Consider the following 113,482-nt stretch of genomic DNA (forward strand, 5'->3'; position numbering starts at 1 on the left):
AAAAAGATTTTATTTATTTATTCATGAGAGACACACAGAGAGAGGGGCAGAGACATAGGCAGAGGGAGAAGCAGGCTCCATGCAAGGAGCCCGACATGGGACTCCATCCCAGGACTCCAGGATCACGCCCTGGGCCAAAGGCAGGCGCTAATCCGCTGAGCCACCCGGGCTGCCCCTGGGTCTACTTTTTTATGTAAAGAGCTGCTAACAGTTTAGTTGATATTCTTCCACTTGTGTTGAAGGAGCTAGTTCTAGAAGATGTGGATTAGTTGATTTTAAGATAATTAGTTTTTAATTTCCTTAAAAATTTCTAAGCCTAATTATTGCTCACCTGCAAATGATGTATAGCAAGAATTTGTTCCAGACCAAAATGGAGAACTGCAAACAAAATGCAATTTAAGTATTTTGAGGATTCTTAAAATTGTCCTAAAAATGCAGTCAACCTCAAGAACATTCCATTCCAGTAAACTACTCTGCAGAATATACGTTTATCTCAACATTCCTTTCTAGTGAATGAGTGGAGGGGTCCCCCTCCCCCACCATAATTCCCAAGCAAGTTGTAGGAAGTACCCCCCACACCATCCTCCCCAACCATCCTCCTTAAGTGCCTCGATCTTTTTAAACATAACAGTTCAGTGTTTTACCTGAAATGCATGACCAAGGCCTAACATTTTGAACTGAAGGGCTCATTCTGCATGCCTCAGCACTTTCCTTTTCTTGGGAGGGAGTTTACAAATAACAATAGTGGCTGGTTCTATCACTTTTATTTTCTGGTAAGATTTTATTTATTTATTTGAGGGACAGAGAGAGAGAGAGAGAGAAAGGATAAGTGAGGGGAGGGGCAGAAAGAGATGGAGAAGCAGACACCCTTCTGAGCAGGGAGCCAGATCTGACCTGGGGCTCCATCCCGGGACCATGAGATCATGACCTGAGCCGAATGCAGTCACTTAATTGACTGAGCCACCCAGGCACCCTTGACTTCTTTTCTTTTCTTTCTTTTTTTTGTAAGATTTTATCTATTTTATTCATGAGTGACACACAGAGAGAGGCAGAGACACAGGCAGAGGAAGAAGCAGGCTCCCTGCAGGGAGCCCGATGTGGGACTTGATCCCTGGACCTAGGACCCCCGGGGATTATGCCCTGAGCTAAAGGCAAACCCTCAATCACTGAGCCACCCAGGTGCCCTGACTTTTTTTTAAAGATTTTATTTTTAAGTGATCTCTACACCCAACATGGGGCTTGAATGTACAACCCTGAGATCAAAGACCCACATGCTCCACTGCCTGAGCCAGGGAGGCGCCACCCTCCCCCATGACTTTATAAAGGAGAATGTTTGGAGTCCACTCCATTCTCCATTCTTACATCATTATTCAAAGCTACTTTATATACAGATGTATATATTTTCCAGTTTTATTGGGGAATAATTAACAAATGCCTTTTAATGGCAATGCTTTCTTCCCATTACAGCCATGGTAAAGTAGAATCCTACAATATCTTACAAATTTATTTTTTTAGCTGTATCTGTTGAACAAACAAGTCACTTTTATTTTTAATTTTTTAAGAAGATTTTATCTATTTATTTGAGAGGGAGTGAGAGAGCAAGGTAAGGAGCAGAGGGAGAAGCAGACTCCCCACTGAGCAGGGAACCCCATGCAGGGTTTGATCCCAATCCCAGGACTCCAGGTTCATGAGCTTAACGGACTGAGCGATCCAGCCCCACCCCGCACCATGAGTCACTTTTGTTTTCCCTATGAAACGGAAGGTTGTAGGACCGGTGGCATTAATAAGGGCTGAAGTGTGGAGAGTGACAGCTTAAATTAATGCTGAGGCTCAGGTGTTCAGATTGATCATACTATCACCTGAAATTTCCAAAGCTTGTTTAAATTGGTGCCATCAAAAATTAAAAATGAATTGTTAAATTTAGAGCCTTTTGTGATGAAATAGCCAGTGAGCATTCTAGGGTATGGGGGGGACTGGCTGGTCTGTCACAGAGGACGAGGTGGCCACAAGCTAGGGCTAAGAGCCCCTGCACCCCACCCATAAGGAGTAGCTGCACACAGCTCCTGCCCCTCCCCCGTCACCACACGGTGGGAAGTGAGCTGTGGCTCCCCCATCTCAGCCTCACCCCCAGTATCCCTCGGGACTCCCATGACTTTCTGCTCTTGAAGAGCCTCTGGCGAGTCCCATGTCGCTTGGAGCCTGCCTGGAGTGCTGTGGAGGGCAGCGGGGGCATGCCTGGATTTCCCCTTCCACATATATTCACAGAGGTTAATTTGGCACAAGACTCACATTTAAATTGGGAGATTTGAATGTAGTGTAAAAACAAAAAGATGAATTCAGTGGAAACCTCTCAGTATTTAAGAATCTAGGTGAAGGGGCGCCTGGGTGGCTCAGCTAGTTCAGTGGCTGCCTTTGGCTCAGGTCATGATCCCAGGGTCCTGGGATGGAGCCCCGCATTGGGCATTGGGCACTGGGCTCCAACTCCCTGCTCAGCAGGGAGCCTGCTTCTCCCTCCTCCTTTGGTCCTCCCTACCACTAGTGTGTTCTCTAGCTCACATACGTCTGTGCTTTTTCTAAAATAAATAAGTAAAGTCTTAAAAAAAAAAAATCTAGGTGTATATAGCATGATTTTGTGTCATTTTTTGTTAAACACCTCTTGGGGTCTTTTTCTTCCTTGTAAAACAAAGATGGGTAGGATGGCCTCCAGATCCTATTCCTAGCCAAGGCTGGCCTGTCCATAGCACCTTCATTTAGTTTACTCATTTGATTTCCACAATGTGATGATCTAGCGGTCATCACTGTCTTCATTTTACAGACGTGCACCATGCCACTCTAGTGAAGGGGGCCGCCCTAAGCCCTGCCGACAGAAGGAGTGCAGCAAGGAGATGCCTCCTCAGGTAACTTCCCCCACCCTGCATCTATTTGGGTAGACAAAAGTCATACGCAGATACAATAAAATACCCATTTAATTAAATGTTTATTCAATGAAAGTATGTATAAAAACTTACAAATCTGAGAACGCAACTATACATGAAACAGGATGACGGGATATTCAGTTTTTCACATATACGTACAGCACAGCTATGAACTGTTCTTCCCTTTTCCCTTCGGTCCTTGTTTCTGGCTCCTGTTTTGTCCTGTCAGACCATTCTGTGATTGGCCCAAGGAAAGATTAGTGGACACATTTTACTGCTTTCAGGCCAATGGAGGAAATTTCAGGTGTTTTTTTTTTTAAACAAAAAAGTGGAGACTAAACAACAAAATAAAATTTTTTCCCAAACAGCAATTAGGTGTTTTTTTTGTTTTGTTTTGTTTTTATCCTGATTTTTCTCTGCCATTTTTGATGCTTCAATGAATGCTGCCGGTAAACTATTAGCATTAACGTTTAAAGTCATTAAAGTTACTACATGCTTTGCCCACAACTTCCCCCTCTGAGATGCACTTTCCTGCATCCTTCTTCCTGCAGCACATACACTGATTTAAAGCAGCAGGTCTGTGCTAAAACAAACTTAGCACTGGAATAATGCTGCTGGAATGGCGTGTCGTCTTCAGAAAGACAATCTATAGACTAGTACTTTCAGATCTGATTTTTAAAACAGCCAACAGATTTATCAGAAACTAAAATAGAATTTTGTTCTTGTTCAACTTTGAAAGAAGCCAGCAATTTGATAAGGCATGTGCGTTAGTACACCTGTTTATCACAAATATCCATACATTTTCTCTTACAAACATACAAACTCACAGCTTTGTCATGTTTTATCCAAAAATTAAGATTGCCATCACATTATTACTTTTTCTCTTTTGTGTTGTGTTCAAGTAGATTTCTTAACGAATGATTTTTCTTGACTGGACATAATCTCAAAGGATGCATTCTGAAATAAGACCCCTGGAGGATAAATACTAAGAACATTTTCTTGGGTTTAAAGTTTCCCCACACCTTCTAGATTTTGCATAGTACAGAGCCCAGTGGTATCTCTAAGAAGCATGCTGTATTTTCTGACATTTTCTGAGAAGGAAGACTTATTACCCAGGGAAAGTCATAATTTTAGCTTACCAAATTGCATTCTAGTTGTTTTGTTTTGTTATATACCCTTCATTAGTTCCAAGTATGCTTTTTAAATAATCTAAAACGTCTCAAAATCTATTTGAGTTTATAAGTACTACTGACCATTATCTTTCCAATATCCCCTGAATTGAAGTAAATATGTTCCAGGTTTATAATGCACAAAGCCTTTGTGGAGGAAGGGCTGGGGACGGGGAGGGCGTGGGGAGGACAGAGGGACCAGGGACCTGTCTGTATCTGTATCATGCCATGGAGAACTACAGTTCTGTACTGGGGGAAGAGAAGGGAGATCGTCTCTGTAAAAATGACAGTTTTTAAAAAGATAAAGTAACCTTCAGTCTAACAACACCGTTTCCTGTTCCTTTTTGATGGAAGCTAACACCGGGTGGTCAGGTTCCGTGACTTCGGAGTCCCCGCTGCCCAGGAGGATGGACCGCCCCTCGTCTAGGGCAAACACGTCCGAGTTCTGGTTTTGGCATGAGTGTTTAACCACCTCATTGGGGGTCGAGAATGTTTTGTCACACAAGTTGCATTTGTAGGGTTTGTTGGTTTGTACCAGCATGTTGTCCATCTGACTGCCTTCCTCAAACGTGCAGAGTTCCAGAGTCTGTTTGTCCACCATGGTGTAGGTGTCGATGCTCTGATTGAGGCACACGTGCCGGGCCGCCTGGTTGGCCCTGCAAAAGCTCTTGTCGCAAGTGCTGCATTTGAAAGGCTTCCCGGTGTGTATGTACATGTGCTCCCTCCAGTGGCTCTTCTGGATGAACTTGCGGCCGCAGATGGTGCACTCGTACTTGCGCCTCTTTACCTCCCTCTCCTGGTCCGCCTGCTCCAAGTTGTCAATGTCCGCGATGTCCGAGGGCGGCGGCGTCTCCGAGTGCTGCTGCCCGTCGATGATGGGAGAGTCGGAGATGTGCTGCAGCTCGCTGTCGCTGATCATCCCGGCCTCAGGCACTTCCATGGCGTCTTTGCCCAGGTCGGCCGCGTTGCTACAGAGGGACAGGGGCCCTCGGCTTTCACCGGGCTGGCTGGGCGGGAAGGGTACTCCCGTGTGAATCTGGAGGTGCTCCCGCAAACTGCTCCGGAGGGTGAAGCGCCGGCCGCACAGGTGGCAGGCGTAGTACTTTGGAAAGCTGCCGTTCCTCTTCATGATGCTCGGCTTCACGTGGGCTATGGTGAGGGATGCGGGCTGTTCGTCGGAGGAAGAGGCCTCCAGGTTGGTCTCCTCCCCGGGAGGCGGGGGAGGCACGGGGGTGGACACGAGTTCTGGAGACAGCGAGGTCTGCAGCGGGTCCGAGGGAGTCAGGTGCGTCCGATTCACCTGGGCCAGGTTGGAAGTCAGTTGAGAGAGCTGCGAGGCCTCGGGCACCTGCTCCTGGCTCATCCGGGGGGCCTGTGGCCGCGGTTCCCGCCCGAGTTTCTCGGGTGCTGAGGCCAGCTTGCTGGCTTGTCTCAGCTGGTGATCTGCGATCTGAATGCCGTACAGGGAGGAAGCCAGTGGGAAAACTTGGTCGGGATGAGAGAAGGCTCCTTGGCTGGCCAGGCTGGCCTCCTGGATCAGCGGGTAAGCGTGCAGGAACTTGATCCCCTGCTCTAAGCGAACGGGATCAATCAGCTGGGGCGCCATCTTGCCAGTGTACATCAAATGTAAGAGATAGCTGAAGATGTCCGGCTGTATGTCAGTTGGTTTCAAACGGACACACTCGCTGGAAGAAACAAGGGAACAGTCTGTAAGTGTCACCCCGAGTCTCCAACGATAACACGATCTCTTTTATTTCAGACGATTTTATTTGTTTCTTCATGAGAGACCGAGAGAGAGGCAGAGGGAGAAGCAGGTTCCCTATGGGGAGCCTGAGGTGGGGCTTGATCCCAGGAGCTGGGATCCCGTCCTTCCTGAGCCAAAGGCAGATGCTCAACCGCTGAGCCGCCCAGGTGCCCCAGGGGGCCCTTTTAAAGGCAAATAAAACAAGAGTGTTCCCCGTTTCCTATTATTAGCGTTTCATGAAATGGAATCCTCAGGGGAGATTACTGGAACCTATGTAATTTAATCGTATCAAGAACAGGGAGAAATACATTAAACGTATTTTCAAGGGCTGAGAAAGAAAAGGTTCACGGCAAGCTTAACTCTGATCTCAGACTTGTCTTAAGTCAGGACGTCTTAACTCAGACTCTTGAAGCCCTTTTTCTCCTCACGGTGTATGTGAAATTCAGTCATATTATATTTTTAGATAGAACTCCAAGAGTTCTATATATATAAAAAAATTGTGTGTTTTGCGCAGAGGACCTATTGCTTTCTGGAAGTGGCCTGTGACCTAGTGACGGGTAAGAACCACCCACCCAGCAGATCTCTGGCTAAAAGTCTATGATTTTCTATTGATCCGATGCCATCCTGGGCTCAGCAGGAGATCTTTTCAGGCAAATCAAACAATCTACCCGATGAGAACACGATTCTTCATTTGTAAAATGACACAGGGGAGCTGGACTAGCATGAACAAGTGCTAAGAGCGACACGACACAAGTGAGAGAAAAATAAAGCCAAATTCTCTCTGTGCTCTGCAGCTCTCTGATCTGTGTCCAGCATGAAAGTGGAAGCACTGTAAGAGATGGAGAAACATCTAGCTCTAATGGGGTCAGATCACCTTCCCAGTATTTGCTAGATTGCATTAAAAAGTGGTTCCAGGACAACTCCCTTCCTTACCAAATGTAAACCAGCACTGTCAACAGAACTACCACTGGGCTTTACATGCATTATCTCATTAAATTGCCATGAATTCTCATTTTACAGATAAGGGACTGAGGCTCAAAGAGATTTCATGTAGGGCAGCCCTGGTGGCCCAGCAGTTTAGCACCGCCCTCTGCCCAGGGCGTGATCCTGGAGACCCGGGATTGAGTCCCACAGCAGGCTCCATGCATGGAGCCTGCTTCTCTCTCTCTCTCTCTCTGCCTCTAATAAATAAAAAAAAATCTTTAAAAAAAAAAAAAGATTTCATGTCTTGCTCAATATCACGAGTCAGTAAGAGGGATTTAAACCTCGGTCTCATTCCAAGCCCATGCCACCAAAATTGTTTAGAGTATGAAAACAATCCTGTGTAGCAGTTATGGTAGATCTGATTGTTCCCATTTGAGAGATCTGGAAACAGATCCCCAAAAGTTAAGTGATTTATCTGAGACACTTAAAGCATCTGATTTTCTAACTTTTAGATGCTAGTGTTGGCCTCATTCCAGAAACATCACTCTGATCAAGCAGCTATCATCAAAAAGTCCCAAAGAACTCTCCCTAAACCATCACTAATGACAGAAATTCTAACACATCATTAGAAAGTAATGATTATACCTATACAGTATGAGGTATGTGCTATCATCCACTGAGTGGAATATATTCTACAGACAATGCATTTTTAATTTCAAAGACAGCTTCCTTGAGTGCCTTTAGAATGTATAATCATTTTTTTAAGTGGATCAGTTATTTAATAGGGTTCTTAGAATTCATAATCATTTTTGATTATACGACTTCTTGTAACCTTTGGTCTCCTTTAGCTATTTATCTTACTAATAAATACTTTCCAATATGCTAAAAAAGTAACAGTAGACCTTGCTCTTACAAATTTAACACTTACTATTTTTTAAAAGAGTGATTTTAATAGCAATCTGTGACAGAACAGATGTGAATGATTCCTGTCTTGCTATCAATGTGTGTATATTTCAAGATGACTGCATACAAACAATCATGTAAAAAATGACTACAAAGTATGGAAGTCAAAGAATAAGGATGACGCATAAAAACTAGTAGCATTTTGATGGCAGAAAAGAACAGACCTTATGTGACTCTATTTTTTAAAAAGACACACAGATCATTCACTCTTCTTTTAGAGTCTTTTTATAGTCCTTTATTTATATTCCCTTAAATAGGAATGCAATTACAGGTGGCCTTCCCGTCAAGCACAGGGTGAGTGCCAACAATACTATGTGTATACTAGAATACGTTTATGGGGCTCTAGGGAAGTTCAATATTCAAAATAAAGGCTCAGGGATCTTGCATGGTGAAGAATACTTTAATAACATAAACAATCACCTCCAAAATAGAGAACTGGGAAACCATCGGCCTTTAGGGATACAAAGTACTCCCAGGGAACTACAGGGCACCTTTGTTCTGCCAGGAGGGAACCTTCCTCCAGGCAGAAGGGACAGAAAGAGAAGAAGCAGGCGAAATCTCACGAGTTGGGGAAGGGCTACGTATTATAGCATCTGTGAGTGGTAACTACCAAGCAGGGCCCCTTTCCATCAAAATTTTGTTGTAAGTTTTATGATTTTCTTTCATTTATTATTGTATAGGTTGTCCTCTGTCTACTGACTGTGATGGGCAATGACTGAGTAGAGCTCAGGTGTTCCAGAACTGTGCGCCATCTCTGAAGGCAGGGGCTGGGAGACCCCTCCAGGCTGGAGAAGGGCTCTGAAAGGAACCTCTCTCCAGGGGGGAGGGGCGCTGGTGAGAAACCACGGGGAGAGAGATGCAGCCAGTCTCTGGGATTTAATGCCAATGCCTGGGACCCACACAGGTTCCTAGAAACCAATTATCTTGATTTTAGTTTTTTTTTCTTTTTTTTTTAAGCAGAAGAACACATGCACACATATACACACAGAAACACTTAAAAATTATTTTAAAAAGTTCCTTACGTTGCATTCTAGCAATTTCTATCCTTGACTGCTTTCCCTCCCAGGCAGCTAGACCTCTCCGCTCCTATGGGCCAGACTTTGGTCATTTCCAAGTCCTTCTGGAAGGACACAGCTCTCCACCAGATAATTACACCTTCGTGGTTTGATTTGCAGATGTCTGCCTGACAACACTTTTATAGGGAAAACATGGTTTTAGCACAGCGGGGGGCGGGGGGGGCCTTCGTAAAACTTTGCATTTTTCATTTTTCCTTTACTTAGAGTCTCTAAGTAAAAGATGGGCTTAAAGAACTTTGGAAATAACTTTTAAATAATGTTTGACCTTATCAGGAGGTTGTGCTTTAGCAAAACTAGCCTTTCTGCAGCTTTGCTTTTAAGGGAGTTCCATGTCTGCAGTCCCACAGGATTTAAAACTTGACTACTGAGAGTGGTGCACATGAGACAGAGACATCTAGTGGTACTACAGACATTAAACACTCTTAAGCCAACTGAAAACACGGTATCCTCAGGCCACCTTTAAACCTCACAAAAAAGGTGCTGGTTTAAGAAAGGGGCCTTGGGCCTTTGCCTTACATTTGCTTTGTCTAAAAGAGAAAAGGCTTGTACTGCCTCTAGCACAGTAGCGCTCCATTGCTTCCATTTGGGACTCCTACCTACACAGATACCACACTTCCATTAAAAATGGAATGCCTTTTACAAAGGCATTTAACTGCCCTACACTTAAGTTTCTTGTATCTGTTTAAAACTCATTAAACTGTATTCTTCTACTCCTCAAAATGAACATCTTCCCCCTTTCAATTCAGTGTACTATAACTTCTAAGAACCCGTTAGTTATGAAGTCCCTACAATGGGGTAAGAGGGAAGATCTTTAGTTAGTGTAGTAAGACAATGCATCCTCTGCTTGCCACTATTCCTATTATTCACCCACTCTGCTCCTCCAGACATTGAACTAGTGGCTATTCTGTACAAATCCCTGACCTATACCCTGGGGCCTTCAAAATGATTTGTCAAACCCAGTTTCTGCCCTCAGGAAACTGACAAATGAGGAGAGGAGATAAGTATACCAAGAATAACACAGGGAAAATGTGCTGATATTGTCAATGGGCATAAAGTACTAGGAAATGTGAGAGAGGAAGAGATGGGTTTGGGTCACTTCGGGGAGGGGTCGTGGAAGAGGTGATAGGGGAGCTGGGCTGAGGGACTGGGTGGGCCAGAGGGGCTGGCCCGAGGTGGCAAGGTGGCCTAGGAGGCTGGAGGTCAGGCTGCCAGTCTGTGGGGCTTTGAAAGGGGAAGAATCTGTGTGCTGTTTTGATGTGCAATGGACGGATATCCTCTAGGTTTCTGATCAAAAAAGTAACAGCATGGAGTAGAGTTTCTGATCAAAGCACTGTTTAGGAATATTAATCTGATGGGAATGATCAGGAAATGGAAGGGAGTAAGAAGGGGAAGGAAAGGGCTAATGCAAAAGGGACTGTGAGGGAAAGAGGATTTGGGGACCCAGAGAATGGGCTGCCATTGCAATATTGTGCGGGTTACTTGGAGATAAACAGGGAAGTCAGGACCCAGGAAGGCCTAACTCAGCGTCAGACACGCTGGCATTCAATTCTGTCCCTTGAGCAGCCAGCCTCACAGCCTGGGGAAGCAGAGTTCTAGAGGACTCAGAACAAGGTCAAAGCCAGAACTGTAAACTTGTAGTTTCCAGTGGTGGCCAAATCCAGGAGAAATAGAAGCTCCCCTCAGGAGAGTGCACATGGAAAGACACAAGGACAGCCCAAGACCAAAACTCAGCACAACTCCCAGGAAGGTCCTGCCCAGAAGGCAGGAGAAAGGGGAACATTGTGCCTTATCAAAGTGCAGATGATGGCCCTAAAGAGGAAGCAAGCAGTAGCAAATACTGCCGAGGACAAGGATGTCAGAGGCTGAGAAGAGTCATGGTTTTAATGAAGAGGTGACCTCTGAGAAATGATTTTGGTAGAGACAGAGCACAAACCACAGTGCCACCAGCGAGGAGGGGTGCGGGGGGAACACCAGCAAGGTCATGGCTCACCCTCTGAACACTTTCTTGGTGAGATAAAGGAGAAGCTGCCCCATAAGTCAAGTAGACAGCACTGTCAGGGTGGCAGGGGAGTGTTGGGTCCTTGAGAGACTTGGGTGTGGGGGTGGGGGGAGTGCACAGTGACAGGTACAGAACAGAGAGGAAGAGGTAGGATCTGGTAGCCTGAGAGCTGGAGAAGATTATTTTTCCTGAGACATCAAGGGTCCTTTTCTCCAGATGGGAGAGATGAGAAGGAAAGATCAAGCAAAGATACTGAGACTGAAATGTTTCAAGAGAGAAAAGGAGGAAACTGGGGAATCCATGCCCTCAAGCTTCTTATTAGGCTGGCAGACAAGGATAAAAATAGGGAAGGGAGTGGGGGGGGGGGGGGAGCGAGTGTGTGTGAGTGAGTGAGTGTGTGTGTGTGTGTGTGTGTGTGTGGCAGCAGCCAGTAGAGTCAGAGAAAGGGATTCTGGAGGCTGGGGCCACTGATCCTGTCGTGCGTGGGACACCTGGCCAGGGAACTGGGGTGGGGGGGCCACGGGGGACGTGAAGGTCAGTGAAAGTGTGAGTAACCAGGATGGGCAAGGGGGCCAGTGAGGTCACGAGGGGAAACTGGGAGACTGGGAGCCTAGATTCCAGGGAGGGGAGGCGGGCCCCATGGTCTGGATGGGCTAAGAGCAGGTTCCGGGGGTGGGGGGGAAGAGGGCCACGAAGTTCAGCGTCGACAGTCATTAGATTATTATCAAGCACGTTAGTTACCTGGTCTGATGGACAAACAACATCTTAAAGTAATTGGAGAATGAAGCAAGAACTGATTTGTGTGCCTTGAAGTACACATCGCCGATGGCAACCGTGCAGTCACACAGGAAACCAAACTCTCGCTGAGCGTTTAACTGTTGCAGGAGAATAAGTCCATGGTTGGCCAAATCCATTTTTTTAAAAATCTGCAAAGCAAACAATTTTTTTTTTTAAGAAGGTGATTCACAAGTAAGTATGTGTCCTTTATAGTCACCAATAGTAATGAGCACAGCTCACAGGACATGCTACCAATGTGGCATCAATTCACTCACTCAGTCTCCACTGCAGCTGTGTGAAGGAGCTGCTCTATCTTCACTCCCATGTTACAGATGATGGCATTTACAGTGACTTGGGGGATTACATGGCCTGCTCATGTTTACACAAACAGTCAGTGGAGGAGCCAGGGAAGGAACTCGGTTGTCTGCTCTGGATACAGCAAACATCACCAGATCATTCAGTCTTTAGGTTTACCATTCCAAAATGCAAATTCTAACGACCTATCAGAGGTTGTCAAACCTTTTGGAGAAATCAGTAAATTAAGGTAAATTAAGGCTTCCTGGGGTGAAGCCACAGCATGATAGGGTGAATATCACCCAACTGGGGCAATTTCCCAGCTCCTGCTGTGTGGCCAGGGCTGCCCCTGACAAGGATATAATAACTGACCCGTCCATTATTCCCCTGGACATCTGTAAGGTGGGAGGGAAGAAGTAGGATGGAGGGAGGAAGTAAGATGGTATTCTTCTTTTTTTGTGGAGGAGGAATTGGGCTTTGAGAGGTGGAAATAATTTGCCCAGGGCCATCTAGCTAGAAGGTAAGAGGGCCCAAACTGAAATCGGAATGTTCTGACTCCAAATTCTAAGGTCTTCACTCTCACACTTCATCCTAGTAAACCACTTGGCCTGTATCATCCACATAGTAGGGGAACTGCCTCTAAAGGAGATGGTTCATCAAATCTGTAGACTGCTCCTTTCCCACAAAGAGCATTTATAACAGTCCACTACACATAGATCAGCATTGTACTTAACAGGAGACTCAATGTTATGAAGAGCGAATGCTCTCTCGCTAAGACCGTGAACAAGGCAAGGATGCCCACTCTCACTACTGAACATAGTACTGGAAGTTCTAGTTAGTGCAATAAGGCAAGAAAGGAAATAAAAGGCACATAGACAGGAAAGAAAGAACTAAAAAACTGTCCCTATTTCCAGATAACATGGTTGTTACCTATAAAATCCCTAGGAATCTACAAAAACCTCCTACAACTAATAAATAAGTTTGGCAACAACCACAGGGAGGCTATAAGATAAAGATGTAAAAGTCAACTGCAATTCTATATACAACTTTGAACTTGTGGACAATGAAATTAGAAATATAATATCATTTACAATCACTCAAGCTATTGAAATACATATGTTGTCAATCTAACAGCATATATATGACTTGTATGTTGAAGATTCTAAAACGCTGAAGAAAGAAATCAAAGAATATCTAAAGAAATGGAAAGACATACCATATTTATGGTTAGGAAAACTCAACATAGTACAAACAAATTTTTCCCAAGTCAATATATAGTTTTAACAAAATTCTTACCAAGATTCTCGCAAGATATTTTTTATAGAGATAAGAATATTCTAAAATGTATAATGTAAAGCCAAAGAAAGCAGAATAGCTAAAATAACTTTTAAAAAGAATACTAAAGTGGGACGAGTCAGTCTGACTTCAAGATGCATCAAATAACTACAGTATTCAAGACAGTGTGGTATTGTCAAAAAGATAAATATACAGACTAATGAAACAGAATGAGATCCCAGAAATAGATCCACATAAATATGCACAATTGATGGTCGACAAAGGCACAAAAGCAATTCATTGCAGGAAGAGTAATCTTTTCAACAAATGGCGCTAGATCAACTGGACTCCCATAGGCAAAGAGAAAAAAAAAAAAAAAGAAAAGAAAAAGTGAATCCTAGACACAAAGGCAAACACCAAACTATAACTTTTGGAGGGAAAAACTCAGGGATCTAGGGTTAGGTATAGAGCTTTTAAACTGAACATCAAAAGTATAAAATGAGAAACTAGTAGGTTGGATTTCATCAAAATTAAAAATTTTTGTTCTGTGAAAGAGCCTGTTAAGAGGATGAAAAGAGAAAGACCAGGAGAAAATACTTGATAACCTCCGCAAACTGTTGACAAAAGACAGGTATATAGAATACATAAAGAATTCTCAAAACTCAACAGGAAAAAAAAAAAACTATTTAGAAAATAGGTAATAGACTTGAAGACCCATTTCACCAAAGAGGCTATGCAGATGGTGAATAAAGATTTGAAAACACCTTCAACCTCGTTGGTGACTGGGAAAAGCGAATTAAAACCACAATGAGGGCAGCCCAAGTGGCTCAGGGGTTTAGCCCTGCCTTCAGCCCAGGGTGTGAACCTGGAGACCTGGGATCGAGTCCCACATCGGGCTCCCTGCATGGAGCCTGCTACTCTCTCTGCCTCTCTTTCTCTGTGTGTCTCATGAATAAATAAATAGAATCTTAAAAAACAAAACAAAACAAAACAAAACCACACAATGAGATTTCATTATGTACCTGTCAAGATGGCCAAAGTGAAAAATAATGGCAACACCCGATGCCTGCAAGGATGCCAATGAACTGAATATGGGTGGGGAGAAGGTGAAAGGGGGTAGCCACTGTGGAAAAGAGCAATTTCTTAAAAAAACTCAATATGCAACTATTGTACCACCCAGCAACAGTGCTCATGGACATTCATCCCAGAGAATGAGAACTCATGTTCACACTGAAACCTGCCTGTAGATATCCATAGCAGCTTTATTCCTAATAGTCAAGAACTAGAAACAACCCAGATGTCCCTCAGTAGATGAACAGTTAGGCAGTGTGGTATGCCCACACCATAGGAAACCACAGAGCCGGTAAGGAGAAATGCACCACTGATACATGCATACGGCAAGGTGGGTGATTTACGCGGAGTGAAAAAAGCCAGTCCCCAAAGGTCACTGTACAATTCTATGTATATTACATTCTCGAAAATCATAGGAACAGAGAACAGATTAGTAATAGAGGGTGAGGGGAGCAGGAGGGAAATAGGTTTGGCTATAAAGGTCAGCACCTTGGTTGTGATGTGGAGCTACAGTTCAGTGAGAAGTTTCCATCAGAGGAAACTCAGTAAAGGGCTCATGGGATCTCTGTTATTTCTTGTACCTGCATAGTTATCTCAAAATAAAAAGTAAAAAAAGAAAGTCCTACCATACATTAATTAATTAGCCAGATTTCAAAAGAAAAAGATAACTATGATGCTTAACTGCAGACCTGGGAAAGCTACTGTGGAGAATGCATTATCAATAAGCTTTAAACAAAACAAAACAAAGCAGACCCATGGCAATTCTTACTCAGCTGGTACTGAGCTCCCCACTCTCCTTCCTGTTCTAGGCATGCTACAGCAGATGCAGAATTAACAAGTGTGACCTAAAAGAAAAGAATGGAATGGAACAATACTTTGAGAGACCCATCAGATCACAAAGCAAGGATCGAGGTTGTCAAGTCTCATGTTTCCTTTTCCTTCCTTCCTTCCTTCCTTCCTTCCTTCCTTCCTTCCTTCCTTCCTTTCTTTTTCTTCTCTTTTTTTTTTTTATTAAAGATTTAATTTATTTCTTCATGAGAGATACACAGAGAGAGGTAGAGACACAGGCAGAGGGAGAAGCAGGCTCCCTGCAGGGAGGCTGATGTGGGACTCGATCCCAGGACCTTGGGATCATGCCCTGAGCCAAAGGCAGAGGCTCTACCACTGAGCCACCCAGGTGCTTCAAGTCTCATATTTTCTATCAAGAGCTTTCTCCAGGGATGAAAGGCAGGAGAGTCACCTGAGTTAGCAGCAATCTGAGTGCAGAGACCTAGGTGTTTGGCTCATTTACGCATCCACATCCAGGGAGTGTATCAGGACCTTAATTCCCCCGATATTTTCTGCACATGTCAGAGAAGTAAAAGCACTAAGATTAGGAAAGGGACACAGAAACAAGGCCTGGGGTTGACGATGAAAACAAGAGTTGGTGGCAGGTGATGGGGGCCCAGGGGTTACACAGAAACATCACCCTAACCTGACCTCACCAGGATCTAACCTTAGAAGCTGGTCTCCAAGGCTGCTGGCTGAAAAGTGCCAGAATACTTCCTTTTCCATCTTGCTAACCTTCCTTTCTCTAGAAAAAAGTGTAACATCCTCTGAGAGCATGTTACCATCGAGCTGCTCTCTCCTGCGCTCTGTCTCTGAGTGGGGTTCCCGAATATGCTCCCGCCGCTCCAGGCATCACTTCACTGACAGCAGCTTCAAGTATGGTAACACGTTACTATTTATTCCCTGATGATAATGACAAGAGTGGCTCTTGTTTATGGAGGAGTGTTTACCGCTGACCATTCATTTCCATATGCTATTCATTTAATCTCACACCGACGTCTATCTGAGGGACTGCTACGCATATCCTACAAACGCATATCCTACAAACGAGGAACCAGGCCGAGGGGTTCGCTAGTTTGCCCCTGACTACAGAATCAGTAAGGGCACGAAGTGAGACTTAAGCCGGGTTGTTTGATTTGTCGGAACGTGCTCGGCGCCAGTGTGTTTAAAATCAATCGGAAACCTTCTTTTTATTGCTGCTTTTAAGTATTTATAGTTGTTAGAAGAGATTCGACTCTCACGGACGCACAGAGGCGAGCTGCCCATCCACTCCACCCCTGCTGGTTTCTCCGCTCTGACAGCCCTGGGTATTACCTCTTCTTCCAGAATCTTTGCCAAATCCATTCTCCTTTTCTTACCTTCTATGGATTTAGTGATGAGAGGAAGTATATTTTTATGCTTATTGATCATTTACATTTCCTCTTCTATCTTTTCATGAGCTCTGGCCGTTTTTCTATCAGGTTGTTTGTCTTTTTCTTATCGATCTGTGAAACCCTTTGTATAGAATAAAAATGAGCCCTTTATCACATAAGTCGCTAACATTTTTCTCACTTTCTTTTCGTTTTCTTTTATAGAGAATTTTAACGTATAATTTTATGTTGTGATGTCATCAAACTTCCAGTATTTTATAGGATTTTTGAAGCATTTGTTCTTACAGTGAAAATCTCCTTTGATATAACAAAAGGTAGAGCTCCTTGTCATTCCACAAAAAGACTAAGGTTAAGTATTTTTTTCAGACTGTAAGAATGAAGCCATGAAAAACCTCTGAAATGTTTCTTTTTTTAAGAGGGTCTATTCAGTTATTATAGGATCTCGATTTAGAGATTTCCTATTCGATCTAGAATAGGAAACAAACTGAACATGTCTTTCACATACAGAGAGAAGAATACATGTATGGGAGTCTCAGGGATGTGAAAAAGCCCAACGAGAGGAGGAAACATGGAAAGAACGAGTCTTATGTTCAAAATTCACACAGAGAAGACAAAACTCTGCACAGATAAATTTTTAAAAATCTTACTTTGGAGACCCAAAAAAACCTTTCTCAAGAGAAAAATCAGAACCCACCCCCCCCACCCCCGCAGATCTGACACATGTGAATGAGTCTGAGAAAAGGGGTTGGAGGGGCATCTCCAGCCTGGACTCCATCAGAAAGGCATCTCGGGTGGTGTCCCCCGACCCTGCCCAGCTGACAGCATCCCCTTTTCCTAAATCTCCTTTCTTCATCACAGCCCCCTTCAGAGCCATTGCCATGTAGCCTATGCTGCACAGGCTGAGGCTACAGCATCTTCATGGGGGGCTCTGCTCTTCGCTCCCCACCTCCATCCACTGCTCATGGGCCACATCACTCCTGCCCAGTGCACTGAGATGGCTCAGCAAGGTCACCCAGGACCTCTACTCCCCGGCCCCCCACACTGAGCTTACTCCACCATTCTGCGGTATTAAAATACTCTTCCTTCTGCTCCATAAATATTGTCTCGGGCTCCAAGGCTGCTGTGTTCTGGTTTTCTCTCACCTCTGGCTGTTCTATTTTAATCTCTACCAAGAAAGAGGACCTCTTTTGCTGATGTTCCTGTGTCTTTGGTCCACAGCTTACTTCTCATTCTGGGGACTCTCTGTGGGGATCCAGTTCACTCCCATTGGGCCATCTCACATGACTCCTCAATTCAGAATAGGAAAAAAAAAAACTCAAATCCCTCCTCTTCTCACCCTCATTTCCTCCAAAGGAAAGTAAAAGCCATGAACACAAATCCCTTCCTTCTGTATCCCCAGCTTAGTGCATGGCGCCACCACCCATCTCTTGACCAAACCAGGAATCCCAATTCCCCCTTTCAGGCAGGGCTCCACTGCTTCCCTAATTCCTTACTCACTCACTCATTCACTCACTCACAGCCCACTAATTTCAACTCCTTATCCCACCACCATGCTTAGCTCCGCCTCCCTACTCATCTCTCCATTTACAGCTTTAGCTCTTGAATCCAACCACATAGAACAGCAAGAATGATCTTTCCAAAGGGCAAATCTGATGTTACTATCTTGCTTAAAGTTCTCCTGATTCCCTACTGCCTTTAGGATGGAACCCAAAATTTTCAGCATAGCTTACCTGATCCCGCATTGACCCAACCCCTGCCTAACTCTGCACAACACGCTCTCATGCTGATCTAATGGTTTCCAAACTTTTGGGTTTCACAGACCTACTAAAACACAGACTAACCAACCTTGAAACAAGCAGTCCAATAGCATATCAGTCCCTCTTTATTTTGCAAGAAAAGATACAAAATATTCACATACACAGTAGGGATGGGGGACTTCTAAATATAACTGGACACAAAGGACATACGGTCAGAGTGCTTTTCTAAAGGAAGGACTGTTGGCACTATATTCATTACATGGAAGAAAAATTTTCTAATGCAAAAAAAAAATCACAGTGTAAAATTTTACTTTATGATATTAAGTTGTGCCTAATTGTCTTCTTGATGTAAGATTACCCATTCAGTGATCTTTACGAAGTGATCAAGTATCCAACTTGTTGGGATCCCTGGGTGGCGCAGTGGTTTGGCGCCTGCCTTTGGCCCAGGGCGCGATCCTGGAGACCCGGGATCGAATCCCACGTCAGGCTCCCGGTGCATGGAGCCTGCTTCTCCCTCTGCCTGTGTCTCTGCCTCTCTCTCTCTCTCTCTCTCTCTGTGACTATCATAAATAAATAAAAATTAAAAAAAAAAAAAAAAAAAAGTATCCAACTTGTTCTGAAATTAAGGCCATCACCAAAAACCCAGTTTCATCTGAGTATGTTGATGATAATGGAGACAAAATGATGTTATTTCACTCACTTGAGAAACACTGGATGAATTAAAATAAGCTGAAAAAGGGCCTTTTTCTTTATAACTAGCCCGAAAGCCCAGGCCATTCTTGGACTCCTTGCAGTCTGCAACACTCACTGCTCAGAAGCCTTACTCGTAAAGCTGAACCCAGCACCAGATTTCTACTCCCACCATTGAGAGTGGGGGCCTGTTGAATGGGGCCTTAGAACCTCTATGCTGGACCTTCAAACATGCCCCTTCCAGAGGGAGCCACCACTTACTGCATCCTCTTTTCCCCAGTCCCAGCCCTACTTGTCCTCTGCAGAATTTCCCTGACCCTCAAGTCTGGGAGGCTGTCCTTATCTCTGGAACATCTGTGAACATTCCAGTTTACATATAGTCTGTATGATGCTTCCAGAAAGCCAGCACTGAGTCTTATCATTTATTACTTTATTCCATGTACTTAGCATATTGTCTGGTGTTCAATATTTGTTAAAAAAAATATATGTTCAGAGAGGAGAAGAATGTTGAGTCCTTGGTCCCTGAGTAGCTGGGTGATATGGAGTAAGAGTTCAATTTCTATTTATCCTAGATTAACCTAAAAAATTCACATCAGTTTAAAGGATGCAATATTTTGGAAAAAGTTTTTGATATTTAAATGTCACTTTGTGTTTCTTCATGCTAACAATTAAGTTCTAAATAGTGCTTTATATTTTATAGTAACTCTTTACACTCATCATCTAATCCTCAATTAAACCATGGTAAATCATTTTCTTACTCTGCATGCACTATTAATTATAATATTAATAACTATAGCATTAATAATAAATGACCAACTATGTGCCAAGGGCCAGTTACCCTCTCTCCAGAAGAAATGTTAGACTTAGGAAGTTAAGTAACTTGTCCACATGTAGTCCAGCTCTTAAGAAGCAGATCTGGGACGTAGTCATGTACTTGGGGAGAGCTTTCTGAGGTGTTGGGTGTAGTGGATACAAAGGTATGCAGAATGCAGAGTTTGAGGGCAGAATCAAATCAGTATACCAATTTACAATGTGAAGAAAAATACAAGGAACTATGAGGTCATGAAATTAGGGTCTAATTTGGGGGCTAGAAGTCAGGGAAGGCTTTCGTGAGGAAATGCCAGGTAAGCAGCTATTTAATTTTTTTTTTTGAACATTTTTATTTATTTATGACAGTCACAGAGAGAGAGAGAGGCAGGGACATAGGCAGAGGGAGAAGCAGGCTCCATGCACCGAGAGCCCGACGTGGGATTCGATCCCGGGTCTCCAGGATCGCGCCCTGGGCCAAAGGCAGGCGCCAAACCGCTGCGCCACCCAGGGATCCCGGTAAGCAGCTATTTAAAGAATGAGAAGAGTTAACTGGGTGAAGACGGAGTAGTCCAGGCTGAGGGATCAGCATGCAAAGGCCCTAATTAGGACAGGCAGGAACAAGGTGAAGCTGAGGAACTGGGAGGGCCCATGTGACCGAAGGTCAAAGAGCCAGAAGAGAATGAGGCAGGGCAAAGTTGGGAGACTCAGGTCTTCTTAAGGGTTTTGGTCTGTATTTGAAAAGCAGGGGGAGCCACCAGAGGGGATTTTGTAGGACGAGTAGTCAGATGGTTGCACTGCCAAGCCAGGCAAATTTGATGAGGGGAGTGAAGAGGCAGGTGAGGGTGGGAGGGGAGACCTTCCCATGGTTCTAGAAGAGAGATGACTGGGTGGTGGTGATCTGAATGGATGGTGAGGGATGGGATCTGAAAGGTAGTTAGAAGATAAAGACTCAACAGAATTGGTTGGTAAGTTAGATGGAAGAGGGTGGAGGAAATAGAGTTGTCCAAGACAACTCCTACTAGATTTATTGCTTGTGTAGCTAGAGAGATTGTGGGGATTCCTGCCAGGAGAGGGAACACGGGCAAAAAGCCAGCTTTGGGGGGAAAAGGATTATGAGGTTATGTTCAGGCATGCTGGGACCGAGATACTTCTGAGACAACCAAGGAGACACCAATTTACAACGTGAAGAAAAATACAAGGAACTACGAGGTCAAGAAACTGGGGTCTAATTTGGGGGCTAGAGGTCAAGGAGAGGTTTACAGTAGACATTAGTTACACTGGTCTGGGGCTCTGAAGTCCCTGCTGGGATTTATGTTCCGAGTCTTTCGAGAAGCTGGGTGTATCTGACTCCAACCTTCCATCCCTACATGAGAGGTTATGGGTATAAACGGGAGGCAACTGAACTCTGTCTTTGGGGTGTAGATTACACATGTTTTCCTCTGTCCTTCCTGGCTCCACAGATCAGTCCCCAAAATTCTTAGTAGCCCTAGTCACAGAGGGCTGACATGAAATCTTGACAAACTGAAGACCTATATAAAGCCCCCAACCATTTAACGCTATAAATGGAACTTAACCCAAACTAAAAAAAAAAAAAAAAAAATCATGTCTCTCTTAAATCAGAATAGTGAGCAGAAAGGAACTGAAGCAAAACAGAGATGGGAGAGGGGAGGCAATCCTTTTCTTTTTTAAAATATTTTGTTTCTAAGTAATCCCTACACCCAATGTGTAGGGCTAGAATGCATAACCCTGAGATCAAGGGTAGCATGTTCTATTGAATGAGCCAGCCAGGTGCCTGAGGGGAGGGGAAGCAATTCTTACAAGTGGGTTTTCAGAAAATGCCTTCTTTATGCATGTATAGGTGTATGAAGTTTTTTTTTTTTTTTTTAAGCAAATTCTGAGACTGGGAGACACATGTTGAAATATGTAAAAAACACTTTGCAGAGCCAAATATAAATGACTATTCATATTATTTAACGCTTCACCACTGTTTTCCACACCGATAATGCGATGCTGCCTAGATGTCAAGTGCTTTCATGTCCAACATGTAGCACAAGTGGTGCTGATTCCTACATAAGTTACTCATCTTTTGGAGGTGCAGCTGAATGGGACAAACAATCACATTATATTTTGACAACCCAACTTCCGCCTACATTTTCAGTATAAGTAGACCAAAACAACTTTTGGGAATTGATGACTCACTTTTTAAAGATAATAGCTCTCCTAAGATACTAAATACCACTTAGACTACCCATTTCGAGGGCACTAAAAGGGTCCTCTGAAGTCCTTAATTTTATTTAAGTGAAACATAAATGAATACTGTAATGCACAGAACACATCACTAACAGAAAAAGCACTACCCACAAGTAAGATTGATTCTTTCAAGTAGTTCAGACCACTTACCAGGATGAAAAAACTGCTTTTTCAATTAGTATTATTAATAATTAATATTCATAGCTTATAAAGTAAACCTGAATGAGGCTGGTCATTTGAATTTTAATGTTTTAAAATTGTAACTCAAAGCTAGGAAATGTATCTTAATGAGTTGTGGTGACAGGTTGGTGTATTTTTCTTAACATTTCTTTAGTCAATCCTCTTCCACAGTAATTAGAAAAAGGTGGGACATAAGCTAATCAATAGCAAGTATTTTGACTTTGAAAAGCATTGAATTTGTAAGAGATTGTCTTTTCAATTACAGGTTGCTGATGTTAACTTTGGAATTAGTTTTTAATTTCTAAGTGAAGGTCAGAAGGAGGCAGTTCCAGGACAGTTTGTGTCAAAGGGAACCAAGTCAGAGATTTATGGCTAATAAAAGTTGATATTAAAGCGACCATTCTAAATGGTCGCTAAAGGCATTACGCTATACTCAACTTTAAGGAAAAATACGTATGTCTACATAGCAAAATTTAAAACCTGGGATCCCTGGGTGGCGCAGCGGTTTGGCGCCTGCCTTTGGCCCAGGGCGCGATCCTGGAGACCCAGGATCGAATCCCACGTCGGGCTCCCGGTGCATGGAGCCTGCTTCTCCCTCTGCCTGTGTCTCTGCCTCTCTCTCTCTCTCTCTGTGACTATCATAAATAAATAAAAATTAAAAAAAAAAATTTAAAACCTAATCTAATTTGCTATTTTTACAAATCTCTTTAACAGAAGACAACGGGATTCTGCATTTACTCTATTTCTCCATTTACTTTGTTGTGATATCTGTTTTGGTTGAGTATTGAAAAAAAAAACGACCTCACTCACATATGTAGTGAGAAAAAGAAATATATTAATAACTTTTCCAGGTAATTGTGGATATTTTTCTTTGATACTATACCAAAACTTAACAAGTTGTAGTTTCTTAAAGGTTAGCAGTCTGATCTAAAAAAAAGTAACGAATGAAATTTTCCTTCTCTGTTATAGTAAAATACATTGCTCTAGCTTGCATTTTGAACAGATCTTTTACCCATGTGTGGTTTTTTTGAGCATCACCCATTGGTCACTGGAAAATGTCAGCTCAGTGAGTTATGCAGCAGATCTTTCCAACGTTGACACATTTTGTCATTAGTTAAAAGGGACGATAACATCTTAGCATTATTATAAAAATTGTTTAGACCTCATGGAGATTCAGAAGGGTCTGTAGACCACACTTAGACAACCCTTGGTCAGAATCACTTTAGGGCTAAGAATCTAAGCAGGTAGGTGTGGTGTAGAACACAAAGACACTTTGAAACTGTTCTCAGATGCTTCTGATAGTTCATCCTTGCTTGATGCAGAACTTAGGTGCCTGCACAATTTAAAGAACTATACTTCTTGTAAAGTAAAAAACTGTTTTGTAAGTACTTAGATACATCAAAATGCTTTACAACTTCCTATCTTTGCACATGGAGCTTTCTTGAAGTGAGAAAGTCATATGATGTATACCTCATCCACGTGAACTGGGAATTATGTATTTGAGTATAAACACAGCCTCTAACTTGGCCCTTATAACACAGAAAAAGAATGGTCCTAAAATGTCTTGGACTGCCAACTCCTGGTAAGTATTTTGTGGCTACTGACTCCATCTCTTAATGGCATACTGGCATTGTAAAACACTATTATTTACTATTGACTCAAAGTAATACTTTCACTATTTAATTTACGAATAAAATTATAACTTACTTGAGCATAAAAAAGTTTTAGAAAATCTTCTCAGTCTAATGCTTAGAATGTTTACAATTTTTTTTTCTTCTTCAGGAAAATAAGAATTCTCAATTCCCTTGGAGGTTTTTAGAGTCATGCTTTGTGACCGTAAGGAAGTAGGAAAAGTGATAAATTCCCGTTTCTGCCGGTGCATTCTGAAATTTACGGTACTCTTCAGTAGACCAGCAGTAGGCTGGAACCACACCACTTGCTCAATGTTTCAAAGACTTCAGGGAAAAGTCAGTGGGTCTAGACATGAAGTACCCAGACAGTTAAGAAGAGATGGCAAAAGTCTCCCAATTCCAAAGCCATTCCCAAGCCAATACCACACATCAGCCTTAGAGGCCTCCTTCACTTTCTACCTCCGTTATCAGGAATTCTCAAGCTGGGGAAAGCATATCCCCATACATAGGACATGCAGTGTTTATTTACAAGGAGCATCTTCTTAGAGCTTTATGGTGAAAAAAATTTTTATATTTTAGGTAATTTTTATATTACAAAAGTGCAGATCTTTGAGGACAGTGCAAAAGTTGTATTAATCTTTACGATAAAAAAGAAAATGTCATCGTGGCAGCTGTTATTCTGTGATCTAAAACATGCCTAGTGTTTACCCTGCTGCTGGAGTATTTCAGTGGAAGTCTGCAGAGCACCATTTATTTACACCCTCTTTGAGAGCAGCTTTAAAACCGGCAAGTGGTTGGACTAAACATTATAACAAAGCTTCAGGGGTGCTTTATCTGTCGCCCTTTAAAGGATTCCTCCACTACTATTTGCGGCATTACACCACTGGTATGAACTTGTACTTGGGAGATCTTACCATGGTGTCAATAACAGGTCAATTCTTTGGCTAGAAAGCACACTTCTATCAACCGTCAATTTATTCAGTGAGAAATGCCCAGCTTAAAGTAGTGTGGAACTTTTTTTCTTAAAAATTACCTTTTAATGGTTTGAAAACACCCTGGATACACACCAAGGTTATTTAGAATGCAAAATAAGACCTACTTTAACAATTGATGTTGGCTTTTAAGAAATCGCAGGCGTGAGGATTTGAAATGTCTTCATTCTGATTTTGTATTAAAGTCTCAGGCCTCTCCAACTAAAATGCTAGTGATAGGTCCACCCTGCTCCAGTTCTACACGGATGGCCTGTCCTCAACAGGACATGGCAGCCCATTTAAGGAAACCCTGAGCACCCCCAAGTCTGTGTGAGCCCCTAACTCTGACCTTTTTAGCGCTTTATTTTACTCAAACAATAGCCTATGAAAATGAACAGAGTGAAGACTCCCACACTACGTGGGCCCATTGCATTTGAAGAGCAAATGAGCACTGCAGCCGGTGGGGGGTTACTTCCCTAAGGCACCGTCGAGTTCAGCAGCTCAAGTTCTTGCAGTAACTGCCTGCATTTTCGCCCTGCCCGATCTCGTGCCCGCTCCGCTACCCTTGCTTTCACCGCCAGCTCAAAGCATCAAGAACCCCGCGCCCTAAGCACATCTGTATTCTCAGCTCTGCTCGCAGCCTGCTTAGAAGTCAGCGGGGGTTCCGCTCCGCCGGAAAGACGCCTGGGACCCGGGGGCAGCCTCCCCCTCTCGGAGCCCCCCCGGGTCGCGAGGGCCGCGCCGGCGGGGAGCGCGGCACGGACGCCGGGCCCACACCCCAGGCGGAGCAAGCAGCCAGAAACCACAGCGCAGCTCCGGGGTAACCGCGGCCTCCGCGGACGCGCAGATCGGCGGGCAGCGGAAGCCCGAGGCTGCCGGCCCAGCGCGCCCACGCCCGCGGCCGCAGCGGTCCACCCGGGCGGCGCCCCAGGAGGCCGGCAGCCCAACGGCCGCCCAGTCCCGCCTCGCCCCGCCCCGCCCCGTCCCGCGGGGAGGGGGGAGGGGGGCGGGGGGCGGGGGGCGGGCGCCCGGGCGGGGGCGGGGCCGGCCCGACCGGCGGGGACCCGGCGGGCACCCGGCGGGCCCGGGCGCCGAGCACCCCGGCCCCGCCTCCATCCCCGAGGGGCTGGGAGGAGGGGAGGGGAGGGGAGGGGAGGGGAGGGGAGGGGCGACGCACTCCGGCCGCGCCGCACGCTCTCCGCTCCCCTCCGTCCCGCGTGCGCGCGCGCGCTCGCCCCAAGTCCCGCGGAGTTTAACACAATGCCGACGCCTACGCCGTGCGCAACGCCCCGGCTGGCGCAACAGCTCCGGCGCCGGGGGCGGGGGGTGGTCAGGCAGGGCGAGGGGAAGAGCGCGCGCGAGAGCCGAAGACAGCGCGAGACCCGAGGAGGCCGGAAGCGCGCGTGCGCGCCCCCGCCCGCGAGCGGGGAGGCGGAGCCGCAGCAGTAGCGGCAGCAGCTGTAGGAGCCGCTGCAGCTGGGAGAAGCGCCAGAGAGGCCGGGCCTGCTCCGGTCGGACCGGATCCCTCCCCTCCCCCTCCCTCTCCGCTCCCCTCCCCCAAACCCACTTCCGCAGCTCGCGGCCTTGCCGCCGAAGCAGCAGCGGCGGCAGCAGCAGGAGGCGGCGGCGAGGCGTCGGAAGGATTACGCACCTGACGGGCCCGCCTCTCAGGGCTCCAGCGCGGGACGCTCACCGGCCGCCGCCGCTCGGGACGCGCTTCGCGGTGGCGGCGAGAAGGGAGGGACCGGCAACGGGGAACGGAACGCGAATCGCCCCCCTCCCCTTCCTCCCTCCCTCCCTCCCTCCCTCCCTCCGATCCGCCGCCCGCCCTCTCGGCTTCCGTCCCCTCCCCCTCCCGCAAAGCCCCGGATGGAGCCGCCGCCGACTCGCCGCCGCCTGGCTCCGGGGGATGGTTTTGTCAGGCGGCCAGAGCCCCGGCGCCAGGCGCAGCCGCCACCGCCCCCGCGGGGCGCCCCTGCCCTCGCTTCCCAGAACTGGGTCCCCGTGTGGTCCGGGCCCTCCGCCTGCCTTCACCCGGAGCCCCGGGACCGGGGTCGTTCGTCTTCTTTGTTGCCACCGTTGGTGCCGGAACCGTTTGCGAGCTCCGGTGGCCCCCGCCCCCCCTCCGCCTTCCCGGAGCCCGGGCTGGGGGCGGCACGTGGGCACCGGCCCCGGGAGGTGGAGGCGTTGCGCGCTTACCTGTCGCCGGTGCTGCTGCGGCGGGGGGTGTGGAGGAGGCACCGCTGGGCAGCCTCGGCCGTGCTCTCCCCGCCGCCGCCGCCGCCGCCGCCTCTGCCTCTCGCTGCTGCTGCTGCTGCCGCCGCGGTCGGTGTCTCCGGCGCGGCGGCGGCGGCGGCGGCGGGGCTTTTCCTGTCCGGTTACGTTAAGGTCACATGACCGAGAGAGCGGAGCGACTAGTGCAAAGAGGCTGAGAGCGGCTCCCGCCGGGGGGGAGAGGCGGCGAGAGAGCAGTGGCGGCAAGAGCCCCCTCCGCCCCCCCAGCCGCCTCCCCTCCCCCCGCCCGCCTCCGCCTCCTGCTGCTCTGCCGCCGCCGCCGCCGCCTGCAGCACTAACTACACTGCCGCTCCCACCCAGGCTCCGCTCTGCTCCAGCCAAACTTCTGCAAACCATGTGCAGCCGAGGCGAGGAAACTTCTCTCCACCTATTGGGGCTGGAGGCCTGAGTCACAAGCCCCATGTTTACATAAAGTGTTTAGGTAGGACAATCCTGGAGATGCTCGGGGTAGGGATGCAGAACTGCTCGGATCCTTCTGCAAGCTTGTGCTTGACATCTCTTGGCCAATACCATCGTCCCTTTATTTCCCGTGTGTCATAAGTATTCATCTGGAGAGTTGAAATGAGTGGACTTGAGAACTGGGGAGAAACTTGTAAATCACTAGTACCTTTCCGTCACCAGTGGATTTGAAAAGTCACACCGAAGTAGATATGTCTGTCTGTGCTGTGTTTGAAGAGGTGCAAGTGCTTCCTTAACAGACTGGTTGAGTGTGATGTCAGACGTGCCTGTTAGTATTGAGTTTGATGCTTATTTCAGCAATTGTTTTAGTTTATGAAGCGTTGGTCCAAAAAAAAAAAAAAAAAACCAGTTTGCAAAAAGTATGTTTGTTGCTTAAGAACAGTTCACTTTCCTGTAAAGTTTTCGGTCTCTGAGGTGTACTGTTAGAGTGGATTTAGAGTTGGCCATTCTGTTAAATTTGGAGGTCCTGTAACAGGTTACATGGCAGGCGGGGGACTTAGATTTTCTGGTGGTCATTTTTAACATTTTAAAGTTTATTTTTGTGTTGCCATTTTAGTAGAGTTTTATTTTTGTCTTTGGAAGTACAATTTTTGAGGACTGGATATAATGATTTCTGTGTTTTACACAGTTAGGATTTGGGGAGATTTAAAAAGAATATGGCTTGATTGTTAAGGAAATGGTAGCAGTTTCCAGGATTCGCTTTGGTTTTAAAGCATGCAATTCAGCTAGAAGTTCCTTAATTTGATGTTGAACCCATTTTGGTTTACAGAGCCAGACTTTAGCAAAGAGATCTGGCACATATTTCCCAAAATATTTAAGGTAAGCGTAATATCTTAAGACAGTTACTTTGACATACAGAAGTGTCCCCTCCTAAAAATCTGAGTTTGATTTAGTAATACAGTTACACCCAGGGCTACCGATGACTAATTCCTCCTTCTTTGAAGACAAAATAAGCAGCTGTGTAACTTTAGTGGTCCAAAAGTGAATAATAGATTTCATACATACCTGCCTTGAACTTTCTTATTCTTTGATCAGCTTGATAAATGACTTGAGTGGTTAAATGTCTGCCTGCAAAACTAAATTCTGACCCTGATACAAGTATTCCTAGTGCACTATCACTAACACATCAAAGTTGGCCTTCAGACTGGCATGCCAGGTTCCTTGGATTGGCTCTGCAGTTGAAGTCTGTTTCATCTTACTTGGAAACTAAAGTGATTCTGATTGGTACACAGTCATAGTTGGAGATCTTTGGGTTCTTAATTCTTTTAGACCTTGACTGTGAACTTTCAAGTTTATGGTCTGATGGAGTGCCTACATGGAGAGGGAACTGACTTGAGGGAAACTAAAAAGTGGACAAAAAAAAAAAAGTGGACAAAACTGATGCTAAAGTTTTGGGTTAGTTTTAGCCATTGTGTCTAGAGTAACTGGCCTTGAGTCTCAAAGTAACTACTTTCTCTTAAGACCAGTGAATAGTTTCTCAGTACTGTACTCTTACATAGTTTTACAGAAATAAACTAGGGTTATTCCTGAAACCCTGGATCACATTCCTAGAGAAAGTGCTGTCAGGAGCATCCTAGTCTTCTCTTCAGAAGCTGCTGCTCTTGACTTTAGAACGGGGCTGCTCTGCTGCCAGTGTTCTCAAGGCATAGGCATGCCTACTTGAATTTTGCCAAGTATGCTAAGTAATAGCATTATAAGGAATGCCGTACAGATTATATCTGCTTTCTGCAACTTGCTGAAGTGGAATATTTAGGTGGATACATATATAAAGGTTGGAGAGAAAAGAGTCCTTGTAAAGAACTAGTAGTGTATTTCAGCATTGGGACAAGGAAGGCTGTCTGGTTGTGGGAGAGCCACAAATGCCCTGAGTTCAGTTATAAGAAAAATCAGAAATTAAATCATCTCTTTAGTGCTTATGTACTGACTTATTTTGGTATTTTGAAAATAAATTTGGTAAATTAGGAGTTCAAAAATAGTTTCACACATTTTCCTTCAAAGAAAATCACAGTGTAAGCAAATAATCTAAGTGGATTCATCAAATGTTGAGTTATGCATAAATAAGCTACAGTCATGTGCTGCTGAAAGTTTTGATGCATGTTTTGCTGAAATACAATTAGAAAAGTAGGCACTTGCTTGTGTTCTGAAGAGGATAATTCCAGTGAGACTTGGACAGTGGGCAGAAAGCAATTTAATAGTATTGTACTTACTTTTTTTTTTTTTTTCCTTTTTTTGCAAAAATTTGTGCATTTGTGCTCAGGTGGAAGATGGAGTTTCCTTGAACCGATAAAAGTGATCGGGGAAGTAATAGATGTGGGTAGATCCTAAAGCAGCTTTTTCACTACATAATTTTATAAGGATGTCCTCCTGAGTAACCTCTTGAATTAGGAAAATGACATGATTTTACATGCTTAAGTCTACCATGCCCTCTGTGTTTTATATCAAGTTTAAAATATAAGAAAAGATATTATTTTGAGTGTCTTATATATCATTGGTTTGGTTACAAAGTTTGTAAGAAATCATATTTTATAGGTGGTTGTTACTGAGTCCATATTCCCTCAAGGATTCTATATACTTTAGAGGACTTTTTGTTTTAATCCCATTAGTGTTGGCTTTGGGGTTTCAAATCTTTTTGGTTATAATTCTAAGATGTACGTTTTATTAAATGCTACCTGGTACACATGCATAAAATTTAAGCAGTTTTCAGAAAATGGTACTTGTTTTTTTTTTTAAAGATTTATGTATTGATTGATTGATTGATTTATGATAGACATAGGGAGAGAGAGAGGGAGAGAGGCAGAGACACAGGAGGAGGGAGAAGCAGGCTCCATGCCGGGAGCCCGATGTGGGACTCGATCCCGGGACTCCAAAATCGCACCCTGGGCCAAAGGCAGGCGTTAAACCACTGAGCCACCCAGGGATCCCCGAAAATAGTACTTGTTATTCTGAGTTATAGAATGTATTTTTTTCTAACTTAAAAAAAAATTGGTGGTTTAAATGAATCAAGGTCTACCCTTTGAAAAACACTGGTTGGTAGATTCGTTTTCTTGCTATTACAGATTACCCCAAAACTTCATGGCTTAAAATAATAAACATTTGCTTATCTCATACAGTTTCTGTGGGCCAGGAATCTGGACTAGGATAGCGTGGTGGTTCTGGGTTAGGGTCTTTCATGAGGTTACAGTCAGAATGTTGACTGGGCTGGAGGATTTGCTTCCAAGGTGGCTGGAAGCAGGTTAATCTCTGGCAGGTTAATGCTGGCATTGGCAGGTCTTAGTTCTCAGACTGCTTGAGTGTCCTCACAACATGGTAGTTTGTCTCCCTCAGTACAAGCTAGAGCAAGGAGGAAGCCACACCACTGCCACATGCTGTTAGTTGAAAGAAAGTCACTTAAGTCCAGCCTACAGCCAAGGGCAGTGGAATTAAGTTCCATATCTTGAAGGGTGGAGTATCAAAGAATTTATGACATATTTTAATAACTACCACAGTTCTGTGTTTTTCCTGTTTATGGGTGAATTAGGTAGGATTGAACCAGAAGCCTTGTTGAAGTCAATCTGTAAGTAATTATCTTAGTTAATTAAGTCAGTTTTTTTCTCTGAGGGCTTTTAGTCTCACGCCCTCAATCTTAAATTTGAGAAGGGAGGCTCAAAGAAGTTAAGTAATTAGCCAGCGCATGGCCATTCAGTGTAGGAACATTAGACAGATTTTTCTGTTTCTTTTTTTTTTTTGTCATGAATGATGTGTGTGCTGATTAAGATGAGAAAACTTGTTAGTGATTTTTAAATATATAAAGAAGTTATAGTATAGAACTGTTGTTTCCTAGTCTCGTGGTTTGCAAACTTCTACATGATAGTAATACTTTCAATTTATTCGGCCTACAGATAATACCTGATGTCTGTGAATTTGCAGACTCCTCATAGCAGTACCGCCTTCCCGTTGATTTTTAGAGGAAACAAAATATACTTATGAATTTAAAGGATTTAAATGAATGAATTTATTTTTAAAAAATATTTTGCTTATTTATTCATGAGAGACACAGAGAGAGAAAGAGGCAGAGGGAGAAAGAAGCAGGCTCCATGCAGGGAGCCTGATGTGGGACTCGATCCCGGGACTCCAGGATCATGCCCTGGGCTGAAGGCGGCGTTAAACCGCTGAGCCACCTGGGCTGCTCTGAAGGACTTTACTTACTGTTAGCTCCAGATGCTGCATATATACCGACCTGGAGACTGTACTGTGTAACTATTCCAGATAGCACATTTCTAGGACCTAAAAGAAGGTATTATAACAAAGATAATCAGGGTTTGAGTATGAAAGAAATGGATACCACCCTCTGCTGTGAGACAGTCATGGAAACTTTGGATCTAGTAAGATTTGTTCTAAGACCGGTTTTTTCTTTGTGGTATAAAGGAGTAGGATGGGACCCTGATATACATGGATAATGTGAGTAGAGCCAGAATAAATTTTGAAGGCCTTCCTTAACTTTTTTCTTTTAAATCCAGTAGACTTTCCTGAGTAATAGGTTGGGGATACAGTAAATTTTCTTACACCTCTGCTGTTGCAGAATTGACAATAGCTGCTTTGTTCTTAAACTGCTTTCCAGTTTCTCTTACCATCAGGACACCTGACAGTTGCTGTTCAGCCATGAAGCACATGCTTATGTGCATTATACTTACGTGATTGCTCTTGTTTACCTGTGTCTTGTAACTCCCATCCCCACTGTAAATTTTTTACAGGGACTTCTCTTTCCTATATATTGCTGGTACTCAAATGCTTGCAGAATTGAATTTGTAGTTGAAGGACCTAACAAGATAATTTTTCCCACTAGAACTGAATGAAAAAATGTTTATTGTACAAAGCCTTTGGATACAGGTGGGAGGTGCTGGTGATATATATGTTAATATCTGTCCTTAAGATATTCACAGTCCAGTGGCGGAAAACACAGTCATATGCTTTATATACAGTTCTTTATATACACATATTTGAAGTGTAGTGGTAGTATAAATGAAGTTGGTATTTAAACTGAATCTTGAAGGGTGAGTAGATGTTTGAAAAATAGACTTAGTTTTGTGACCTGTTTGGTTGTGCATTTCCTTCTTTCCTTTCTTAAGATTTTATTTATTTGAGAGAGCGAGAGCAAGCGCGGGGAGGAACAGAGGGTTAGGGACAAGCTGACTCCACGATGAGCTCAGAGCCCGAGGATCCTGAGATCATGACCTGAGCTGAAATCGAGTTGGACGCTTAACTAAGCCACCCATGTGCCCCAAGTGGTTGTGCATTTCTCACCTTTACTCCTTTATTATACATCTACCTTTGTTTTATTGTTGAGTTGCCATATTTTGATAAGTTGCTTTTTTCTCTCTCATGCATGTTCTTTTTAAGTTACTTCTCTAGAAGTGTGCTGTCCAGTGCAGTTTAGCTACTAGCCACACATGCCTTTGCAAATTAATGTCACACTAGCCACATGTGGATATAGGCTACCTATTGGACAACACAGATACAGAACATTTCAATTGTTGCAGAAAGTTCTCTTGGACTGTGCTGCTGTAGAATCATGTTTTGCTCATCTGCATATTTTCACTTTATTATAATGTATTGAGTTAGGAATAGAATGAGTAAATTTAATAGCTTTCTGACATCAGTGGAGGAGACAGAGTGGTTGGTATTTATGACTAGAGGGGAGAGAGTATAGGATATTTACATTGATGAAGAATATAGGCTTTGCAGTCAAATCTAGGTTGGAATCCTGCTCTGTAACCTTAAGTAGTTTGGCTTTTGGGCATGTTCACTTCTGAGCCTCAGTGTTTTGTTTTTGTTTTTGTTTTTACTCAAATAGGGATAATATTTACCTCTCAGGTTTGTGTGCCTATAAAATAAGAATGTATGTAAGGGGGCTTAGCACAGTACCTCAGTACATGATAAGGTCATTAAGGTATTTTTGAAGTAATCACTGATTAAAGAAATTTTTAAAATTATACAGTGAAATTTTTTTCTTTTGGTGTATAGTTCTATGAAGTAACATAGATAAATATTTGTGTAACTACCATCAGTTAGAATACATATCACTTCTACCACTTTCAAAAAACTCGCCCATGCTGTCTTTTTGTATACTTAACCTCCTCCCACTTGATATCCCCGACAGCCACTGATTTGTTCTCCATCATCATTTTTGTCTCTTTTAGCATGTTTTATAAATGGAGTTGTGTAATATGTAGCCTTGGCTTCTTTCCTCAGCCAAATTGGGTGAAGGACTCCAAATTGTAACATAAATCTCAGTAGTCACAACTGATTTTTAAGACATTTATTTTAATTTAGAAATCTTTCTTAGAAATCTGCATCTGAATTTTTGTTCATAGAATTGTGTTTGACTTGGGATTTTTATGTTTGAAAGTGAAATCAGTGACGAAATTTACAGGGAAACACTACTTCCCCTGGTAACTGTGTCTGTGTATGATACCCACCTGTTTTTCTTTATGAAAGTGATTGATCACTGGCGGGGAAGATTCCCATTTTTATTATTTATTAAAAGATTTTATTTATTTATGAGAGACACAGCGAGAGAGAGAGGCAGAGAGATATAAGCAGAGGGAGAAGCAGGCTTCATTCAGGGAGTCTGAATGTGGGACTCGATCCTGGGACTCCAGGATCATGCCCAGGGCTGAAGGCAGCGCTAAACCGCTGAGCCACCCAGGGATCCCCTAGATTCCTATTTTTAGTAGTTTATCCATATTAAAGATCTGCGAGTGGCAGGAGAGTCCTCCTGTGAAAAAGTTTTTTGTCTAAACATTAATTTCTAAAATGTGGTCTGAAGCTAGGATAATCAGCTGGCTGCTTTGCTCAGGCCTTCCCTAGCCTACCACTGGAAGTCTGGCTGCTGCAGGAAACCTCTCAGTGCCAGGAAATCCAGGATCTGAAAGAACCATATAAAATTTGAGGATTCCAGTTTATCAGATTTCATTAGTGAACCACAGGACAAGTATTCAAACTAATCATACTTGCCATCAGAGTGCTTAGAGTCAAAATCTCTAAGGTAACCAGAACCTAAACCACATGAGACTTTTTAGATTAAGATCAATACTCTGATTTTAAAGACTAGTGTTTGGTGGCTTAGATTTGACTGGAATTACTTCATTTTTTTGTTGGTTTGTTGCCCTCTGTAAGTCTTTGCGTGATGAGTTCAAGAAGTAGTCAAGTTACATATTTCTATATTAGCAATATTAAATTCTTGTAAGCAGGTTTTTAAGACTTGTGTATTGAAGCTAGATTAGGGGCAGCCCAGGTGGCTCAGTGGTTTAACGCCGCTTTCGGCACAGGGTGTGATCCTGGAGACCCGAGATCGAGTCCCCCATCGGGCTCCCTTCATGGAGCCTGCTTCTCCCTCTGCCTGTGTCTCTGCCTCTCTCTCTCTCTCTCATGAATAAATAAATAAGTCTTAAAAAAATAGATTTGAAAGTCAAATTCATACTTAACCAGGATCTCTCCTGTTTTGGGCTTCTTTTCAGTTCTAGTGCTGTCTAAATTGCACGTAAATTTTAGGTTCTTTAGTTTAACTGTTGTGTTCACCTTTCCTGATTTTTTCAGAGATTTCTTTGTGGAACATCTGCTATCTTTAAGCAGATTAGTTGTTTACTTGTCCTACAACTTTCATTTAAATGTAAGCTTCATGAAAGTAGCAGCCCTTTTCATGATCTCTGCCAACTATATTTTGGAGCGTAGAGTAGCACATCTTAACTTGAGTAAGTTATTTGTTGTATTACATGAAAAAAAGGAGTGTCTCTGTGACTAGGTTTTACAATTGTGTGCTTTCCAGCCTATTCTATCATAACAGGCTAGGACATGTTGAAACATTTTGTTTTTTATTTTTAAAATTTTTAAAAGATTTATTTATTTGGAAAGAGCACACAGGCACGGCACAGGAAAAGGGCAAAGGGAGAGAATATCCAAGTAGACTCCCGCTGAGCATGGAGCCTGACGCCAGGGCTCTATCCCGTTACTCATGAGGTTAGAACCTGAGCAGAAACCAAGAGTTGAACATCTAACCGACTGAGCCACCCTGGTGCTCTGAAACATTTTGTTTTTTAAAGATAACATTTAAATCTATGTTTCAAATTGTGCAGAAGGAGTGAAAAAAATGTGGCCTTTAAAAAATCCTGTTCCCTTAAACCCCTGAGGAAAGGTCCCATGAGGAAAGGGAATTTGGAATAGTGACCTTAAAACTTCTTTTAAAAATGGCAATTCATAATCAGTGGAAAATTGAAAGTTAATAGGCTTGGATTGGAAGTATTTGGAAAAGCTTCCTTTACTCATCTTCATCACCTCACAGCAAGGGCCCCACACATAAAGTTTGTAAAGGCAGGGAGAGGAGAGCATGAGGAGATTGGGGTAGGGAAAGAAAAGGAATTACCTGAGGAGATTCAGTACTTAGTACATTAAATGGAACAAGAAGGTGCTAATGAATTACTGAAAAATCTGTATCTTTGCTTCTCAGTATAGGGAGTATGGGAATCTCTTTGAGAGTTGTAAAAATATTCCTTAGTTGCAGCCTCAGAAATCCTGATTGCAAAACACAGGAATATAAATCAGGGGCACCTAAATGTTTGCTGGGGAATTGGTCTGAGCACCACACTTTGGAATTAAAAATAGGTGAATATGATTAAGTTTTGTAAAAAATGTTTCTGAGAGTAGAAGCAGTATATTAATTTTATATGTAAAAATATTCCTGTTTCTGACTGCTGTGATTATCTGAAGGCGGCAACCCCAGAATGCCTATTGGCAGCTGCCTGGTACATACAAAATATGTAGAGTTTAAAAGCCTTTTGGGGCATGCACTGAATAGTCAACTTGTTTTATTTCAGAATCCAATAGATTTTATACTCAGATGGTTTGTAATAACAGTAAACTGGTAGCTTCACATGTGTTAATTCCATTAATCCTCACAGCAGCTCTCTGAGGTCATGGTACTGTTAAAACCATTTTACAGATGAAGAGACTTAGACCCAGAGAGGTTCAGTGATTTGCCCAAGGTGATAGAGCTAGTAGGTGGTGGTGAGGAATGCACATCTAGGTTGGTCTTCGTCACTCCTCTCATGAGTGATAGAAATTTGATACCACTTTGAGTGCTTCACCAAGATGAAGATACTTTAGGCTTTCCTTAGTCTTCTGGTAGGATTTCTCATTTTGTTGTTAAAGAAGTTGTGATCATGAAAAATTTTCTTCTGTTACACCTAAAATAATTAAAAGAAAAAATAAAACAACTGGGGCACCTGGGTGCCTTTAGCTCACATCATGATCGCAGGTTGCTGGGTTCAAGCCCTGTATTGGGCTCCCTGCTCAGCAGGGGTCTGCTTCTCCCTCTCCTGTCACTCCCCCCTGCTTTTGTTCTCCTTCTTTCCAATAAATAAAATCAAGTTCTAGGAAAGAGGTTTTTTTTTTTTTTTTTAAGTTGAAGCTTTTTCATAAATTTAAGGAGTTGAAAAAGATGCAGTTTCTGATGAATCGTTAAGTATTGGTATTTAAAAATAAAGGTATTTGTCATTAATGTATCTAGTGGAATGTAATACCATAATGTCTGCCATGATTGCTTTAATAAACATAAGTAAACAATTCATACTTAACTGTTCCTTTTTTCTTCTTGAAAAACTGTTAATTCCTCCCACAAAATGTTTACCTAATAAATTTTTGCTTGAAGGTCTTATTGATGATCCTTTTGTTTTTTGTGGCATATTTGTATATAAGTTGAAATGTTAGGTTTTGCAATGACCATAAGACACCAGATGTTCATATTTTGTTGTTAAAATTGTTATAATTAACACACAGTTGACACAGCAAATGTACATATGATACTTAGAGTAAAACTTTATTAGAAATGCCCCTCTTAATAGGTGGGGGCTTATATGGTTCCTATGAAATTAGAAAGCTTTGTTGACCAGTTATTTCAAATTGTCTTCCTGTTGGCTTCCCCAATATTTTTAGATATAGGTTAAATACACTTACAGGTTTTTAAATATAGTGGACCAAACTAACATTGAAGATTGGGTGAGAAGGGAAGATGTGAAAGGGGAGAACAGGCTTCAGGCTTCATACATTGGCTGCAGGTGTGTATACAGGCATAGCAGCTTTATATAAAAGTGCTTCTGTGGAACTTAAAGATCTAGAATGCATTACTTGAACTCTGCATGCCCACATGTTCCTAGGGAAGTCTTACGATATAGGATATAGGTGTTTTAGCAGACTGCTAATCAAACTCTGGCACTGTGCTAAAAATGAAAATGGTACTAAGATGTTTACCTTTGCACTATTAGAGCAAATAAGTATGTAAATCTGGTAAGGGTATAGGTATATGTATATTTTCTTTGTGAAATAGTGTGTAGCAATTAAGTTGCAAAATAAGTATCAAGTTAGAACAGTAATACTGTTTTCATGGATATAAACCTTGAACAACAGGTTTTATTGAGTTTCACAGTTCCATTTATATGCAGGTGGATTTTTTTTCCATAAACACAGTACATACAGTATGTAAATGCATTTCTCAACCTTTCTCCAACTTGCCTTATTGTAAGAATACAGTAAAAATACAAGAAATGTGTTAATTGACTTAGTAAGGCTTCTTACTTAGTCAATTAGTTGACAGGCTGGTAGTTAAGTTTTGGTGGAGTAAAGTTATAGAGATTTTCAACTGTGGGGGGTGAGTATGTCTAGCCCCTGCCCCCCCCCCCATTCAAGGGTCAACTATAATGCATGAAAAAAAATAGAATATTTAATGGTGAGGCAAGTGGAGGTTATGCATAAAAATGAAGATAAGGAATCTGCCTTTTTTTTTTTTTTTTTAAAGGAATCTACTTTTTAAAGACTTATTTTAAAGATGTTAAGAGCGTAGGGGGAAGAGGGAGAGTCTTAAGCCCAAGATGGGGCTGGATCTCATGACCCTGAGATCATATCTGAGCCAAGACCAAGAGTTAGGAGCTTAACCAACTGTGCCACACATGTGCCCCAAAAGGACTTTGCTTTTTAAAAATGTTCAATTCAAGATGGTAAGCACATAAATGTCAAGTTCTTTGTTCTTGGCATTTTTTCATTTCCCGAAAGTATGTGTGAAACAAAAAAAATGTGTGGGAAGAATATTTTGACTAGGTTGGTAGTAAAAGCATGGATAGTCCTGATTAATAAAGGGAGAAGTGTCAGTGAGCAGCCATACTGAAATTATGCCATCCAAAGTACGTATATAAAATTCATTCTAGTCATCACAAACCTGTCCTGTATTTATTTCAACAGTCCAGAGTTTCCTATTTGGCTCTCCTAGGCTGGGATTGATATTTCTTGGAGACAGGTGAGAGGTAGTGTCCAAAATCTAAGCCTTTTGGCTTTAATAAATATCTGCCTGCGTATCCTAGGTGCTAAGCTTTCTATAGTTCTTTAAAATATCTTCTTTAAAATTCTCAGTGTAGGGATCCCTGGGTGGCGCAGCGGTTTAGCGCCTGCCTTTGGCCCAGGGCGCGATCCTGGAGACCCGGGATCGAATCCCACGTCGGGCTCCCGGTGCATGGAGCCTGCTTCTCCCTCTGCCTGTGTCTCTGCCTCTCTCTCTCTCTCTCTGTGACTATCATAAATAAATAAAAATTAAAAAAAAAAATTCTCAGTGTTAAAGATCCAAACACCAGATATTTCATAATTTTTATTCAAGCAGCAATACATTTAGGAGCTGAAAAAGATCATCATAACTTCTTGATTTAAAAAAATTAAATACCTATTAAGAGATTTCCCCAACAGTGAGCATTTATTTTTGATTGTAGAACTTGAATATCTCTTGTACTGTTAACTCTTCTCTGGTTATCACTTGATCAGAAAAATACACGTCCCAGCTCAAACATTACCTTAGGATGGTAAAAAGTGAGATTTATTAAATTTCACAGCAAGCCACTGGTAAAAACTAAAAATGACTTTTCCAAAATTGTGATTAATGAAAAATGCTCCTAAAGTCTTTCCCATACGGCAAGCTGCAGATCTGAGGCAAAGATACTTGCTGCTGGGTCGTACATGAAAAATATGCAGCTAGAACTTTCTCTAAATGCTGTCTTTAAAAATGGAACTTCTCCCAAAATCACACTTCATGCGTTTGCAATATTACCACAGTCACTTGAAACTTAACCTCACTTCCAAATATACTTAGTAATCAGAACAAAGCCAAGCTCTTTTCCACTGTCATTTTCTATGTCAAAAAGCTTTTTTTTTTTTTTTAGATTTTTAATGTTTAAGTCATCTCTACACCCAATTTGAGGCTTGAACTCAGAACCCTGAGATAAGAGTTGCACGCTCCACTGAGCCAGCCAGGTGCTCTTACTTTCATTTTAAAAAGCTATTTACCTCGATGGTGATGAGGATGACAATCATCCACTCCAGGCGGAGCGCCCTCTTCTCAGTCAGGTGATTCCGCATTAGATCTGTCAGCTCCATACAGTGCTGAAGTTTTTCATTCATGACCTGCGTTAGAAAAACCTTAGGAAATATCTTGTATTTACACTTAAGTTTAAGAAATAAGTAACAGCACACTTCAAAATTTGAAAGGTCTAAAGTAGGTACATGGTGAGAATTTATCCTTCAATTCTTGCTCTTCGTTACCGTGGCCACTTGCCAGCAGTACCTGCCTCTTGTCAAAGAGTCCACCTAGAGACATTTTGTAATGTACAGATTGAACTGCAAGAAGTACTTTGCCTACTGACGCTCTTACATTAAGATTTTGATAGAAGATATAAAAAAGTTTTTGAGTCCTTGTTTTTGGTAACCTGCCTCTGGGAGTGTAGTAGTTAAGAAGGGCAAACTTGAAACATGTTGCTGTGGCCAAAACATGCCCTACAGATGACAAAAACAATGATTACCTTCTACAGTTCTTCAAGTTCTGTGCAAACCCCTAGGGTTCTGTACCACTTGACCTGCTGCACATGTGCCACTAGTTGGTACTGCTCTCAGTGCTAGACTGCAGAGCTTCTGAGTTCTGATGCCTCCACCACATGTTGGTGGGGGTGGGGTCACAGAAAACAGAGTCTTTGGGATTTTTTAAAAGATTTTAAGTAACCTCTGCACCCAATGTGGGGCTCGAACTCATGACCCCAAGATCAAGAGTCGCATCTTTACAGAACGAGCCAGCCAGGTGCCCCCAGAAAACAGAATCTTTGAATTTAAGACTTGGATGTGACCACCGGTAGTTCTACCTCCTTGATCCCTGTATCTCATTTTCTTTTGGAACTCGGAAAGTCTGGAAACTTTTTTTTTAAGTTTGACTTCCCCTGATTACTTACGGAGCACGCCGAGGGTGTGGGTTTGGTCTGGAAATCTCAGACAATCCTCACAGATGCATGTTGGGGATTGATGGAAATGCGTTCGTGTGCCGTATGTACTTGTAATGATTGTACAGATCATTAAACCGCCTCAATGAGAACATATGGAACCACAATCATACGCATATATTTGCCATGTTCCCAGCCTTTATGGCCATCCTGTAGTTTCTACTCTGTAAATGCTTAGAACACTGCCTCCTCCTTTCCTCCTTCCCTTGCTTCTCTATTGGCTGCTCCGTCTTGGTCTATAAACACACTCATCCTCAGGCTTGCTTCTGTCTTCAAGGTGCTGTCCCAACCCTCTTCCACTTTCATCTCTGAGTAGACAGACACATTCTTCCTTCTACTTCCTCATCACCCTGTCACCCCGTTTATTCTTTAGCCCTTGGAAGTTGCATATTACAACTCCTCTGAAACTTCCAAAAGTCTGCAGATTTAGTAAGTCTAACAACTTCTGGTTCTAAATCTCAATCAACTCAAGCATTTGACAACATCTTGAAATGCACACTTCCTTTGGCTTTTTCTCCCCTAAGAACTAGGTTCTACCTCTGACCATCCTCTTTTCCTGGGGTTTCTCTATCTCTTGCCTGTAGATGACATTCCCCAAAGTCCTGATCTTGTCTTTCTGGCTCTATGCTCTGCTTGCACAATCTCACCCACTTTGGCTTGTGTAGATGTTCCCTAAACTTCAGTCACTTTGCATCCCACCATCACTATTTCTGTGATGTATATGTGCCACCTGTACTATTATGTAATTTCCAAAAGACTTTGTTTAATATGTTTATTTTAAAAGTAAACTGTCATTACCATCAATGGACAACAGTGTGATGTGAAACTGTTGCCTACAGGAAGCGGAGCCTGATGCCTGGGCAAGTAGTGGAGCAGCATACACCAGAGGGCCCATCAGGACCCTAAAAGCAAACTAAGTGCTTCTCCTGACAGTAAAGAGAAATATGACTTGCTTCAATGTTACTCAGTTCAGGGTCCATGTGTTACCTATATTCATCTTTTTTTTTTTTTTTTTTTTAAGATTTTATTTATTCATGAGAGACACAAAGAGAGACAGAGAGAGGCAAATACGCAGGCAGAGCGAGAAGCAGGCTCCATGCAGAGAGGCTGACATGGGACCCGATTTCGGGTCTCCAGAATCACGCGCCAGGCTGAAGGCAGCGCCAAACCACTGGGCCACTCAGGCTGCCCCTAAATTCATCTCTTGAACAAGTATATGTATCCCACATTTTGGGAAAGACTTAAACTACTATTTCTTTTCTACTTCCAAATAGAACTATTTAATCCTGGTTTCTTCTCTGGATTTCTAACTGCCTATGAAATATCTTATGGGTTTCCTGACCACATCTCAAATTTAATGTTTCTCAAGCTAAAACTGACAACCTGGCCAAGTCTATCCCTTCTCTTGGCTTCCCCTTTTATCTGGTTATGCTGTCTTCCCAGTCACCTGGGGTGGAGACTCTAAATCCCACTCCCTACAATTATGCACCATTGTGGACAGTCCTGGATCTATCCCTTTCTTAGCATTCCTTAATACTATGTAGTAGGTCTTTATGAACTAGTCATTATTTAAGAATGGATCCATTGCCCCTCTCCCTGGGCATCAGCGTTCTCATTCTAAATAGCTGGATCATGTCACTCCTCTGTATCATGGCTTTAAACATTTTACCATATATTGCCTTCTTGAAACATCAAAGAATCCCAAAGATCATCTGGTCCTGTGCATGGCATCCTATGCTTCCCAATGTGCTCTTTCTGTGGTGCTCCTAGAACACTTTCTTTGTTTTAGTGCTTCCTTCATTTTGCCTCAGCTATCTGCCCAGCACCCTGCCCTGCTGACCCCCACCCTCTGGGGGAGTTACTCTTCCACAATTTTCAACCACCAATCATGATCCCAGCACCCCCCAAAAGCTCCGGAGTGGAAGGGGTACATATAAGACCCAGGTTTAGTCGACCATAATGGCCACTTCCCTCATCATATGGTTGGTCAAAGCTTGGACACATGGCCCAATCCTTTGATGTTGCCAGGTAGAGTGAAATATAAACTCGGGACATTCCCTCTTCCCACTCCCATTTCTCCCCATTCTCACAGAGAAGGCCACTGAGAGGCAAGAAGGAGGCCCACTTGGCACAGAAGGTGCTGAGGAAAGAGTCTTGATTGACTTATTTGGGTCTGCTACAGACACTATTCTCCTGCTCTAACCTTGTTCTCAGCCGTACATGGCGATAGGTAAGCTCATTCAAAATTTTCTCTGGTGTGCAAGCAAGAGGGTCTCCATTAGTGTATGCTTCCGACTTCATTTAGCTAGAGTCCTGCATGTTACATGCACACACAAGGGAACACGAGAAAATGGATGGTATCACAAGGGTGGTAAATGTGAAGTAGGCTCTAAATAGGCAGGTGCTAGGAAGAAAGGGTAGAGAGCCACGGGAAGGGGAGAGCATTGCAGGAAAGAGCACAGAGGCAAAGCATGCTAGATAGTTGGACAAAGTGCTTGAAAATGAGGTTAAAAAGGTAAGTTAGTGCCAAATTGTGAGAGGAAATGGAGACTGTACATGGTAGGCACAGTAACGGTTCCCCCAAGGACATTCACACCCTACTTGCTGGGACCTGTGAATATGACATGGCAAAGTAGAGTTATGATTGCATATGGAATTAACACTCCAAATCAGCTGGCCTTAAGATGGGGAGATGAGGGATCCCTGGGTGGCGCAGCGGTTTAGCGCCTGCCTTTGGCCCAGGGCGCGATCCTGGAGACCCGGGATCGAATCCCATATCGGGCTCCTGGTGCATGGGGCCTGCTTCTCCCTCTGCCTATGTCTCTGCCTCTCTCTCTCTCTCTCTCTCTGTGTGTGACTATCAAAAATAAATAAAAATTAAAAAAAAAAAAGTTTAAAAAAAAAAAAAAAAAAGATGGGGAGATGAAACTAGATTATCAGGGGGAGGGGTGTCCAGTGGAATCACAGGGGTCCTTACAAGTGGAACTGGCAAGTGGAACACTTAAAGTGATGCCCCGTGAGGAGTCCTCAACTCACTTCTGTAACATGAAAGAGGCTGCAAGCTGAGGAATGTGGGCAGCATGTAGGAGCTGCAAAAGACAAGGAAAGCCTTTTCCTATGCAGAGCCTCCAGAAAGGAACACAGCCCTGCCAACACTTTGATTTGACTCAGTGACTCTCATGTCAGACTTCTGACGTACAGAGATATAACACAATACATTCGTGTTAAGCCAGTTTCAGGTAATTTGTTACAGCAGCAAGAGAAACCTACTCCACTCCATCATGCTAGAATGCTGGAATTTTATTCTGTAGGTAATGTGAAGTCCTGTGTGGTCTTCAAATATTGGTTGTGTTGACTATACTGGGCTGGGTGAGGAAATGGAATGGTGCTAGCTCAAGGGGCCAGTGGAGAGGTGGGGGTGGGGTGGGTGGGCAGGGAGGGAGTCAAGAATGTCTGAGACTGGGTGGGGCGGCGGCGGAGAGGAGGGTGAGAGGCAGCAGGAATGTCAGGGGGACCTGAAGGCAGGGGTCAGTGCAGTGTGTCCCCCCCCCCCCTTTTACTAGCCTATCCTACAGCCTTTGTTAAGTATCTGGCAATGAACGAATGACACTGAGGAGAAAATGAAAGGAAGGCGTGACAGGATGTGGAGGGTGAAGCAGAAAGAGGAAACCACTGTGCATGTCAGTTTTCTGGTTGACTGACAGGTGGATGAGGCTAGTGGTCCTGCCACAAGCTGAAATGGAGAATAGAGAAGATTCAGGGTTTTCTGGGAGAATACCATGGGTTTCATTTTGAAATCTTAATCACTGATTAATTCTACAAGTATTTGCTGAGCATGTGCTCTATGTGAGGCCTTGCCAAGAACTGGGAATATAACAGGGAAAAAAATAACCCTGGTCTCCGGTCTCAGGGAGCCTACATTCCAGTGTGCAGTGCTACAGAGAATTGATTCTCAAAGGGATGCTATAGGGTAGGTCAGTGTGGAAGCGTGAGAGATTTAGTAGGCAATAGGAAACACCTGGAAGGCCAGCAGAAAACTGAGGTTACAGATACTTGTTTGAAAATCATCAGGACAAAACAGCAGTGGAAGGAAACGAACAGGAGCACTGCTGGAGCAGGCCGCACGAGGAGAGCGCCCAGGACAGAATGTTGGGGAACATCAATAGAGAAGGTGCCGTGAGGGACCCACTGCCACCTGGCTTTTCTGCCCCTACTGCACTTCTGGAACTTCTCTCTGATCTTTTCCAGGGCTTAGTTACTGAATGAAATGTCTTGACCCCCATCCACAGCTTCGTGGACTGCTTTCAGCACATCTCATGCCTCCTAATACTCTTATTTTCTTCAAGATTCTTTCCTCTAGGAAAAAAAAAAAACAAAAAACAACAACCCAAACAAACAAATGGAACAAGGAACAACTTTCTCCTGGCATTACCACTAACTCTCTTTGTTCTGTGCATTTTCTTATTAGACAGTAAAGCTTGCTCTTAATTTTCTTTTGTATCAAGTAAAGCGCCAGCGTTGTATTCAGCATGCTAAGGAAGGCTAATTTCTTTTAACTCCTTCTAAATAATCTTCACATAACCCAGCGAGTCTTAACTGCCTTTGGTGTGCTAAGAAAATACTCTGAGAAATGTAGTTTGGGAACTTTTAAGCATACTTGCTAACTCGTGGAAGATTTCACACCGAAGAGATGGCTCACAGTGGGTCTCGGAAATGAACAATTAGCTGTAATGACTGAATCAAGCCACAAAGGTGACAATGGTAATGATTATAGGGCACCTCTGCAACAGGGGAGACAGTCAGTGGAATGTGAGGGGAGTTCCATAAAAATTGGCAGCTACCAAAGGAATTTTGATGAGCCTTAAGTTTTAGCTGCTATATACTGAGTTTTCAGAAACGGAATCTCCAAATCCATTACATAAAAATGAAATGTAGTTCAAACCCACGTGGCCATCATGCTCAACAGCCATTTACGGGCTAGAGATCCCAATCCACATACCTTGCCCTCTGGGCCCATGAGCCAAATAATCCCTCTGTCTCTGGCATGCTCATTATATATTTAGATATTTCGGGGGAAAGTAGCTTCTATCCCTTTAGCTGCTGTGTTTTAAGGAGAGGGGGAATCCCACGAGTGTAGCTCCAATTTCATATTAAGTCCCTTTCCCCCCTAATACATTGCTACTTCTACTTTTAGCAATCTTGCCCCAGTTCCTAACATAGAATCCAATAAAGATGTGGTAGAAATATGTAATTTATAAAGATAATTAAAATGAATCTTGACTTTTGGCTCCAAAAGAAAAAATAAAGTGGATTTTCAGGGACTGTTGGTATTATGGAATTAATGTTTGTGTCCCCCTTAAATTGATGGTGAAAACCCTAATCCCAACGGTGATGGTTTTTGGAGAGGGGGCCTTCAGGAGGTGAGGGCGGGGTCCCTATGATGGAATTAGTGTCCTTTAGGAAGAGGAGGCGACATCAGACAGCCACGTGAGGACACCGCAAGAAGGTGGCGGTCTATAAACCAGAAGAAGGCCCTCGCCAGGAACTCGGTCTGCACATGTAATCAGAACACTAAGATGCGATGTGTGAAGTGCTGCAGCTGAAGGATGCAGACCAAGTATTCCAGAAACACAGACCAGATGGGACACCTTTCCCAGAACATGACACTTGGGCTCATCAGGCAAAATGCAACCAGGGATGGTCCTGGCCCAAAGGTATCAAATGAATCAAATCGTATCAACTTGGAAGAACATAAGCTACAGATAGGTCTATGATGGTGCCTAATTTAAAAAGACTCTTATTTTTATTCTGATTATCTGCAATGTATGCATTCTCCTTATGTACTCAGTTAAGGACTGAGAAGCAAATAGTACTGTAGTTATATATAGTTCATATGAGATTTAAAAAAAAACTGCTACAGAACTGACTTGTTCCAGGATTTTTCCAATTTTGGGACTGACTGGACCCTACCCTATTTGCTCTCTGGGCTGCACAGTCAACTTTCCAATGGTGTCTCCATTGGAGGTGCCCTCTTTGGTCTAGCATCAGTGATGATGCGGTGGCACTTTCTCCAAGTTTCCCCTTTCTTCTTACCATTTTGATTCTGGTCCCACTAGTTGATTATTTCATTGCACTTCTGGTTTCATTATTAATCCTGCTTTGACATTTCTCACCTTTAAAACTGGCTTTCCTGTTGAATGTAGCATTCATGCTGAGCAAGTTCTTGAAAGACATCCTTATTCTTTATACTTCTCCTCTGAACCATTGCCTCAAATCACCTTTATAACTGGTGACCATGATCTTGTCCACAAGGACATGTGAGGGACACCTTGGGCATCAATATTACAGAAACATGGTTTGAGGGAAGACAGGATGGGCTGGGGGAGCATGCCTGAGCTCAAACTTCCAAGCAGCTGGCTATCTTGGTTATTGCTCAGCCACTTTCATTAATTCAATTAAGCACAGCAGGCTGGTTATCAGAAGAGGTAGAGAGAAGGTTCGTATCTGCTTGGTGTAAATGACTTACCACACTTCATCACAATGATCATGATTCCACAAATCTCCATTCCCATCCAAGAACATTAATACTGAGTGTTCTTGTGGGACGCCTGGGTGGCTCAGCGGTAGGGCTTCCTGCCTTTGGCTCAGGTCGTGATCCTGGGATCCGGGATCAAGTCCCACATTGGGCTCCCTGTGAGGAGCCTGCTTCTCCCTCTGCCTAAGTCTCTGCCTCTCTCTCTCTCTCAGTCTGTGTCTCTCATGAATAAATAAACAAATCTTTAAAAAAAATATAATAAAAATAAAGTTAAAAAAAATTCATCCCCAGTGTATTTATCTCATCAATACTGATGATTTTGTTTAGTATTGTTTTTAAAGAATTCTCACAAAAGGCTTTATTTTAAAATTAATTTTACTGAGGCATAACTTACATACAATAAAATGAAGCCATTCTAAGTACACAAGGTTTCCTTGTGTGCTCCTTTGGAAACTACAGCCCCATTTCACCCACCCCCGCCCCAGCTCCAGGGAATCATTGATGTACCTTCTGTACCTAGATTCAATTTGCCTTTCTAGATCCCATAAATACAATTGCACATATGTTTCTGTGTCTAGATTTTTTCTTTTTTCTTTTTTATTTATGATAGGCACACAGTGAGAGAGAGAGAGGCAGAGACACAGGCAGAGGGAGAAGCAGGCTCCATGCACCGGGAGCCTGACGTGGGATTCGATCCCGGGTCTCCAGGATCGCGCCCTGGGCCAAAGGCAGGCGCTAAACCGCTGCGCCACCCAGGGATCCCTAGATTTTTTCATTTGGCATAATCATTCTGATATTCACCCATGTTGTAGCATGGATCAATAATTAACTTATTGTTGCTGAGTGGTATTCCACTGTATGGATATACCACATTTTGTTTTTCTACTCACTTACTGATGGGCACTTGACTGCTTCCAGTTTTGGGCTATTATGAATACAGCTGCTGTGAACATTTGTATATGAAAGAGTGGGAGGACATGTGTTTTCACTTCTCCTGGGTAAAATACTTAGGAGTGGAATGGCTGAGTCTTATAGTAACACAATGGTTAATTTTACAAGAAACTGCCGACCTGTTGTACCACTTTACATTCCCACAAGTGATGAAAGTTCCAATTGCTCTATAACCTTACTAACACTTGGCATTAGTCTTTTAAATTTTAGCCATTCTAATGGGTGTGTAGTGATATCACATTGTAGTTTTAATTGCACTTCCTTGGTGAACAATGACACTGAACATCTTCTCATGTTCATTTGGCCATCTGCACTACTTTCTTTCGTGAGGTGTCCATTCAAATCTTTTGCCCATTTAAAAAATTGAGCTGCTCTTTAAATACTGAGTAGAAAGAGTTCTTTGTATATGCTGGATAAGTCCTTTGTCAGGTATATAAACTGAGAAAGTTTCCTCCCAGACTGTGGCTTGCCTTTTCACATTCTTAGCAGTCTCTCAAAGAGCAGTAGTTTTTAATTTTGAAAAAGTTCAGCTTATCAAGTTTTTTCCCCCCCAGGTTCATGCCTTTTAAAAATTTTTTTAATTGGCTTTAAGAAATCTTTGCTTGGCTGAAGGTCATAAGGCTTTTTTTCTATATTTTCTTCCTGAAGTTTTATAATTTTAGCTATTACATTAGGTCTCTGATCTGTTTTAAAATGGTGTGAAGTAAAGGATAGAGTTCAGCTATCCAATTGTTCCAGCACCATTTACTGAAAATATTATTCCTTTGTTATTGAACTGATTTATATTTGTCAAAAATCAATTGCTTTTATGTATATTTCTCAACTCTCTTCCATTCCATTAATTTATATATTTGTTCTTATGCTAATATTCAAATATCTTGATTACTGTAGCTTGATTTACTGTGAGTCTTAAAATCAGATAATAAAAGTCCTACAACTTTGTCCTTTCTTCGACATTGCTGTGGCTAGTTTAAGCCTCCTTGCATTTACATTTTAAAATCAGCTTGTTACTTCTAAAATAAAAAAACCTTGCTGAGGATTTTATTGAGATTGAGTTGAATCTATAGGTCAACTTCCAGAAGTTAGATCTTTATAATGTTGAGTCTTCTGTTCTATAAACATGATACATGTCTTCATTCATTTGGTTTCTCAGCTATGTTTTATAGTTTTCAGGGTACAGATCTTATTTTTAAAAATCTTTCCTAAGGAATATGAGGTTTTGATGCTATTGTAAATGATATTTCAAATTTTTCATTTTCCAATTGTTCATTGGTGTTATAAAGAAAAAGAATTATCTTTTATACAGTGACCCTGAATTTTGTAACCGTGATAAATTCACTAATTAGTTCTAGTTGCTTTGTGTAGATTCTTTAGGATATTCTACATATAAAATCCTATCATCTGTGAATAAATTCAGTTTTACTTCTTCTCAAAGATGTTAAATCTTGCGGCTATAAATATAACCACCCACAGGGATTAGTGCCTTGAATAGCTGGAACTGCATGGACTTTCTCTACCCAGAGACAGGTTAGCATCTGATTCTCCCAACTGCTGATGTGTGACAGTGGTTACATGTCAATACCTTCATGGAGGGACACAACCTCAAATTGGCCTGATACTTGAAAACAAGAGTACTCAGCATACAATAAGTAGAGGGGGAGCCTACACAGCTCTTTTGCTGTCACTGATGTTTTTTCTTATGTTTGCACTTGAATTAGTTGACCATTTGGTTGTCACGGTATTCATCACTCAAGGTGTCCTCAGTTGCAGACTTGATGCCAATAATTCCATCTAGTATTGTGAGGATAGACAAATAAAGATGGTCACCTTCCAGGTGGAAGATGAGATAATTTCTTTGGCATCAACCTTCTTGCCCAAGCCAAGTGGCCATGGCAGTTGGCTTACTGATGATTCAGAACATGAGACCAGTGATGCTTGCTGGCAGTACCTCTGGTGGTGTGAAGGAAGGAATCACTAAAGTAACAGCACTATGAGGATGATGTGGGTCACAGTGCCTCCCAAGTAGGCTTCTAAACTTTTCTCCACCTTTTTCAAAACCTGAAGTCTGTGTTAGGCAGACTTCTAGGATGCCACCCAAAGTCCCGGTTTCTGGGCACTCACACCCTTGTGCAATTCCCTCCCCTGGGCTGTGGGCTGAGCCTAGTGACTTGTCTCTAACAAAAAGAATACAAAAATATCAAAAGTGATAGGCTGTAATTGCTGTGATTAGTTTACAAATGATTGTTTTAGAGTCTGTCTTGGCAATGCTCTGACCCCTTCTCACTTGCTCACCCTGATGAAACAAGCAGCCATGTTGGGAGATGCTTGCTCTCTGGAGAAGACTATGTGGCAGGGACCTGAGGGAGGCCTCTGGCCAAGAATTCATAAGGAACTGACACTTCAGCCCAACACCCTGAGAGGAACTGAATCTTGTCAACAACAAACACATGCATGAACTAGGAAGTTAACCTTCTCAGCCGATCCCTGAGATTACTGCAGCCTTAGGAGAGAGCCAGAGGACCTGGCTGAGCTGGACCTGGGTTCCTGACCCAAAGAACTGTAAAATAGTAAGTGCTGTCTTAAGCCACTTGATTTTGAATAATTTGTTCTATAGGAATAGCTAACTAATACAACCACAAGATATCCTTCAACTCTGTAAAGCTTTCAGCATCCCTTTGATAGCCCCTGACTTCAGCCTATCTACATGGTCCACAACCATGCAAGTCCAATGCTTTTCATGTCTGACCAGACATCTGTATGGTCAAATCCTGTCTAGCTAGATGTAGTATCTAAAACCATACTGGAATCCACTGAAGTTTGAATCTCATAGTATCACTGATCAATCTTTTTGGGTCAACTAAAAGCAATATAGTTTGGGATGGGCCTCTTTCCCCAACCACTGGCAATGACCTCCACTCTCCTGTGCTGGAAGATGCTTGTATAGGAAGGGTTGGTAACAAGGTCAGTGACAACTAAGGTAAATTCAATGTTATTCAAGGGCAAGTGTCTGGCCTGGAGAAAAAATATGTAGATACCAGAGCTGCCATAGTATTTAATGAGCCATGATGGGCTGCTGAAATCGTAAGTCATTTTTAAGATTTTATTTGAGAGTGAGTGTGCATGCGCACAAGCTGGGAGAGGGAGAGAATGTGATGCAGGGTTCAATCCCACAACCCTGAGACCATGACTTGAGCTGAAATCAAGAGCCGAATGCTCAGCCAACTGAGCCACCCAGGCACTCTGTAAGTCATTTATTTTTGTGGGGCGTAGGATGAACGTGGGTAAGTGGTAGGAAATAAGACTGAGGAAGAGTAGAGAACATGAAGGTCCTTGTATATGAAGCAAAAACAAACATAACACCTGAGGTACTGAGAGAAAACTAGAGGTACTGACAGAGGGATTGAAAAAAAGGCAATCAGGAGATACTAACATCAAGATAAGTCAGATTCTGAAATGATCTGACAAGCATTTTAAAGTGGTTATCGATAAGCAATTACGAACATGCTTGAAACAAGTTAAAAAAAATACAATTTCAGCAAAGACATAGACAGCATAAGAATCAAAGGAAAATTTTAGATCTGAAAGATACAATAAGTAAAATTTAAAAACCCAGTGATGGGTTTAGCATCCGAATGAGGGTGATGAAGAAAAGAACTGGTGAACTTGAAGACAGAATGATGGAAATGACCCCATTCAAACAACAGAGAGAAAACAAGTGAACAGAACCTCACATACGCATGCGAGTGTAAGAAAGGACCTGATGTTATCCCATTAGAAACCAAGCAGCCCAGCACTAAGTGCCACAGCAATTTTTGGGTGCTGGAAGAGAACTGCCAGCCCAGAATCCTAGAGCTGGTAATAATATTATTTGGGAAGGAAGGGGAAATCAATACAGTCTCAGATGAAGAAAAATTAGAATGTTTCTTTTTTTTTAATTTTAAAGATTTTACTTATTTATTCATGAGAGACAGAGAGAGAGAGGGGCAGAGATACAGGCAGAGGGAGAAGCAGGCTCCATGAAGGGAGCCTGACCTGGGACTTGATCCTGGGTCCCCAGGATCACACCCTGGGCTGAAGGTGGCGCTAAACCGCTGAGCCACCAAGGCTGCTCTAGAATCTATTTCTACAGATTTATCCTAAAGGAGTAACTAAAGAACATTCTTGAAATAGAAAAGAATCAATAAAAGAACTCATGGAACATCACAAAGGAAAAAAGAATGACAGAAAGAATAAAAATACAGGTAAACACAATGGAATCTCCTTTTCCTCTTGAGTTTCTGAAATTGTATTTGATGGCTGAAACAAAAATTGTAACTGACGGAGTTTTCAATGTCTGCAGAAGAATAGTTCAGACAACTGGTAGAGGGTAAAGGGATGTGAAGGGTAGGAGATTTCTGTACTTAACTTAATCTGGTAAAATGTCAAAATTAGTGGACTATGATAAACTACATATATATAATGTAACATGTAAGGCAACCATTAAATACCTAAGAGATATACTAAAAACAGATAAATCAAAATAGGGTTCCAAAAAATGTTTAAGTAATGCACAGGAGGGCAGGGTTTGACACATACAACAAGTTAGATGAATGGCAAGGACATTATGCTCAGTGAAAAAGTCAGTTTCAAAACAAAAGTCATACACTGTATGATTAGTTGATGTAACATTTTCAAAATGACAAAATTATGGAGATGGGGAAGATTACTTGTCAGGGGCTGGGGATGGTGGGGGAGGGGAGGTGGTGTGACAAGAAAGGGGCAGCACAACGAGATCTTTGTAGTGACAGAACAGCTCTGCATCTCAACCGCGTGGTTATGTGGACCGTAATGTAATAAACATAGAACAGAGAACTACGTGCAATGGTCATTCAACATCCATTTTGTTTCCAACCTTCCTTCCCCATCTCCATCATGTGGTTTATCTCCATCACGATCACCTCCATCCACTTCCATCATTCTCTTGATACCTATGTCACTCTTCTCAATTTTACTTCCATGCATCTAAATGCTTGCGTGATGGTTCTCATTGGATGGTTTCTTGCCACTTACTCTCACCATATCTTCGGTTTTGCTCTTACACTCCCCTTGACCCCACCTGTTTGTTTTGTCATCTTCCTATCTGTCACTCACAGGCAAACGTCAGTCATATTTGTCTCAGAGAATTCTTTCTTGAATTCATTTCTATTCTCACTGCCACCAACACAGTTCCAGGACCTCTGAACTCTTGAGACTTGATCAGAGCTTGCTAATGGAAGAGTAGGCCTCTAAACTCACTACCTTTATCTAGTCTGCAGAGCAAGTATCAGAACATGATTTGATACAACAAAGAAACAGGATGGAAACTGTATCTAGTAGATGGGCAAGGGGAAATCCAGAGATATGAATAAAAGTCAAAGTATTTCTCCAAAACTAAACACATTAACTTCATTTAAAATTTCTCTTCACATAGTCACACAAATTAGAAGAGCATTGTCTTTCTCAGTAAAAGTGCAAAATACATACCTTAACTCTACGAGTGATGCTAAGGAACTGACAGGTTTTATCATAAAGCTGTTCCAGGTTTTCTCTGTCCCAGTAGAAATCGGGAGTGATCAAGAAGTCTGAACTCAAGTTTATACGGTGTCTTAAAAAAAACCAAAATGATAACTTTTTAATTCTGAATTATAAATCAGTCCTTATTTTCTTTTTACAAAGTACTTTATGAAAACATCTACTAATGCTGACCTTTCTGAGAAATATGTAAATACAAAAATTTACATAAGCATTTTGAAATTTGCAACCAAATTAACTCAATCCTTAACGTTAATGTTATTTATGTTGTTAGAAAAATAAAACCTCTCATTTTGCTTTCAATATCTGAGCTTTTTTGTTTTCTTTAAAAATTTTTACAATATAGGGATGCCTGGGTGGCTCAGCGGTTGAGCGTCTGCCTTTGGCTCAGGGTATGATCCTGGAGTCCTGGGATCTAGTCCCGCATTGGGTTCCCTGCATGGAGCCTGCTTTTCCCTCGGCCTATGTCTCTGCTTCTATGTGTCTCTCATGAAAAAATAAAATCTTAAAAAAAAAATTTTTTTTACAACATATATACATTTTTTTTATTGGTAAGTAATTATGTGGCTTTAAAGTAAAAAAGACAGAAAAGGTAAACTGACAAATCCCCCTCCTATTCTTCCCATCATTCCCTTTCTCCCACCCATGACAGGTTAACCCTTCCTCTGTTCTTCCAGTGTTTCTGCAAACGCTGGACAATACACGCATACACAAACTCTTATTTTCTTTTTATGTGAGACACCTAGGTTTACTTTTTTTTATTTATTTTTAAAAGACTTTATTTATTTATTCATGAGACAGACAGAGAGAGAGAGAGGCAGAGACACAGGCAGAGGGAGAAGCAGGCTCCATGCAGGGAGCCTGATGCAGGACTCAATCCTGAGACTCCAGGATCTCGCCCTGAGCCAAAGGCAGGCGCTCAACTGCTGAGCCAGGCATCCCCCCAGGTCTATTTTTAAATGAAAATTTAAGGCACGGAAGTAACACGTAAGTGGCTGTTCAGTATAACAAAGAAAGCCCTAGAGAAGAACTCGGAAAACAGTAATTGGTCCTCTTACCCTAAAACACAGCCCAAATCCTCTAGGCTCTGTAAACACTCTACTGTGTCCTTCCAGACCTTTTCTATGCATATATTCATGTATGTGTGCATACACAAACACAGATGTTTGGTATGCATACATATCAAGATAAAGATGAATATTCATTTTTGTTTATACAAGTTGGATCATACCATACATAATGTGTACTTGATTTTTCACCCAATGTTGTAACCTGCCATGTATCCTTTTTTTTTAAAAAAAGATTTTATTTATTCATGATAGACATTGGGGGGGGGGGGGAAGGCAAAGACACAGGCAGAGGGAGAAGCAGGCTCCAGGCTGGGAGCCTGGCCCGGGACTCCAGGGTCACGCCCTGGGCCAAAGGCAGGCACTAAACCACTGAGCCACCCAGGGATCCCCACCTGCCATGTATCTATTCATAGATTTTACCATGTTCCTCTTAGTAACACACAAGCACTTTTATTGTAAAGAGAAGAAAACTTAGGATAAGAACAGGAAGACTCTGTAGAAACTGTTTACAAACCTACGTATATTTAGTCCTGACTTCTGAGTTTTGATAGGATTCTAATCTGCCGTATCAAATTCTACTGGCATCATCAAGAGAAGAGGATAGAGACACTCTCTACCTCGCTTCTTAGAGAACTCAAGGCTCAACGCTTCAGATATGCTACAGAACGCTCCTGATGGATGGGTTTTCATCTTGTTGGCATCCTGAATGAGGACCCCTGGGTTATGAAGAACACAGAGATGAAGAAATCCTGGACCACTTCTCTCCAGGCCAACCTCTATGGGGAATGTGGAAAAACAACTCTAAACTATTTACAACGATCTCTAGCAGCTCACACAGTAGACTTTGAGGGAAAAGACCTTGAATAATGCTGCCTGGTAAGAATAATGCCAAGATTCAGGATGTTTCATTCCATAAATCCTGGGAAAATTACAAAAATAAAATAAACTGGACACCTTTCCAGAAACTTATTTAAAATGACGCACTGATGTACTTCATCAGTTTTAAGACACTTTTCTTTCCAGTCTCTGAAAATGGACGGCAGCTTTAAAGCTGATGATGTCTTACAGGTGGCAGGTGGGACTTAGTTGTCATTGCCTTAACTTCCCTCTTGCCTCCCTTTTACATATGCCCAAGGGGGAATGTGATGGACTCCACACCCAAATACAGCTAAAGGAGTTATTTCAGCATAAGATGTGAATTCTGTGATAAAAAAGCATCGTATCATAGCTTCACTGACAGCATTTGTCTCTGCTGTGGCGTCTTACTGTGTGTCTGAGTCAATATGGTACATAAATTTTCTATAGCACTTGCTTCTACTTAGCGATAGGCAATTTTATATATATATTCTTTTAATTCCAATGTAGTTTACGGTGTTATATTGGTCATACTAGATGTACAATATGGTGATTCATCAATTCTATATGTTGCTCGGTGCATGTCATGATAAGTGTATTTTTTTTTAAGATTTTATTTATTTATTCATGAGAGAGAGGCAGAGACACAGGCAGAGGGAGAAACAGGCTCCTCACAGAGAGCCCGACACGGAACTCGATCCCAGGACTCCAGGACCATGCCCCAGGTTGAAGGCAGGCGCCAAACCGCTGAGTCACCCAGGGATCCCCAGATAAGATGTATTCTTAATCCCCTTCCCCTACTTCCCCCACCCACAGCAACTATCGGTTCTCTATAGTTAAGAGTCTGTTTTTGGTTTGTCTCTCTCCTTTTCCCTTGTTCATCTGTTTTGTTTCTTAAGTTCCACATATGAGTGAAATCATATGGTATTTGTCTTTCTCTGGCTTATTTTGCTTAGCATTATACTCTCTGGATGAAATGAGATATTTTTACCGAGAATTCCCATTCCCAAATTCTAGAATATATCTTTCTACCTACAGAGAGCATCTACTGGGCTCCCTCACATAGCTTTAATGTAGATTAATTATGATCTCTGTGCATATGCAGAATTTCTTGCAGCACAGTCCTAGTACAGCCCATGTGCCTCTAATGGGTAAGAGATTCCCCTGCTTAAAATCCATGAGATATAAATGGCTGCACTTCCCATAAAGACACGTTTGCTTTTTATTATACAAGTACAGGAATGTCTTCTTCAGACTGTTAACTACATACATTAATTTTATTTACAGAGAAAATTCTACCTCAGGGCAAAGAGTTCACCCATTTTCTGCATAACTTCTTCATGAGATAGTTTCACTTTCTTCCCAGCTTTTAAAGCCTATTTGGGAGGGAAAAAAATACACACATACATACATATACGTACAAACATCTCTCCAACAAGTAACAGAACCATGAAGCACATTCTAGAGCAGATGTAAATGACATCTCTTGGATGATGTCTCTGAGTCATTTTTCTTTGAAATTTCAACATCTTATTAGGTAGAAATTTTGTATTCCCTTGTTCTATTTCCCTTCTCACTAGCATTTTCTAGTATCTATCTCTAATCTCTTACTGAAAAAAAAAAAAAAAAAAAAAAGCAGGACCTCTTTTCTCAAGTATAACTCCATTATTCTTACAATAAAAACAAAATAACAGTAAACACAAGTTTTGGTGTATTCTGAAAAAAATTTATATGTATTTTCAAGTCACTATTTGTCTCATAATTCAGCAAAGCACTTTTCAATCAAGATAACTGGTCATAAACTTTTTCCTTAGAGAGTAAACAGCTCACTTTAAAAAAAAATTCAGTTACATTACAAATATTACACCATCAGAAAGAAGTAATGAGAATTTTAAGTTTTCAAAAGTAAAAAAAAAAACCTATAAAATTTTTTATTATATATGTAACAAGTGTTCTGTTTTTGCTTAAATTCAGTGTAGTGTTTATTACTACTTTATTGTATTCCTAAGTATATTGTTAAGGTGGGAAATTTGTGTTTTTCCCAAATACAAATCAATTCTTGAAAACAAGCATAAAACTGGCATAATTACCTCTGGAATTGACTGAATAGACTCAACAAATTTATCCAGTGATGCCTCCCAAATAGCCAGTTTCACTGAGGAAAAAAATAACAACAATGGAACATTTTTTCATCATCATATTCATGTTAATACAGAATACATAAATTAACTGCCCAGTACCTTTGCTGCCATTTCAACAAGAGTTTAAAAAGCAATGCGCTAACAATATACAACTGAAAACTTAAGAATAGTTCATTATCATTATAAAGGGCAGCACTAAAGTGAAAAAGATGGAAGATACAGAGTAGATACCCAAGCCCTGCTGGCAGACCAAAGCGGTATTTAGTAGAATTCTTGATTTTCTAATACTGGATCTCGGAAGCCCAGAGTGTGTGTAAGGTACATCCTGAAGGGAAATGGAGCCAGGCCTCCTCTACCTTCCCCCACCCTCCTTCCTTTCCTTGGGGCTCTGTGTAAAGCTCCCAAGTCCCCGAAGCCTCGAGAGTGGTGTGGATAAGGCCATGTCAGACGCAGCCTTGTGGAGGGGGCACTCAAAAAAAATTCTTAGAGAATTTCTGCAGTTTTATTCAGGGGCATGCGTTTCTGTCCCATTGCTGTGAGAACTGGTGTGCAGTTTTTCACAGAGGCCTGGGGCTTTCTCTGCCTGGATCAGCAACAACCTGAGAGCAACAACCACGCTGGAGAGGACAGGAGAACCAAGACAATAATGATACTACAGAAAATATTTTTGGAGAGGGTAAGCTTTATCAATACAGTTAATAATGAATGAACAGCTTCAGCACAGATACTCTATTCTCTATATGTTTTTTTTCTCTTGAGAAGAAATGTTATGGCTTTGCTGAGTAATCTGAAAATATGCCGAAATCTTTACTGAATGCTTAAACTTCCCCAATGAAATGAACACTATGTAACATTTTTTCTGATAAGTAACAATAACTTACCTGAAAGACAAAGAGCATTAGAGAAAGCAAATTTCTCTAGAATGGCGTCATCTAAATCTAGCTCTGAATTTAATCTGATTTCCCCTCTGTGAAGTCTCGACTGTCCCCTGTGAAGAGGGAAAAAAATGACCTTCTAAATCTTAAAAAGCCTTTAAATTTTTTTTTAACTTTTTCTTTTGAAGAAGTAGTCATCTTATACTCTTTCTAGAGGTCATTTTGGCAATTTGTACCAAGTCTTATAAATGTTCTTAGGGATCCCTGAGTGGCTCAGCGGTTTAGCACCTGCTTTCCACCCAGGGTGTGATCCTGGAGTCCTGGGATCAAGTTCCATGTCGGGCTCCCTGTGAGGAGCCTGCTTCTCCCTCTGCCTGTGTCTCTGCCTCTCTCTCTCTCTCTCTCTGTGTTGCTCATGAATAAATAAAATCTTTAAAAAAATAAAAAATAAAAAAATAAATGTTCTTATACCCTTTGATCCAAGTAATTCCACATCTAGGAATTTATCCTAAGGAAACAATTAGAGATGCAAAGAAAGATCTGTGTGGGAAAAATTTTTTGACAGTCAAATGTTTAACAGTAAAAAATTAAGAAAGAAACTAAATGCTCAACAGGGGAATGGTTCACTTATAGCAAATCCACACGGCAAAAATTAATAAGCATGTTTTGATATTTTGTAGAAAAGGAACATGATCACAATAAATTGCTAACTGATCACATGGTGAATATAAAGCTATCTATACAATGTGACCTAAAGCCACAATGACATGGTGGAAACAGGGAGGGAGGTGGGGAAGCGGTAAAAAAAGTGAAGTGCACATGTGAGGGCTTTGGAAGGACTGGGAATTTGGGAATAGAAATGTCAAAAGCAAATAGGAAAAATATAGGGTAAACCGTATGGAAGATTGAAGCAGGAGAGGGGCAAAGCTGTGGACCAGGAGGCCTAAAGGAGAGCAGTGAGGTACAATGTGCTGACAACCTCAGGTGCAAGGAAGAAGAAAAGAGGAGAAAGAGCAGAGTCAATAGGATGCTTTAATGAAGAAGCCCAGCCAACACCACAGAACTGCTGGAGTCAGCAAACAGCTGGAATCATTGGCAGGACTCACGTAACAGCCACAGTGGTGGCAGCTATGATGGGCTTTTTGACAAAACCAAATATGGGATCTGGGATCCAAAGAAATCTCAGGTGGGGACTTTACCCCTCCACAGACTATGAGGTAATAAGTGAGCATGCCTGTGTGTGTGTCTGTAAGTGCCCAGGAACAGTCTAATCTGGATGTAGAGTACAGAAGGGAAGTTCCGGGGAAACAACCACAAGGCCGAGTGCTTAATAAGAAAATGAATAACATTCTATTAGCTCTTCCTCTGTTGTGTCTCTCAGGTTCACAACCTGACTTTCAAGTATATACACTGTGGGCCCAGGCCCTCACTCACTGGTCAGGTGCCCAAGGGCAGGACGAAACATCTCCAAACCTTGTCCAAAAGCTGGCTAATGCCATTTGCAGGGTTTTTTTTTTGTCAGGATTAAACGAAAGGATGCCTGGTAAGCACCCAGAACAGTGCCTGGTGCAGGGCGAGTGGTTTATCTTTGTTGGCTGTTATTATTTAGCTCTGATCCCATCTTGTCTGTCTACAGCTGGTGTCTCTTCCAGATTCTCCTAAAGCTCTGCTTTCATCACTTCCTTTCTTCCATTCTTAATACAAAGAATTCTTTTTCCGTGTTCCACTAGATAGGTCACTCCCCGAAGAAAAAGGCATTGCAGTTTTGATCACATTGCCTTCTCTCCACCCTGACATGTCTCCTCATCTCTCCCTGCTTGCTGAGACAAGAAAGTCAGCTGGTATGCTGCCTACCCATGCACCTTCCCTGAGAATGCTGTGAGGCCCCCACTTCCTGCAGGCATCCCCATTTCTTAGATCACACCCTAATCTGTACTCAAAATCAACAGGGAAAAAACGGACTTACTTATGAGAAACCTTTACTATAGTTACTTGACAGGTTCATTTTGATGAAGGCAGAGCATTTTACTGATTTAGGTTGCTTAGGACACTCAATCATTTTGGGATTAAACTATCTACTTGTTTTAATTTATGGGTAGCCTAACAAGTGCAAACCATCATGTTTACCTACTAATATTTATTATATAGTTTAGGCTTTTTATTTGTACCAATAACCTTTTTCTTAAAATCAGTCTCCAGACACATAAGTTGTTTATCACCTCCAAGTTATGCCAAGTGCCCTTTCCGTAAACTCGATAAAATGCTTACTCTGTCTTTATGTAGGTAAGCTCTTCATTTTCCCAGTGCACCAGCGCGATTTCATAGGGCTGGATTTCATGCTTTTCTAAGACCTGCATCACATGCTTCATCTAGGAAAGAAGGAAGACAACCCAAAATTATACCTGACTCTCTCAGTACAAAACTATGGTACAGTGTTAAATGCTTATAATATTTTTCATCACATCAGATGACGTTTCTTCTGTTTAGTTTTTAATTAACAATACTTGTGCCTCAGAGAAACCTCATTGGCTACGATCCTGCCACTGAGCGAAGGTCTTCTGTTTAGTTTTTAAGGAAAAGGCAAATTCTTTGTGATACTAAATTCATCAAGATAATATATTGTTTTTATATTTAGAAAACACAGATTAACAAAAGGAAAAAAATTAAAATTATCTTATTCCAGAACCTAAAGAAAACCAACTAATTAACATCATGGTTTGTATCCTTTAAATCTTTAAAAAAATATGTAAGTTACATACCTGTAAAAATTTAAACTACATAAAGGTAAAGAAAAGTGACAGTCTCTCTGCTTTCCTGAATTCTTAACTCCCAAAGGTAACCCTCACTTAATTTGCTGCATATCCTTCCATACCTTATTTTTTAAAAATGGGTATATGTATTTGCTTTTTATAGAACATGAGATCATACTGCGCATGTAAACATTTTCAGTGATATTCTCTTAATTCAGAAACGATTTATTTAAGCTTCTTCAATGTCCACCCACAGATTATTTCTACTCTCTACTGCTACAAGGGCACAAATGTACTATTTTTATGTGTGTATCTTCATGGTCTTATGGGGCTATTTCCTTAGGAACTGCTAGATCAAAAGACATGCACACTTACAATTTTGATAAATGTTGCTAAACTCTTAGCAACATTTTTTTCCAGTTTTAGAATCCAAATATTTAGGAGAGCATTCTTAAAAAATATTGGGTATTATCAGCTTTTTATATCTCTGCCACTTCAAACAGCCAATTTTTCTTAATTTATTAGTCATTTATATTTGTTTTTTCTTCAGGAAAACCCCACCCTACCATTGCCGTGTGTACGTGTGTGTGTGTGTGTGTGTGTGTGTGTGTGTGTGTGTAGGGAAGGTATATTACCTTTTAGTAAAACTGGGATTGTATGAGGCATGTTTTTTCACCAGCTCTGGCATTATAATGGTTATATTTTATAATCTGCTCTTTTAATTTAGGCAATTTCCTAGGAATAGATATTTTTCTACATGATTTTTAAGAACTGTAGTATATCCTATGGAGATATTTAATAAACTGCCTATTACATATTTTGGTTATTTCTAATTTGACCACAGTAAGTAGTACACTGATGAACATATCTGTACATCACTTATCACACATAACTGTGATTATTCCCTTTAGATAATTTTCAAGATGTAAAAACTTTGCTGAGTTAAATATAAAGCTTTGATGTGTATTACCAAACTGTCTCTAAAAAGACTGTAATAGTAGTAACAAACTGTGATTGAGATAACAAAGAAATTATTTCCTGTGCATGAGTAGGTTCTAGAAAACTTTATTTATTTTTAAAAGATTTTACTTATTTATTCATGAGAGAACAGAGAGAGAGAGAGAGAGAGAGAGAGAGAGAAAGGCACAGACACAGGCAGAGGGAGAAGCAGGCTTCATGCAGGGAGGCCGACATGGGACTCGATCCCGGGTCTCCAGGATCAGGCCCTGGGCTGAAGGTGGCGCTAAACTGCTCAGACACCCGGGCTCCCCGAAAACTTGATTTAAAATAAGATTTAGTGCAGCCAGCTTCCACTGAATTGTATTTCACTTTTTAGATTATTATGTACAAAGTATACGTCTTTCTGTCTGCAGTGTAGCTAGGATTGTTCTGATTCTCACAAATTAGGTAAGTCCAGGGGATAAAAAAATGGACGAAACTTGTAAGCCAAAATACAATCACTTTAGAAGACAAAAATGCTAGGATAAATAATGACACATAATGCAGAGCAAGTAAGTTGTGAATTATCTGCTAATTTATCTTCTAGTGGTTTGATTATTGAGTGATAATTAACAATTCTTTTTCTCAGAAAACTAAATTTTTATATTTTTATACTTTATATATACTTACAGTCTTGTCTTTCACATTCCAGAACACAGCAGCTCCTTCTCTGATTTAAAAGAATAAAATAATCAACTAAGTTAATGCTGGAATATATTCTTTAGGGCCATACATAAAGCTATGCTTAGGTAACTTCTACAATATATCCAGAAGGCAATTTTTAAAAATGTGATTTATTACTTATTTGACATTATGGTTCCTAGACGGATTTGCTAAAACAAGAGCTATTATTGAACTCTTGATAAAACCTGAGCTCCCCCAAATTCATGACTTCTCACATGGCTTGCAGAATAAATATTATTGTAATACTATATAACTTCATGTATCTAGACTGTTTCATACCTGGTTCAATTCTGATGTACAGAATAAGGAAAATTTTGGGACCCGTCTTAGCTGTCATTAGGCAGATTCTGCTATAGGAAAAGAATAAAGGATCATGCTTTTAATAGTTGTGGAATAAAGAGACTGAGATAAATTAAAGCCAAAGATGGCTAAAAGCACCCATGGAAAAATGCCACCCATCCTTACAGTGCTTGGAGCAGTACAATGAAGCCATCTAGTTCTGGCTTTGAAAGAATATAGGGTCTAAAAACTATGAATGAACTTGTTTTGATTCCTAAAGTTTGACATGGTGAACTGTTTTTGGTGGTAAATAAAAAAAAAAAAAATGAGAGAGAGAGAAGAAAAGAGAGAGAGAGAAGTTATAGCTCTGAGTTACTACTGCACTGGAGGAAGGAAAGGTGGAAATGAAGGAGAAGGTAAAAATTCTGTGGTCCCCGACCGTTATTTAAATGTTTCTTGGGATCCCTGGGTGGCGCAGCGGTTTAGCGCCTGCCTTTGGCCCAGGGCGCGATCCTGGAGACCCGGGATCGAATCCCACGTCGGGCTTCCGGTGCATGGAGCCTGCTTCTCCCTCTGCCTATGTCTCTGCCTCTCTCTCTCTCTCTCTGTGCGTGTGACTATCATAAATAAATAAATTAAGAAAATTTAAAAAAATAAAAAAATAAAAAAATAAATGTTTCTTAAGCACCGTGCTTAGTATATGTATGGATATGAGTGTTGCATCAAATACAAAGATGAGTATGGCCTAGTTCCTATCCTCAAGGAATTGTCAATTTAGAAAAGACTGACAGATAGACCTCTAATTGTAGTGTGGCGTGGTTGGTGCTCTGGGAGTTATGCAGCTTGTACTCTGGGATGTCCATGGGAGGGACACAGTTCTCACAGGACGAGTAGGACTAGCCAAATGAGACAATGGGAAGTGGCAATACGGCAGAGGGAACACTCTGGCTCTGTGAGGAGGTATGAGGAGCACGACAACATCTCAGAATAGATAGCTAGTTGTCTGCAAGGCTGTGGATGCGGGCAAGCAGGAGGCAATCAGACCAGAGAGACAGTGACAAGGAGTTTAGTCCAGTTCCACAGAATTTTAAGAAGGAAAGTGGAGTGATCCAAAGCACCTACTGAAAAATGATCCTGTTTATATACAGGCAAGCAGACTGGCAGAGGGGTGAGTGGACAGGCAGGGGGACCAGAAAGCAAGCTGGGCAACCAGCCAGTGTAGGATCTATGATGTAGATGTGATTGGTATCTAAAGCCACAGGTGGAGTATTCTTAGTTCAGACTATCACTTCTAGGCAGATGAGAAATCTGGGGATCATACCCTTGTCCCTTCAGGGAGCTGTGCTATGCAGTGTGGTACTCAGAGACCATGTGGGCTGTGGAGCACTTGAAATGTGCCTGGTACACACCAAGTAATGCTGGAAATGTAAAACATGCACTGAGTTTCAAAGACTTACTATGAAAAGAACAGTGTAAAAATCTCATTAATTATATTGACTGATCACATGTTGAAATGAGAGCATTGTAGATATGTTGGTTAAATAGAACACATTATTAAAATTATTTTCAGGCAATATAATGCAATTCATGTTCAAATTCAAATCTTTTTTTCTAACTTTTAAAAATGTGGCTATTAGAAAATGTATCATTACATATGAGGCTTGCCTAGTGTTTCTACTGGATGGTGCTAATATAGAGGACCTCAGAAATCCAAATTCCTCACTGAGTTAAAGGGGATGCTATTCTACTTGGGCTGAATGTTGAACTCTTGATTATCTCCAAAGTTATGTCAAAAGAAGGTAAGGCACTGATGGGAAGCAAGCTGGAGCTGCCAGTTATCATCAACTACACAAAATGATATCACAAACATTTTATCGAAGTTTGGGTTCTTCCAGACATTCTATGTGTTTCTCTTCTGCCACAGAATAGTCCCATGACTGTGGTTAATTCCCTGAATCTCTCTCACATTAAAAAAAAAAAAAAAGAAAAAAGAAAAGAAAAGAAAAAAAAAAACTCTCTCACACTGAGTTTCCCCAGCTCCTTAAGAGCTGTGAGGACAAACAAAATTATTTTAAGTGGTTTCTATTATCATAATCATTCTCAATCAGCTACTCGGGAGTATCTGGTATTAAAACAACCTTTAAATAAAAGGATTAAGTTTATGTGACTCAAGGTTCTAGTCTGAAGTCTCTGGAGGGGTAAGGTGGTCTGAAATTATAGCAAAGGAGCTACAGAAGGAGAAAAAAAGGAAGAAAAGACAGAGGGGTGGGAGCATGAGTCTGATAAGGAGCACTGCAGATGAAAAACAGGATACTTTACCTACTCTCAGTAAACAAAAATCCAGACTTGTAAAGACAAGCCATGGAAAAATCATTTATTTTAAAAATTGTTTTATAAGAGGATTTACCAGAAAATTCCTAAAATTGACAAAATCTCCCAGATCAAATAAGAATCTAAGGAGAAATTTAAATCACAGTAAGTTTTGAACACATTTACTATTAACGGAGAAGGTGCACCTTAAAGTTTAAAGATCATGTTATCTGGACAGCCACATACAGAAGAATGAAACTGGACCACTGTCTTACACCAGACACAAACATAAACTCAAAATGGATGAAAGACCTAAGTGTGAAACAGGAAATCATCAACCTCTGTGACCTCGGCCATAGAACTTCTTACTAGACATGTCACCAGAGGCGAGGGGCAAAAAAGCAAAAATAAACTATTAGGACTTCATCAAGATAAAAAGCTTCTGCACAGTGAAGGAAACAATCAACAAAACTAAAAGGCAGCCTACAGAATGGGAGAACATATTTGCAGATGACATATCTGATAAAGAGCTAGTACTCAAAGTCTATAAAAAACTTTTCAAACTCAACACCCAAATAATCCAGTTAAGGCATGGGTAGAAGACACAAACAGACATTTTTTCCAAAGAAGACACACATATGGCTAACAGGCACATGAAAGGATGCTCAACATCACTCATCATCAGAGAAATACAAATCAAAATCATGAGGAGATACCACTTCACACCTGTCGGGATGGATAAAATTAGCAACACAGAAAACAACAGATGTTCGCAAAGATGTGGAGAAAGGGGAACCCTCTTACACTGTTGGTGGGAATGCAAACTGGTGCAGCCATTCTGGAGAACAGAACAAAGTTTCTTCAAAAAGTTAAAAATGGAACTACCTTACGATCCAGCAATTGCACTACTAGGTATTTACCCAAAGGACACAAAAATACAGATTTGAAGGGACACATGCACCCCAATATTTAGAGTAGCATTATCAACAATAGCCAAACTATGGAAATAGCCCAGATGTCCACTGACAGATGAATGGATAAAGAAGATGTGATATATATACAATGTAGTATATATAGATATATAATGAGTATATATAATATATATATAACTTAATATATATGTGTATATATATATTATTCAGCCATCAAAAGAATGAAATCTTGCTATTTGCATCTATGTGAATAGAGCCAGAGTGTACTATGTTAAGTAGAATAGGTGAGCCAAAGAAAGACAAACCAAATGAGCTCATTCATATGTGGAATTTAAGAAACAAAACAGATGAACATATGGGAAAAGGGGAAAGAAAAAGAGAGAGAGATGGAAACAAACCATAAGAGAGAGACTCTTTACTACAGAGAAGAAACGGAGGGTTGATGGGAGGTGGGTGAGAGATGGGCTAGATGGGTGATGGGCATTAAGGAGGGCACCTGTTATGATGAGCACTGGGTGTTATATTTATAAGTGAGGAATCACCAAATTCTACCCCTAAAACCAGTATTATACTATATGTTAACTGACTAGAATTTAAATGAAAATTTGAAAAAGGAAAAAAATATTACAACGTAGAAAATGTGCAAAATGCAGAAAGACAAAAATAAACAAACCGTCTGTAGTTCTACCACTCGGAGACGAAAAAAAAAAAAAAAAAAAGACCACATTATCTGACAGCAGGCCATTTCCCAGTAAGGGTTGCTCACTTGTCCTACCTGAAGAAGAATATTGTTCCAGGATCGCCTTCTTTTGCCGAATGCTCCACACCCATCACCAAAATATTTGCTGCATCTGTGATTTAAAATAAATGAGTGAAAAGCTACAATCAGAAACTGATACAAGGTTTAGGAGTCACCTATGAACTTTTAATAATGTATTTATGATCATTCCTTCATATACCATTGAGTGTTCAGTAAGATTCTACCCAATTTTAGGTTTCTGAAAGTATTTGACATTTGAAAATGAAAAGACTATATGAAATTACTTTCACAAAACACTGAAACACCTGTGACACTATTATTAGTACTATTTAAAACTACTCACTGACACTCATTTTCATTCAGTAGTCACTAGTCCAGTTAATAATTATTAGAAGTCTTAGTTTTAATACAACTAAGATTCAAGACTTAAATTATCTACAAAATTCTCTTCTTTTAAATACCATTTTATTAAAAATATAATATACAAAACAACTCATTTTGATGAATTTTAAATTATATAGAGAAAATATACAGAAATGAAGATATTGACCATTTCAAAACATATCTGAGTTCAATTAATCATGAGAACTACCACAGTAGCCACCCATAACTATTTTAATATTTTAACCTTTCAAATATTATTAAATATACATATTATATACATATATTCATCAATGAGTAGTTGCTTTCTATATAAGCATAGTTAATATTTGTTATAAGTATGTAAATATTCTACAACAAATTATAAACATACATGAATATATCAATACATATACTAATATTAATACGCAAAAAATTATATGTAATTCCTTAACCAAAAAGTAGGACCAACAAAACTTCAAGTTTCTAATAGAGGTTGGGGTACAGGGTGTTCAGATAAAGACCAAATTCTAAACTACCATTTTTGGGTGAGTTCTAACTTCCTTAGGCACTACATCCTACTGAGGGTAAAGTTCACCCATGTAGCCAAGAGCAACGTAAATGAAATAGAAAAGACCTGCCAGGGCTGCGGGACTGGTGCTAGAAGCTAGCCAGGGTAACAGGGTCACCCTGCTGACACCCCTTGGAATCAGCCAAGGATATACCTGGGAAATTTTTTTATCTTCAGGGTTCTGGATATAACTCTGTTTTTGTCAGTCAATTTATGTTTGTTTCTGCCATCAAACAGCACAAAGAGTCTGTTTCGATCCCTGAGGCTGAAAGAGCACAATGACATTTCAAGAGTTTCTCATGGGGTCAATGACTCTTTGAAGAATTTTCTATGTAGCAGGGAGGTTTTCAACCTGCTAATTTTGCTACCTTGTGGTAAATTCATGAATTTCCATCAGAGTGTTCCAAGTTACTTATCTTTTAATATAAAATAGGCTTTTTTTTTCCAAGAATCCTTCCTGATATTATCCTAAAGGCCTCTTTTTTATTTTAATTCTCTTTTTAAATATTCTTTGTAGTTCTCTTTTAGTTCATTTTGTTAGTTTTAAAGTATCAGATTGTACTGGTAAATTTTTCTTTAAAGGCTCTCCCCCATATTTCTGTCAATTGCATGGTTCTATAATACTGAAACAACTTTTTAATGCAATAGAAATGAAGTGTCACAGACTTTGATCATCCCAAATCACAGTGATCCTACAAATAAAGCTTAATAAATCATACTAATTTTAATCTGTGAACTAAGTTCTCTGTAAATACATTTTGATTTCTTATCTTTGCCATTTGTATAAAGAGACTCAACATTTTTGTGATAATCTTTTATTTTTTTAAAAGATTTAGTTTAGAGAGAGAGACACAAAGAGAGACAGCATGAGAGTGCAGGGGGTGGGGAGGGGCGGAGGGAGAGGGAGACAGTCCCAAGCAGACTCCCTGCTGAACACAGAGCCCGATGACCTGGGCTTGATCTCATGACCCTGATAATGACCTAGGTCAAAAATCAAGAGTTGGATGCTTAACTAAGGGCACCACCCAGGTGCCCCTTGATATAATCTTTTAAAAAGAAAATGGAATGTAAACAAATGCATATTTAAGGTATATCAGAGGAAAATTATTTTCTCATACGTTTTAACATACTTGGCCCCAGGTTCAAGATGTACCTCTAGGCAAGCTTGTTACTTCAACATATCCACGGGAGGTCAGATCTTGAGAGAGAGTCCCGAGATGATATTCATCTGCAGTTGCAAATGCTGTGCAGTGCATCAGGTCCTGTGTTGGCGAGATTAGGATGACATGGGTTACCAAGAGGTTAAAATGTCTGTGATGGCTATCATCTTCCAGGACTCCATTTTGCAAAGCAAGCACTTGAGAGTTTTCAATAGACATCTCAAAAGTTCATACAAGAGGTTCCATAAGGGTGAAGAGAAAGAAGGTATAGGGAGACAGATTTCAGACCAATCTGTGAAAGGACTTTCTCTTGCCAGCCACCAAAAAGATGTAATGCGCTAACCAGAAAAGAGAGCTGCTCCCCCAGTGGTAGTGTTGCAAGCACAGATTGAACAAAAGATATGGAGAGGAATAAGGCATCATATGGCCCTGGGTGGAATGATATTTACAGTCTCTCCAAACCTTTTGCTTCCAGGACTTTTTCACAGCAACATAATTATTAGAGGTCATCTAATTTGTCACTAGCCTTCTACAGCAGAGATTATTTCAAATCTACAAAGGAAGCACAGAACTTTTACTCTGGTTAATATTAAATAAAAAGTTCTGTTTATCTGAGAATGTGTCCCAGTTTCATTAGTGCATGTTATCTTGCCTGTGTACAAACATGTACATCTGTGCTATGTATGTCTATATAGTACAGAACATGGCACAACACAGTGCTTCTGTCACATTGTAAGTCACAGCCCATCAGTGAGTTCCTGCTACCGATTGAGGTGGCTCAAACCAGCTTTTAAAAAAATTAAATACAATAAAATAGAAAATGTTACAGTCCATTATTCAGAGTAAAGCTAAATGTTATTTTATGAAATTTTTTTGGTCACTTATGTGTGTCTAAGTATGTATAACAGAAAATATATTTCTCACTAGGGGATGAAGTCAATTAAGATTAAAAGCTATTGGCAAAGGCTTCATGGGTTCAGCACAGAATCTGAATAGTATTTTTTAAAAAATCAGAATGACAAAATGCCTATTACAGAGTTGTGAAGTTGAAACAAGCTGATGTCAGCTGCTCAAAATCATGGCTAGCACAAACGATCAATTATTTGTTAGATTATAGTCATTTCTGTTGCATGTACAGGTATGTTTAAACCATCAACATTTATGGGAGGTGAAAAAGTTTATCTAGTAATTTACATCTGAATTTTCATATGGTCATCATTTTATATTTCTGATCAGGACATGAGTGATTCTATACTCATTTGATATATATGCTGCTTTTGCCCATCACTGGTTAAAAGAGGTTTATGAGTCACTGATTCAAAATTTCCTCCTAAAAAAAAAAAAAAAAAAAAAAAATTTCCTCCTAAGAGTTCTTCATCTCAGCATTGAACTCTTTCCCTTTGTGTTACGTGCCTAGTACAAAATTTCAGAAAAGTAGTATATTTATTCCTTCCGGTATCCCACATTTGTTACCTAACTCCTGGTCCTATCTCAAAGAAATGGCCTAACACTGCTTTGCCTTTTCCTTAGTCTGTTACACTGTTTTAATGTGTGGTTTAAAAAGTAGCAGAGTAATAAACAGAGGACCTGAGAATACACACAAACTGAAAAGCCTAAAATCAATCAAATATCCACTCATCAGCAAAATGATTTTAACTTAATTGTGGGGGGATAAAGAAAAGGAAAGTCAGATGCAGAAATTGTTGTTGAAATGTGAGGATAAATGGATGTAGCACCCCTTCTTTTTTCAGGTAGGCTGATAAGCTGATTCCCAGAGTCACCATGAAGGGTAAGAACATACTGATACACAAATCATATGGATCCGTAGAGCCAGAGTATACATGGTATAGATTACAAAGGCATCAATTACATGCTCCAGGTTTAGAACTGCTAGCAGTTATCTGTTCAAGGCTCCATGGTGTTAGAAAGAGCTGATAGGACATGTGATTAAGCCGGATCAAAGAGAGGAATCCTGGTAACAGGCATCAGGGAAGGCCACAGTGGGTGGGCTCGGTTCTGCAGGAGACCCAACAAATTTATCGAAGCTTGCCAAGAAAAATCAGTCTATTAGGTTGGATGTCAGAATTACTCCTGCGACTACTACACCTGACACGCTTTAGTCTGGGCTGGAAGGAGAAGGGCAGGGGGCACAAAAAGGCAAGAGATGAGGAGAGGGGTGCCCGGGTGGCTCAGTCGGTTGAGTGTCCAACTCTTGATCTCAGCTTAGGTCTTCTTTTTCCTTTAAAGATTTTATGTCTTTATTCATGAGACACACACACAGAGAGAGAGAGAGAGAGAGGGAGAGGCAGAGACACAGGCAGAGAGAGAAGCAGGCTCCTTGCAGGGAACCCAATGTGGGACTCGATCCAGGACCCTGGGATCATGCCCTGAGCCGAAGGCAGACACTCAACGGCTGAGCCACCCAGGCATATCTGTTTTGTTTTTTTTTTTTTTAAGATTTTATTTATTTATTCATGAGAGACACACAGAGAGGCAGAGATACAGACAGAGGGAGAAGCAGACTCCTCACAGAGAACCTGATGTGGGACTCGATCCCTGGACCCAGGATGATGCCCTGAGCTGAAGGCAGATGCTCAAATGCAGAGCTACCCAGGTGTCCCTCAGCTCAGGTCTTGATCTCAGGGTTGTGAGTTCAAGCCCTGCACTGGGTTCCACACTATGTGTGAAGGCTACTTAAATTTTTTTAAAAAAATTAAAAGAGATGAGATAAGGGGGCCCCAGTCCCAGAACTATTCTAGTGGAGGATCTTTCCAGAACTGTACTGAAAATGGCAGAGGCTGATTGTCTCTAGAATCAGAATTGTAGACTGGCAGCTCAGAGAACTAACCAACTCAAGAGCTGACCCATCCAGTGTTTTGAAGATTTGAATTCTTCATCAACAACGAATTAAAATTTCACACAAAACCCAGATTTCCACCACCTTCTGATCAAGTGGAATATCTGGCAATGATCAACTAAGATTGGGGGGGGGGGGGGGGTGTGTGTGTCTAGTTCTCCAGTCAACCCAGTCCCTCCCCTTCCCTACTGTCCCCTGCCTGCCTTAACATCATTTGTCACCAACCAGACCCATCCATGCTAAAAAGGTATATTACTGTGCATGCTCAAGGATGGGACAAAGCAGTCGCTGCTTCCATGAGAAAGTATATTGATTCCAAAGAGATTAAAAATAAATCTTGAAACACAATCTGTTTTTACTTAGCCATTCCAAGGATTTTTGCAGACTTTCTGAAGATTGTCACCTTTCCTTCTCTGTCTCCTGTTTGGTTTGGCTCAAAGTTCCGGCCAGTGTCACACAGCTTACATGGTTTGCCACACTACTTCCCTCCTGCCCACTGTGGCCTTCCCTGATACCCATTACCACTTACCTCCTGAAGCAACTTGGATCTCAGTCTCTCTTTACGTTGTGGCTGCTTCTATTAATAAATGATGCACTAAGTTTTTCAGTTTGATTTGCTAGCTCTTTTCTAAGTTTTATATCCTTTAAATTTCAGGACTGTACTCAATCTATTTGGTAAAGGGAAAGATAGGCCCATGGAATGTGTTCTAGTCACATTTTTTCCCTATTATATTGTTACACTGTGAGAAGCTTTTGTTTCCATACATGTCTTTTTCTGGATTTTTATAATGAATCACATATCTATAAATAGAGAGAGAGCGTGCAAATTTCAGGGTTTAGGATAAGGATTAACAACTCATTCTTAAATAAATGTGCCAAATTAACCTAAAATAGTTACTGCATTTAACACCTACGTTTAGGCCTTTCTATTTTAAAATGTTAAACAAAAACAAAAACAAAAACAAACCCCTCAAACTCAAAGCCAAGAAAGCCCCTGTGTTTCAATATGTGTTTCATTTTTCTGGCCACAGAAAACATGTTCCAGCAGATGGGGCTAGAAATCTATATATGATTCTTGTTTTAGCACATTACACACTCTGATGGAATGCTTTTCTTGAAAAAGAAAGTTTATTTTTATTCATATTCTAGTACTAAAGAAATTTAATGCATTACTGCAACGTTACTTCTGTACTGTCAAAGAATGCATGTTTTTCCTGTTATGTATACATTAGAGATAAAGTTTTAAAACACAAATACATCTTATGTTAGCAGTACAATGCTTCGGCTTTCAAGTTTTTTGACTACACTCCATAGTGAGAAAGCCTTTTGTATACATAGTACACATATGCATATGTGCATACATACCAGTAATTGGCACAGAAAATTCACAAAATAGTATTTAGCTCTACCACAGTAATACATTCTGATGCTTTTTATTCTAGTCACAAAAAAAGAAAAAAAAAAAAAAAAACCCCAACCAACCCAAAACAAACAACTATTAACAACCCACTAGTTAACTTTACAGTATACAGTGGTGATCCTCCGAAAATCATTAGCAGGCACCCACCACCTTCTCTTTCGTGCCCACCTCCATGCTGCTCAGAACAGTGGCTGTCATCCTCCAGCATGTTCCTCCTGAGAGACAGGACACACCAATAGGGAGCACTGCTGCTGCCATGATAAACTATGAGCCGATGGCACATGGGGCTGAATACCTTAGTAGGTTATGATCTCTGCAAAATGACACCAGGTAAAGACTTGATTCTAGTGGAGAGGGTGCTTGACCTCATTCAGTCAATTTGAGAGCATGCTATGTGGCAGACGAAGAGGGCGAGTTCAGAAGCATGAATGGGGACAAGAGAAAGCACATCCGCTCTCTGGTACAAAGCAGAGTCCTTCTTGTCTCAGTCTAGAAGGGGAGATAGGGCTATACCGCCAAAAAGGATTTGTCAGCCCCATGATGCCCTCCATCTGGGCCAGACAAAAGCCAGTCTTTGGCCTTGGGGATAGAATATCCAGTCACATCTCAAGACTATGCTCACCTATGAAAAGTAAGATCATCACAAATAACGTTCCATGGGGCACCTGGCTGGCTTGGTGGGAAGAACATGCTACTCTTGATCTCAGGGTCATAGGTCAAGCCCCATGCTGGTGTAGAGAATACAAAAAATAAATAAACCAAAAAAAAAGTTCCAAAATTGTATTAACTGAAATTCTAAAAATGCCGTCACAAACCTAAGTTTTCTATGATTTCCTTGTGCTTTTACAGTGACAACACACTGTTTCTGTTTTTGCAAAACTCCAACTGAGGTCACATCTGTCATGTTACATATCTCTGATATAAGAACCCACGAAATAGGACTCCTTAAATTCCATGGTACAAAATCATGATTTTCTCATAAAATATTGTTATGCTTTTCTTTTTTTCCTGTTAAAGAACAACAAATGTACAACCCAGGAGGATTTCCTTTTTTCTTTAATCACTGGGCTTCTCAGAACTCAATATACATACCAGGTACTTGGAGCCAGTTACTTTTCTCTTTGTGTCAATTGTTGGCTCCTTTAAAACTACACTGAATTTTGAAAATCTACCTCAAACCCTTTCCTGGAAACAGGGAAAAAAAAAACAAACCCTTAAAAAAGAAAAAACAAAACAATTCAAAAAAATTGCCTCCAAGTCTGAGGATAGCCCAAAGAAATAATGCCTCTGAGATAGTTTACGACCAATAACTACAAAAAAGTGACATCTCCACTATATCAGCCTCTTTATTAAGAAACTTGATTATTCTGTGATGTTAGATATAACAAAAGAACAAAGGGAGCAGATCTTCCTCTTTCTTGGATCTGCCATGAATTCAGGTTTTTATACCTAATATCATCTGTCACTTAAATGCTGAATTTCCCAAACTACCACAAAGCTAAACAATACAATTAAAAAATCAGGAGCTACAAGGAAAAGACTAGCACACATGCAACACTTCCTTCATTTCTACTCTAGGTTCAGAGACCCCACACAAGAATGCAAATAAAGCTAGAGTCCAAACTAAAAATCATGAATCAACTCCTAACTTCATAACCTGAGGATCAATACTGAAGGCCTATAAGACCTTTTTGAAGGAAGTCAACTATGCAGTAAGGAAAAAAAACCCACAAATTACACATGTTTAGGGTACCCTCAGAATTAAAATTTTAAGACTGATATTTTAATCTGTTTTCTGATAGATTCAGAAGACCTGATCAAGTTTTGAATATTTTATATTTCCAGTATTAATGTTGATGACCATGGACCTCAAAGATCCCTTGTCTCTCTTCCCTCTTTTCCAATTTAACAAATGTTTATTAAATAGAAGGCACAGTCCTAGGTATTATGCAAGATACAAGAGTTAGCAAAGTGCTCAATCCTGATCTTAAATAGTACTGATCATTCAGAAGCCAAATGCAATTGTAGCTGAGAAACTCCCATAAACTTAACAGTGAATGAAAAAACCCCCTTTAAACCTCAAAGGCTAAAGAAGCAAAACCCTGTTTTCTGAGTGTACTTCCCATGTCATCTCACTAACCCATCCCATACAGTTACCACAGACTAATGAGCACTCACCTGTCTGCAGAGCTACTAAAAAAACGGTCATTTTAATTTGATGAAGAATTTCTATAGTTTGAAATTTTTTAACTGGGTGTTTTTATGGTACTACTCCAACACTGGACTTAATACTAGTCTTCTTTCTCAGTTTCCTTAAGTCTGGAACTTGTCACAAACTGTATTTTTGTATTTAATTTTTTAAAAAGATTTTATTTATTTATTCATGAGAGAAACAGAGAGAGAGACAGAGACAGACAGAGAGACAGAGACATAGGCAGAGAGAAAAGCAGGCTCCATGCAGGTAGCTGACCTGGGACTTGATCCCAGGTCTCCAGGATCACGCCCTGGGCTGAAGGCAGCGCTAAAACGCTGAGCCACCGGGCTGCCCTATTTTTGTATTTAATTGCCTATACTTTGTCTTTAAACATATTCTTAATTCTTAAAACTAACATGCTGATTCCCTGTGATACCTGGGTGGCTGTCAGTTAAGCATCCAACTCTTGATTTCGGCTCACGTGATATCTCAGAGTCCTGGAATCGAGCCCCACATCAGGCTCTGCACTCACCATCCACGCAGTCTGCCTGAGATTCTCTCCCTCTCTCTCTGCCCCTCCCCCTACTCATATGTGCATGCTCTCTCTCAAATAAATAAATCTTTTTTTTAAGATTTAAGCAGGCTCCATGCAGGGAGCCCAACGTGGGACTTGATCCTGGGACTCCAGGATCATGCCCTGGGCCGAAGGCAGGCTCTAAACCGCTGAGCCACCCAGGGATGCCCTCAAATAAATAAATCTTAAAAAAAAAAAAAAAAAAAATGCTGATTCCCTTTGGATATCACAGGCTTTACTACTAGGCTTCAAAGATCTTGTTGCCAGCCCTCTTATGTTCACGGTACAGCTGTGGTGCCATGGATACTAGTTACAGTGCAAGCAATGATTATAAAACAGACTGCCACCACCACGTTTTTACCTCATTGACAGACAGAACTGGAAGGTTGGTCCTGGATGGCTGCCTGGTCCTCGATGCCTTTAGTGGTCTCTTGATTTGCGGAAAGTCTTGCTTAGGAACAAGTGTTTCTGTTGATATAGATGAGTAATGCCGCTCTAATATTTTTATAAACCACTTAGAACCTAATAGATTTGGTCTGTGAGTCACTTTCCTGTGAGTACCAAAAGATTTCCTGGTTGGAAGGTGCACTTTTTCTTCTTGGCAATGCACAGCATTTAATGGAGAGGGTATGCTTGTATTTGAGATTTTCTGATTCCTTTCCAGGACCTGGGACTTATTCAAACCACCAGCTGCTGTATCAGGAAAGAACAAATCCAAGTTTTGACCTCTCGTTGTGGTGTTGCATGTCGTAGTCTTAAATTCCTTAAGTGGTTTTAATGTTTGCTGGACAAGTCTTTGGCACTGACACACTTTTGATAAAATACAGTGAGATCCGGCCAGGGCTCTGAAAAGTCTGGATGACATTACCACATCCCAAGCTAAAAGAAAAAGAGTTTTAGAAGTTTGTTTTTTTTCGTTTTGTTTTTACATATTTTCAAATATATACAATATTTTCCTAAGTAATAAACAGATTTCTGTAAAAACAGTTACAAAACAAACATACTTTAAACCTGAGTTTAGTACAAGAATGAAGTTAAAAAAATAAATTCAGGTGTTTCCACCACGTTTCCTTTGATCAACCTTTGGCCATCTTTCTGGAAGATTACAACACTATAAAGCCAATGACATGACAAGGACCTAAAAAAAAAAAAGCACAGTAATGGGATCTCTTCACATATTTCACTGGCATATGAACCATTTAAAAGAACGATTCTCCTGAATTCCTTTATTCAAAATTTATTCAATGAGATATACAATGAGTTAGGGCCAGGGATGCATCCATGAAAGGCACAGTCCCTGCCATCCAGTGCTAGTGGTCTCCTAGAGACAGACATTTTCAACAGCTCATTATAACTCAGGGGGATAGGTCCTAGGTTCTACAAAAATCTACAGCACAGGGTGCAGAGGAAATATACAAGAAGCTCTCCTGATTCTACATCAAGAGTCAGGAAAGGCTCTCAGAAAGATTTGAGCTGCTTCTTGAATAGGAAAGTGCTTTTCAGGTTGAGACTGGGCCTGGTAGTGGGGGTAAGGGATGTGAGGCACTGAGAGAAAGAAACACTCCAAAGGAAAGAGACTGCATATGTAATTCCCCCTTTATTTACAGCACAAAATATTTGTTCTTTAAAAGCAAGCCTAATTTATAGGGGCATCTGGGTGGCTCAGCCGGTTAAGCATCTGACTCTTGATTTCGACTCAGGTCATGTTCTCAGGATCCTGAAATTGAGTCCTGCCTCCGGCTCCACACTCAGCAGGGAGACTGCTTGAGGATTTCTCTCCCACTCTCTCTCCCCCACTTGTTAACATATTCTCTCTCTCTCAAATAAATCTTTTTTCTTTAAGATTTTATTTATTTATTCATGAGAGACACAGAGACAGAGGCAGGAACATAGGCAGAGGGAAAAGCAGGCTCCATGCTGGGAGCCTGATGCAGGACTTGATCTCAGGATAACAACCTGAGCCAAAGGCAGATGCTCAACCACCACTGAGCCACCCAGGCGTCCCAATAAATAAATCTTTAAAAAAAAAAAAAAAAAGTAAGCCTGGGGCACCTGGGTGGCTCAGATGGTTAAGTATCTGCTTTCGGCTCAGGTCTTGATCCCAGGGTCCTGGGATCCCAGGGAGTATGCCTCTCCCTCTCCTTCTCCCCCTCCCCCTGCTTGTGCACACACATTCTCTCTCTCTCTCAAATAAATAAGTAAAATCTTAAAAAGCCTATACTGGGGAATCAATAATAATAATTTATAAAAATAGCATGTTAGGTGCTAGGGGTATATGAGTGGATCAGTCATCTCAGAATTCAGTCTAGCTGGGTAAACAGAATAATGTAATAAGTTCTGAACAGAGCAATGTACCAACTGCTATGGGGCCCAGAGGAGGGAGCATCTGGGGTAATGGGTGGGTGGGACATATTCACAGAGGTGACATCTGAACTGGGTCTCAAAAAGCCTGAGGAATCATCAAATCAAACACCTCAGATATAGACTACTGTTTATCTGACAACTGGAGTGCAATCACAGGGGAGGCAGGAGTAAACTGCAGGAGATTAGGACAGAGGAGGAGCCAGGCATCAGACAGTGAGTGATGCAAAAGAGTGTTTACAGATAGGGGGAAGCTAGAGGTCTTAAATGAGACGCTCACACGATCTGATGTATGTTTAAGAAACCTATCTTTGGTAACAGGTAGAAAAGGAACAGAGAGACTAAGACCTTACTCACTGAGTACTGTCACACATGAGGCTCTGGGTTTTACCTGAACAAAACCCCAGGAGGCATTTTACAGATGATGAAGCTGAGGCTAACTGCTCAGGTAGGAAGTTACTGAGATGTAATTACATCCCAGGCTTTTCCAATTCCAAAGATGACACCTAACCACTGTGCTCTATCTCCCACCTCCTAGAGGAGGACCAGGGTGTGTCACAACGTTTAGAAGCTACAGCTTTCAAAAATATTTCTGGAATTCTGTGTTTAGTTCTAGTCCAATTAGCTATTATAGTTCACCTTTAATTACCACTATTCCCTGCCAGTTGAGCCAGTGGGTTTTGAAGAACCTAATTATAAAAAAAAAAGTTAGAAATTTGTATACACTGATTCTTTTCTAGGAAATTCTTACCTTGAAACCAGAGACTGCCTTAATATAGAGGCCATGCAAAGCATTAGGACAAAGAATGCAAAAGCTACAGGACAAACAAGAAGTGTGTCTTTTGTCTTTGCAGAGAAAGATGTAGCACTTAAGGTATCCAACACACACACTAGATTTAGGCTTTGTTAAAAACTGGGGCACATCTCAGGAAAGTTAAATTGTAATTGCACAAACTAAATTTAAAGGTTAAAAGTTTATTAGATTGTTAATTACTCTAAAAGCTCTGCATAAGCTCTGCGCAGATCAGTGGTGGACACGAGTCTACCAATCCCCTAGCCTGGGGCTAGCCCCTGCCTATCTTGTCTTCCATTCTCCCTCAATCACTCCCTCCCGGGCTCACATGCTCCCAGCAGTATAATAGCCACTAAACACAAACAACGACTGAGCACTTGAAATGTGACTCAAAAACGCTAAAATTTTTTTGTACTTGGCTTTTATACTTCATACAAAAAAGTAAAATATCTCCATAAATTTTACATTACTTGTTGAAATAATATTTTAAGTATATTGAGCTAAGTAAAGTAAATTAAAAGTGATGTCACTTATTTTTACAGTTAAAGCCCCTAGAAAACTTCAAATGCCGTTATATAGCTTGCACTGTATTTCTCCTAGAGGGTCTTGCTCTAGATCCGTCTATATCAACAACTGCAACCTCACCCACTCAATTTCAGGTGTGCTACTCCAAACCCCATGTCTGGTCTTTTAAGCTCACTCTTTCTTCTCTTACTCAATTCTAACAATTCTTCAGCCTCAATAGGACCTAACCATACAATGATCCAAACACCCTTCCAGTGTCCTTCACTCCCCACACCTCCCTTCCACCACGCTCGCTCAGTCTACATTCCGTGGCCTATCGTCTCTTCCTCTCCCATATACTTCAAACCCCTTGCATCCCTCTCTCCTCCACATCACATCAACCAGAATTAAATATAATTCACCTAATTTGTGGGTGTACTCCTGCCTCTGAACATGGCTACAACCAACAAACCAAGCCAACTGGTCTCACTTTAAAATCATGACTGCTTCCTTCAGGAGTGCCTTTCATGCTGCTCGACAACCATAAACTGTTTCCCCACCACAGTCTATTCTGTGCTCTCTCCTCACCTCCGATGCCTCCTCTTCCATTCTCCTTCTCAATAATGACCTTGTTTCCTCTTTTGTTGACAGGGCAGAAACAATCAGAAGAGCATTTCCACAGGTTCTCACCAGGATCCACCTGCTCACCAGCTGCTTCTGTGTCCATGTATTTTGTCTTCCCTTCTGCTGCCACAGAAGAGCTGCCCCTGGTCCCATCTGGAACCAAGTCCCCCATGTGCATACCAAGTCTCACTCTTCCTGCCTATAGCAGGAATGGTTAAACTCTTCTTTTCTATCTCATGCTATTTATTTTTCCTTCTTTCCAGTAGTATATTCTTTTTTATTTATTATTTATTCTTTTTTACAATTTCATTTATTAGTACCAGAGAGAGAGGGAGAGCAGGAGGAGCAGAGGGAAAGGGACAAGTGACTCTGGGAAGAGCATGGAGCCCACTATGTGACTTGATCTCAGGAACCTGAAATCATGCATGACCTGAGCCAAAACAAAGAGTCAGATGCTTAACCGACTGGGCCATTGGGGCGCCCCTCTCCAGCATATTCCTATTAGCATATGACTATGCTTTGATTTCTTTCTATCTTATAAAAACAATTCTCCCCTGACTCCATCTTTCCTTCTACATATTACACCTTTTCTCTGAGTTAGTTTCCTTTAAAAGTTTATTGTCTCTAACTCCTCTGATTTTCTTGAATGCACTCCAATCAGGGTTTCATCCCTACCGCTTCACCAAAACCCACTTGTCAAGGCCACCAATGACCTCCATATGTCTAATTCCAATGGTCACTTCTCGGTCTTCATTTTACCTGACTCACCAGCAACATCAGATAAGTTGATCACTCTACCCTCCTGGAAGTACCTTCTTCACTTGGCTTCTGGGATATGACACTGGCCATTGTTCTCCTACCTCATTGGTTGTACCTTCTGTCTCTTTTGTTTTCCTATACCCTCAACAATCGAAAGCACCACAGCTCAGTATTTGGGCCAGTTCTCTATTCTCAGCTCCTTATATACAATCTATGCAGTAATGAATAGCAAATATTTATCCCTAAACCACTCCAATAAGCATGAAAAATACAACATGCTCAAAACAGAGCGTCTAAAATCTTCCCACAAGTTCTATTCTTCCCAAAGTCTTCCCCATTCACAAAATAGCGATTACACCCTTATCTTTGCTAAAGGCAATAACCTATAATCCGCTTTGCCTCTTCATTCCCCATACCCAATATGTCAGATTGGCTTTATTTGCACCAGGTCTCAACCAACACTGCTACTATCATGATCCAAGCTGCTGTCTTTCCCACAATTACTGAAATAGCCACCTAACGGGTCTCCCTGCTTCTGTTCTTTACCTCCTACAGATTCTTCTCAGTGCAGCAACCAAAGTGATCCTTTTTTAGACCTAAGAGGGATCACGTCTTTTCTCTTGCACAAAATTTGATGCCAGCCTCTCATCTCACATGAAACAAAAGTCAAAGACCTTAAACTGGATGCATGGTCCCACTTTCTGGCCCTTTATCTCCACCTTAACATCTCCCAAAGCTCTATGCCTTGCTCATTTTGCTGCAGTCACTCTGTCTTTTGGTACTTTTTTGGTACTTACTATTCCTTGTGTTCTTCTCCTAGGAACCTGTAAAGCTCACTGCCTCACCTCCTTCAGATCTTTGCTCCTGTGAAGTCTTTCCTAACAACTTGATTTAAAATCCACAATCCAAGACCCACTATCTTCCTTCACTTTTTATTTTTCCATTGCATTGAACATCACTTGGATGCCTCATATTTCTAATCTGTCAATTCTTACAACAAAGATGAACTGAGTTCCTGCCATGTGTCAGACTTTCTCTTCAAAGGTGGTAACATTCATGAAAATGAAACACAAAAATTCCTATCGTTTGAACCTTAACACCACATTGGAGGTGACAGACCATAAACTGGGTAAGTCAGTGAAATATATGTTAGGTAGTGACAAAGCTAGGGGCGCCTGGCTGGCTCAGTCGGTGGAACCTGGGGCTCCTGACCTCGGGGCTTTGAGTTGGAGCCCCATGCTGGGTGCAGAGATTACTTAAAAATATATATAAGTTTCGTTTAAAAAAATAGTGACACAACTAAAGGAGAAACCAGAAGAAGAAAGAATAGATTCCCCTCTCTTTGGAACATAAGCTTCTTGAGGATAAGATGTGTCTACCGTTCCTGCTGTGTCTTCTGTAGCCACAGCGCCCAGTATACAGTATTCAACTCCTATTTTCTGAATGAAATACAAGGCAGCTACTGGCACATTTCCTACTTCTTAAGAACAATACCAAACAGTAACACAGTATCAGCCAGATTACGATTCAACGGATGAGCGGCGCTAATCCTTTGGAGCATGCCTTCCAATTCCTTAAACTCAATTTAAAAAAAAAAAAAATCTTTGCGGTAGGCGCTATGCACTGGCTCAAAAAAAGGTTCCGTAAGGGTTTGTGGACTGCGTGCTTTAGTCGCAGCTAAGTCAGCCAAAGATCACCGCAGCGGTTCCGGTGGAACCTGTGACCCCAGCGGTTCCGAGCGGCCGCGACCAAAGGTGAGAGAACCATACAAGCTACTGGGGAAAAGCAGTGCACTAACCTCTCCGCCGGAAAAGAAGAGGGACGTGCCTTGGAGGGAAGCGCACAAGCTTCCGCGCCCCGGCGGCTGGTAAGAGAAGAGCAACAGCACCCGCACCTCCCGCTTCCCGCAGCCTGCACCGCCGCCCCGGCGGCCCTCCCGGCGTCCGCACTGCGCAGGCGCACAGAACGCAGGCCCTGCGGGGCGTGAGCCGCCGGGGCCACGTGACCGGCGGACCACGTGACCCGCGTCGCCGCGACCTTTTCCGCTCCCTAGTGCCAGGGACCTCCCGGTCCCTGCTTGCTTCCGCCTCCGCCCGCTTCCTTATTCCGCTGCTCTCGTCGCCCTCCGCTGTCCCCGCCCTCGTCCCCGGAAGATCTCCGCGTCCTCCAGCCGGCCGTTGTTTGTCTCTTCCTCGGGCACTAAATAAAGTTTCTTCATTCAAACGCATTTTTTTTTTTTTAAAGCCCCGGCCCCTCCCTCTCCCGGCTCCTCCTCCGCGCCGGGACCGCCTCCCTCCCTGCGGCGGGTGCGACGCGGGCGGCGGCAGCGATGGCCGGGTCCCCGGCGTCCCTCTCGGGACAGGACGTAGGGTTCGTGTCGCTTTCCTCGCGCAGTCCTTCCGCTGCTCTTCCTCCTCCCCGCTTCTGCGGGAAGCCGGGCGTCGCCGGAAGCCTCTGGGTAACCATCGGGGGAGTGCGGCGGGCCGAGGGGCCCCGGTGCCGCCGTCCGGCCCCGCCGCCCGGCGCGTCTGCTCGGCGGCCCCCGCTCGGCGGCCCGGGGCGGGCTGCGGGCTGCGGGCTGCGGCCGGGGACCCGACTCGGATCGGCTCGGATCGGCTCTAGCCGTGTGGCCGAGCGCCGGCCGCCGCCCGCGCGCCCTGCCGGAATCCTCCGGTCACCCCGCTTCCCCCTGCGTCCTTCTCCGGGCCTTTTGGGAGGCGTTGGCTTCCCTTCGCGTTAAACAGCTTGTCTTTGAAGCGATCCCATCCCATGCTGCTCTTTCCTTTTTTTTTTTTTTTTTTTTAACTTTTCATGAGCGTCTCCGAGTTTAAGCCTCTTCTGTCCCCTTTCAGGGCGTCTCAGCGCCGAGGCTGTGATCATTTTCTATTTTGCCCTAACACGCGCTCTTTTGGGGGAGGCTAAAATTCTCTGCAGAAGTCAGGAATCTCAGATTTGTCGGGGAATAGGTTTCTTCCCATGGCCGTTGAGATGAGCCGGTGATCTCGCCGTCCAGTGCCTGCAGCTCCTCCCCTTCTACGCGTCGTGTCACAGATTTCTGGATGAAGTCGTGGATGGGCATTAAAGATGTGTGTTTGCGTAAATTGAACGGCCGAGTTTTATCTTTGAGATTCGTCCTGAGGATCGCGCGCGCGCGCACGGGGAGAGCACTGAGGACGTTGACCTTATCGAGAGTAAGGTTGAGGCTGGAGGGGCACGAGTGGCCCAGAATTTGAGCAGACGTGCGGTCCGTCGTGCAAAATACAAGGGAGTGCGCGGAACCTTAAATTTTGAGCGCTGGGTTCCTCTGGCTCTACCCTGGTCTCTGACCTGGGACTTTACCCTCCCAGATGCAGGTCTTTGAGGAAACTCAGGAAATCTAGTACTGTGGACTCTTACGCAAGGCGGCGGTGGGTTGAGGTTAGGGGTCCTGACACCCCTCTTTCCCCCTTTGCTGGGAAACCTGGGTGTTATACCCAGGTTTTGGTATAACCAAACTTTTGACTCCCTCAAGATTTAACTACTGCACTTGGGTGATCTGAAGATATACATGAACTGATAACCTAAGTTTCGTGCTCTAAAAATGCACAGAATTTCATCACTCACCGAAGTCTAATTTTTTTTTTTTTAAGATTTTATTTATTTATTCATGAGAGAGAGAGGCAGAGACACAGGCAGAGGGAGAAGCAGGCTCCTTGTAAGGAGCCCGACGTGGGACTTGATCCAGAGTCTCCAGGATTAGGCCCTGGGCCGAAGGCGGCCGCTCTACCGCTGAGCCACCCAGGAGTCCCCCAAAGTCTAATTTACTAACTGAATCCTATGCATTTGCTTAAAAAAATCATTGTATATAAAATGATCTGTAAATTTTGATTTTTGTATGCCAAGAATCAAGAGTATCCTTTTTTTTTTTTTAATGCAAGTCTCAAGTTTTTCCTCTAGCTTTTTCATTCTTTGGCGCTTCTAGAAAGTCTCCTAATTTTTTGGTTGGGAGAGTGTGATGGTAACCTGCCTTAATTTTGTTTGGGGGCAGAGTGGGATGGATTGGATGAAGTCACTGTGTAGGTAGAGAAGGCAGGAGAAGAAAAAAAAAAACCTTTGAGGAGAATTAAAATTGGCTAAGAACATAGACTAAAAAGAAGAGAAGCAGGCTCATAAATATCTTTATATTCTAGCACATTAGAGGCTTTCATGCAGGTTTACATCCATTGCCTCATTCATCTAAGTATATGAAGTCACCTACTAAATAATAAACCTGGCACAAGAGCCTGTTTTTTTTTTTTTAAGATTTTATTTATTTATTCATGAGAATACACAGAGAGGAGAGAGAGGCAGAGACACAGGCAGAGAGAGAAGCAGGCTCTATGCAGGGAGCCCGACGCGGGACTCGATCCTGCGTCTCCAGGATCGCGCGCCGGGCTGGAGGGCGGCTGAGCCACCGGGGCTGCCCGCAAGAGCCTGTTTGAATTTGAGGATCAGTTCTTTTAGTTTTCTTTTTTTAGGATAAGTCCTTTTTCTGTCTTATCGCATTGTTAAGTTAGTGTCTTATTCAAGAAAATAAGAGGAATAGAATGGGAAAGGTAAGAATCACGAAATGGGATCCCTGCCTTCCGCCAAGGGCCTGATCCTGGAGACCCGGGATGGAGTCCCACATCGGGCTCCCAGCAAGGAGCCTGCTTCTCCCTCTGCCTGTGTCTCTGCCTCTCTCTCTGTCTCTCATGGATAGATAAAATCTTTATTTAAAAAAAAAAATCATGGAACAGACTCAAGGGGAGAATCTGGGATTAGAGGTACAATGCTGTTTAGCTTTCATGACCTGTAAAACCAGCAAAGTTTCAGGATTTTCCTGTGTCTTAATATAGTAGTTGAACAATGGTGGCTTACTTTATAATACTTGTATGAAAAGGAATTTTGATTCAAATGAAACTGGAAGATGGCCAATCCGCTGATAATAACGCTAAGTAATGTACTGTGTATGTGGCTCTCTCTTCTAGATCGTTTGCATATCTTACAATTAAAGACAGAATACCACAGATCTTAACCAGGGCTATTGATACGTTGCATCGACATAAAAGTGAATTTTTTGAGAAACATGGAGAGGTAATACCGTGTTTTCAGTTTAATTTTTCGTTAACTCTTTTTTTTTTTTCCTTGTTAACTCTTTAACAGAAACACAATAGCTGTTTTCCTTCTATGGTAAAGATCTTGCCTCCAGAAGATAAGAACCAAAGGGTTCCTAAGAAGAAACTTAAAAAAAAAAAAAAAAAAAAAAGGATAGAATCGATAAGACAGGATAATGTGTGTGTTCTTTGATTTTCAACTGAAGAACTCTGAATTTCAGTGTTTATAATGGTTCGTAAAAGACATGAAATGTAGTTTGGAAAGCTAGTATTTTTTTTCCTTCTTTAAGACCTTAAAAATGTTTTATGGTAGAGGACTTATTCCTGTATAAATTAACCATTTACATATATGAATTATATATTAATGGATTATTTATATATTTTAGGTATATAAATTTTTTTCATTTTTCTGCAGAAAGGCACAGAAGCTGAAAAGAAAGCAATTTCTCTTCTTTCTAAATTACGAAATGAATTGCAAACAGATAAACCAATAATCCCCTTTGTTGAGAAGTTTGTTGATACTGACATATGGAATCAGTACTTAGAATATCAGCAGAGTCTTTTAAATGAAAATGATGGAAAACCCAGGTGGTTTTACTCACCTTGGTTGTTTGTAGAATGCTACATGTATCGTAGAATTCATGAAGCAATTATCCAGAGGTAAGTACATAACATCAAATTATAAATGTTTAGATGACTTAATGCTTTTTTGAAGTTATAAAATGATAAGTTTAAAAACCAGTGGAAGCGAGAATTCAGTTCAACAGATACTAGTGGCAGTATTGGACATTTCTGCAAATGTTATTGATATAATAGATTCTTGGCAATTATATCTTAATATAATATCCGGGGGTGCCTGGTTGGCTCGTTTGATAGAGCATGGGACTATTGTTCTCAGGGTTGTAAGTTCCAACCTCACATTCAGTATAGAGATTATTAAAAATGAATTTTTTCAAACTCCAATAAAAAATACAAAGAAAAGGCAAATCGAGCTCCAATAAAAATACCAAAAAAAAGAATTTTTTTTAAAAGGATATAATATCTGAAATGGGAACTAATTAAAAATTCTTATGAAGACTTAGTTTTAGAGTAAAATTATATTTCCTGAACAAAAAATGTTAATTTCAAATAATTCTTTTTTTTATAATAAATTTATTTTTTGTTGGTGTTCAATTTGCCAACATACAGAATAACACCCAGTGCTCATCCCATCAAATGCCCCCCTCAGTGCCCATCACCCATTCACCCCCACCCCCCGCCCTCCTCCCCTTCCACCACCCCTAGTTCATTTCCCAGAGTTAGGAGTCTTCATGTTCTGTCTCCCTTTGTGATATTTCCTACCCATTTCTTTCTCCCTTCTCTTCTATTCCCTTTTACTATTCAAATAATTATTTCTGTAAAATAAGACAGGACAAAGTAATCATATTTTATTTATAAAAATAGATAATATATCAGTTAATTTGGGGTAAGAAGTCAACAGAAATGTGATCACTACAGTGTTTTTTGCACTACCTTAATTCTTAGCCCTTTCTTTTTTTTAATGGCTAGATTACAGACTTTAAAAGTTAAACACAAATCAAAATTATTTTTTATAGGCTTGTTTATACTAATTTTATTTTTCCTAGGAAAATTCTGATATAGAACCGATTTAGAAAGCAGAAGAAAATGTGTATCATCCTTTTAGGTCTTTGGTTAAAAGATACAGGTTTGCTAAAAGAAATTCTTTGGTAATAGTTCAAAACATAGGAAAGGATAATTTAGAACAATTGGTCAAATCAGCACTAATAATAAAATAAAATAAATATATGGGGAAACAAGTTGAGTCTATTCATTAGCTTTTTCTATCTAAATCTTTAGAAATTATTTTTTATTTTATTTATTTATTTATTTATTTATTTATTTATTTTAAAGGGAGGAATAGTAGGGTGCTAACTCTTTATTTTTTTTTTATTTTTATTTTTTTAAAGATTTTTATTTATTTATTCATGATAGTCACAGAGAGAGAGAGAGAGAGGCAGAGACACAGGCAGAGGGAGAAGCAGGCTCCATGCACCGGGGGCCCGATGTGGGATTCGATCCCGGGTCTCCAGGATCGCGCCCTGGGCCAAAGGCAGGCGCCAAACCGCTGCGCCACCCAGGGATCCCAGAAATTATTTTTTAAAGTGACAGCTTGTTTTTGCTGAATAAGTGCATTAATTAATTAGTTGTGTCTCACTTTGCAACCACTGCTGAATAAATGTATTTTAAAACTTTTGCTTTAAAAGCAAAGTATATATACTATTAAAAATGTAGCACATTGCCTGACACAGGGGAGGCACTTAAGCAAGATGATAGCTAATACTAGGAGCTGTCATGTTTTGGACACCAGCTATGTTCCACTTTGCAGCCCACTGAAGTATAGATATTAATTAATGGTTTTCATTTTACAGTTGAGGAAACTGAGGTCTGATGATGTTATTAATAAGTTACCTGGGGTTACATGGGTACATGGCTGGTAAATGGTAAAGCCATTACTTGACCTTGGTCTGTGTAAATCTGCTTAGAGCCCTCATTAAACCTTCTTTTTTCAAGTAGCAGATTTGGATGTCTGTCAAGGACTAAGATGAGTCTGAAATTCTGGGTGATGGTTTCATAAATCTGGAAAATATCCATGGTATGAGTCAAAGCTGCTGAACTGTTGAAACATGGGGTAGCTCCCTGTGTGGGATTGAGGGAGTTTGGAAGATAGAAGGCTAAAAGGAATATGTTTCTAAGTTTGATTTTGGAGGTAGATTAGGTTCAGAATTTAAAAATTTAGGGTAGAAGTTTACAAATCTGGCTGCACATTTATAAACTAGTTAGAGGAGAATTTTTTTTTTTTTAACATGTAGGGTTTGAAATCATTATATTAAAATAAACACCAATGGTTTAATTTATTTGCAGTAGGGCCTGGGCATCAGTTTTTCTTTCCATGCCTCAGGGAGATTCTGGACATCCTGGCTTGATATACCCACTGGTTCAGGAACAGCTTTATTAAAAGGGGTCAAGGCAAAATATAGCTTTAAGTTGCAGGAACAAGAATGTTAGAGCTCTCCTCAAGTGATCTCTGTGGCTGACACTCAAAAGTCAGGAAATTTGTAGCAGAACTCAGGATTTAGGTCTATGTGTGGAAGATATATCCTATAGGAGAACTAGTGCTGAATATTTTTAAATGTCCAATTCATAGAAGGAATTCCTCTCCTGGGCCTGTGATAGCTCCAGTGACCAAAGTAGGATCTTTACTTTTCTAGGCTCCCAAAGTACACATTAGCTTTAAGACATGTTTATGTTGATTTTGCCCCTTACACTGAAATATACTTCTAATTTTCTTTGCCAAGATGCATGTTTTATAGTTTTTATAAGAGTTAAATAGGTTGGGCAGCCCGGGTGACTCAGTGGTTTAGTGCTGCCTTCAGCTCAGGGCCTGATCCTGGAGACCCAGGATCGAGTCCCATGTCGGGCTCCCTGCATGGAGCCTGCTTCTCTCTCTCTCTCTCTCTCTTTCTCTCTGTCTCTCATGAATAAATAAATAAAATCTTAAAAAAAAAAAAAGAGTTAAATAGGTAAGTAATCTGCAGGTCTAAATTAAGACTTAAAGAATCAGCCGTATGCAAAATTTAAATAGATTAAGTGAATGTACTTCAGATATTGAAAAATAAAAGTACAAAGAAAATAGCAGACATTTTAAAGCTTTTAATAAAGTATAATGTATATCCAGAACGTATCTTAAGTGTTCAACAATCTTTACTAGAACACACTTAACGTCCTAAGCACCCAGATCAAGAGGCAGAACCTTACTAGGACCCAAAGAAGCCTCCCCTATGGCCCCATTCCATCCTGCCATTCCCACCCCTCAAGAATAACACTATCCTGTGTTAGTTTTGCCTGTTTTAAAAACTACATTTAAGTGAAATTATTTTGGAGATAATTTTGTGTCTGGCCTCTTTCATTCAGTGTACATTGTCAGGATTCATCTATATTGTTGCATATAAATGTAAATAATTTTCATTGTTACATCAGATTACATTATATGCATATATCACAGTCTGTTTATTCCATTGTTGATGGATATTTGAGTAGTTCCCAGCATGGGGTTATTATGAAGAATACTGCTACAAACATTTTAGCACATGTTTTTGGTGAGCATACACATGTATTTCTGTTGGGTGTAATCCAGGACTGGAATACCTGGTCATAGTTTGTGCACATATACAGCTTTAGTAGATTCTAAAATAGCAAACACTTTTAGAATCAGAAATCATATATAAGTGTAGGAGTTTACTAAATACAAGGAATAAGGCTCACTCTTAATATAAGTTGTGACTTTAATGATAGACTAATAAAACAGTAGAACAAGGATTGGCAAATTGTTCTGTAAAGGGTGGAATAGTAAATGCTTTAGACTCTAGGGGCCACATGGTCTTTGTTGCAGCTCCTTGGCTCTGTCCTTGCAGTGCAAAGCAGCCACAGATAGTGTGTAAATGAACAAGCATGGCTGTGTGTCAATAAATGTTCTTTATGGACACTGAAATTTGAATTTCATGTGTTTTAAAATAATCCTTTTTCAACCATTCAGAAGTATAAAAATCATTCTTAGCTTACAGGTCATATAAAACAGTGGGCCACGATGGGTCTGCGAGCTGCAGTTTGCTCACCCTACTCTTGAACCTATGCGTCCAAATAATTTTTATCTTTTTAAGTCACTTTTTTTTAAAAGATTTTATTTACTTTTTGAGAGAGAGAGACATACTAAGAGAGCACAAGTGGGAGGGAGGAGCAAACTCCCCAGTGAGCAGGGAGCCTGATGCGGGGACTCGGTCCCAGGATCATGACCTGAGCTGAAGACAGATGCTCAACTGACTGAGCCACCCAGGCCCCTCCCCACTTTGTAAAGGTTTTATTTATTCTTTTTAAGTCACCTTGAGAGACTAATTTATTTCAGCAAAGCTGCCATTGCTGAAGTCGTCTTTTAATTCTTTGGAACTTCTTTCAGAGTCGGTGTACAAGCCTCAAAAAGAAATTAGTCTCATTATTTTTTAGTCATTCTTCGTTTTTGATAGAAAATCTATTACTCCATTTGATTTACGCCTGTCACTCTACTGAAATTTCTCTGAGTGACTTGGCTCCAGATTAACTCTAGAAAATAAAGATGTGCTATCACTGATGAGACGTTCAATAATGTGCCACAGGTTCTGAAGGAAATTCCAAAAGTGCCTTGAGCAATGGCAGCATCCTTGGAGTAAGGATGTAGCTTCCCAGGTGACTGGAAGGAGACCACAATTGTGTGGATGTATGAATCCTGGTACGTGTTTGCTTTTTCAGTGAGTCTCACATCAGTCACATTGGTTTTATCTTAAGGCGGATGACCCATGGAAAGAGGTGCTAACTTAGAGGATCAGCTGATCTGAATGTCTCTTATATTTGGTTCTGTAAAGTCTGTGATGTTCTTATTTATACTTGCTAGATATGTTATTAGGTCAGTATTAATATTATTTGATCTCATTGGACAGCATAAAGCCCTGGCAAGTATATCACCATTGGTCAAAACCCAAAAAACTACATATATGTCAAAATTTGTCAAAATTTGTTATTACAGTAAAATTTATGTTAATATTTTCTGATTTCTTGCTAGTTGTGTTCCCATAGTACCATGTGTTTGACTCTCTTGGTAATTATCATATTATATACAAATATATGCATATGTTTGTTTCGTGAAACCCTGCCACATTTAGCATGCAAAAAATATTTGTTAAAGTAAGGCAGTTATCTTGAAAAGTTGTTTCTTTCTCCTTTTGCTCTAGAAACCTTACTGGGTAAATAATTATGGATATGGGTATATCAGTATAATTATTCCAAATTCCAGTAAAATATTTGATCAGGGAACTTCTGACAGTTAACTAAAATGAGTTTGGGGATTTATTTTTGTGTAATTTGATCAAATTGATTTATTTTGTGTAATTTGATAATTATTTTTCTGTAACCTGATTTATGTTTGATACAGTGTCTATTACCAGTAATATTCTCTTTCCTTTAAAAAAAACTGCAATTACCCAAATGTTAAAAGAAAAAAAGAAGGTATAGAGTTTTATAAATGTTTGTCCTAAATGATTTTCTCCTCCTATAGTCCACCAATTGATGACTTTGATGTATTTAAAGAATCAAAAGAGCAAAATTTCTTTGAGTCACAGGAATCTATTGTTGCTTTGTGCACTCACCTACAAGAGTTGGTAACAGCTATCAAAGACCTAGATGAAAATCAGCTGAAAGATGAATTTTTCCGACTTCTTCAGGTAAATGTGATAATTAATCTCATGAGCCTATTCGTATATTCAATTCAAAGATGGTATTAATTTAACAACAAAGCACATGTATGTATTGTTACTTAAGTTATAATGGATCTTTTTTTTTATCATTTTAGTGATAGTGTTGTTTAAAAGATGAAAATCCACCTAATTTGAAAATGTGTTTTTTTTTTTCTTAAAGATTTTATTTATTTATTCATGAGAGACACAGAAAGAGAGAGAGAGAGGCAGAGACACAGGCAGAGGGAGAAGCAAGCTCCATGCAGGGAGCCCGACTTGGACTCGATCCTGGGTCTCCAGGATCATGCCCTGGGCTGATGGCGCTAAACTGCTGAGCCACCTGGGCTGCCCTTTAGAGTTTTTAAAAAAAGATTTTATTTATTTATTCATGGGGGCGGGGGGAGGTGCAGAGACACAGAGGGAGAAGCAGGCTCCATGCAGGGAGCCTGATATGGAACTTGATCCGGGGTCTCCAGGATCAGGCCCTGGGCTAAAGGTGGCGCTAAACTGCTGAGCCACCTGGACTGCCCCTGAAAATGAGTTTTGAAATCTCAAAGTTGAAAGTGATTTTAGTGGCACAGGAGTCATCTGGCTTTATAGCTTCTGTCATTCTTGAGAGAAAATATTTCACAGTCATTTGGTTGGCCTAGCCTGCCTTGGGCTTGAATGCTGGTTCTGTTACTTTGTTGTTGGACCTGAGGCAAGGTACTTAATCTCTCTGAGCTACAGTTTTCTCACCTGTAAAATGAGGATGCCATATTTACCTTGTCATTTGACGTGAGAATGAAGGTAGATTCAATTGTGTCAGCATGGAGCACAGAGCCTAGAACAGCCAGCCTGCTGCTGTTGTCAGGTGGAAACACTCAGGTGGTCAGTGGCCTGTTTAATATGATTTTATTACATTTCTTCATCTGTCTTGCATTAAGTTCAGGTTTTAGTTCTCATTCAAAACATCCTAAGATTTAAGATGTGTTATTAGAATCAGAACTATTTGAAAATGTGTGGTTTTATGCAACAATATCCCCAGCCCTCATCTCCCAGACAAAGTTAAAAGCATTTTCCAGAAAGAGATGCTCTTAGGAAATGCCAGGAAGAGAGAAAAAGCAGGGCAGGAGAATGGGGATGTTGGGGGAAATGCAAGCGAGCAGTTTTAAGTGGGGCTGCCAAGCAGTTTTAAGCCTCAGAGGGTGATGGGGTAAGACACGAGACAGGTGAGGGAGTGGGTCACATTGCAGGTGTGGGGTAGCGTTCCTGCCAGGGTACCTGAGGTGGGAGCCTGACAGGTGTGTGAGAGAAACTGCAAGTAGGTTCTGCAGAAACGAGGTGAGATGAGAGGATTGGAAGGGCCACAGAAGGCCTCGTAAGCATTTTTACTCGCATTGCAATAATCGGGGAGCTATTAGAGTATTTTCATCAGAGGAGTAAGAAGGATCGACATGTTTCAAGGATTACTTCTTGGGACACATGGAAAGGGTACAAGGCTAGACATGGGGAAGTCTGTTACTAATGCAACTTGGGTGAGCGATGACTGGTCGCTCTTGGTCGCTTCTTGGTCGAAGAAGTTTAAATGGCACCAGCACTCTGGAAATACTTTGACAATACAGATGGCGGAATCCTGTTAAAACTTGAAGGACACGCAGTGTAAGGTGCATGATTAAGAGGAAAGGCTTATTTTAAGTTGGGAAGAAAAGTTGTTTCAGGGTATTGTTAAATAATAAGCCTAATTATCCCCACCCCCCCACCCCCTCACCCCACCCCCGCTGGAACTATCCTTTATGCACAGTTTAGAATTTTAAAAAGGAAAAAAAGCAGTATCTAGTCAGTCTTTACCCCTCGATGGCCCATTGTTTCAGGGAGCGACCTTTGACTCTTATCTTTGTCCCATGAGTCTAGTAAGTTGTAAAGAAGGAGAAATACCAGTCTGTTTTCTGTCCTCGAATTTGGCCGCATAAATGAGGCCAAAGTTTCAAAGTTTCCCCCTGTTAGCCCTCACGATGACCAGCAGGTTAACTTCCCACAAGAAACCTGAAGGTGTTTTAGTTTGCAGGGAACACTGATCTGTTTTTAGAAGCCAGAACACCACCACCATCCACAGAGCGAACAATTCAGTGCCTGCTCTGTCAGACTGGATGCTGGGCTTGTGATGGCAAGGAAAACAGGCAGTTCTTGCTATCATAGAACCTGTAATCTTGAGGGAATATAGATGGACAAATAATGGCACAAATCAACATGGAATTACAAACTGGAAGATGGCATGAGGGAGATGTGCAGGCAGCGGACGGAGATCCTGACGCCAGCTGAGGGGTACCGTAGCCTACACTGCTGTGTTCCGCATCAGGTGGACACTTACCATTAAGCCTCACACTGAAAAACATCCATTTATTTTATTATTCATAAGATGATGATATTATTCATTCATCCACAATATTATTTAAAATAATATTCTTAGGATGTGCATTTTCCTCTTATTTTGAATCACACAAGAGTAGAGTATGTTTACAGGGTATTGTGTATGTTACTTAAATATAATGTCAATTCTCACAGTAACTCTACAAGGTAAGTGCTGTTATGTCATTTTTCAGTTGGGGGTGCTAAGCCTTAGAGAACATACATAATTGACCAACAGTTATTAACTAGAAAGTTATATTAACTTTCTATTTATATTATATACTATATAAATATATATTACAATATATATTAATATATATTATATATAATGGTATATTAACTAGAAATGTTGGGATCTGAACCCACACCTGTTTCTAGAGCCTGTACTCCTAAACACATAATTTAATTACATACCATCTTCTATAAAATAAGCTTCAGTATCATTTCAATTTAAAGTGGAATGATACATGATTGGAGTTGGAGGGTCTTTAGACATCACTTTGCCCAATTTCTTTATTTTTCAAGTAAGAGAACTAAATACCGAAGAGATTGCTTGGTCCTAGTTATACAACTACTGAAAGAAACTGAGCAGTTTGGGGAGGGAAAAGGGAACTTCTTTTTCTCTTGACTTTGAATTTTTATTTATTTTACTATTATTATTATTTTTTAAGATTTTACGGGCAGCCCCAGTGGTGCAGCAGTTTAGCGCCACGTGCAGCCCGGGGCATGATCCTGGAGACCCTGGATCAAGTCCCACGTCGGGCTCCCTGCGTGGAGCCTGCCTCTCTCTCTCTGTCTCTATGAATAAATAAAATAAATCTCTTAACTCTTAAAAAAAAAAAAGATTTTACTTATTATTCATGAGAGGCAGAGAGAGGCAGAGACATAGGCAGCAGGAGAAGCAGGCTCCCCGAGGGGAACCTGATGTGGGACTAAATCCCAGGGCCCGGGAATCACAACCTGAGGCAAAGATAGACGCTCAACCACTGAGCTACTCAGGTGTCCCAGACTTTGGATTTTTAAATAAACTTTGTAGCCTCTGTTTTTTTTTTTTTTTTTTTTTTAAAGATGTTTATTTATTTATCCGTGAGAGACACAGAAATAGAAACATAGCAGAGGGAGAAGAAGCAGGCTCCCCTCGGAAAGCCCAATGCAGGAGTTGATCCCAGGACCCCGGGATCACCACCTGAGCCGAAGGCAGATACTCAACCACTGAGCCAGGCATCCCTTGTAGCATCTTTTTACAGAGAAATATTCTAATGTCTGCAAGATGCAAAATCATTCTCATTTAAGCCATCCAGGTCATTAACTTCATTCAAACTCGTTTTTTTAAAAAAATTTATTATATAGTGACCAATAAAATGTTTCATTGTCTTAACCTGGTTTATACATCATGATGTAAACACAGTGTTTGTATTATTAGAGAAGGTGTAGATCTGAAGGTTATTTTATATCGAGTGTTGTGGAAATGAATTTTATGAATAGTTTTAACAACTGTTCCCCCCACATTTTACGTAATAGACTTTTGTTGGTTATTCAAAAGAAGGGTAAAAGTTATGTACTTTTTCTTTTTCAGATTTCACTGTGGGGAAATAAGTGTGATCTGTCTCTATCAGGCGGGGAAACCAGTTCTCAGAAAATCAATATAATAAATTCTTTGGAGGAACTAAAACCTCTGATTTTAGTGAATGACATGGAACATCTTTGGTCGCTGCTTAACAACTGCAAGAAAACAAGAGAAAAAGCATCTATTACTAGAGTTGATATTGTTCTGGATAATTCTGGGTTTGAACTTGTTACAGATTTAGTTTTAGCTGACTTTTTGTTGTCCTCGCAGCTGGCTACTGAGATCCATTTTTATGGAAAAACTATTCCGTGGTTTGTTTCTGATACTACTATCCATGATTTTAACTGGTTAATTGAACAAGTCAAAAGTTCTAATCATAAGTGGATGTCCAAGTGTGGGGTTGACTGGGAAAATTATATTAAAATGGGCAAATGGGTTTACCATGACCATATATTTTGGACTCTGCCTCATGAATTCTGTGTAATGTCTCAGGTTGCTCCTGACTTGTATGCTGAACTACAAAAGGCACATTTAATTTTATTCAAGGGTGATTTGAACTATAGGAAGTTGACAGGTGATAGAAAGTGGGAATTTACCATTCCATTTCATCAGGCTTTGAACGGCTTCCATCCTGCCCCTCTCTGCAGTATACGAACATTAAAAGCGGAGATTCAGGTTGGGCTGCAGCCGGGGCAGGCTGAACAGTACATGGCCTCTGAGCCCAACTGGCTGACCAGTGGCAAGTATGGAATATTTCAGTTTGATGGTCCGCTCTGACTTGCTTTAGGAACTCTTAAGTTACATAGAAAAATACGACCCACGATTTGCATCCCCAGACAAAGCAGTGTGTGAATTTAGTCACATAGCTCTTCTGCATTAGCTCTGGGAGACATGGCTTCTCAGCGTTCATTTATGTACTCTGGATGCTTTTCTCTTTGGGCATTTTGCCCACTACATTGTTTGGGAGATAAGTGGATTAATCTAGTTGTAGATATTTATGTTGGAATTTTAATAACATAATTTCAAGCGGTTTTAATGAACTTTTAATTGGTCAGAAAGTAAAATATGAAAGAATTCTGCTTTTAAAGTCAGTGAACATTGTTTTAATGCTATGCTGCATGGTATTTAATATTCAAGGAAGCATGGGATTTTATTTCACTTGTTTTGGGCTCTAGAAATAAGGGCTCTGAAAACAAACCTCTTAAATTGAGACATGCTTAGAAAGAGACATTTCTTAGAACTGTGATACTTGAACAGTGAAAGTAAAGATTACCTCATAAGTTAATTGTAAATTTTGTTCTCCTTGAACTTTTGCACGCATTTGTATTTTGATTGACCTGTGGAATGGATAGTAGGAAACCCAAAATTGAACAAAATGAAACATGGTATTTGAAGAACTGATATCTTTTACTTCTATTTGTGATATTCATAATCAACTGAACTATATTAATACATAAGTGCTTTACATGAACAGATTTTTAGATTGTTCTGAAGTTTTTAAAAAATGGTTTAGATAGAAAAGATTCTTATGCATTGAATTTGGAGTACTAAGTTAATTTTTTATATGCTTACCCATTTTTTGGTGACCATTAGATATTAAAGTATATAAGTTTCAGGCCAGTTTGTTTTGAAACAAATCAGCAGTAAACCTGGAAATGTTTTTCTGATGATATAATAAAATGAATCATACAGAAAATCTTGTTGGTTTTATTTTCCAGTGGGAGAAGATCCAGAAGGGAAGATTAAATATGAGTCTATGTAATAAACTGATAATGTGTATGTCGCCAAAGCAGTTCTTAAATTATGTCACAATGAGGTTATGGTCTGTGTCCTTGCTAAGTGTTTCTAAAAAGTTTTGTAAAATGTTTATTTTTATTTTTATTTTTTTTTTAATTTTTATTTACTTATGATAGTCACAGAGAGAGAGAGAGAGGCAGAGAGAGACATAGGCAGAGGGAGAAGCAGGCTCCATGCACCGGGAGCCCGACGTGGGATTCGATCCCGGGTCTCCAGGATCGCGCCCTGGGCCAAAGGCAGGCGCTAAACCGCTGCGCCACCCAGGGATCCCTTGTAAAATGTTTATATAAAACTACACGTTTTAAAATATTTTATTTAAATTCAATTTGCCAACATATAGTATAACACCCACTGCTCATCTTGTCATGTGCCCTCCTTAATGCCTGTCACCCAGCTACCCTATCCCTCACCCACCTCCCCTTCTGCAACCTGTTTTGTTTCCCAGAGTTAGGAGTCTTCCTCTCTCATTTTCCCCACTCAGTTTTCCTCCTTTCCCTTATGATCCCTTTCACTATTTCTTATATTCCACATATGAGTGAAACCATATGATAATTGTGTTGTGCCCAAGATTGCGAATCCGAGAAACCACCAAGGAGCCGACACCGATGCAAGCGCACAAGGGTTTATTAGCAAGCTCGAGCTTGGGTCCAAGTGTGCCCGACACAGCAGAGCAGGGACTTGGGCCCCGAAGTGGGTTACAGCTGGGTTTTTTATAGGCTGGTCTAGGGGATTTTCAGAAGGGGTGGAAGAATTTCTCCAAGTTCTGTTTACATTCTGATGTGGGGCTTTCAAGTGCATTGAGTTCTGTTCTCATTCTAATATGGGACTTTCTACCATGGGCGTGGGCTCTGTTGTCTTTCTGATATGGGATTACCTGCCGAGGACATTGAGGACATTCTGCAGTTTTTCACATAAAGTTCAGCTCTTATTCACAGGGGCCTAAGATGGCTGTACTTGTGCTAATGCTAAACTTTAGGAGGGATGGCCTTAATTTTTCTCGACCTCCATATTGTCTTTCTCCAATTGACTTATTTCACTCAGCCTTATACCCTCCAGTTCCATCCATGTCAATGTAAATGGTAAGTATTCGTCCTTTCTGGTGGCTGAGTAATATTCCAAAGTGTATATATATCACATCTTTTTCTATTCATCTGTTGAAGGATACCGTGGCTTCTTCCACAGTTTAGCTATTGTGGACATTGCTGCACGTGCCCCTTTGGATCACTACATCTGTATCTTTGGGGTAAATATCCAGTAGTGTAATTGCTGAGTCATAGAGGATCTCTATTTTTAACTTCTTGAAGAACCTCCACACTGTTTTCCAGAGTGGCTGTACCAATTTGCATTCCCATCAATGGTGCAAGAAGGTTTCCCTTTCCCCACAGCCTTTCCAACATCCGTTGTTTTCTGGTCTTGTTAATTTTAGCCATTCTCACTGGTGTGAGGTGGTATCTCATTGTGGCGTTGATTTGTATTTCCCTGATGGCAAGTGATGTGGAGCATTTTTTCATGTGCTTATTGGCCATGTATTGGCCATACATCTTTTTTGGAGAAATGTCTGTTCGTGTCTTCTACCCATTTCTTGACTACATTGTTTCTTGGATATTGAGTTTGAATAAGTTCTTTATAGAACTTTATCTGATATATCATTTGCAAATATCTTTTCCCATTCTGTAGGCTGTCTTTTAGTGTTGGTTACTGTTTTCTTTGCTGTGCAGAAGCTTTTAATCTTGATGAGCATTTTTGCTTTTGTTTCCCTTGCCTTCATAGATGGGTCTTGCAAGAGGTTGCTGTGGCCAAGTTCAAAAGGGTTGCTGCCTGTGTTCTCCTCTAGGATTTTGATGGATTCTTGTTTCACATTTAGATCTTTAAACCATTTTGAGTTTATCTCTGTGTGTGGTGTAAGAGAATGGTCCAGTTTCATTCTTCTGCATGTGGCTGTTCAATATTCCCAATGCCATTTTTTGAAGAGACTTTTTTCCAGTGGATATTTCCTGCTTTGTCAAAGATGAGTTGACCATAGAGTTGAGGGTCCATTTCTGGGTTCACTATTCTATTCCATTGATCTATGTGTCTTTTTTGTAAAGCTGCACATTTTGAATTTACTCTCATTTACATGTCTTCCTGTTTTAACTACTAAGTTACTAAAATATTGAACATGAGAGAATTGTTTGTAGACACTTGACATAAGTTAGAACACCACTGTATATGTGTATTGAGTTCACAGCCACAGTGTGGACTATGGTGTAATATATTGCATTTTCTAAAGCAATGGATTTTTTTTTGTTTTTATCATGTTTTATTAAGAACACAAAATTAGAATTTGGGAAGGAATAGTTCATCCCCTCCTATGAGAGCAAGGAAGCAAAAGAGCAAGCAAGAAAAGTGCCAGTTTGGAAGAGGAAGTTGGTTTAAGATGGCATTTTTCAAAAATGCTTAGCAGTGGTAGGACCTGCCTGAATGGGTTGGGTTTTTTAAATTGGAGTTTAGTTGGCACACAATATTACGTTAGGTTCAAGTGTACAACACAGTGACTGGAGAAGTCCACATGTTCTGCTATGATCAGCACACGTGTACCTTCTGTTACCACACATTGCTATCACAATACCATGGAGTATTCCCTATGCTGTACCTTTCATCTGGGTGATTGTTCATTCCCTAACTGGAAGCCTGTATCTTCCACTCCCCTTCACCCACTTTACCATCCCCCCATCCCCGTCCTCTGTGGCAACCACCAGTTTGTTCTCTGTATTTGAGTCTGTTTCTGCCTTTGTTATTTGTTTTTATAGTCTACGTATAAGTGAAATCATACGGGCTTTGTCTTTGTCTGACTTCTTTCACTTTGCATAATACCACTTCGGTCCGTCTGTGTTATTGCAAGTGGCAGGATCTTTTTTTTTTTTCTTTTTTCTTCTTTATGGCTAACACTGTGTGTGTATATCACATCCTTGTCCAGTCATCTATCAGTGGACATCTAGGTTGTTTCCATATCTGGGCTATTATAAATAATGCTCCTGTAAACATAGGGGTGATATATCTTTTTGAATTAACATTTTATTATTCTTTGGGTACATACCTAGGAGTGGAATTACTGGATGTATTATATTTCTATTTTTAATTGTTTGAGAACCCTCAATACTAAATTGGCTGCAACCGATTTACATTCCCACCCACTCTTCCTATGCAAGAGTTCCTTTTCTATTGTTTTTGAATTGTTTTAAAACCAGCTTTCTTGAGAGAGAATTCACATACAATTCATCTATTTAAAGCATACAGTACTTTAGTATATTCACAGTTGTGCAACCATTACCACAATCTAATTTTAAAACATTTTTGTTGCCCCTAAAAGAAACCCTGTACCCCTACACAGTCATTGCTCATTCCCTTCTCAGCACTTGGCAACCAGTAATTTACTGTTTATGGATTTGTCTGTTCTAGGTATTTCATATATAAAGAATAATCAAGTATTTGGGCTTTGTGGCTGGCCTCTTTCTGAGGCCATCAGTTGTAGCATGCAATGCTTTGTTCTTTTTTGTTGCCTCATCATATGGTTAGGTGGATACATGGAAATGTGGAAATGTCCTATTTATCCATTCATCAGTGATGGACATTTGGGGTGTTTCCACTTTTTTGGCTATCATGAATAATGCCACTATGAACATTCATTTACAAGTGTTTGTGTGGACATATGTTTTCAGTGCTCTTGGGTACCTTACCTGAGAATAAGGTGCAAGATCCCATGGCAAGTATGTTTAACATTTGGAGGAACTGTCAAACATTCCCCAAGCATTTGCAGTGTCTTACATTCCCACAAGCTCTGAATGAGGGCTCCAATTTCTCCATATCCTTGACAGCATTTTTTATTATCTATGTTTTTTATTACAGTGTGCTACTGGGTGTAAAGTGGTATCTCATTGTGGTTTTGATTTGTATTTCCCTAATGACTAAGGGTTAGCGTATTGGAGCATATTTGCCTGTGCTGATTGGCCATTTGTGTATCTTCTTTGGAGAAATGTCTTTAATTCTTTTGTCCATTTAAGAATTAGATTATCTTTTTATTATCAAGTTGTAAGAGTTTCTATATATCTTCTTAAGATACATCAGTCTCATTAGATCCATAATTTACGGATATTTTCTCCCATCCCATGGCTTCCTCTCTTTTCTTTTTTTTCTTCTTTTCTTTTCTTTTCTTTTCTTTTCTTTTCTTTTCTTTTCTTTTCTTTTCTTTTCTTTTCCTTTTCCTTTTCTTCTTTCTTTCTTTCTTTCTTTCTTTCTTTCTTTCTTTCTTTCTTCTCTTTCTTTCTTTCTTTCTGTCATTTCACTTTTTTGATGGCATTATTTGAGCACAAAAGTTTTCTGTTTTGATGAAGTTCTTTTATCTATTTTGTCTTTTGTTGCAAAGCCTTGGTTTTTGAACTACTTCTTGATGTACCCTTCAGGGCCACTGAAGTGAGAGAAACCCCCAATGTCAGGGTTCTGCCTACAGTCTTCTGCTCTCCCACTTATTTCAACTTAGCAAGTTTGGCCCTTCTTTGTTTGGCACAGCTACAGAGCAGGATAACGGGTAAAGCCGAGGTGCCAGAGTCCATTAGTCGTGGGGTTGAGTGATCCTGGGAAACTTTCCCAAAATAGCATCTGCAATTGTTTCAACTGCTGATACCATACTTGGTTAAGTATGAAGTAACTTCTGGATAAAGCAGCCATTTTATGCAATGCATTTTTATCAGGATGTAGATCCAGTATCTTATGTATGTTATGATGGAAATATGGATGAAGGGCAGGTAAATAATTAGGGGAGGATGGTGATTTATACTCCATGGGTTTATGTTACTTTCTGATTAAACAGCAAATGGAAAAGATTTGTTAGGGGTGATCCAGCTTTTTTCCCTGTAATTTGAGGTGGTATTTTGTGTTGGATAAAAATGCAGTAATGCTTTTGAATCTTTATCAAGCCTGAATCCATGTTGTTCAACCTCAAGGTCATGTTTCTCTAAAAGAAATATCCACCGCAAAAGGCAGTATCAACGTAGTTCAAACTCTTTACTTACATTTTAAGAAAACTTCAGAATGGATCAAAAGCAATTCAGTTATACTTCTTAAAATTCTCTCCTGCGCATTTTTATAACAGTTCTTTCTGCCCAAACGTCCACTGAGTCTTGTTCTGGAGACTCTCCCTCCATAAAACTTTTATTTTCCCCTCTACTCTCTCTCTTTCTCACTCTCTCTCACTCTTATTTTGGCTGAACTGGGGGTAGGGGTTGGGGAGACCAAACACTTCTACACACACCTGTCTTATTACCTGAAGTGTTAATGTAATGTCTGCCGTGGTAGTAAGCAGTCAGTGATACCTTGAAATTACAGAAAATGAATAAAGCAGAAGGAAATAAAAATAGGAAAAACAAGAACATAATCCTAGCAACTTCAAATACCCCTATGGATTTTTATGTATTATTTCTAGGTTTTTCTCCATATTTAGACATTTTTTTACATACCTAAGATAAAAAAGGATCATACTGTCTGAAATTTTTTTTTTGTAAATTCTGGAGTGTTATTTCCAACTCCTGAAGTTTTTATCTGGTTAATCTATTTTTTTGTTAATGTCATTTTACTTTTTTCTAATTTACTAATTAGTTCCTGCTGGAGGCAAAAAAGTCTGTTGGGGTTTTTGTTTTCGTTTTTTCCCTGGGGTATCAGTATGGCTTGGGACTCAATAACGGACTCATAAATACTGGATCTCTAATCCCTGGTCTCCTATGAATCATGTGACCTGTCACATTCTCACCATTTTACTGGAAAAAGAAAAGTTATTTCTGGTCAACTTGAACTATGCTCAATCTCAAATCCGGAGTCCCCTAGGAAAAAGAGTCATGCAGGGATATTAGTGTTCTGGCACCCCCTAGTGGCCACATGGATATTCCGTAAAATCTGATTTTTTCTCTTGATAAAGTGCTGACAGGGAGATGCTGTTTTGAGTGGAGCATCAGGTTAAACTAAACCATCCCTTAGAGACCACCACTCACATTATTCTTCCTTTCTGGTTTTCTTGGATGGGTCACATTCCCCCTTCTATTTTGTGTGTGTGTGTGTGTGTGTTTATGATAGTCACAGAGAGAGAGAGAGAGAGAGGCAGAGACACAGACAGAGGGAGAAGCAGGCTCCATGCACCCGGAGCCCGATGTGGGATTTGATCCCGGGTCTCCAGGATCGTGCCCTGGGCCAAAGGCAGGTGCCAAACCGCTGCGCCACCCAGGGATCCCTCCCCCTTCTAGTTTATTTAATATTCACTCCATTTTCAGACCTTTTAGAAAATAAGAGGGAAAATCATTCATATAGAAGACATTTCTAAAGTGTTGAATCCCGTTAGTTGTACATTTTTGGGGGGAACCAACCCACTGTGGCTTCTGCATATTTGTCCCACACACGGTTGAGGTAATGAATGGCTGTTTGATAGGTGATGAATTTTAATTTTAGCATTTGAAATAATTTTTAAACCTCTGAGGTAATGCTATTTACATTGAAGTTTAAGGATGAAATGAATCTGTTAGCCTGATCAGTAAGATCAAATAGTAACTGTTGAATGAATGAAGAAGTACATATTATATAATTGGGAGTTTTCCATAAATATATGTGTCTTTGGATACTACTTTATTCCTTCAATATTATATTGTGGTCAGTTTTCCATTGTTAAATATTCTTCAAAAATATGATTTAAAATTTTAAAATTTTTATTTAAACTCATTTAAAATCATTTTAGTTAACATATAGTGTATTACTAGTTTAAGGGATAGAATTTAGTGTTTCATCAGTTGCAAATAACAGCCAGTGCTCATTACATCAGGTGCCCATCACTCAGTTACCCCATCCCCCACCCAGCTTCCCCCCAGCAACCCTGTTTGTTTCCTGAAGTTCAATGTCTCATATGGTTTGCCTCCCTCTCAATTTTCATCTTATTTTATTTTTCCCTCCTTTCCCCTATGTTTATTTGTTTTGTTTCTTTTTATTTTTAAGATTTTATTTATTTATTCACAAGACACCCCCCCCCCCCCCCCCCCCACACACACACACAGAGGCAGAGACACAAGCAGAGGGAGAAGCAGGCTCCTTGCAGGGAGCCTGACCTGGGACTTGATCCAACCTGGGACTTGATCCGGGGTCACCAGGATCACACCCTGGGCCAAAGGCGGCGCTAAACCGCTGAGCCACCCGGGCTGCCCATTTGTTTTGTTTCTTAACTTCCACATATGAGTGAAATCATATGGTATTTGTCTTTCTCTGACTGAGTTATTTTGTTTAGCATAATACCCTCTAGTTCCATCCACATCATTGCAAATGGCAAGATTTCATTCTTTTTGATGCTTGGGTAATATTGCATTGTATATATATACACCACCTCTTTATCCATTCATCTGTTGATGAACATCTGGGCTCTTTTCATAGCTTGGCAGTTGTGGACATTGCTACTATAAACATTGGGGTGCGTGTGCCCCTTCGGATTACTATGTTTGTATCCTTTGGATAAATGCCTCTAGTGCAATTGCTGGGTCATAGGATAGGTCTATTTTTAACTTTTTGAGGAACCTCCATAATGTTTTCCAGAGTGGCTGCCCCAATTTGCATTTCCACCTACAGTATAAAAGGGTTCCACTCTCTGCATCCTTGCCAATATCTGTCATTTGCTGAATTGTTCATTTTAGCCATTCTGAGGGGGGTGAGGTGGTATCTCATTGTGGTTTTGATTTGTTATTTCCCTGATGCTGAGTGATGTGGAGCATTTTTTCATGTACCTGTTAACTATTTGTATGTCTTCTTTGGAGAAATGTCTGTTCATGTCTCCTGCCAATTTCTTTACTGGATTATTTGTTTTTTGGGTATTGAGTTTGATAAGTTCTTTAAGATTTTGGATACTAGCCCTTTATCTGTAATGTCATTTGTGAATATCTTGTCCTGTTCCTTAGGTTGCCTTTTATTTTGTTGATTGTGTCCATTGCTTTGCAAAGGCTTTTTATCCTGATGAAGTCCCAATAGTTCATTTTTGCTTTTGTTCCCTTTACCTAAAAAATGTGAGTTTTAATGGCTATAAACATTTCATCATAGAGCCAGATCATATTCTCTTTTGCTGGGTAGATTGTCCAAAACTTTTGCTATTATAAAAGAGGCTGAAATGAACATCTTTGGACAACGAACTCCCATTAAGATTTGCAAGTCTTCAGTTCCTGCAAATTATTTGAAGCCACCCAATTATTCTGGTCCTGCTAGAATAATAATGTATTAGACTGATAGACCGAAACCTTCAGTATTGAGTAATTGCTTGATATGAGAAGGGAAGTCTCTTTTCCTTACCTTTTTTTTTTTTTTTTTAATTCATGCCATATGTCATGACTTTCAGTTCTTTTAAGTTCAATACAAAGTTTAGGCACAAGGGGGAGATCCTTTAGCATAGTAAAGTGGCTAGATTTTCCTTCTGTATTATTTAGCACAGAGATTTCATTTCAGCAAGAAAAACTGGTGGAGTATAATTTTCATTGTTGACTGCACACATTCTTGTGGTTTCAACTTTAAAATCATTACAGTGGAGCTAGGATTCTGGTGTTTGCTGTGGTAAAATGGAGCAAGGTCAATGACACAAAAATTGTCCTCATTCCTTTCTTGGCTGAAATTTTATGTATACATATATTTGCAACAAAATATATAGCGGTTTATCGTAGAAGTATATCAAAATAGGTGAGAAAATACAATTAAAACTCAAGATGAGTAAAAAAAATTTTGTTAACAATATACAAAAATCACACCAGAAAAAACTTTGTAAGAAAATAAAAATAATTGCTTTCCATTCATTTAGCCTTTGCTTGAAGGGAAAAAGCACTACTACTTTTGTTTCCTTATTTGGTTAATTTTAATATAGCAAATTAATTTATACTGTGATTCAGAAAATTTAAAGGAAATGATATGCCAATCGTACCTTACATTTAAGAAGATATCAATTGAGGGCAGCCCCGGTGGTGCAGCGGTTTGGCGCCGCCTGCAGCCCAGGGTGTGATCCTGGAGACCCAGGATCGAGTCCCATATCGGGCTCCCTGCATGGAGCCTGCTTCTCCCTCTGCCTGTGTCTCTGCCCCACGCCCCCCTTTGTTGCTCATAAATAAATAAATAAAATCTTTAAAAAAAAAAAAAAAGAAGATATGAATTGAAAAAAAAAAAAAGAAAATACGAATTGGGGCAGGGGACGGCGCCTGGGTGGATCAGTCAATTAGTGACCAACTCTTGATCTCAGCTCAGGTTATCTTCTTGGGGGTGAAGATAGAACCCTGGGTCAGGCTCTGCGCTCAGCCAGGAGTCTGCTGGAGATTCTCTCTCTCCCTCTGCACCCCCTCCCAGTTCACCCTGTGTGTTCTCTCTCTCAAATAAATAAATACATAAATCTTAAAAAAAAAAAAAATAAATTGAGTGTGGTTTGCCTTCAATGCAGAAATTTTTCAAGTGGTGTCAAGTGGTTCATCAGACATATCCAGGCAGACAGTAAACTTGGCTGGGAAAAAGATTCATCTTTATTTTCATTAATCCTGAACTGAAATTTAGTATTTCCTTCAGCTTTTTATGTCAATTGTACATTTTTTAATGGCTTAACGATTTTTAATGATTTTAGTTGCAGAAATATTGGCAAAATTTTTTTTATTTTTTAAAGATTTATTTACTAATTTATTTATAATAGGCATAGAGAGAGAGAGAGAGGCAGAGACACAGGAGGAGGGAGAAGCAAACTCCATGCCAGGAGCCCGATGTGGGACTTGATCCCGGGACCCCAGGATCGTGCCCTGGGCCAAAGGCAGGCGCTAAACCACTGAGCCACCCAGGGATCCCCCCAAAAAAGTTTTAAAATGTCAATAATACACTCTTAATTTTTTAGCTTATTCCCTTTCATGTAATTCTATGTTTATACCATTGCGATTATAATGAGCACATTTTTAGGTTTTTACATGGCTTCTTAAAGTATTTCCTCCAGTTTTCTATTTGGGCCATAAACTTGAGCAATATTAGTGGTACCTGTCCCTTTGTCACCTGTGGAAATAATAGAGCTTTTCATACTACATAACAGTTGTTTCAGCCCTCTTGAATTATTGCTTCATCATTATGTCAAAACTTAAGACACTTTATTTGGGGACTTGATAGCACAAAAACAGTTAAGAAGAACTGCTCTTATTTTTCTCGTTTCCCCCCAATTTTTCTTCTTTCTTTTTCACAAAGCCAGTGGAAGACATGACTAGATTTATTCTGCCAGAGTTTTTTTCTTTGAGGCAAACAGGAAACACGTTCTACTGTATTTTTTTTTCTCATCTCAACCTTCACTTCATGCTAATCCTCTATCATCCAGCTTGGCTTCTTTCAGGGGTCCTTAAAAAAATAAAAGAAGTGGAAAAATCTGACACATGCACATGGGTTGAGTCATCTTTAATCAGTGAATATCAAGCACATATAGATGTGTTATCATCAGAATAGATACCATTTATGGAACACTATGTTCCAGGCATGGTATTAAGAGCTTCACCCATAATGTGGCATCATATCCTCATAGCAATCCAGAGGACAAATATCTGTATTCCATTATACATACAAGAGCATGGAGTCTCAGTGATTTCAAGTAACAGGTCACAAGGCCACTCATGTAGTCAATGACAGAGCCAAAATTTAAACTCCGATTGGCTAAATTCCAAAACTCAAGTTATGGCTTTTATTGAAGTTGTTATGCTATTAGCATAATCTGTAAAGATGTAATTAATTTTTTTAAAAAATAAGTAAATATACTATCATTAGAAATTAGAGTCATAAGATTATGTGAATCATAAGCCATATTATCAATTATTAATATGTTGAAATCTTAGTAGAAGTAGAAAAAAACCTCAGCTCTAAATATCAAAGATACATTTTCGAATGATGATCTAGAATCGATGAGGCAGTAATAGGGATTGTTTTTCTGAATTATTACATTTTGTATCATTGGACATACATGAATTCATGGAATTTTACAACAGGCTGAACATCACACTGAGAAAGGGAATCTTCTCTGAGTACTTTGGTGCATAGGGCTGAACATAGGCAAATCCGGTAATGAAATGGAAGCCTCTCATGTTTCAGGCCACCAACCAGCTGAAAACAAGTGGGTAGTTATTTTGAAGGGAAATTATTTTTGTGAACAGATGGAAGTGATTTGACAAGAATGAACTGGTTCATTCTTCTAACCAAAGGGATGATATAAAAATGTTTTGCTATCTTGGTGAAATCCAAAATCTGTTCATGTAAATTATCTCAATTATTGCCTGGTCTTTAATAGAAATGCTGATAAGTTGTTTTATACTAAATGAGGCACACTATACATATCTGTAAAAGTATGCCTTAATTTTTTATTTCTACTTCCTTTCTCATCAATTCCCAAATAGACTGTGATTTGAACTTCTGAAACCCCAATAATGGTGATCTTAGAGAAGACCTGTCAGCCACCTTCCATTTCTAAGGTGGGTTCTTGTTCAAAGAGTTGGTAACTGGGGCAAGGAATCTGAATTCCCATCCCAGCTCTCTTATTAATAAATTATGTGATTTTCAGTTAGGTGTTCAATTATTCTACTACTTAACGTTATAGATTGCTAGAGATATAATTATATATGTTTGTAAGACCTGAAGGATACCATGTATTTTCAGTTAAAATAGTTGATTGAAAATATTCCACATTGTAGACTGTAGGCACTGTAAACAGAAGTTCTTCATGGAGTGGAGGAATATTTTATTTTATGGAGGGGCTTGTCTTAGCAACAAGGACTCCAAGGATAATACTTAGAGGATATTATCCTAAATGAAATGAGTCAGACTGAGAAAGACAAACACCATAGACATCACTCATATGTGGAAGCTAAAAGACAAAACAGGGCAGCCCAGGTGGCTCGGCAGTTTAGCGCCGCCTTCAGTCCAGGGCGTGATCTGGAGTCACGGGATCGAGTCCCATGTCAGGCTCCCTGCATGGAGCCTGATTCTCCCTGTGTCTCTGCCTCTTTCTCTCTCTCTCTCTCTCTCTGTCTCTCATGAAAAAAATATTAAAAAAATAAAAGACAAAACAAATGAATAAACAAACAACAAAAAGCAGAATCAGACTTATAAATGCAGAGAACAGACTGATGATGCCAGAAGGAAGAGTGGAGGTGGGATGGGCAAAGTGGGTGAAGGGGAGTAGAAGGTACAGGCTTCCAGTTCTGGAATGAATAAGCCATAGGAATAAAAGGCATAGTATAGGGGGAAAGCAAGGTTGAAGAAGAGACTAAGACAGAATAGAATGGTCAGTGAAAGCCCTGTGAGCAGATCAGATCTGACCAGAGACCTGAATGAAATACATCAGTGAACCACACAGCCGTCTGGGGAGTGAGAGTTGCAGGCATAGGGAAAGTCAAGTGTAAAGTCCCTAGGCTGGGACCACCCTTGCCATGTTAAACATGTTTAACATGTTTGCCATGTTTAAGGAGGTATAGATGGTACCTGGGGAGTGGAGATGAGGCCAGGTCATGTAGAGTCTTGAGGGCTATTAAAAAGCATTTGGATTTTTATTCAAAGTGTGATGGGCAGCCAGTGGAAGGTTTCAAGCAAGAGTGACCTGCTCAGATTTATATTCCATAAAGTCTACTCCTGTTGCTGGACAGAGAATAGACTCTCAAGAGAATGCGTGCAGGGGTTCCTGGGTGGTATAGTGTTGGACTCTTGGTTTTGGTTCAGGTTGTGATCTTAGGGTCCTGAGATTGAGTCCTGAAATGGGTTCTGTGCTCAATGCAGAATCTGCTTAAGTTTCCCTCTCACTCTTCCTGCTCTATGCTCCCTAAAATAAAAAAATAAAGCTTTAAAGAGAGAGAGAATTTTGCAGGATGGATTGGAAGATTTGGAAGAAACTGAGACAAAGCAGTTCAGGGCCTGAGCTAGGCTGATGCTAGCAAAAACTGGAAGAAAGATGAATGTAAAAACAATAATATTTTAAAGGAAAATAGAGTTTATTGTGTAAGATGTTACACAGGTTGGAAATTTAAATGATTTCCAAAAGTGCAGATAAGCTGGTAGATGACAAGGCAATCATTATAAGAGAAACTAAGGATGTTTAGCATGATGTTTAGCATGACTGTACGTTATTGGTGATTGAATTAATATAAATTGTGGCTTTTAAATTATGCTCTTAAGTGCCCCCTGGGGTTTTGTAAAGTTGTTTCCAGGGATGCCTGGAACAGTTTGGGGATGGAGCCACATTTTCAACCCCACTTCAACCAGAGCAGTGCCAGGATGATCTGTTTTATATGTTTGCTTTCCTATAAAATTTCACTGGAATACAGTGTTACACAGAAAAAAAAAAGAAAAAAAAGGAGGAAGGGTTACTCTGTGGGAAACCATACACTGAAAGCCTTCTTATTCAATGAACCAAGAGCCCCCCCACCGCTCCGCCCTCCAAACACTCTTTTGGCACACAGCATAGGGGGCAGGTGGGCAGAGTGGATTGAGTGGGAAGGGCACAGCTACTTATATTGCAGATCTGTTTTAAAAAAATTGCCCTTCAATAATTTTATCTCTCCATGTTGTTTTCTAATGGTATCTATACTTACAGATTTGGTTTTACTCACTATTCAAATGCTTTACTTTTTACTTTAAAAATTCTAAACATTCTCCAACAAAAATTCTCCAAAAATTCTAACATTCTCCAACAAAATTCAGCAGGATCACATGTCTTTTTGCTTTAGTTTTCAGTGTTTTAAAAATGACACGTCATATATGCTAGTTGTTATACTAGGTAAACACCCAAAGCTCAGCAGTTTAACAGAATAGAATGTACTCTTGGAAGTCCAGTTGGTTGGTATGGGTGTGTGGGAAGTAATGGCATTATTTGCTCTATGCAGACATTCAGGGGTTCAGGCTGTTCAATCTGTGGAGGTCATCCTGGAATCAGAATCCTGCCAGAAAATAGGAGAAGAGAGAGCATACCAAATCACACAAGAGGTTTTTAGGGGCCACACCTGGAAGCCACAGACCTTACTACCAAAGGCCAGAATTCAAGGTCACATCTAACCAGGCTTAGTGAACAGCTAACCAGTCTCTGCCACATTACAAGATTGTGATGTCAAAATTGGAAAACAAGCCTGGGTCCTGGATTTGGTTTTGCTGTGGGGCAAGTCAGGCTGCATCACTGTTTGAGGTTTTTGTGACTATGTGTGAGCACTGCACCGTATAACAATGGATTCAGTGCGTTTTGTTCACATACGTGTTATAAAATGGTGGCTCCTGAAGCATGTTGTGCTGAGTTAGGGAAGTTCTCACTTTTTTCATTGTCTCTTTGCAGTATGGTAAGAGTCAGCTCCTCAGTGAAGTCTTTCCCTGGGTATTATCAGGTGCTTCTACTCCAGCTATAACTTACCATGTTTGCAATATTGCTCAGGGACTGATTTTGCGTGTGATTGTGTTCTATGGTTTTCCTCTTTTCCAGGCCTCATGGTTCCTCATTAATCTGAAAGTCCTTGAGGTTAGACTAAAATACATTTTCTTCTCTTTTTAACTCACTGTACATTCTGATCACAGCTCTGTATGGGGCAGGTATTAAGTAATTGTGGCTAATTTATCCAATGAAATAAAGGCAGT

General features: G+C 40.9%; 3 protein-coding genes and 1 pseudogene across 8 annotated transcripts; 1 reads left to right on the plus strand and 3 right to left on the minus strand.

Moving 5' to 3' along the window:
• Positions 1 to 2,958: 2,958 nt before the first annotated feature.
• ZBTB2 (zinc finger and BTB domain containing 2) lies at positions 2,959 to 27,190 on the minus strand. Of its 3 annotated transcripts, none has more exons than XM_077896828.1 (3): positions 26,894 to 27,190; positions 11,532 to 11,716; positions 2,959 to 5,769 (listed from the first exon to the last, which is right to left on the minus strand). In XM_077896828.1, exons 2-3 carry the CDS (start codon positions 11,702 to 11,704, stop codon positions 4,398 to 4,400), a joined length of 1,545 nt encoding a protein of 514 aa, XP_077752954.1. In that variant the 5' UTR covers positions 11,705 to 11,716; positions 26,894 to 27,190; the 3' UTR covers positions 2,959 to 4,397. The 3 variants fall into 3 exon arrangements, with proteins under 3 accessions (XP_077752954.1, XP_077752960.1, XP_077752964.1); XM_077896834.1 differs by lacking the exon at positions 26,894 to 27,190 and adding an exon at positions 26,346 to 26,485; XM_077896838.1 differs by lacking the exon at positions 26,894 to 27,190 and adding an exon at positions 16,394 to 16,417.
• An 11,910-nt stretch (positions 27,191 to 39,100) lies between these two features.
• On the minus strand, positions 39,101 to 83,617 carry RMND1 (required for meiotic nuclear division 1 homolog). Of its 3 annotated transcripts, none has more exons than XM_077896795.1 (12): positions 83,449 to 83,617; positions 76,971 to 77,488; positions 69,558 to 69,666; positions 67,489 to 67,564; positions 63,139 to 63,178; positions 61,028 to 61,128; positions 58,766 to 58,872; positions 57,834 to 57,898; positions 57,043 to 57,119; positions 53,771 to 53,891; positions 39,803 to 39,919; positions 39,101 to 39,312 (listed from the first exon to the last, which is right to left on the minus strand). In XM_077896795.1, exons 2-12 carry the CDS (start codon positions 77,472 to 77,474, stop codon positions 39,280 to 39,282), a joined length of 1,350 nt encoding a protein of 449 aa, XP_077752921.1. In that variant the 5' UTR covers positions 77,475 to 77,488; positions 83,449 to 83,617; the 3' UTR covers positions 39,101 to 39,279. The 3 variants fall into 3 exon arrangements, with proteins under 3 accessions (XP_077752921.1, XP_077752930.1, XP_077752939.1); XM_077896804.1 differs by lacking the exon at positions 83,449 to 83,617 and adding an exon at positions 80,856 to 81,006; XM_077896813.1 differs by lacking the exon at positions 76,971 to 77,488 and having other exon boundaries at positions 83,449 to 83,582.
• LOC144289632 (U4 spliceosomal RNA) lies at positions 61,190 to 61,314 on the minus strand (annotated as a pseudogene).
• Positions 83,618 to 83,861: 244 nt separating the features above from the next.
• On the plus strand, positions 83,862 to 98,735 carry DCPH1 (damage control phosphatase 1). Of its 2 annotated transcripts, none has more exons than XM_077896847.1 (5): positions 83,862 to 84,020; positions 86,639 to 86,744; positions 87,180 to 87,424; positions 92,907 to 93,072; positions 97,049 to 98,735. In XM_077896847.1, exons 1-5 carry the CDS (start codon positions 83,980 to 83,982, stop codon positions 97,814 to 97,816), a joined length of 1,326 nt encoding a protein of 441 aa, XP_077752973.1. In that variant the 5' UTR covers positions 83,862 to 83,979; the 3' UTR covers positions 97,817 to 98,735. The 2 variants fall into 2 exon arrangements, with proteins under 2 accessions (XP_077752973.1, XP_077752983.1); XM_077896857.1 differs by lacking the exon at positions 83,862 to 84,020 and adding an exon at positions 84,090 to 84,108.
• The last annotated feature ends 14,747 nt before the right edge of the window (positions 98,736 to 113,482 follow it).

The sequence above is a fragment of the Canis aureus genome, chromosome 1 (assembly GCF_053574225.1).
Source record: "Canis aureus isolate CA01 chromosome 1, VMU_Caureus_v.1.0, whole genome shotgun sequence".
NCBI classification, from domain to species: Eukaryota; Metazoa; Chordata; class Mammalia; order Carnivora; family Canidae; genus Canis; species Canis aureus.

What these genes read in the sequence shown, in the direction of transcription:
- ZBTB2 (XM_077896828.1), bottom strand. Translation starts at nt 11,704, where the DNA reads ATGGATTTGGCCAACCATGGACTTATTCTCCTGCAACAGTTAAACGCT. An exon ending in TTGTTTGTCCATCAGACCAG is followed by an intron (nt 5,770 to 11,531) that starts GTAACTAACGTG and finishes TGTTTCTTCCAG; the next exon opens with CGAGTGTGTCCGTTTGAAAC.
- RMND1 (XM_077896804.1), bottom strand. Translation starts at nt 80,994, where the DNA reads ATGGACACAGAAGCAGCTGGTGAGCAGGTGGATCCTGGTGAGAACCTG. An exon ending in CTTACCTACATAAAGACAGA is followed by an intron (nt 58,873 to 61,027) that starts GTAAGCATTTTA and finishes CCCTCTTCACAG; the next exon opens with GGGACAGTCGAGACTTCACA. An exon ending in TCATCCTCATCACCATCGAG is followed by an intron (nt 39,313 to 39,802) that starts GTAAATAGCTTT and finishes TACCATCCTAAG; the next exon opens with GTAATGTTTGAGCTGGGACG.
- DCPH1 (XM_077896847.1), top strand. Translation starts at nt 83,980, where the DNA reads ATGGCCGGGTCCCCGGCGTCCCTCTCGGGACAGGACGTAGG. An exon ending in TTTTTGAGAAACATGGAGAG is followed by an intron (nt 86,745 to 87,179) that starts GTAATACCGTGT and finishes ATTTTTCTGCAG; the next exon opens with AAAGGCACAGAAGCTGAAAA. An exon ending in AATTTTTCCGACTTCTTCAG is followed by an intron (nt 93,073 to 97,048) that starts GTAAATGTGATA and finishes TTTCTTTTTCAG; the next exon opens with ATTTCACTGTGGGGAAATAA.